The sequence below is a fragment of the Oreochromis niloticus genome, linkage group LG5 (assembly GCF_001858045.2).
Source record: "Oreochromis niloticus isolate F11D_XX linkage group LG5, O_niloticus_UMD_NMBU, whole genome shotgun sequence".
NCBI lineage: Eukaryota > Metazoa > Chordata > Actinopteri > Cichliformes > Cichlidae > Oreochromis > Oreochromis niloticus.
In genome coordinates, this window is record NC_031970.2 from 5,567,665 (window position 1) to 5,672,750 (window position 105,086).

The 105,086-nt window shown below is 40.6% G+C and overlaps 3 protein-coding genes and 1 long non-coding RNA gene across 5 annotated transcripts; 2 read left to right on the plus strand and 2 right to left on the minus strand.

Annotated features, from left to right (window-relative positions):
* Nucleotides 1-12,993: 12,993 nt before the first annotated feature.
* LOC112846828 (uncharacterized) lies at nucleotides 12,994-16,784 on the plus strand. The gene is made up of 3 exons (XR_003220004.1): nucleotides 12,994-13,061; nucleotides 13,187-13,441; nucleotides 16,511-16,784. It is a non-coding gene; the product is annotated as an uncharacterized LOC112846828 (long non-coding RNA).
* A 5,158-nt stretch (nucleotides 16,785-21,942) lies between these two features.
* col2a1b (collagen, type II, alpha 1b) lies at nucleotides 21,943-66,377 on the plus strand. Of its 2 annotated transcripts, XM_003451839.5 has the most exons (54): nucleotides 21,943-22,257; nucleotides 25,215-25,424; nucleotides 26,910-26,926; nucleotides 27,400-27,432; nucleotides 28,316-28,348; nucleotides 28,592-28,645; nucleotides 29,606-29,707; nucleotides 30,384-30,461; nucleotides 32,426-32,470; nucleotides 33,728-33,781; nucleotides 35,277-35,330; nucleotides 36,013-36,066; nucleotides 36,303-36,356; nucleotides 36,441-36,494; nucleotides 36,694-36,738; nucleotides 37,057-37,110; nucleotides 37,381-37,425; nucleotides 37,626-37,679; nucleotides 40,004-40,102; nucleotides 40,401-40,445; nucleotides 40,743-40,841; nucleotides 41,048-41,101; nucleotides 41,352-41,459; nucleotides 41,720-41,773; nucleotides 43,118-43,216; nucleotides 43,861-43,914; nucleotides 44,690-44,788; nucleotides 45,062-45,115; nucleotides 45,491-45,544; nucleotides 45,952-46,005; nucleotides 47,588-47,641; nucleotides 48,013-48,057; nucleotides 48,148-48,246; nucleotides 51,593-51,700; nucleotides 51,841-51,894; nucleotides 52,224-52,277; nucleotides 52,434-52,487; nucleotides 52,853-52,906; nucleotides 54,779-54,886; nucleotides 55,265-55,318; nucleotides 55,453-55,506; nucleotides 56,364-56,525; nucleotides 58,694-58,801; nucleotides 60,511-60,618; nucleotides 60,897-60,950; nucleotides 61,434-61,541; nucleotides 62,078-62,131; nucleotides 62,276-62,383; nucleotides 62,534-62,587; nucleotides 62,697-62,804; nucleotides 63,824-64,112; nucleotides 64,383-64,570; nucleotides 65,061-65,303; nucleotides 65,531-66,377. In XM_003451839.5, the coding sequence occupies exons 1-54, from the start codon at nucleotides 22,164-22,166 to the stop codon at nucleotides 65,675-65,677; spliced, it is 4,476 nt and encodes a 1,491-aa protein (XP_003451887.1). In that variant the 5' UTR covers nucleotides 21,943-22,163; the 3' UTR covers nucleotides 65,678-66,377. The 2 variants fall into 2 exon arrangements, with proteins under 2 accessions (XP_003451887.1, XP_003451888.1); XM_003451840.5 differs by lacking the exon at nucleotides 25,215-25,424.
* A 1,132-nt stretch (nucleotides 66,378-67,509) lies between these two features.
* On the minus strand, nucleotides 67,510-72,923 carry LOC100691662 (leucine-rich repeat-containing protein 3). Its single transcript, XM_005456407.4, has 2 exons — nucleotides 72,707-72,923; nucleotides 67,510-70,788 (listed from the first exon to the last, which is right to left on the minus strand). Exon 2 carries the CDS (start codon nucleotides 70,719-70,721, stop codon nucleotides 69,870-69,872), a length of 852 nt encoding a protein of 283 aa, XP_005456464.1. The 5' UTR covers nucleotides 70,722-70,788; nucleotides 72,707-72,923; the 3' UTR covers nucleotides 67,510-69,869.
* Nucleotides 72,924-76,451: 3,528 nt separating this feature from the next.
* On the minus strand, nucleotides 76,452-103,362 carry myg1 (myg1 exonuclease). Its single transcript, XM_003451862.5, has 7 exons — nucleotides 103,013-103,362; nucleotides 101,380-101,492; nucleotides 95,793-95,952; nucleotides 92,077-92,226; nucleotides 86,849-86,971; nucleotides 85,413-85,594; nucleotides 76,452-76,789 (listed from the first exon to the last, which is right to left on the minus strand). The coding sequence occupies exons 1-7, from the start codon at nucleotides 103,295-103,297 to the stop codon at nucleotides 76,600-76,602; spliced, it is 1,203 nt and encodes a 400-aa protein (XP_003451910.1). The 5' UTR covers nucleotides 103,298-103,362; the 3' UTR covers nucleotides 76,452-76,599.
* Nucleotides 103,363-105,086: the final 1,724 nt, after the last annotated feature.

The following is a 105,086-nucleotide window of genomic DNA, read 5'->3' on the forward strand; positions in this document are numbered from 1 at the left end:
TATGCACAGCAAAGCCTCTACATACTGTAAAAACTTAAGTACTAACACGTAAGGTAGACATAACAGCACTAGCTATCTTGCCTAATCATATCTGTAACTTTTATTTTTAGTCCAAAAGTCAACCATCCTCCCAGACATCCAGATGCTGAATTGTCCTGTTGGTAGTCTGTGCAACAGTCAGTTTAAAAATAATCAGCCCATTAAGTGTCATTTATGTTATTTATTAGGCTATAATGTTTTAAAGAAATGTAGCTCATTGACACTCCTTTCTGCACTCTGTGCGCTTTTCTGTCATCTCATCTCTCTGTTGCATGCGAGTTACTGGAGAAGGCCTGGTGTGCCTTACCACAGGTGAACAGAGCAGCTATTCACCTGATTTCCAAAGGTATTCACTGGACCTCTGCCACATGCCAGTGAAGCATGCTCAGTCCAAAAACGCTGAAAAATACTATACCTGCACAATGTGGTGCTAAAACATATGGATAGCTTGCTACAAATGCAATGTTAGGAAGGGAGTGGTGGTCACAGAACAGACATATACTGTATAAGAGTATGAATGGCTCAGTGGTCCCACAGGAGAAGAATGGAGATGTGGACGCAGAAATGTACCGTACCATAACCTCACTTCATCAAACAGAAAACTAGGAGCTAATAAGCAGCAGATCTCTCCTCCATTACCTACAGTAACTCTCTAATACAGCCTTCTGTGTGAGAGTAAGTCCATTATTCTGGAATAAGCTCATTAAAAACAGATGATAATGCCAGCACTGCCATTTTAGACACTCCACAGTTGTTTGGCAAGAATGTTCAAGTCCTGATTCATGTTGTTTAATGGTGCACTATAATCAGCTTAAAGTGCTGCTGCTCCTTTGCTGGGCTGGCATGCATTTCTCCCACAAGGGGGCCTTTTAATCTGAATGTCTGCCATTTTCAACTAATTTGTGCCCTACACTAATTTTTGGTGGCGGTTATAAATGCATGTTGCCTGTTCATACATACAGATACAGTCACATACACACAAAGCATTCACCATGATGCACATAGTCTCTCTTCATGTGGCTATGAGTTGCACTCGCACAGAGTCACACAGCCCAATCATTCCAGTCTAACTAAAATTAAACACTGTGTTTTACTATTTCCACCCCTCACACATGCCTCTCTGTGTAAAAGATTCATATTCACGGACACACATTGTGAGTAACTCCAGCCACAAGGCAAATATTCCATGATATGTTTGGTTTTCTTTTTATCTATTTTAGAGTTATCACCACCACATGGGCAGAATATTCCAGAACACTGTTTCTTTGTCCACCTATGCAGGTAGCCCTCTTAGTTGGCCCAGTGACCCGTTTCCTGGTTTTCTAAGTAGCCCTGATCTTATATTTCTCTCCTCAGCTGGAGCTGGACTGGATTACAGAAATCTTCAGAGCTCATTTACAAAGTGGCTTTTAGTTCTTTTTGGTGGCACCACGTTAGCAAAATTGAACAAAATCACTATATAGAAAGAGGCTGGGGAAATTTCTGTGCAATGGAAAGAACTTGACCAGCAGCTTATGGACAAAAGCCATCAAAGGTTATGTTCAGGCACAGATTCATGCTTACATACATTCAAAATGACGCCAGGGGCGTTTTACAGACATCCATATTTCACTAGTTGGTAAGTGAGATTTGCCTCATAGTGCCAAAGAACAACAAAAAAGGAACTCTGCCTGCAGACATAAACATGAATGTTTGCAACACAGACTTGAAATTTCACACTGTCCTCACAGAAATCTATATGCTGAAATGAAGTGACTGACTGACTGAACAATCAGGGTTTGCAGGAAACCATGTTTTGGTTTTTATCCATCTCTTAAAAGGCCAATAAGAATTTCTTCATTAGGTTTGCTGGAGGAAGAATGAGTAATACAATTAGTACATCTCTACCAAGAATCATATCAAGGATGATGTGTCTGTAATATGATGAATGCAAGCCTCTTTAATTCGCTCCTCCTCCACCTCTAGCACACAAGAGCAAGTTTGGGATTTTCCAGATGTCTATCTTTTGAAATGGAGAGAAAGAGCTGAGTTTTGCTTTCCTCCAATTACTGTATATCTGATAAAGAAATGAAAGCTTTATTGCGTTTACATGTGTATTACATGCAAACTAAAGATCTGTGCAGCAGAACCGTAGCAAATGTAGTCTGGTGAGCACATGGTGAAACTACAGCTCACTGGATTCTCTCATGTCAACTGTTGTCAATTGTCAGCGTGACTATAAATTCAGTTACACAGTAAAGATAAGGCCGGGCACCCTAAATAAAAACATGGAAATAATGAAAACACTACTGAAGCAATATTTAATTATATTGAACTGTTAGACTGGTCGATGAGATCATCTTCTTTTGCATCTTGGCAAAATTATGTGATTTTGAGACAGATCCCAATAAAACAGAAAGAAAAGATGATAACATTTTAACTGTGAGTGACGACCTGACCGATCAGACAGTTTTTAAATGTATGGAAGCTGTTTGAGCAAAGCTTATATGACCACTTACTCGGATATGCCCAGTATGATTCAGAATATAAAATTTAAAAAAATCCTCTCAAATGTTTCCTGTTAATTAATATTGTCTTTGACTGATTTCAGATTTTGTCTTACATTTCCAGGTGTCAGTTATTATCTCCTATGTGAGCAATTTAAAAACACATTTAAACCAGCCTGTGTGGATCAGGAGTCCTACTCTCCTGTAAGACCCTTGGAGCCTTCTCAGTGTAGGGGAGCCTGTAAACAAACTGGCCATCACCTCTCCTGCCTTTTTTCCTTCTCTATATTTTTCTTTCTCTCCACCATGACTTACCTGGCCTCACTTCATCTTAATAAACACGCTCAGTTTGTTCATTTCTGAGACTTGCACCCTGCCTTTTCTTCCTTACCTTCACACACAGCTGAAATGATCCTTCCTAAATTACACTGCAGACGTTCTGTTTCAGCAGAAGCACCTTTATTTCTCCATTTCTTCAACTTTTTTAAAAACTTTTTTATGAGATCGGTCATCCACTGGTGGCTCTCATAGCAGATATATATTAAATCAGCAGCATTTTTTTCTTTTTCACAAAATGTTGAAAAGAGTCAACAGTCGGATTGGACATTAGATGATCTTTAACCTGTCGGCTTCCCAAATAGACTTCCTAAAGTCTGTTTGCTGTCCAAATGCAGACATGGGAGACTAGCTCAGGTCGAGTCAGTGGGAGTCACATACAGTATCCTGCATTTAGGAATGAACAGGCCACTGTGCAGATGCCAGTGAATATTAGGAATTACAGGTCTTTCGAAAAGACACTATAGCAGTATTAATGAGAAAAGAGGGTCATCTATCTCATTTTTTTCTTTCTTCAGTTCAGATCAAATTATTCCTTAGAGGAGATTTTGAGGCATGCAAAAAGCATTCACGCTCCTGAAACTATCTAAGAATAAACTCTAGAAATCTAAAAATAATAGTGTAAAAGGAAACAAAGTCTAAAACCACTACAGTTAATGGCAGCAGTCAGTCCTGAGCCAGCTGCAGTTTAACACTTGAGAAGCACATTACTGCAATATTGCCAAGTATTCTTCTTTATTGTCATCTCGTAGTCTTTATTCCCTATCAGCTACCAGCATCTAGCCCTTCCCTAACTCCCTCCCTCCCACAAAACCCCCTCTTCCCTTCTTTCTCCACAGTCCTGCCATCTCTCAGCATTCCTCAAGTTCACCACACAGAGCCCCATTGTGTTAGTGTGTTAGGGAGGGAGCACGCAGTCCAACCTCTCACCATGTGCTGCCACTGAAACCACCTTAGGGGACCACAAAGCGCTGCACAGCCTCTACACACACACACACACACCCACAAACACACACCTTTCCTCCTTTCTGTCTCCCTGTTTTCTCCCTCATATCACTCTCCTCCATCACCCATGTTTTCATTCCACCCTCTGTTCCCCTTTCTTCCGATCACACTTCCACTGCTTTTGGAAATTGCCCACCATCAACATTTCACCCTGTTTTAATTGAAAAAAGTGTGTTCATAGATAAACAGTCCTGCTCAAAAAGGCTATTGAGGAGACCGAGGTTTCAAAGCAAGAGCGGCAGCAGACCTGGAGAAGGAGTAATGGCAAGAGGAATGAGGGAAGGTATAATTTGAGGGGGTGTGCAGTGCTGTATAACATACCTGAGGTGCCAGAGTAAGACCTCCACCCCATCCGCTCAGTCTGGGTTGGTGGGTAAAAAATAGACAAGAGGGGGAATGAACTGCTTAAAGCCTGAGGAGAACTCCAGCAGTCTGGCCTGTTGCTAATTAGCAAAGTTTAGGTTTATGTAGTACTACTATACTACTATGCTGGATGTTACAAGTATAGGTCTTAGAATCAAGTATACTTACAAAATTAAAATACTCATAGTAGTAGAATTAGTTAATATCCAGAATACTTTTATGCAGAGTATGTGATATTACTGGACAGTTATTGTTAATAATAAGAAAGAAAGAAAGATATTAGAGATGTTTTATTGTATGTTGCAATTGGTTCAGATGAAATATTTCTAAAGTCTTACATTTCCATAAAACTGTGTGAGTGAAGAAGAAGAAGAAGAGGAAGAAGAAGAAAGGCGTTAATAAATCTAAAAGGGGAATTCCAGTGAAATGTGGAGTTTCAAATGATGCACAATCAGTTTTGTCATTTGGTTTATAGATATAAGTCATACTCACATTCACTTATTACTGATACTTCAGTACAAGCGAAACTCTGTGCAAATGTTTTGTAGTGCACAAATTGACCCATTTCACCAGCCTCAAGGTTAATGAGTTCAACTGGACCCATTTGAGAGATCACCACGTGTGACTCAGAAACATAATTCTGTAAGACTCTGAAAGTCCAGGAGGGCCAGCAGTCTGAATAACAATGTTGTTTTCTTGTTAAGAAAAGCTTTATGCCTCATATACCCTGAGCGATTTGTTTCTATTTGTTGAAATACAGTCAGGGCTGTATTTCACACCTTAGTTTGCTTCACAGTAAATACACTACTATCTAATGCTCTATCTAATGAATGGTTAAAGAATATCATACAGGTAAAAAAAAAAACTGGCACACACAAGCTGACACACATTGTCTAACTGGACTCATGCACAGTCTGAGAGTTCAGCATTCCTGAGAGGCTTAGATCTCTGCTGAAAAGAATGAGCAGCCACACAGAGGGATCTCCTCATGAGATGGAGAGCCATGTGGCCTGCTTTCACACAGATTACAGAGTCAGTCACTTATCGTGACCTGGGGACAGGCAGGAAAAGGGCAGATAGAGAAATATACTCACGTCGTTTTACAAAACAGGTAGATTAGTGTGAGCTGTTACAGTATGTTTTTCACATCGGTTCTATACCGTGCTTGACTGACTGACTGAAGGTTAGATGTGTTAGATGAGCTCATCAAAGTCTCCCCATGAATCTTTACCCCAAAATGATTTTTAGCTGTAGTCCACCAAACGTCTGAGATTCAGACCATGCTTCAGTCTGAAATGTCCTTTGTTCCTTTAAACTTTGCCACTTTACTAGAAATATAATTTGGTAAAAAGACACCTTGGGTAAAATGAATAAACTGCACAAAAAACATTTTCTAAATCTCCAAACCAAGTATTTTAAAAGAGGTAAAAATAGAAGATGCGCATGCAAAAGACAGGAGCTCCAGATTAACAGGCTTCCACTTAACTGTCTCAGCTGCTACTTGGACTTAATAACATCAATAGCATCATCATCCTTTTTCTCCAAAGTGCTTGGAAAGTCAACTCTGCATTAATTTATCCTTTTAAATCAATGACATTCTAGAGAACATGTTACCTATGTTCTTTATTTCCTTTGAATTTGATATATGTCAAATGTTGCAGGCACCATTTATGACATATATTTTCTTTTTTGTTGTTGTTTTTGTAACTGTAACTATTGCAGCTTTATAGAAAAAACAAGAAACACTGTTGCCATAAGAAAAGAAGCAATTTCACTAAAAAGTGACACAAAGTAAAACTTATAAAGATTTTATAATCGGAAGGTATTTTTATTGTGTCCCAGGTTTTTCTTTGTATTGGGTCTTTTCCTTGCATGTTTTTATTCCTACTCTGTTGGTAAGATTAGGAACCTAACTCTACTGATTTCCACTAGTGGATTATTACTGTTCTAGCATCTATAAAAAAAAAAAGTGGTCCCGCCTTCACTGTTGTGATGGGTGTGGGGGCAGGGACGGGCTTAGGGCATCGGGGGGTTCCCCAGGAGCATCTTCCTTGGGGGCTCAACCCGGGTAGCAGTCATGGCCAATTAGGGGCTCTGTTGGCTCTTGGGTGACGGTTTCCTCGTGGCTGCGTGCAGCAGGGCTAGGGGAGGGTCTGTGCTGACGGACGTGGGTTACTGACCTGATAGCCTGGCTGCCCCTGGGTGGGTCCGGGACGGGCGTGAGGTTCTGGGGCGCTCCGTCTCTGGGCTGGGGCCCTGGCCGGGCCTCAGGGGCTGTGTCCTGGTTGGTGTGTTGCCGGGGTTGTGGGCGGGTGGGTGTATGGGGCCCGGCCCTGGCGCAGGGTGCCGCCGGTGCATCGAGCCACCTGGGGGCTCTTCAACTGGTGGGGGAGGTTGTCACATCTTGCAGGAGCTTTCCTCTCTTCAGGAACTCTCTCTGCAGGAGGGGGAGATACAGGAGAGGTGGAGGAAGATCTCAGCCTGGGCGTCTATTGTCTTGTGTAGTTTGGAAGATGAGTGGATGATGGGGTGGGTGCAGTTTTCTCTGTGGTGGGGTCGGGTGGACTGTCCCGGGCTCTGTGGGGCCGGGCAGCGCTGCCGCGCTGGGCCCCGGTCCGGATGGGCCTGGGCCCCCCTTTCCCTGGCGGGTTGCAGAGTATGGGGGTGCCTACTGGGGTCAGCGGGGGAGCTGGCCCCAGGGAGGGGTTACTTGCCCCTCCCTTCCTTCCCTCCCCATCTCCAGTTGCCTCCCTCTTCCCGCTCCACCACAATCACCCACACATGCAGGGCCTTGGGGTAGGGGTGTGTCACCAGGGTGCAGGGGAGGCATCCCCCCCCTCTGTCCCCTTCTGGCTGCCTCTGCCTCAATTTTATCCCACAACTTAGACATTCACATTACTCACACTCTCATTACACATACATATAGGATCTTGGGGGTGGGCACGCCACACAGAATCCAAATTACCATCAGGGTGTACACCTCACCCCTGACGTCATTGCCCACCTCTCAATTTTAAATACACGTAGACATTGAGGGCTAGCAGGAGGGGCTATGCGCTTACCTGCTTCTCTGGCAGGTAGCTCCATGCCCTCCTGGGTTTTAAATGCACCTTAGAACACACATGCATCAACACTACATATGAGCGGGTGGAGGGAGGTTTGGAGTCTTCTCACACCCCCGTTCTCTGCGGCCTGCTGGAGCGGGGGGGGCTGGGAGGAGGAGTTGGCCGTCCGACTGGGGTCTGGAATGTGGGGCCTCCCTGCTGCTGCGGAGTCGGGGCGGTCTGCTTCTCCCCACCGCAGGGAAAAGGGTAACACCACCTGGGTCTGGCCGCAGTTTCCCCCTCCAGGGGCAAGGGTACCCAGACCCGGTTCTTAGAGTACGCTTGGGGAGTGTGATTGTGTGTACAGCGTCTCTTTATGTCTGTCTCCACGTTGGTTGAGTGTTGAGTAATTGTATATGAGAGCATGAGGGTGGGAATAGATGTTTGTATCTGTGTGTGCCTGTATGTCTGTGTCTATATGTCAGGTTGGGTATCAGACGCCACCTCTCTGGGGACATCTCAGGCCCTCCAAGGTTTGGAGGCCTATCTCCCCCCACCACTTCCCCTGCCGGTGGCGGACGCCCTCAGACATCGGTGCGTTGGTGGTTCTGTGTGTCCGGGGGTGGGCGCCCAGGTACACACCGGCTCACTCCTTGGCGGCTGCTTATCGGGGCCTGGAGCCTGGGGCTCGCTCGGGCCACTTCGGAGGCGGGGTGCCCTCGGCCTCTCGGCCCGGGGCTCGGTCACTCAGGCACAGCTGGCTGCCGGCGGAGGTCACGGGCACGTCACTGCAACCCTCCCTGGCTTCTGCTCCGCGGCTGCTGAGTGACCCCTCATCTGGGACTCTCCTCAGCTCTTTCTGGGATAGTGGCGCGGCTGCCCCTCTGTTGGTCTTCCTTGGTCTCTTGTGTTCTGGGGGCCTCTGGATGTCTGGAGTTTTGATCTCCTCCATACCTGCGTCATGCCCTGGAGGACGGGGCAGTGGCCCCCCACACCCTCTAGCAGATCATTACATGAAGGAACCTTTTAAAAAAAACAAAAAAACAAGCGCGTCCATGCTCACAGGTGTACACACAGGTGATCACACACACAAACTACACCCTTTTTGGCTCCTACCTCAAAGCACACTGTGCGCTGTCGATCTTACGTGCTGCACAATAATGTTTAATATTTAGTATTTACTGTCATATTCCCATAGATCATTGTGATGATGTTTATTACTCTCGTTTTCTTCTGCTTGCTTTCTTCTTTCTTTCTCAACAGGTGATCCAGGTGATCGATATATGTATTTTTTGTCTGCTTATTCTGTTGGTTTTTGGTTTTTTGCCCTTTTTCCCCGTCCCTCTTCCCCGCTGTTTTTCTTTCCCTCTTTCTTTCTCCCCTTTCCTTCCACCAGTCAAGTCTGTCCCGTATTCAGCAAGTGAAAATAAAATAAACAATAAAAGGTGAATCAAATGGACCATTACGGCAAGGCTGGGATGGTCAATTTGGTAAAGTAAATCCGTTGGGCATCTTTCTTCGCCTTTAGACAATAATTCTGATGGCAAAAGAACCAAACGGGACAGGTTAAAAAAGAAAAAAATAATATAAAGAAAAAGTGTTGTGACAAGATCACAGCAGCTGTACATCGTAACGCTCAGTAGTTTCACTTCTTATTTGATCTCATTCTAAAAAATATACTTTTTTTGACCCTAAGTCAATAAATGTAGAAGCATTAAAAGAATCTAAAAAGTCAAAGTTAGAAATTCATTTTTTGCCTTAAGCCAGTATAACTTGGAGGGTCGTAAAGGCTTACATTTATCTGTATGGCTGAACATGATGTCAGCACCTCTCTGCAGAAACTGAGTGTCGTATCAGTGAAGTGCACGGCTGCACTCGGATAACAAAACTGTGTAACATGACTGCTGTTTAAGAGGGCACAGAGCCGAGGAAGGAGTCGAGAATCTCATTCGTGTGTGAGGAATGTACGCATTTGGGAAGAGTCTGTGAGTGTGTCTGTGTCTGTGTGGCACTGTCTGCCTGCATGACTAAGCATCTATTTGTCTTTGTGTATGTGTGTTTGTGGGTGGGGGTCAGGAGTGCACCATTGTGACAGTGTTGGCTTTTATTGATTCAGCTGGAGTGAAAGAGCTGCAAATGTCAGAACTGCAACAGACAGCGTCCAAAGGATTTCCACCACCAAATTTACGGCGGGACTCCATCCTGCGCAAACACCGTCTGTGGGCAAACTGGCCATTGGTGCGAGGGTCTCTTAAATTTCATCAGTATCGTGCTCAAGTGTGAGCTGGGTAATCCAGACGGAAATACATATGCTCAATATATGTCATGATTTAATGTGTTAGGCGTGTTTGTTTTTTTAGTGATAAACCTTTTTTTCCATTTCAAATTTACTTCCAAAGGAAATTTTACTTCCATTTTTCATTCTCTCTAGATTTCATAATATTGTGTCATTGTAACTGATAAATGGACTGATTCTTATATAGTGCTTTTCTACTCTCCCAGAGTACTCAAAGCACTTCATACAACATGCCTCATTCACCCATTCATACAAGCACTTCTAAACACAAGTGCAAACTAACCTACATTCACACTCCGATGGACGCATCGGAGGGCAACTTGGGGTTAGTATCTTGCCCAAGGATTTTTGGCATGCAGACTGGGGAAGCCAAGGATCGAACCACCAACCTTCCAATCAGTAGCTGATCTGCTCTACCACCTAACACACACATGAATCCTCCAGACCAGCAAACCTTTAAAGAAATGGCCACACTTGCTGATGGTCAGTTAATCAAGTGCACTTGATTAGCAGCACCTGACTGCTACTTCAGCCTTTACGGATAAGGTTGTGTTTTATTTTCAAAAGCAAGAAGGGTTTTCCTGCTTGGTGAAAAGAATAAAAGTTTCACATGAATCATAAAGCAAAGCACGCAAAGACACATGAAGAGTCACTTTAAGCATATAGAAGTGAAAAATTACCTAAAACATAGAAATTGAATAAAAACAGGGATTGCGCTATGTCTGTATGTTAACATTATTTGGTTGCTGATGGCTACTATACTATATTTTATTGATATAAAAGCATTTTGCTTCTTTTTCATTCTCTTATTGACACATTTTTTATTTGTTTGTTTGTTTTTTAGCTTTTTTTTTTCTTCAGACCTGCAGAGACACAGCAGCTGTGTTCACAGCAGCACACTGTGGAGCGCTATTAATGGACTTTTTTAAAGAGTGAAGACCAGATGAGCTGAGGTGGGAAGAGCCTCAAGAGTTTTTCAAGGGGAATGACAGTTCAGTTTGAGAGAGTATGTGTAGGTATGAAAATAACTACTATGGAAGGATAGAGGAAAACACTGAGGAATAAGCCAGAGACTGATGATTGATAAGAAACTTTTCAAACAGTCCATTGGATAAAGTTGTCCGGCAAAAGGACACAAGTACAACTTTTCTGTTTTTCATTAAGACTCGAGGTTACCTTCTTTGATCCCTCTAACACAGTCCAACTTGAGGCAATGGGAACTGGTTCATCTTTCCAGCACGAAGGCACACAGCTCAGTGACTTTTTGCTTTGCAGTGGAGAATTGTCCTCCTTTCCCTGTTTTTGGACAGTCTCTCTACCACATCCACCTTGATGTATTTGAGAGTTTATCTATGTCAGGTCCCACTTATTGAAATTTTCTCTCCTCTTTCCTCCACATTCGGATGATTCATGGTTTTTGGCCAAGAGCTCTGACCTTGCATTTGTATGTGGAACATTCCATTTCCAGCAGCAGGCACTATTTGTCCCGATATTATGAAACTCTATAGTGGCCAAAAAACACAGGCGAGAGAGGAACAAATGAATTTGGGGCTCTTCACTAGTCTTAAACATCAAAGTCTTGTTTACAGGTGTTGTGGGGAGACACCCCCTTTGGGTTAAATGGTTTGGTAAAGTCTTCTGTGGCTCTAGAGGAAATGTGTGAAGACTGAAAAATGCCTCATGAAGAAGTAGATCCAAGGACTAAAATATTCTCCCGATATGAAGAAAGGACCTCAGTAGACTCATTCTCACCTCTGCTTAGCAAGCTTGAAATTGATTGATACTCACATAATGCTCTGAAATATCGGAGTTCTTCAAACTCTATCTAACATATTAAATGTATTTTCATAAAATCTCTTAAATAGAGACATAGCTGTCAGGTTTAACAAGGTACTGAATGACTGACATTGACTGAATGCAAAGCCGATGAAATATTAAAAAGAAGAAAGAAAACGGCCCCTCTCTTTGAGTTAATGGCATGTTTTTATATGAATGCCTGTCATCTGAAGCTCCGGCACGCTGTAACCCAGCTATTACTCTATCAAGAAAGCGACTTTAATTGGTAGATTATAAGACCTACTGTAGGTTCTGCCACATTACCCTATTATCAATATACAAAAAGACATGGCTCATTCAGACTGGTGTCTGTCTGGGTTTTTATGTGTCCCTCTCTTCAAATTAAGTTCAAGTAAACTTGGACAAGAGATAAAAAGCAGCCATATACAGTGTATGTGACTGAGTGTATGAGACAGAGGGAGATAAATGAATAAAGAGGATGGGAGGAGGGAGGTGTCTGTGTGAATTGTATACTGTTCGTTCCCTACAACATGGCACCAATTAATCTGACTGATGGCCTTATAATTGTTACCAAATGTAGGTGTGGTAAGTTAGAGCCTGAGTTGCTGTGACTTCCTGTCATTTGATGGGTGGCTTAACTATTTGAGAGGAGGTGGTCGCACTTTGATATTTGTCCTTTTCATCAGCATAATTGATACATTCAGAAAGCTGCGCAGTGCTGAGCTCTGTGTAGAGTGTGTGAGGCTAAAATATGATGCAGAAGGACACTTAACAAAAAAAGAGATATGTCATGGAGACCCTTGATTCTTCATCTTTCATTCTAATGCAGTCTGTCAAAGGTGTGTCACAGGTGTGTGAGTATACGATGAGTTATAGGAGACCAGCTTGCTATGGCCCGTTTCTAAATCTGTACCAAGGAGGCTGGGTTTCTCAGGAGACTCAGATACTGTCTTTTCTTTTTCTTACACTACAATAAACTTTATTCAGCAGCACTACACAAAAGCAAATGTTACTCACTCATTCCTCATTTGCAACCTTATAAAACTGATGCAATTAGTTAATGAATCAAGTTGCCAGTTAGTTGCAGAAATGAGAGACTCATAAAATAGATTTTAAGCTGTTGGTCAAACAGCTGAAAGCATCTCATCCAGTTGATTTTTTCATAGTTTTTGTAAACAATAAAAAACATAAAGATGAATTAAAATAAATTTTAATAACACAGCTGAAAGTCTAAGGTTTTGGATGATCTTTTGCACTTTTCTCTTGTATTTTTGTCAAAGCCATTAAAGTGGCTGGTATTGTTTTCACCTTGTGAGTCTGTTTTGGTGCGTGTGTGCATCTGTGTGTTATCTTGGCAAAATTGAGGTCCTGATGATGCCTAATGTGGTGGGAACTGCCTCAGGGGCAGTTAAGCACTTCATGGGTGTTTCCTCTGTCTGTCTGCCTGTCTGTCTGCCTGTCTCTCCGTCTGTGGACAAATTCGGTTAACATGATGCCATCATGAAATTAGTGTGTTTGAGTATATAGTCTGAAACATAAGTACAGCCCACATGATGTCGGGGTGGAAAGCCCACTGCCCCCACCACTTTACTCGCCTGTCCTATATTTTTTTCTTTTTCATTTGCAATGCACCCCAAATTCCCCGTCTTTAGTTTTGTTCATGTGCCTGTGCGGTGTAAGCTGTCGTCACAAATGGTTTGTAGCTTCTTGTCTTTTATTTTTCTTTGTAAAATACTTGGTAACCTTCTTGATAAATTTACAATGGACACAAAAAAACTAAAATGATTCCAAGTTAAATCTCTCTTTTCATCCCCTTCAAGATTTCACCACCTGGTTTAATCCACAGCCTTCATAAAAGGTCCTATTCACAAGCATGACTGAGACGGATCTCCTGCAGGAAATGAGCTCCATACGTCCTGAGTGCTGAGACTCCACAATACAGTACCTCCCTCACAAACATGGCCCCCAGTGTTTTGACTGTGTCATAGCCATCAATTATGAGATGCATATCAACATCCTTTTGATGTGTTGAACAGTTTCTTGTCAGGGAAACATAATCTGAATGGAGGAGAAAGGTTGGATCTACTTTTTCTTTTAGTATTTTACTTCCATGCATATTTTAAAACAACGCATATTAAATCCATTTATTCAACTGGACACTTACAGTGGAAACAAAATTAATGAACATGCTTGATTGATGTGAGCACACAGTACCAAAACTAACATTACACTTTGCTTCTGCTTGACTCATTTCATACTTGGAAACCTTTCACTTGAAAATCCTGTGAAGACTCAATGATGGTGTGAAATGGTAGTGACCGAGTTTTTGAAAGTGTTTGTTCTCCCTGAAAAAAACAGCAAAGAGCAGAATAAGTTCATTGCCAGCATCTCTTCAATTCAGAGCAAGAGAATCACTCCCAGATGGATCCATATACATCACAGCGAGGCAGTTTGTCAGCTCGTTCTTCTTTGCTGTCTTTGTTATGATTGTTTGTTTGGCCAGTTAAAATGGGAATTACACATTTTAGTGCAGCTGTCCTTGATTAGCCTCTAAACCTACACAGATAAGCCATAACATTAAAAATACTGGCAATCCAATGTTCTGCTGGGAAAGCCTGGAAATCCTGGAACTGATGTGGATCCTTCTTTGACACAGACTCCACTTAAAAATTGTTGCTGACAAAGCACACCTCTCAGTGTGGGAGGTAGGTACTTCATGGCACCTGCCTCCCACACTGAGACGCCTAGCAGCAAAAGCTCCTCAAGGAATTCAACAAAAAGTCCAAAGTCCCCACATCCCAGTCTGACTAATCATCAGGATGCATCGTCAGAACAAGGCAGTCCATGGAGTCTGCCTTCTACAAGAACTTAGATGATAAATGTTCCAGTGCCTGACACCACAGGACACCCACAGCGGTCCCTTATTGATATCAAGATTGTCTAAACTGGTGCAAAAGAAGAGGTCGTAGAAAATTATGCAATTAAAAGAGCACTGGGGAAAACTCCAAAAATTAAATTTGACATTTCTGTTTATTACATTAAATAAATCGATGAGTCCACACAGCACATTTGCCAAAATACATATGCTCAATATATGTCATGATTTAATGTGTTAGGTGCATTTGGGGTTTTTTTGTGATAAACCTTTCTTTCCATTTCAGTCTAGATTGTCTGTCCTAAATTTCTACAAAGGCCTTTGTTAAGATGGGATGGTTCTTGGCTTGAGTCCGGACCTTCTCCTCTGAGGGGAGTTTGCATGTTCTCCCTGTGTCTGGCTCTATCGAGGTACTTCCTCCCACAGACCAAAGACATGCATGTTAGGCTAATAGGTCTTCCTAAATTGGCTGCAGGCATAAATGTGGGCATGAATGGGTGTCTGCCTCTCTGTGTTAGCCCTGTCATAGACTGGCAACCTAACTATCATGTGCCCAATCTGTCACCCTATGATACTTGGTGTAAGCTGCAGACACACTGTAAGCCTTGGATACATATGGGATGGACGGATGGGTGGGTGGATGGATGGACGGACGGACGGACGGACGGACAGACAGACGAATGGATGGATGGGTGAGTGGACAAACAAACAGATGGAAGGAAACGACAGATGGCCGGATGGACAGGCGGGCGGGTAGGTGGTTGGGTGGGTGGATGCATGGATGGACGGACAGACAGGCGGACGTGTGTGTGAGCGATGGATCAACAGACGAATGGACAGATGGTTGGGTGGAAGCATGAACAAACAGATGGAAGGAAAGACGGGTGGACGGACAGACGGGCAGGTGGATGGATGGATGGTCAGATGGATAGACAACCAAAAAGATGGAAGCAAAGATGGATGGGTGGGTGGTTGCACGGAGGGACGGATGGATGGATGGATGGATGGATGGATGGATGGATAGATGGATGGATAGATGGATGGATAGATGGATAGATGGACGACTAAACAGATGGAAGGAAAGATGGATGGACAGAGGGACGGGAGGGTTGGACAGACACTCGGGTGGATGGATGAACAAAAAGATGGAAGCAAAGATGGATGGACGGACAGGCGGGTGGGTGGTTGGACGGTGGGACGGATGGATGGATGAATGCCTTTTCAGTTATTTGCAACTGTAATTTTAAGTGATGTTTTAGTCAGCTGTTTAGTTCAGTTGCCTTCAGAATGAGAAACAACCAGAAAGAGAAACTGTGGTCAGCGAGAAGTTTACAGTTCAGCTAAATGCCAGCTCTTCAGACGGTTTCAGTTGTAAAGCTCAAGAGGCCACAGAGAGCAGATGTGAAGGTTTGCTGCTGGTGTGAGACTTCATGGACACTTAAACTGTCTAAACTGGTGTTTCAGGAAGTTATGCTAACATGATTCACTTCACCTTTTTGAGGTTTTTATTTCAAAAAGCCACTCAAACCTTTTAAATTTAAGAAAAATTGGTCAGCTTCAGGACACAGATACACATAAATTACTGTACCGTTATTATTTTCAGTAGCCAAGAGCAACACCTTAAATAAACCAGTGAAGATCATCCAAGATCAGTCAACAAATTCTCAAATGAATAAGACTTTTTTTTTAGCATGACAGTTTTCTTTGGCCCCTGGTAATGAATTCAGAGCTTTGCAGACAAAACAGACATTTTGGATTTGTTTGAGGTATTCAGGGCAGAAAGCCTCACAGCCCTGCAGAGCAAAAATCCAAAATCCCAAAGCTTGGGCTGTTATAGCGGTGGGAACACTGATCACACTGATAGACAAACCAGATACATTCAGAGAAAAGGGGAAGAAAACTGGGAAACAAAGAAAGAAGCGAACAAAGATACACTCAGGGGGGAAATGACATGTAAAATCTTAATGTTTGTCTTCTGCTTAAACTATTTTTGGTCAGTTACCTGAAATTTTTGTAATGTCTGTAAACGTTTGCAGTCCGCAACATATACAGACATACATACCTGAGTTTTTGTTTGTGTCAAAAAGCTAATCAGTAATAGTAACCAGGATTTCCTGCTCTTAAATACTTTAAAAGTCGCTTTCTTTTGAAAAATATGTGAAGCAGTTCAGTAATGTGTACGTCAGCATTCACACATGCTCGTGAAGTTTCCACTTCTTACCCCCACCGCTCTCCCTCATCATCATCATCTCTCCTCTCTCTCTCTCAGAGTGGAGGAGTCTCACAAACACACGCTCAGACCAGTGAAACCAAGCTCTTCCACAGATTTGGACTATTTCAGAGCGCTCTCCACCCCGGACTCCTTTAAGAGATTTCCACAGATGCTGCCACATTCTATTCCTTTCCTTTATTTTCCTCTCATTTTTAACTCTTACCAACTGTTAAAGTTCTCGATATCTGAAATATGTTTATTCATTTGTGATATATTTATTCTCACTTTATTTATATCCAAACCTTATACCCTGACTTTGATTACAATAAATCTGGACACCTCCTGATCTTTGTTTTTTTTTTTAACTTGGGCTGACACTTTGGTGTCAGCTGCTGCTAAATCAAACAGTGAGGTCTTTGTGTGGGACGGTCACTGACTTATGTCAACATAACTGTGTAGAGTTGTGGACTGATGTACTTCAAAGCAGACAGGAGGGTGTTTCTGAGTTTTAATCATCGGGTATTCAAAGGTGGCCATGCAGACGCACAGTAGACTGCATTAACACTACAGCATACACACAGTAATCAAACATGATGCCATTGCACTTCATTCCTTCATAATTAGAAATTATGATGGTGAGTATTTCAATGTGCAGTTTGATCAGTCCACCGTAACAGTGATAAAATATTGTTTTTATTCCTACAATGAACGAAAATTGATACCTTTGTTGTAGCTGGGAGACATGAAATCTTTTCTTCTCTTGACTTGGTGGAAAATGCATTTCGGCTACTTGCTAATGTCCCTATCAAAGTCAAGATTTTAACATCCTGTGGAAAACAGCAAAGCACTGTGTGCACATACTGAAACACTGCTGCCTCCAAATAGGCTTTAGTCATAACTCTCACAGCAATGTTGGAAATCAATAGACTACACTTTGTTTGGTTTATTTAGTTTATTTAGCCAAGCTGGAAGCACATAAGACTTGTAGTTCCCAGCCTCTTTTCAAGCCCCATTAATAAAGAACCAATAAACACCCAAGTTCACATGGCAAGCGTCCAGATTTTATTGCTTTAAATTAAGGGCTGTTAGCTGATTAAATCATGGGGTGGGGGGGCTTCAGATGTCATTTTGAGTCTAAAATTATTGAAATGAGAAGTCTATGTTATTTTCACTGTCAACACATCACATATAAAGATCCAAACCAACAATGTGCTGATCCCACCAGCACATCTGTGTAACCAGGCCCTGATATAATATAATATTTATCTGTGCCATAAACCTCAAACCACAAGCCTTCTTACTAAAACCAGTTTTGATCAAATTAATGGCTTTCACTGTTGGACTGCTGACTTGTTCATCATTATGATGAATGCAGATACTTTCTACTCCTGTTGGATTACTTTTTGCTAACAACCAGAGTTCACAGTAGTTTTAGGACTTTAAGGAGCCTTTAAAAAAAAAAAAATCTAAGAAAAGTAAATACAGAGAAAATAAATGGACAATGCATCTTTAGAAATACGTCTTAGATGATGATGTAAAGTTCATGGGTTAAATGTTCAGGGTTAGGATTAGTGTGTGATAATGTATCTGTGTCGCAAAACTGTGACATCGCAACAATCTGGTTGGTCGTTTGCAATGTTGAGCTTGGACCAACATTAATTATGATGATCCAACACCAACACGGGGATATCAGACCGTACGGTTGGTTGCTCTGTGACTTCACAGCAAAACGGTTCTGAGTTTGAATCCAGGCTGAGGCCTTAGTGTGGAGCTTCTGTATTCTCCCTGTCTCTCAATTAACCTAACACTTAATGGTGTTAGGTTAATTGATGACTTGCTGTGGTATAGTCTGCCTGTCATTGAGTTATTACACCCCTAAACTGGATAAGTGAAAGAAGATGGATGGATATTTTTTGCCAGCTACATACTTTGATTTTTTTTTTTATTTAATAAACAGAAAACTAGAATTGGGAACATCTATGGAATTTCTACAAGAACAAAACAATTCCTCAATAGGATTCCTCATTTGGCTCTGTAGCAGAAACTAGGCTACTAGAAATAATCTTATTATGCCTACAGGTCAATGTGACAGTGCCAACCAAGCTGGTGGTGATGTCATGGCTGTTGTTTCAGCAGTCTCACATGGCTTCTCCCTGCTGTGTGGCCCCTTCTCTCCCTTTCTTCCTCTCTTTCTCTCCATCATCAGCCTCCTTTCCACTCAGGCTTCCCAAGCTCTCCTCTCTTTCACTTTTTTGACCTTACCTCTCACTTTTGCTCATTTTCTATTTTCAGCACTGCCCCTTTCTGTCTACCCCATCCCCATTTCTGTACCTGCCTTTCTCTATACTCTGATTATCTTAACAGACTGACTTCATTGCCAAAACAGCAGACCTATACTCACCTAGTCCCATAAACTTGAGCAGCTTTAGAGGCACAGCAGACTGAACATCACAGTGAAACAAGAACTGTCACATTGTTGTTAAGCCATCCATCCATCTATTTATCGATCATCTTCCAAACAATTTGTATTTATTAAGGGAGTGATTATAATTGTTGTTATTAATTATGTGTTATCATATTAAAATTCCTTAACTTTAAAAGCATTTGGTTTTAAAAGCAAGCCACCACAAATGTAAAACAGTTATTTCCCCAACCACACATTAGGCAGGATTGTTCCTCATCTCTTTTATTTTCTCATTATCGATAAACTCCTAACATTCTCCGAGGGCAACACAGCTGTCAGTTCAGCAGAGAAAAGCTTTAAAAACCTGTCCAATCCTTAAACTATCCATGCACACTAACAGAAAGTGAGATGATAAGCATCCAAACTTCTCTGTGATTTCTGAGTGGGCTCATCTTCAAAGACGTGTGCGAAGTGCTGACTGAACACAAAGCACCTCCTCTTCAACACAAGCAAAATATCTCAAACACCCTGACTTGAAAGCATGCAGCAGTGTGTGCAGTCTTGTACTACAAAATATTTTCATTGTTTTATAACTGTACAACTTTTCTCTAGCCACCCAGTTACTACGAGCGATGACTAAATAACAAACTAGTCCTGAGTTTAGGTCTCCAGCCTATGAATAGATAATTGGTAGTTTAGTGATCCGCAGTCTTTGATGCCTGGGTTTAACAGGGTTGATGTCTCAGCCACAAGATCACAAAAGGAAAACAATTATAAATTACTAGGAACACAACTATAGATAGTCACAGACTGATTTTTTGTTCAGTACAAAGTGCAAAAACACAACCCTCAGCGCAAGGAAGTAAAATGAATAAACTGAAGGGAAAACACAAATTAAATATGACGTGGATTCACATTTGACCATATATGTGTTGTTTTTAACGATTTAGACGACTGCTTGGAAGTTTTGGTCATTAGTATGTTTGCATGTGTTTACAACACACATTTCCACAATCAAAGATCAGTGATATAGTCCACCTGAACCTAGTTTTAAATACACAACAACTAAATAAACTAAACTGTGGTGCAATTTTCTGACCCACTGGACAACCGCGCCTCTTTTGAGACAGCCGACTTGCAAGAATAGCCTGAATGCTGCACGCTCGGGACACATCAGCTGCTCCTGTGTCTCAAAGGTCAAAGCTGGCAGGTCACAACCTGCAGCGGGGTGAGGACCCAGCATAAATGATGCCACCAAACTATCCCTTGCCAATTATTTATAGCTAGAGCTGTATCTGGAGAGCACGAGATGCTCTTCATGCATCTCCACAAGCATTTACTTGTAACCTCAGCTACATGTAACGTGGCTGGAGTGGGAACAAGTGGGTCATTACTGCTCAAACTAAACTTCACAAGTCTGAGAGGATGAATGGATGAATCTGGTTTTAAAACCTTCCTTCTGTTAGAAGAAGCAGTCATTGTCTATTTTTAATAAGAACAAAAGGTGTCTAATTCTAAAATATCTTGTAATTTAATACAAAAGTTCCTCTTTTTAGTCAGAACAGAATCAGCTGATCCTGAGTTGTATGTGAAATGTTGGTTAGGCTTGGTCGTAGCACAACTGTGCATTATGTGAGTTCAAGTATTTATGTGTTACAATGCTCAGCTATGCACTGTAAAACACTGGTTTGCAGTTGGAGTCTTTTCAAGTCTGAGTTTGAAACTGGCAATTTAACAAAGCTGTTTTCTCGCAATGCTGGTGGTCACTGTGTTTTTGTTCAGAATGTAACACACCGGGGAAAAAACAGTATAAACAGCATGTCTTTTGATGTTTGCTTGCCCAGATTAAGGGATAGAAATGCTTTCTGTGTGACCAACAGGAAGTCAAATACCAATGAAAGATGGTAGATATTCTACTATAATGACACATCTCCCTTAATCAGCTGATATTAAATAGCCCATATTTTCACACTGGTTTAATGAACCAGTTATTTCATTCTCAAAATAAACCAGTGAGACAGAAATTACAGAGCAGATGAAACATTGCAGTTAGAAAACTGTCTGAGCAGAGTGCAGATAGTCTGAGAAACTTTGGATCTGAAAGATCACACAGCTGGATCAAGAAGATTGGCAAGGAAATAAGAGTCATTACAGCACCTAATTATCACACAGGCAGCATTTCCTGTAAGTATACCTGTGTGCCATCAAAGCAGTGAGGTCTCAAATTTAAGATTCTGGAGCTAAACAAAACTGATTAAAACATTTCAGCTCCAGTCTCCACGATGCTGGATGACTGTCAGCACTGACTTGTAGCTTAAAACTGCTGAAGTATGAAGTCATAAATAAAGCGCTTGCTAATTAAAAGGCTGTTAACAGGTGTACCAAGCATTGTTTACCAGCTTTACTAAGACCACGGGAAGAGTAAATAACTTAAATAAAGAGACAGACCATTAAACGGAAGTAGCTAATAAATTATAAAAATATGCATCAATATAGTTTTTTTACCTTTATTATTATTATTTGTTTTAGTCTTGCCTCATAAATATTTAAATATTAGTGTATGGTTGCGTGATTGTGATTTTTGGATGATTTTAATGTGCCCTTGGGGTGTTCTTAGTGGTCAAATCTATTCTAATTGTGGCTTTTATGCATCTTTTATACGTGATCACAAACTGCGAAGCACTTTTGCCAAACATTAGTAGTATACAGGTAGGTGTTTTTCACGCTTATTAGAATATACAGAATATAATATTTATCTAATCGTCCGTTTACTGCACACATGTCACTGAACCTACATGATGAAATAAATAGAAACGCTGTCAGTTTGACAGGTTGTGACATCCTTACTATGCTTTCTATGAACACGGAGGGTGAGAAAGCGGGGACGGCACCAAAATAAGAGAGAAAAAGTTTCAGGCTTTTTTGGGTTCAGTTCAGCACGTGGGGAAAGGAGTGGCCTGGGAGCGCAATAATGGGACCAAAGAGACAGATGGGAGGGAAACTGGGCTCGGATTACAGCCTGACAGGGGGTAAGGGGCCGGCCTGATATTTGGGAATATACGAAGATTCATTGAAGGTAACAGGGACATAAAACTACAGCGTCTGGCCTGAAGCGGTCGGTGCTGAGTTTGTGCTGCAGGTCCAGGTCCTGCCGCTGGATTCCCCCATCGGTTTTTTGGGAAGGGTGAAGGTCGAATGGTCTGGCTTTTGTAACTGGGGACACAAACACCAAATAACGAGAGAAGCCTCCGCTCCTTTCGCACCATTTTTTCTCCCTCAAGGGCCCTGCATGTCTAATATTTAGACATGTTCAGCTTTATGGATTCCAGGACTGTACTGCTACTTGTAGCGAGCCAAGTTTGTCTATTAGCCGTTGTGAGATGTCAGGTGGAAGACGACCGTAAGTGACAGTTTGATTTTTTTTTGATGAGAAAAAAACTCAACTTGTATAAAGAGTATACAGATATTAAAAGTTACTCGCATAATCATATTGTAAATGTTTCAGCACAGTACGTGACCCGTGGAAGTTTTGGAACTTTTACGCACAGAAAAGTCACTGATATCTTTGATGTTTTCTGTGCATGAAAGGTTATTTATGTGATGACAGAAAGATGATTTCTGTGGATCTTCGGTCTGCCGTCTGTTTATGTTTTAATTTCTATGAGATCTAGGATGAAAGTGCATGTCACAGTTGCGGGCGCGCGTGAGAATGGAATTGATGAAGATGTGGTGGAAGTTAACGGAAAAAAACTCTCAGAGTGTGCTTTTCTTTTTTATTTCTTATTTACTTTTGCATTCATTCGTCTTAGTTTAAGTTAAAACCGAAGATCATGTGATTCTGATTCCTACTTTGAACTCAGCTCAGTGCTTTAAAAGCTACCTTCCCCCTTCTTTCTCAAAGTCGAGCTGCATGACACCTGTGGGTGTTTTAAGGGCCTTCGCAGACTCTCCTTTTAGCTGCAGATTCACTTAATATAGTGGGGGAGGGGGAGGGGACGAGCAAAAAGTGAAAGGTGGTCAGGCTCAAGGGCCTTTGGTGAAAAGTATTCACATTCCTTTGCTTTCTGAGGGCATCCAGGCAAATCATGGCTTGTTGGGGCAGAAAGCTGAACTAATAACTGAAAGCCCCATCAAATATTTCAAAATAACTAGTTTACTGACACTATACTCACGCTGTTGAGAACAAATGGTCCTTCATACCTGCTGTTTTTTTAATAAAACTGGAGTAGGATTCTTAATCATTATTATTGATTTTAGTATCCACAAGAGAGATCTGAGAGTAAAGGTATGCCAGCAGATTTGGGGCCAGAAATAATGTTCCATATGATTTCAGGCTTTCCATCTGCTTAAAAGATTACCCATAAGCTGTGACAGTCAGCCCAGAAAGAGACAGAGCCAGGGTGCAAGAGGGGTAACTGGAAAAATATAAAGCAGGGACTTTATTATTCTGATGTGAAGAAAGTGCAGTGTTCTTAATAATATACAAGTTGAGTTCAAGAAAGCTGGAGAGACAAAATGCCTTTTTTCCCAGAATAGAATAGAGGGGAATAGTCATGCCAAAGCAATTGGAAGTCTCAGGTTACCCTCTCTGAGATGTCAGTTCCTGGATTCCTGGTTATAATGCGAGCCCTTTTTTTTTAGGGAGACAGGGTTTAGAGGTGTTATTGTGACCCTAGCACAGCAAGAGGACTAAAGCTCTAAACCTTGAGGCCACCAGCTGACCGTTCTTAAAGTTAATCAGACATAGGTAGAACTAACGCTGAGACCTAAACAGTTACTAAATAAATAAGAACGCACTTGACTCTAATGTCCTCAAGGTACACCTGGATTCACTTTACAATTTTCATTGTTTTACTCTCCTGGAAAACAGTATGGTTGCCAACATATGGGAGAGGAGACTCACAAATTATCCCCATAATGAAAAGCCAGCTGTCTGTCAGTTCTCCAGTAGATAGAGGACCCCTTGTCCTACAATACCCCATATCAGGAGAATCTTTCATATTACAGCCAGTGAAAGGACAGGTGCAGCCCTTTCATGGTGCATCCAGGCCTGTAGAAGTTCATGTCAAAACCGCAAGGTATGTGCATGAAAGCTGGCCATTTTCTTTTCTCCGGTGTGTTTGAACTGGCATCTGACGCAGCTATGGTTTCCAGATGGGGATTGAAATGTGCCCCGTGTTTATACAAGGCAATACTTTGTGAATTGCCCACTCTGTCTCTTTCCAAAAAGGCCTCATTCATGGCTGCTGAGGTCCGTTTGGATACTTAGACTTAAGCAGCTCTCAAAGGTAAATATAGCTACTGTATTTGCTCCTTGTCCTCTCACCTCTCAGCAGTGCGCACTTTGGGGCCTTTCTTTTCATCATCTGGCCGCAGGTTCTGTGACTCCATTTTGTATTTTCGAGCAGGTGTTTGGCTGCCAGGCTGGAAAACGAACACGTTTCTGATTACACGGATCTACTGTAAAATTGCGATGCCAGTGGCATCATTTACACCACATACAGCAGCTGTATTCAGAAGTGAACCGCCTCCAGCACGTTCTCTTGCGCCCTTCACCAGAATGTGGCCTGAGAAAATAATCCAAACGTTTTCATTAACTCAGTGCAAACTTTGACTCTTTTGCAGTACAGTAGGGTGTCTCCAGCTCTAATTGTCCTGTATTTAACTTGTTGAGGAATTCCTACACATGGCCTCCAGCTCCTGTAAAGCTACTGGGGCTTTCCTGCAGGTCTTGCATTGCTTGTCTGTAATTCTGCGATGCTAAACTGCCACCTTCTGGCTACTTGAGAGGTTGCATTTCTCGGTCAAGTGAAGAAAAGCTCACCTTGAAGCAGAGAAGTTGTGGTTTTTGTAGATGGTTCCTCAGGGCATTAATAAGTCAACAAGAGAAAAATTAGCAAAGATAATTATGATAATAAATCAGGGAACAATGCATTTTTTTTGTTTTTAACGCCTTTCTTTGAGGAATTAATGGTTCCCTTTTACATTATTATGAACTTAATCTGGTCTGGGTTTGGACTGCCAGGTTAACTGTCACTGACAATTATATGTTTTTATTTAAGAGTACTGTGCTGATATGGTGTGTTGAATAATCTACACACTCCCTACTTTAATTTAACTTTCTGCACTTGTGTAGAAAAACATTCACTGAAAGGCTGTTTATGGTGTTATTTTGCATGCATTATATCACAGTGTATATGTTTCACAGCTGAATATGACATTGTTTTACTGACGTGTCTGTCATGAAACACACAACAGTGACTGCTATTCGCATCTGATATATAATCTCTCGTTTTTTCCTTCCACTGCTACCTACCTACCTCTTCTGTGTGTCCCTTTCCATGGTCTCACACACAGAAGAGGACGCGTTTAGCTGTGTACAAGATGGACAGCGTTATAATGACAAGGATGTGTGGAAACCAGAGCCTTGTCGCATCTGTGTGTGTGACACTGGAACCGTCCTGTGTGATGAAATTGTCTGCGAGGAGCTAAAAGACTGCCCCAAACCTGAAATCCCATTTGGAGAGTGTTGCCCCATCTGTGCTGCTGACCAGCCTTCAACCTCTGGTTGTAATTTATTTATCTCACACCTCACATAAATAAATTACTGCTCAGGATCATATTGTTTATTTTGGGGAGAAAACGCCACATCGCCTAAATTTGGTATTAATCAAAGGTCAGGTAGCTGCTGTTTAACATGATGATCACTCTAATGTTCTAATCGGACGTGTTCTGTGTGACAGCCTTTGATTTAAATACAGTTTTCGAACCCCAAAGCAAACAAATGATGAGAAATAAACAACAACAGTGACACATCTGACAGGATTTCACTGAAACGCTAACTCGCCGTAATTTTTCCATAGCTGGCTCACCTTGGCCCCATCTTGTTTGAATACTCTCTCCTTCTCTCAGTATCATGAAAACATGTGGGAGTCATTAAGGAAATACCTCAGTCAAGCAGACACAGCTTCACATTTCTACTCTATATCCTCTCGGTGGATTTCTGCAGATCTGATGGCAAGAAAACACAGTGACTGCGTACTGAGAGTTCAGACTATTAGAAGGATCTATTCACCACATTTGAAAATGCCATTGCTGCAGATATACAAACTGTATGGGTCACATTTGGAAATATAAATAAGGTCGGACGAGGAGCTTGAGTGAAGTCAGAAGTGTCACTGTTTTCAATGCATGCTTCTGGATTAATATGCTTTATAATATACTTATTCTTATTTTGAGGCAAAACTGCTGAATTTTCAATTTAAGATTTTAACCACATAAAAACAGAGCTAATAAAAACTCAAATATATTCAGACTACCCACTTTCTGACTTTGTCAAACAGCATTATTCATCTGTCAGATCTGTACTGACTTTTATTTGAGCTGATAGTTCCTGATATACGTACATGTATATGTATATATTAACATATTAGTGTATGCATATCAAAATTCTAAAGATAAATCTCATCTTCAACAAGAGTTTTGCAGAAAAAACTGTTACAACTTGAAAAAAATGTAATTTTGATGCTTTTATTAATATTTAAGAATCCTCTGCACTCTTGTGTCAAAGTATTTAAAACAATACTTATTTACATTTTAAATTTTTAACCAAACCTGCTGCTTTAGCGTTACTGGTCATCATAGTTTAACTTTTTTGAGTTGCAAAAAAAGTAACAATGAGCTTAAAATGCTGTGAAATCAACAGAGTTCCTGCCTTTGCCAACGGCACAGAAAGTTTAACATTTCAGTAGAAAAGCTACTCCAGCTCCTTTGCTCTCTACTCTTACCCTCACACTGCAGCTGGTTTGCTTTTGCTTTGAGCTCTTAATGTGAGATGGCGAGGCAACCAACACTTGTTTACAGTCCTAATGGGCTCTTTGTGTGATGAAAATATGATTTGGTGGTGGTCTTTGGAGCAGTTTAATTCAAGAACATACATTTGGTTCCCGGCATTAGTAGCCTTTCTCCTTCCAGGACGTACTGCAAGGCCAACATAGACTGTTCACTAACTGTGATCTGTTTTCTCCCTCTCTCCTCCTCAACACATAACAGGAATACCTGGTGTTAAGGTGAGACACTGTAGTATATTTAAATGCTGCAGGTGTATTTGTCTGTGTATGCAATCTTTATGCTGTGTGTGTGTTTAATATCAACCTCCCCCAGCAATAATAGCCATATCTGTCCCAGACTTATATCAGGGCTGCATGAGGGCCCTGTAGTTTAAGGATTGAGATGAGGCTTTGATATGAATGAGCTTTGGCAGATGTTTAATAGCTATTTCCTGTTCACACTGTGTGCAATATTTACACGTGCACTGGCGCTGCGGGGGATACTCACTTTGAACATTTTGCTGTGACTAATTTCCCGATAAAACTGCAAATTCCATCAAAGGCTTTCATCAGATGGGCTCTTATGAGCTGTTTTTCAGAGTGTGGTTGAGAAAAAAACAGGAACTGAGAGATGTTTGAAAATAATCAAACTCTCAATTCCTAATAGAGCCGATCTTAATTGCTGTTGTGTTCTTGCCTTTTTCTTATCTCAGGGCCAGAAAGGCGAACCCGGAGACATTACGGATGTAAGTTGATGCCACACACTCATAACATGCAACATATCTGTGTTATCATTTGGAAAAGCTTGTTTGTTAACTATGTTAGAACCATAAATCCTGAAGTGAAGAGATTTCTTTCAAACTCACAAGACACGCTCAAAACTCCCCGGCAACCTGCAGTTGAGAAGTCTTCAGGTACTTTACTGTTAACTGAACTACTAGTAAAACCAGCAGTACTGCAATAAAGAAATACATCACACACACAAGCAGAAGGCCATAAATCCCCACTGTTTTATCCATTATTAGTATAACTGGTGTATTAATGTGTAAGTAAATTCATCTATTTTAAAATGTTTTAATTTGCTCTGTTTATAAAATCATAATGTCACATTAAGCTGAAACTATCAAATGTTTTCGTGCATGAACTCAAAACACAACCAACACCACCAGTTTACATAAGACTGAGAGTGTTAGAGAGAAGGGAAGAGGTTCTGCCAAGCCGCTCATCAAGAAGACAGCCAAGCACAATAATGGCTCCATACATTCCCCCATAAAGATCCTCACAGGCCGTCAGAGAGCAGGAGGGACAGAAAGTGAGCTCCCTGCTGCTGCTGCTGCTGCTGTGGTGCTGCACCTGGAAATGCTTTACCCCACTGAGGCGATACAAGCTCATGGCAGGAAATACAAAGGCATTGTTTATTGTATGTTTCTTCTAACGCTTTGCCCGAAGAGATTAGCAGTTAACAAGTCTCCTCTGATTGGAGACAGAACATTTTTCCCCAAACCTCTCTTGTGCAATTATATCTGGAAAATGTCAAGTTTTGTTTTAGGCCCAGAGATTAAAAATGATGTTTTATTCAAGACCAGCTGATTCTTATCAGTTTGTTTTTTCTGTCCTTGTCTTATCCAGGTTATAGGACCAAGAGGACCACCTGGCCCAACGGTATGAACCTATTTCCTCATTTTCTCATAATTATTCCCCTTTGAGCACTTTTACAGACACTGTGTACTATCTGAACGTGTTTAGAGTAGTTATATAGGTATTACATTTAATTGGCAGAGCAGTGACTGGAAATGGAAACTGATCTGATATAACAGTAGTACAGTTAAAAGGTTTCAGCTGTTATTCAACACACAAGTACTGAGATTACGCCTGAAGTTACTTCACCATCTCCTGTTCACCCAGGGCCCGCCAGGAGAGCAAGGACCCCGAGGATCAAGAGGAGAGAAAGGAGAGAAGGTCAGTGTAACATGTAAAAAATAGGAAAAAAAATCAATGACCCTTGATTTTCTACTTAAAAAAAGGAAACCAAAACCCTGCCCAGCTGAGAAGTACAGTATGTGTCATTGAATCAGAGCTTTAGGTCTCGGGGAGTGGGCTGGAGGATCTGTTATAGGTTGCAGGTTTGCAGAATGGTAGCCTTTCACTGAGCAACTCAGCCTAACTAGTCATGTGTCATTTCCATTAGGCTGTGTGGTCTGCTGAGGTTTGGGGTGTTTAACAGATGTGAGGCTGTCGGAGACTCATAATGTAAACCTCTGCTGCTCTCAGAGGGCCCATAGTCAGTCAGTGTGGGAAATCAGCACCACCACATTTGCAAGGCTTTGATCATCTCAATAATGTAACATCACTTGGATGTGCTAATGGCCGCAGGCGAGGAGTTTATGCCATGTAGTCGTCTTGTTTATGCAGATTTAAGCGCAGGACGGATCGAGTTTTGGCTAACCAGTCAGAAGACTGCATGCACAGAGGAATGCAGGTAGTCCAATTTGGCCAGGAAAATCATCACCTGACTAAATGTGTAATCATTTATCCAGAGTGCACACGAGCTCAAATGTTGGCCACAGGTTGGAATTAATAAATGCTAAATTAAAATATGTGTTATGTAACACTTTCATGTTCTTATACACGTTTTTTCTTTCTTACAGTTGCAACAAAATAGGAAGATTATTACTTAATAAGATGCTATTCCTATTTGTTACTTAAATTGTATGTTCTCAGTGCAGTAAACACAGCTGCAGATATAGAAACATATAATATTTGAATAGAGAGAAAGCAGTTAGTGAGTGAATTTATGAGCTGATCTGTTGCAAATGCTCCTCAATTTGATTTTTGTAGGATTTGACAAAACGATATGTGGGGCATTTTGTGAAACAGGAGATTTTCAATTCATCTGAATTTTATATTTATTCATTTAAGGGAAGTCCTGGCCCCCGTGGCAGAGATGGCGAGCCTGGCACCCCTGGAAACCCTGGCCCCCCTGGACCTCCAGGACCTAATGGACCCCCTGGCCTTGGTGGAGTGAGTATCACATGTCTAGTAAGGGTGATGGGCTAGCATTCACTCCAGACATAGGAGCTGACAGGTTGAATACTGATTCAAGGCCAAGAATGGGTTCACTTTGGCTGCTTGGAATAACTGGAGAGAGGGGTGAAATGGAGCAAAGAAAGAATCCAAGAGTACAAAAGATGTGGGAAACTGCTGGTGTTGGGAGGAGGCAGAAAGACAACATTGAGGGGATGCAGAGGGAAAGAATAGATCGAATGCCTCTCATTCTTTGTAGCAGAAAAGAAAGGAGGGTGACTGAGGGTGGTGGAGGTAGTATGATAGACGTAAGAAGGGGAAGGGAAGAAGTGCTTTTTGGGGGGTGGAGTTAAAAAGAAAGAGAGTCTTTGTGAGAACGGTTCACATGCCCTCTGTCTCTCCTCTGTCTGCATCAGAATTCACATACTAAGCTCTACTACTGACAAATAAAAGGTCAAAAGCTGATTCTCTCTCCGGCCAAAACGATGCAGCATCATGTAGTGATGCATGACACATGAACACGATTTGCAAGTGTTGAAATGAAGTCATCAGTCAAATACTTTACCCAGATTTATACTTTTATTTCCCTGAGATGTCACAAACATAATAAACCACAAACCATTTTTGTTTATTATAAAAATCCTGAAATTGTCCTTTTTTTTGCCTCCTCCAGAACTTTGCTGCTCAGATGGCTGGTGGTTTTGACGAGAAGGCCGGCGGCGCACAAATGGGTGTAATGCAAGGACCAATGGTGAGCAAGTGACGACGAGAGCTGCTGCCACTCCTGTGTTGTTTTTATCACCGCCTGATTTGATCTGCAATGGGGCTAAAGTTATGGAGTTTTCGAAAACAAAGCGCTTTGAGTCTATCCACATGAAGACCTGGGTTAGAGATCTGCATCAGCCCGCATCTGCTCTGCATCCCCATCCTGCTCTTTAACTGCTCTGGGGGGACATAAACAACTTCTTTCCATGAACTAGAGAAGCATCACCTGGTCATCAAACGTGAAAACTGTGAGATGGAAACATCATCATTCTCCATCAGGAGAGTAGATGCCAAAGCAGGATTTAAAGTCTGGGATGGGAAGAAACAATGAAGACTACTGATTCACACAGTGTTCCCTTTTTGTCTTCTCCTTCTTTGTTGTTGGTTTTTGGATGAAATCAAGAGATAAAAGCCGCCGTTTTTCCTGCTGCTGGAGGAAAGAAGCTGCAAAGTTCTGGGTCACAATGGAAAATAAACACCTCACATGGAGTACAGAGGGGCAATTTTATAAACCAAGGAAGCAGCCATTGATCTTCATTATATTTCAAGCTCATGAAAAACCGCTCTTGCTGGCATGGCAGCATGCCCGTGATGGAGTGAAGAGCATACTGGGAGCTATTTTGGTTAAAAGAGCCACAGAGAAGCTTGGCTGTTTCTCAGCCCAGCAGTGGTTTGAGACGCTCTGAGGGTAGGGGGACCGAAGGCGATCACATCCCCTCAGCTAGCGTCAGAGGGTGTTTGTGTGTGTGGCTTAACTCCTACTGACTGTCCTACCGTTGACTGTCTGAGAGCTCACCACAACACTGAGCCTTATTGAAGGAAGTCCACGTTTACTTTGGCTTATGCCAGCTTGCTGGTGGAGAGAGCAGTGGAAGAGCAAACTGGATGATTTTAAATCACAAGTAAAGCTTAAAGCCCCCTTATATACCTGTAAATACTCCAGCTCATATCCTGGCCCTACATAGCTATTTAAACAACGCTGCTACTGAAATGCACGCACACACACAAACATATGTGTGCCCCTCAAACACACTTTCAAACATTCTGCAGATATAAAGCCCCATTGATACGTTTCTCCCCAGTGTGGTGAGGGCTTCCCACACCCACTGAAAGGTGACTTTCATTTGATTCTGAGGACCACTGTGCCCGGCGGTGACATTTTCTTTGGCTGCAAGCCCTGATTTTTGTATGAGGCTTCATAAGAGCTACACTACTGAAAGGAATATGTTTCTATCCAAGCAAACAGCTGTCAAAAGTTATCGGAATCAAACTTTTTTTTTAAGAGGAAGAAGAAGAAGAACTCGGGGTCTTGAAAGCTCTCAGCTCACTCCCTTGAATTGAAAAAAAAGCACAAGGATTTGTCTCAAAACTGTTACAGAATTAGTTTGGCAACTCCAACCAGACGTTGTTGCAGAGCAGTCAGAGATAATTTAGTTCAATTTAGTTTAAGACTCTTCCGCTGAGCCGGTGCCTGAAATCTCACTTATCTAAAATGAAGATTTTCATTATAACCAACAGTGTCATGCAAGAAGCCATGCAGAGTTCAGCCTCCTCTCTTAAAAATACAACACTTCAGCTTATGACCTTTGAACTACAGAAACACACAGTGAGTGGAAAAATTAGCTGAGGAAAGCAAAAGGATGAAAGAAGTGAAGAGAAAATCTGAGCCCGGGAGGAATTTCAAATGATTAATGGTTTTGACAGGAGAGCTGCTGAGTATTATGTAGCTTTGAGGCAAAGCAGGTGATATGTTTTTATAGCTTCTCAGTGAAATCACGTGGATAAAATGACCACTTAACAAATTTTACCAGCAATGCAAACTGCAAAAAGTTAACTGTGCTGTTGTGTAATTTGCGTGTTTATGTATTTTCAAATGTGTGTAACAGTGACGGGTAGATTTATCTGCCATTATCTTCATGTTGCTTGTGTGTTGTCTTGTCTTCTTCTCAGGGCCCTATGGGACCTAGAGGACCACCTGGGCCAACTGGAGCACCTGTAAGTACCTCCTGTACTCCCAAAAACAGCACGCCATCAGGGCACACCTGTAGACAGGATCCTGTGGTTGGTCACAGACAGGATACACATGGCAAAATCTCATAATTGTAATGTGATGTGTAATGTGCATATGCTACATTGTCTACACCTTTAATGTATTTAATAACAATATTGACCTTAAAATGGCCACTGCTCGTGCAAACCTCAGTAATAAGTGCATACAACAGGCTGTAAGTAATAACTGTTTATACTGAGCCCTGCTTTAACCACGAGCGTCTGCTCCGGCTCTCCTCTGGAGGAAGATGGCAAGTAAAGGACACTTTCGTCTCCCAGCTGAAGGCTCCGGGGCTTTTTCCTGTGCCACAACCCAGACATACCATAGAACACCTGACAATTTACCTTACACCCCCCACCACACGCAAATGCCCAGCCTTGTTCTACCCCTGCCTGTAACCCAGCTCTACCTGCAGCCCTTACTCAAAGAATCCAGAAGCTGCTGAGCTGAAGGCAATGCCACCTGACTTGCCTCAACTTGATCATTTTATCACCCAAAGCCCCCATTTGCAGAAATGCAATTCCACCTTAAACAACCTTGGTCTGCTTTTAGATAGGACTTCCTTTTCTAAAGTCATGGTATAATTTTGAATCTTAGAAGCTTTTAATTTAGAAAAACAGACACACGGATGCCATAAGGGATCAAATGTGGATTATCTTCTATCGATATACGTCGTTACAACGGAGGATACTCTTATTTCAAATATTGAAGTCGGCATATGTGCAAGTATTCTATATGAGCGTAAAATTCAGCCTGACTTCAAACTTCTCTATATCCCAGCAAGTTTCTCCACCCTTGGCTCTGTGTGATGTCAATAAAAGAGGCTATAGGCTCCAGCTCCCTGTGATAGGCAGTTAAAAATGGCCACTTCAGTCTGAAATGTCATTGCTGTTCTTTTGTGTCCAAGGGGCAATTTATCAGAAGAAATCTGGCTTAAAGGGAGGGTGGGCTTGAAAGGAGAGGGACTTAAATGGCCTGTTTTAGACAGAAGGTGGCCTATCTCCTTGACCAAACCAAAGCTTGACAATGGCACAAAGCTTGCAGAGTCCAAGAAAGAAAAGCTAGAAACTGGCGCAATAGATTCCATTTAATCAGTACCTCTTTGAAGATGTAGTTAGATTAGCAGACATTTATTAATATCTTCTTTGTCAGTGTCTAAAAAATGTTTCACAGTTTGACTCTCTCTTCTTTTCACATCCCAGGGTCCACAAGGTTTCCAAGGTAATCCTGGAGAAGCTGGAGAGCCTGGACAATCAGTAAGTATCCCACCCTCCTGAGGTTTTGCATGTCCCCTCTAAACCCCTAAGCCTCTGTTCTTATTTCTTTTTTCTTTTTCTTTTTTTAATTTCTCATGGCTGCTTGACTTGAGCTGCTTTCTTGTGACTGCTTGTTTTTAAGGGGGGTTTTCAACCATAAAAATGCTTGAAATTCTTCAAATGATAACATAAAATCCCCCCCCAAAATTTTTTTTCAAATAATAATTTTGGTACAACATGTATGAAAATGGGCACAAGAACAACCCAAGAATAAAAAAAATAAAAACCCAGAGAGGTCCAATTGTCCGGAGTGTGTTTAAACACATTTTTTTTTTTATTTTAGGTAGTTTGGCTGTGGCTTACTGTACATACCTGTGTTGCATGTCACAGTCTGTTAGTTTTGTCAACTATGGCAATATTGAAATTATGAAATATATAGACCTTGAGATATTCACATTAATATCTGTCTCATATTTTGAATAAAAAAGGTCAAATCGAATTCTTCCATTATTCTTGCAATCATTCCTTTCATCACATATTTGTTTTTACAATTATCCTCATAAAGTCATCTTGGAGAGGAGATTGCATCTCTTCCAATCAATTTTTATTTTCTATTCCTACATTTGCTTCTCTAAGTTTTTTAATTTTTTCTCCTCATTCCCCCAAAGTTCCCTGACACCACACCACCAACCCCTTCCCTGTACCCAGTACTATTCACTCAGCAGGTAGACAATGCAAGGTCTCCCCACTGCTGTGTTAATCTGCTCATGTGGAGTCTAGATATGCAGACAGAACGTCTCTGAGATGCCTTTCGCTTTTAAAAATGTGCCAGTGCATCGTTAGGAGTGATTAAAATCAAACTTCCTTCCAGAAAACAGCTTGACAGTTGTAGAGGGGTGAAAATGTTGGCCAAGCGTAAAGTCCAGTGTTCGCTACCTTTAACTGGCTAAATCATGGAAAATCGCAGATCAAAGAGGAGGCCAGTGCATCGATAGAATAATAATCAGCACTTCTGTTCTGTGTCATTCACCAAAACTGTACTTTTTGTGCAGCTGCTTAGTCATGAGACAACAACCCAGGGAGGAGAGAAAGAAAGCCTGTAAAAACCTGCAAACCCTTCCTACTGAGACACAGAATACTTTGATAGTTTTATTTATAATTATTAATATTATTGCATAACTTGTACAATTAGAAAACAATTCCCATTTCAGATTAACACAGTATGGTGTCTTTTCTAAATTAAGGTGTTCATGATCTTTTTTTGCATAAGTAAAGAATATTGGCGGCTTGCATAAACTGTGAAAACAATAATCAGGGTCACTAATCGGGTCTTTAAGCCCATCTGTGACAATCAGAGCTGATTGTCAGAGGAAACAGACACCAGCTATGAATGCCAGTTCCTATGGATTCAAACGTAAACTGTGTAATGTTGCCCTCTGTTGATTAGGAATGGTAACAGTTTCTCACCTGTGCTCATTTTTTCTGTTTCTAACAGGGACCCATGGGACCCCGCGGCCCCCCTGGACCTCCTGGAAAACCTGGAGATGATGTAAGTGTGACCGTTGCAACTAAAATGAAATGCCCCTTCTTTGCAAGGTTATATGAAGTCAGTTTTGTAGTTTTCGGGGTGATGTAAAAGTGTCCTCTATCAGCGTGTTGTCAGAGCTGCTGCATTAGCAGGAACAAAAAGATGGAATTAAGTTTTCATTTTTAACCTTGTCGGGACACTCTCGTGATTGCAGCAGCAGGACTTTCCAGTCCGTGTCCTGATGCATCGTCCACATAAACAGATGAATATTGTCTGTGATACTGTTTTATATGAGCAAATCCTTGTTCTGTATAGAAGTTTGGACTCGATTAGTTTTTTGCGGTGTTACTAGTTGTTACTCCTTTAGCTGTAACAGCTCTGCAGCTGACTGAAGTGTTCAGCAAATCTTTCTCAAAGTGGATGCGGCTGTACGCTGTGAATTCAATCTGCAGAAGAATCTTCAAACAGCATTTGGACCACAAACATTAAAAAGTAATTCCTGCTTTTAGCCACATGATGGCAGCAAATGTGACATTACACGCTGTGTCCACTAGGGTGCTCTTTATTCTTTTTAACTACATACAAGTAGATGAAAAATACACAGACATTTTTATATGTAAGGAAAAATTGCACAAAATAAGAACTTTAAATGCAGTTTTACTTTGTTTTTTCTTCACTGTTTCTGTCTTTGTCTTTGTTTTAGGGTGAAGCTGGCAAACCTGGTAAATCAGGTGAGCGTGGACCTTCGGGACCTCAGGTGAGATACTCCAGTCAGCTGATGTTGATTCCAGTTAGATGATGAACTATTAATGCATTTAAATGCAAACTTATTTAAATCTGTAAATTAAGAAAAAAAAATAATATTTCTCGTTCTCTTTGTTTGCTAAACTGGACTCTTTGTATTTGTAGAGAAAGTAATTTCCTTTAAACTCTTAGCTTCATGTTGATTCCCTCTGTTTATGTTGGTCTACATCTGTTCCTTTCATGCCACAGGGAGCTCGTGGATTCCCGGGAACTCCTGGTCTGCCTGGCATCAAGGGGCACAGAGTGAGTCTGTTTGTTGTCCTAGAAATTCCAGCAAAACCAGGCGAGTATTTATATGTCACGTAACCTGGCGTCTCTGTCTTTTAGGGTTATCCAGGGCGTGACGGTGCAAAGGGAGAGACTGGAGCTGTTGGTGCTAAGGTGAGATGGAGTGATTTTTCTGACTCAGACCCACAGCTTGTGCTCGTATGCCTTCCTCTGCTGAAGATGACACTTGTTTAATCCCCCAAGTTTATTGTACAGTAATTGTTGCTGAGGTAATTGAATATATAATATGTAGCTCTATTATACTGTAGCGTAAGATTGCTGTACCATAATAACAGTTAAATCCTCTGTTCAGGGTGAATCTGGTTCTCCTGGAGAGAGCGGCGCTCCCGGACCAATGGTATGAGTTGTGGGCATTACACACACACACACACACACACACACACACACACACACACATGCACGTACTTGTTTTTATATCTTAGTGAGGACATTTAATTGACATAATGCTTTCCCTAGCCGTTTACCCTAACCATCAAAAATGAATGCCTAACCCTAACCCTCAGCCTAAAATTAACCATAACCTGTTGGTCCCCACAAGTATAGTAACATTCCAATTTTTGGTCCCCACAAAGATGTCTAAACAGGTACACACACACACACACATTCGGTAAATGATGGTAATGGTGAGAACTTCTGCTGTTCTTTTCCCTCACAGGGACCTCGTGGTTTGCCTGGTGAGAGAGGACGTCCTGGAGCCAGTGGAGCTGCTGTAGGTGCCATGTTTCTCTCTAAACTGTGGTGTTGGAAATAAACTTAATAGAATTTGTAACAGATGGTTTGGATTGTCACCCCTTCTCTTTGTTTAGCAGTAAAGAAGTAAATTTAGAGCATTTATCAGGTGCTTCTTTTAGGCAGTTATGGCAATAATTCCATTAACCTTTAAACACTGCGTTGCGTTATTTGTTGATTATATGAAATCATTTATCCAGCTGTGTTATTTCCTGACCTGTCCTCATAATGCACTGTTCACTTTATTCAGGGAGCTCGTGGAAATGATGGTCTGCCCGGTCCTGCTGGTCCACCTGTAAGTGTCCTCTTAGATGTCATGTAGTTTCCTTTTATTTTGTCCACATTTGCATTCAGATCTGGTAGGAAATAGTATACATGAAGTCAGAGCTGTGTTTCTCTACATGCACATCTCCACAGTATGATAATATCTGATCTTTCACACCTGGATGTGTCAGTGATTAATATCCAAGCTGACAGGCTATTTTCTCTCTGTAGGGCCCTGTTGGACCTTCCGGAGCTCCAGGCTTCCCTGGCTCGCCCGGTGCAAAAGTAAGTCACATGTTTATCTAAATGAAGCTCTCAGCACCTCTTCATATTCACCTTTGTGTTGGTTATTCTGTGTTGCACTGTTTGCCTTCTTTCTTTCCATCAGAACACTGCCAGAAAAACTAAAACTTGAGTCACTTCTTTAGGATTTTTCTGCACCAAAATAAAGTTAAAGTGAATATAGTTTTAGGAAGATTTTCTTTATATGAGGAAAAAAGTTATTATCTCAGAAAATGTCTGTACCCAGCTCAGGGAGGATTTTGTGGGGACAAGATGAAATGCTTCAGTGAAATTGGAGATGCCTGCGCTGCACTGAAAAGTGCTTTAAACCTCCATCTGTGTGGAAAATTGGGGAGGAGGGGGGGTTTAAAGTGTTATTTTCCCTCTCTCACTCCCCTTACTGTCTTTTTTCTTCTTTTGTGTCTCTGGTTTGCATCTGATTTATTTCTCCTCCATGGCAGACAGGCTCAGATCTGTGCTCAAGGGGCCTGTGCTGGTGGTTTGCTTTCTTCTTCAAGCCCCTTGATTGTTTAAGAAATCTTACAGGAATTGCAAATGGAGTGTCTCTTTAGAAAATCCAGGAGTTTTTCTTTGAAATAGCGAAGGCAAGCTAGGCTCAAAATGAGGAAAGGTGTGTGTTTGGAAATTTCATCATGTTATATTCAAAAACACACACAGTATAGTTTTATGTTTATCTGCAGAAAAGTCTGAATGGCTTTATGTACGTTTATGTTTCATGCCTTCGATGCTTCCTAAACTTCCTAAATGTGTTCATGAGATTTTTCCTCATTTCAGTCCCTTCAGTCCTTGCACAAAAAAAGCTAACAAGACAGAAGCAACATACAGATACGAGCCTTCACTGAATAAACTAATGAAACCATCGTTGTGAACTTAAAAAATGTGAGATGGACAGTTTTTCTTCAGCTCCTGCTGCAGCTCAATTCTATTATCTAACAGCGACTGAGTTACTGGCTCCAGTATGCTGAGATTTTCTTTCCCCCACTAAAAGTAAATTTAAAAACTACAAATTTGGCAGAGGTCTCCTTTTGTCTTCATCTTTAGAGCCAGTAAATTATTGACATTTACAAAAGGCTGTAACATCAATATTTTTTGCACATACCTTTGACCTATGTGAGGTTATAGTTACTACTGCATGTGGAAAGCCTGCAAAGCAGCAACAATGATAAAGACATTTCATGCATCAGCATGAAGTTGCACACTGCCACTGTGGTATAATCTCTGGCTTGTGTCCACAGGAGGTGGGAGCTCAGAATATTGAGTTGGGCTTTTTAATACTGAAGCACAAAACCTTGAAAAATCTTCTCCTCCTACTTCTAATCCTTACTCCTCGATAAGGCACAACAAACAGAAAAAATGGCTTCAGAGCTTCAAGCTGAATTTCTCACATACATAAAATTGTTCATAGAGGGATCATTAACCCAAGCTGTGATTCAATTCAGTTCAATTTTATTTAAACGCTGTAGCTCCAAATCACAACAACTGTCACCTCGAGGCCCTGTATGCTGCTGGATAAAGACTCCTACTAGCCAGATATTAAAAGCTTCCAAAAGCAATAAACAATATGAATATTAGAGATATATTAAACAAAGAAAAAAAAACAGACATACCAAGGGAAGTAAGATGGCAACAGGAGAAAAGTTAAGATAAATGAGAAGAAAGCCTTCTGCCAGAACGCTCTGAAGGCAAACTCCTCCCACGACCCACAGGCACTAATAAGTGTCGTTCACAAACTGTATATAAACGATGGCATTAGCCACCAAGACTTCACACAGGTTCTGTCTTTAGGGCTCAAGCTCAGCATTTTAACTGTCACCATCTAGGTGTATAACAATTACACTGTGCCTCTAACCAAGTTGATGCCCTGCTGTTTTATCTATTTTGCTTTAAATGGAACCATAATTTTCAAAATAAACACAGTGCTGTTTTCAGTAAGAGTTGGAATAAATATTTGAGCCCTTAAAGTCTTCAGGGAAATGATTACTGAGAGGATACAGCAGGAGAAGTGATCCTCTGGGCTGTTTTAAAATAAATGTCCACACAATCAGACTTGTTGTTTCTGTAACTACAGATGTCGCTCCCTGCTGGTGATGAGAAAGATCATAATACACATTAAAAGTCATATATTACGTTATTACATAAATCAATTAAATTAAACTAGTTTTTAAAAAAGTTTTTTAAAAAAGTTTTCATTCTTCTTTTCAATACTATCTACATTTGTTTATTAAAAGCCCATCTGGAAGTCTTTTTCAGTTACTCTGTGTACTCTGCTTACACATTACTCATCTTTCCTCTGTGTTGTGGATCAGGGAGAAGCCGGACCTACTGGTGCTCGTGGACCTGAGGGTGCTCAGGGACCTCGTGGAGAGTCTGGTACTCCTGGATCTCCTGGACCGTCTGGCGCTTCTGTAAGTGATGCTAGAACTCTTTATCTAAATCTGTCAGTTCATGACACTTTCTTTTTTTATGTGAAAAGTGCAGCTCAGTTTCTTTATTACATGTTTTTCTCAGAAACTTGTCAGACCTGTCTTTAGTGAGCAGAGAGAACTGTGCTGTGGAAAAGCAGCTGTTTGCTATAGTTTAACATTGTTTGGACAGACTGTTGGTAGACCCACCCGCACCGTCCTGAGCCCCTGAATCCTTCTATCAACATCACCTGACATTTTCAAATTAATAGGATTTGATTAAAGACTATTTTTTTTGCAGGGTAACCCCGGTACTGATGGCATTCCTGGAGCGAAAGGATCTGCTGTAAGTTTAGCATTTTTACCTTTTTTGTATTTCAAAGTGCCACCTGCTCACTTAACATTTTCATATTTAGACATGCAGGTAAGTTTTTTCTTGCAACTTCAGAGTTACTCTACCGTATCTAATAATATTTGCATCCTATACAGAACATTTACAGTGATCTCTTATTGAATCTGACCAATTAAGCAGAGAATGATGTTGAGCTTTCTATTCCAGCTTTAAAAGCTGAGATGAAATACTTCTGATTCAGTGATCAGTCAGCTGACTGACTTCACATCTCTCTCTGTCTCTTTTTTATAGGGTGCTCCTGGCATCGCTGGTGCTCCTGGTTTCCCTGGACCTCGTGGGCCTCCCGGGCCTCAGGGAGCCACTGGACCTCTTGGTCCAAAGGGAACATCTGTATGTACTGCATGAATCATTCATAAAACACAGGATGCCCCCTTTATTGGAGTTATATTACTTTTAATCTATTTATATATCTGAATGTATTCGCAGTTTAATTGACCACTTGATGTTTGTTGTCCATTTCATATCCCAAATAATTAAAGCAGGTCTTCAAAACATAATAACTCATGCATTGTTTCTCTCTCTGTTTCTCTGTTTAGGGAGACCCGGGTATTCCAGGGTTCAAGGGAGAGGCTGGACCCAAGGGAGAAATTGTGAGTTTTGTTTCCTTCGACTTGTGTCTGTATTCCCTGATCAGTTCATCAGCAAAACTAAATTCATTGATACAGTACTTTGTGGAAAAAGCGGACAAACACTTCAGACTATGTCGTCTGGCAGACCTAGTACACATTTCCACATAGTTTAGGAACGCAAACCTAACAAAACCTATTAATTTAATATGTAAAAATACAACATATTTTTCTCGTTTTGTACTAACCTTGTCTGTTATTCATCTGATTCCAGGGACCACCTGGTCTTCAGGGACCAAATGGCCCACAAGGAGAAGAAGGCAAGAGAGGACCCAGAGGTGAGCCTGGTTCTGCTGGACCACGGGGACCCCCTGGAGAGAGAGTAAGTGCCCAGCATGTTTTCTTTTTCCAGTTCTTTAAAACATGCTGCTCGGGAGCTCTTGGGAAAGTAATATTAAATATATCATAAAATATCACAGCGTCAGGGTTTTCCTACAAAAAAACTTACTGTTATTGCTTACTCTGTGATGGATGGGTGTGTATTCGTTGGGTAAAACTTTGCAACCCATTTAAGGCCCACTGTGAGAGTGGGATATTGCTATTTTAATAAAGCTTAAATCTAATTTTGTGTTTTCAATTTAGGGAGCTCCCGGTAATCGTGGTTTCCCTGGTCAAGATGGTCTGGCTGGTCCAAAGGTAAGCTTCATGACGCTTTCACTGAGAGTCCAGAGTTTTTGTTTGTGAAAAGGAAGTGAAGTGCTCCAAACAGCCAAAATGAGCTGTGTAGAGCATGTTTTAGGCATCTGGTGTAAAACTGTATATGTGAATAAATGTGTGTGAATACATTCAGTTATATGTGATACACTCTAACAGACATTTAATTTAAACATTTCCATAGGACAAAAAAAATGTTTGTGCCATGATGTTATTATTATATCATTATTATTATTATTATTATTATTATCATGTATTAGTGTAGGTTAGTGTAGAGGTTTAATAGTAACATTTACTTCACTGAGTGATAAAAGCATTTCCAGTCTGATGGTGATGATATAAGCTTGTTAATAATTGGTGAACTTACGCCTTAGAAGACCAATTAAGCAAAAATAGTTCAGCATACTTTGAAATAATAGTACTTCAAACGTAGACTAGAAGCCATCAGAAAACCTTGAAAACGTGTGTAACTGAGATACTCACATCTATATTTTACTTTCTTGGTTGATAGTTTTCACTGTGAAAGCTAAAACTACAGAAACTGTTGGAAAAGTTCTAAAGAATAGGATTATTTCTCAGTTTAGCTGTTTGTTTTTTCATAAATGTATAAATCCTTTAAAGTTCCAAAATATATTTTTGTCAGAAAAGTTGAAATTTTAAAAAGATAAATAATCTGCACATATTTGACTTCACTGTAAAAGGTAAAACACGATGTATATGAAAAAAGCAGCTGACCTGATTTCCACAAAGCATTTCACTGAGCGTAAATTGACTCTGGTCTCCATGATGACTTCTCTGAGAAATCATTTTTCCCGTCATTAACTCATAACATTTTTTAAATCAAGTTAAATTGCACAAATCAGCTGGCAGATTTTAAAACGATGCGGTTAATGAGGCATGTCTTTGGGGTTCACTCTGAATTCACAAATTAATGAAGGTCATAATAAAAATGTTATTTTCCTTGAAGAGTAAAAAAAGTGCCATTTGTCAGCACACTTATTCCCCTTTGGCTTCATCTGGCACTCTTTAGGAGGCAGCAGTGATGCACGCAGCCTCCCACAAGATGGCAGCATAGCTCACAAACCCATCACGCACACTGACCTACATGTCCCAAATCACCAAAGACAACATCTCGTTAAATACTATCTTTCCGCGGACAGTTTCATTTATATCACAAATAATCTGTCTGAATTTAATCTTCTCATCTCCTGCAGGTCAATGAAATTTGTTCATCCTACTAAAAGAGAAACTAATTTCCTCTGAACTTTGAGATATTTGCCGTTCTCTGTGTTTGACTTGTGATTTACACTCTTCCTCATAATACAGGGAGCCCCCGGTGAGCGTGGACCCTCAGGAGCCAGCGGTCCCAAAGGTGCCAGCGGTGACCCCGGCCGCCCTGGAGAGCCTGGTCTGCCCGGTGCCAGAGTAAGTCCTCCTCTACAGTGCATTATCACGCCTAGATGCTGGTGATCTGCAGAAATGTGCTTTAAATTTCCACAAATCTCAAAAGTGTTCAGAAGAACAAAGTTTCTATATTTGGGATGTTTTTTAGATTAGTTTCTCTTTCATGAAGGAGTTCCATTGTGTTCATTCAAATGGATCAAGCTGTGTTGTATGCATAGATAGATAGATAGATAGATAGATAGATAGATAGATAGATAGATAGATAGACAGATAGATAGATAGATAGATAGATAGATAGATAGATAGATAGATAGATAGATAGATAGATAGATAGATAGATAGATAGATAGATAAGTTGTATTTCCTCTTGCAAATATTTAATTTCAGCTGCAGCAGTAGATTGTTTGTGTGCAGTCACCAAAATGAAATTAGAAAGCAGAGTTAATGAAGCCTGTGAGCAATCTGCTCTCATTCATGTTTCCGTTCTTAGTCATTTCCATCAGCAGGTGCTGCTTCCTGCACAGGGGGCTAGTCAGAGGTGTAAAATCAGTCTCACATGGTGCCATATGTTCTGTAATCCCACCTTTCTTTAGCATATGTCTGCAAAGAGATGCCCGATGACTCATCCAGATTTAGCCAGTAATTCTCCTTCCTTTCTCTGACAGGGTCTGACTGGACGCCCCGGTGATGCTGGGCCTCAAGGCAAAGTTGGACCTTCTGTACGTTCATGTACACGTTTCTTGTTGTAACAGACATTAATTAGTCGCTGTTGTTTACTTGTAAATTATTAGAAATAACTACACGCTGTGCATCCGTTTGCTGTATTAAAAGCTGTGTGTTATTTTTAATATCACATGTGAAACAACCAGGGAGAGACTTGTAATTTTACCGAATGTGCTCTCATCACATAATGACTCATGAGTGGTTTCATCAAATTGAATTGCGGGAAATTTATCCGCCCATTATCCGCCAGCCTTATACTGTAGCTTACTTCCACATTCACGCTGAATTCAGGGGGCTGGCTTTTTTTCACTTTCACTTTAGGCTCCGTTTGCCACACAGTCTCCTGTTTTTAAGGATGATATTCAATCCTTATGTTTATACACTTTGTTAATAGTGACGGTGGAGCTGTAAACTCTGTAAGCTGCACTAAGACCAGAACCATTCACTGAAGCTTTACTATTTAATTTAAACACCGAAAAAAGAAATAGATTTGAAATAGTGCAACTCACATTTATTTGATAAAACATACATTTCTGCATAATGATTTCAGATTTTTAATATTATGATATTTGTCTAAATGTGCAACAAACAGCTAGATTTTTTGGTTGGCTTACTAAATGATTGGTATATAAATGGATGTAACATTACTGAGGGATTATACACAGTGTGTCATGAATTTTGCTGTATATTAATTAGATTTTGTAGTCACATTTTTCATTTTGTTAGAGAAACATATGGCAGTTATTTTCCGTTTGGCTTGACTTTACTCAGGGAGCACCTGGTGAGGATGGTCGTCCAGGACCTCCTGGTCCACAGGGAGCCCGAGGACAGCCTGGAGTCATGGGATTCCCTGGACCGAAGGGAGCAACTGTAAGTAAAAAAAAAAAAAAGTACCTTCTATATGGGAGTAATATTTTACAGTGTGTTGCCATGTGTTTTATTTGTCCTTCCTAAAACATAAATGCATGATTCAAAACTGCACAGCACAGTATACCTGTTCAGCAACATGTGGAGTGCTGCTGAGTAATTTTATATAATTTAATGTGCATCATCACCTGTATCCACCTCTCCTCTCAAAATAGGTGCAAAGGGATCAGCAGTAGCATTTTCACTAACCACTGGATTTTATTTCTGCTTTGTAAGGGTGAACCTGGCAAGTCTGGTGAGAAAGGACTGGCTGGAGCTCCTGGTCTGAGAGTACGTTCATCGTGTTTCCATTTTATGTTTTAAAACTAACGCTCCTCAGATTGACTGCTGTGTTTTTGTGAAGCATTAATTAATCACGTGCATAATAACAAAAACATGTTACGCTAAAGTAAAGTCTGTTTTTAGAGCCAAATATTTGTGATTATCAGAAACTATAAACTTTTGATCAGGTTCATTTTTAGAGTTTTTGTTGAAATACAGTTTCACAGAGTCCAGCTTCAACATGAGAAGCCTCAGTTATATATCTGTCAGATGTCTGCCAAGTTAAGAGCATCACCTTTGGCTTTAGTGCTGATATCTGTCACACCTCCTCCTCCACCTCCCCACCCCATCCTCCTCTGGCTCTCTCTTTCTTCCTCTCCCCAGGGTCTGCCCGGCAAAGATGGAGAAACTGGCTCAGCTGGACCCCCTGGCCCTGCTGTACGTATCTCTATCGCGCCCATGCCACTTTATATACCTTCAACACTGATATTATCTTATCCCTTTTCTACGTCTGCACTTAGACGCAGTCTCTGTTATCTCCATTTCCCAGACTGCTTCTATGAGAGCTCTGTCTGGAAAAAAAAAGTCCTTGACCAAATTGTCTGTACATCACACCATCACTGACTTACAGACTTTCAACTTCTTTTGAAGATTATGTTTCAGCAAACTAAACAAACCTTTTTGAACTAGAGAACATTTTGTATATGATAAATATTTTATTCTTATAATGTTTACCAAGAAGTGGAAGGTTTTGCAGAATTTTCCCACCATTTTAACTGTCAGCCAGACATGAAATTGCACAATTTTAATGAATTATATAAAGTGACTGTAATTATGACTTTTAGGGTCCTGCTGGAGAAAGAGGAGAGCAAGGACAGCCTGGTCCCTCTGGCTTCCAGGTGAGTCTGTATACTTAAAGCTTTGCTATAACAGCTTTGAGCATATATGAGCAGTTGTATCGCTACTTTTATATTGTGCAGTTATACATAGAAACTTCCGTTTATTGCTTTTCTTCTGCTGAGCAGTGCCAGAATTGGGAACCACCTATTTTTTCTATGAAATATATGTATCATTCCATAAAAGTATATTTTAATGGAATGACACATATTTAACATGCATGTTAGTTACATGAATTAAGTGTTGTGAGCATACAGGAAACGTGTGCCCGGTAAGATTTAAGTTATGTCTACTGTTTAGTTAGAAAACTGCAGCTAAAGGGGCTCAAAAGCTGAAACTGGGCACCTCTGTCACAGAGTCATATGTTGGGTATGAGTGTTGCAGAACGGCTCACACGTATGGTTTCACTTAGATGTGCCAGACTTGCTGGGCACATGTATCCTGTGCAGCAGTTTTACTTAATCTTGCAAAATCTAAAGACATTTATAATCCAAAGTTTTCAAAACTGTGACTTTACATTAGGTCCTGCTGCAGCAGTGCAACAAATTATAGTTATTGGTGACGATACAGGAAACGTTTGTTCTGCCAGCTCAAATGTTCCTTTTCAGTGTTTGCTACTGGGCCACCTGCACATTACAGCTACAGGAAACTGTTGTTTTGGAAATCAATACCACGAAGCTCCCGGCACACAGTTCATGTTCTGATGTTAATGCCAGAGGAGTCTTAGATCTCTGCTGTCAGTGAGTCAGCAGAGCTGGTGACTTTCACACACGATGCTCTGCTGACTCTTCCCAAACCCGCTCTGTGACTTTACATGTGGGAGAAATTTCACAAACTGACTTGTTGCGAGTGGCATCCTGTTCGAGTACCACACTGGAATACGATGAGCTCTGTAGAGCAACCCATTCGTTCTTGTAAAAGCAGTCTGCTGGCTAGGTGCTTGAATTTATACACCTGTGGCAACGGGACTGAAAACACCTGAATTCACAGATTAAGAGGCGTGGTCTCACACATTCCTCCATATGCTCCCTTATTCAGAAAGGATGGCCGCAGCAGGTGGCACTGCATATTTAACAGGTTGGCAGATATGTTTCTTTACCAGATGACCTTTGTGATGCAACCCCAGAGGAAGTTGTATCCCCTCACAGGACCAAGCTGCGGCTCTTTCACTTGTACATGTCATTACTGAGTTCCAGTCATAGCGTCACCTTTTAGCAGCAGAGATCTTTTCCTAGCATATTAACAATTTCCACAATTAGCTTATGAGTTTTCCCTGAACTGTGTTCCCATGGCAATGCAGTAAATTAAAATGTTTCAACATGAAAAAAAGAAGATGTTGTTATTCGACCACAAATCACCTGATCTTTGCCAAGTTTCCTGTGACAGAGACACATACTGACAAGAAGATGGAGTCATACGTGACAACCATAATTCAGTCCACAGGAAGTGATATGTAACTCCTGTCAGCACTGCAGGCCTGAAGACATATACATGCAACAATAACACCCTCTGAGTGCCGCACGAAGCGCAGAGGGGTGCAGACTTGAATCTTCAGTTTTAATGCTTCTTCTCTCCTGCACACAGGGTCTTCCTGGCCCTCCTGGTCCACCTGGTGAGGGAGGAAAGCCTGGAGATCAGGTTTGTGCACTTTCATGATAAAATAAGATGAATAAGACAAAGATAAAAAGTATACAAAGATAGAGTATAAATAGAGTATAAGATATGAATTTATGTACTTACTCCAAGGTCATGATTCAGATTAATTACACAGGTAATTAAACAATTTAAGCGCTGCTGCTTTTTTCCAACTTTATCAGCGACTGCAAAAGTCTTAAGACTTAAGATGTCGTCTAGCAGATTTCTAAACTCTTAAAAATATATAATTACATATCTGCTTTTTGGCTTTAATTGTTAGTTTGGTTAGTGCTATGAGTATAAAGCATAACTAAGTATCTCAACAGTGATACTTTTGGAGGTCTTTTAGCTTCTCTTTCTTTTCACCATTCAAGGGTGTTCCTGGAGAGGCTGGACCTGCTGGTGCCACTGGACCTAGAGTAAGTTCACGATCTTAACATAAGATTTCATTATACTGTGAGCTGCTGATTAACATACATGCCGCTGATTGTCACTGTGCTACTATTCAGGGAGAACGTGGTTTCCCTGGCGAGAGAGGAGCCGCTGGCTCTCAGGGTCTGCAGGGACCCAGAGGTCTGCCTGGAACTCCTGGAACTGACGGACCCAAGGTGAGTCCAGCAGCCAATAACAAGCATGTTTTTTTAACTGATTAAATGTTGTTCCCTGAGGTTCACCCAACCCACTGCGAAACATGGTGAGATTTTTCAATATTCTTATCACAGGCAGCAGAAACACAGCAGTCTGAGCGTATAATTGAATATTAATTAGCTCAAGTGTTTGCGAGTTAAGCTGTGTGTACTCAGCATTTTAGCGTATATGTGGTGTTTTCAGCCTAAAATTAGAGAAAGTGGGCAACATCATTCCTCACTCAGCTGCACTGAGCAGTCTAGTTAGTATATGACAGTATATAACAATAAAACCTCTGCTCACATTTTTTTTTGAAAATGAATCGCATCGCATTTTCTTTAAAAAAATGAATCAACTCAAGTGCCTATCAGGTCCCAGACTACAGGTCATAATCTAAACTGGTTCATTTATAGTTTTTATTTTATTCCAGTAAATATAAGATACTTTGTTGTCATTGTACAAGAATGTACAGCAAAATTACAATTAAGTATAAGGAGGATTAAAAAGAAAGCACAAACACTAATTCCTTTCCCTGATAGAACATTTGGAAGTATTGCATGACAGGAACCATGCTAGGTAAAAATGTACATGCTATCTAACCATCACCTAAAATCAATAAACCAAAGTTGAAATACACATTGTAAAAACTGAGACTCTTGCTTCTTTGGGCTGCTCCCTTGAGGGAGCTCTGTATTCAAACATTCACTCCAGTCCAGTATATTCACCCTGCTATCCACTGCACATAGATACCATCTCAGCCTCGTTTCTCTAACTTTGTCTCCAGACACTCATCCTGAGCTGTCCCTCTGATGCACTCATCTCTAATCTTGTCCATCCTGGTCACTCCTGATGAAAATTTAACATCTTCAGCTCAGCCTCCTGTCTTTTTGTCAGCACCACCATCTCCAAACCACACATCATACCAGTCTCACTACCATCTTTTAAACCTTCCCTTTCACTCTCTCTTTACTATCCTGCTGTCACAAATCACCCCTGACACTCGTCTCCATCCACTCCATCCTGCCTGCGCTCCCTGTGCAGGCTGTCAGCTGCTTTAGATAAATATAGTATGGTAAAGACTGAGATGCAATGCAGTTCATTTTGTTAAACTTAAATTATGTACAGTTCCTTCAGATTCATATTTTTTCTCACAGAGAAACAAAATCCATTCCAAAGATATATAGCACAATATCTAAACATTTTTTAATCCCTGTGTTTGGACATTCAGAGTTCAATGACAAAGTCATGTCTGCGGGCACTGTAACCACGAGGGACACGCTTACAGTGTCTGCAGGGGAAAATCAAAAAACTCAAAAATCTGATGGAGTGGGTTTGTTGCAAAATAATAGATGAGGGTTAAAAATAAGTAATCCATCCTCAATTAAATATTTAACAATGTTATTCTGCAGAAGTTATTAAACACCAACGTTTGCTCACGTGTGTGCTTCAGGATATCGACTGAACCTCACACTGACTGTAACTGAGGTGTCTACGGTGTGGCTGGACTGAAGCAGAGCATTTTTCTTTCTTTGGTTGAGACAGAACAGCTTTTTCCTTCATGATCTAATGTTTGCATTTGTCTTTTTAATAACACACGTGCCTGATAAATGTTGGTGTAAGGTTGCTCCTGTGCAGGTTGTACTGTTGAGCTATTGCTAAATCAACAGAGTTACATTTGAACACCATTCTCTAACCTTGATAAGCTTTTTTTTTGCTTCCAAAGCTAAACTTTCAGTCTTTCCTAGACTGAGTAAAAGCCTATTTTCCCCTAGAGGCTAAAAAATTCTAATTCCTGAGACAATTTAAGTTCAGCATCCTTAGGTTTTTTTTAATTGACTAAAATAGTAGATCTCTGATGTAATTCAAAAAGTGGAAAACAGAAGAAAACATATTTTTGATAAGCTGTGCTTTACTTTTAAACTTTCTTCCTTTGGGTTCTCGTAAATAATTGCTTTATAGATATGAGTCACAAGCAAACACGGTTTTGTCATAAGCCAGAAAAGTTGAGGATTAGTGGTTAGAGAGCCATCAGTAACTAGAATTGAGAGTCAGTCAGCAGTTCAGGTCTGGACGTTTGTTTTATTTCTGTCTCCGTTCCTCTCTTCTCAATTTTTCATTCTGTTTTCTGCATTCATATTATTTCATAAATGTATAATACTTTAAAACAAAATAAAATATTTCCTACATTCACTGCAGCTGATGGCTCAGTGTGTCTCCAGTCAGGCTATACACTCACTTGCCATCTGTCAGCAAATTCCAGCCACTGCAGTGATTTGTCACAATGGCACTGTGAGCAGAGGAAGAGCTCAGAGAGGCTGCAGTTCCCACTTTGGGATTGTTATCTGGTTTCAATCCCAGTTCATAGGTTTTCATCCCCAGACAGAAGTGGTTAGAGGATGAGGATTATAGACTGTGAGTGTGATGGTGGTGACGATGAAGGAGGGATGAACCAACAGTCTGTAGAAAAGCAAGTTTCTGAAAACGATGCACAACGGTTTGTTTTATGAGAGGGATCGTTTGTCGGCCTGTTTGAGTTAGAGTATTATTTTATAGTATTCACAGCCAGCGTTGTGCTTGTGTTAGCCCTGTGGTTATGGCTTAATGATGGGCAGAAGAAATGCTGTGTGTGTCTGATTTATAGGCTGCACGATAAAGCACCGCAGCACAGCTGAAGTTTTGACTCAGAGTCAGCCTATAGGAGTACTTTTTAAAAAAAATCAAAGTCTGCATTTCCTTGAATTTTTTCAGCTTTGATGTGTGAAATAGAGATTCGTGCCTTTATGATAAAACTCCCTTTGTCCTTTTAATAACAAAATTAAAGGTAAACCCACCATCACAGCAAAACACATGGAAATTAAGATGTCTTTATGTTTAAATTAAAAGTGACCGACTTATTAGCGAGTTAGGCTTTTTTTTAACATTCTTCTGTAGCCAGAAGAAAAAGAAGTTGGCAGGATTATTTTCTCTTTTATTCTCTCAGTCATCTGTTAACCTTGAAGACAACAGGGAGGGATAAAGACGAGCATCGGCCTCTTTTGTTGAATGAGCAGATGTTCTCTCACTCTGAGACGGCACCATGTTTGTGTTTCTGACTCATATTGTGGGTTATTAAACGAAGCCCGAGCAGAATGTGTCTGAAATGTGACAGAACATCCTCACAAGCCTTTATGCAAATCTTTTTTAAAGACCTTGACTGCATCAGGAGGTATAAAACATCTTTGTGCATGTGTAGCAGGTGCTTAGAGAAAGTAAACAGTTGAAATGTCTTCTGTCTTTGTGTCTTTGAACCCAAACCTGTCGTCTCATTTTATTTTTGATTAATAATAGGGAGCGATTGGACCTGCTGGCACTGCAGGAGCTCAGGGACCCCCTGGCCTGCAGGGTATGCCTGGAGAGAGAGGAGGTGCTGGTATTCCCGGACCCAAAGGAGACAGAGTAAGCCATGATGGGAAACAAGTGTTAACAAACTAAATGCATAAACACTCAATTTGTGGAATTTTCCCTACTTGAGTAGAAGTTTTATGCTTATTTTCTTGTCACATGACAGACTTTTATTCAGTTCTTTATCCCCACAGGGAGACGTCGGAGAGAAAGGACCTGAAGGTGCTCCAGGCAAAGATGGTGCCAGAGTGAGTGACTGTCATTCATTTGGGTTTTCGTGAATGATAGTAGCTTCTGCTGAATACAGATAGAACTACTTTCATTTATTTCCTGGAAATAAAATGTTAGAATCATACACTGTATACATATCTACCTACACATATGAATGTCTTATTTGCAGTATATTATACATTAAATGCAATCTAAAATCTAAAATGTTAATTCCTTTGTTCTTTAAAATAAAAGTGTTTTGTTATTCCTGCTACTCGTTTTAAAGCAAAGTGTGAATTCTCTGTTCTCACATTTCAAACCTCTCCAAGTCTTTATACTAACTATACTTTTTTGTTTCATGTTACAGGGTCTCACTGGTCCCATTGGTCCCCCTGGTCCTTCTGGTCCCAATGGTGAGAAGGTGAGGCGTTTTTACTTTTATTTTATTTAATCTAACTGCTGTAATGTCTTGTTCAGCACAAGTCTTCATTTTAGAAAAGTATAAATAGGTTTCTATAATTTAAAGTTAACCTGCTGTATGATGTGTTGCTGATGTTCTTCCTGTATTTTCTCGCAGGGTGAATCTGGTCCTGCTGGTCCTTCTGGAGCTCCTGGTGTCCGCGGTGCTCCTGTGAGTGTCACAGTTGATTGTTTTAGTAAAGAAAACATATCAGATTAGGAATTTGGTGCATCCACAGTGATTAGATCAAATCATCATATATTACCATATCATATCAAGGCTTTTAGGCAGCGTGCATGTTCTTATAGATCTCGTTCACCTGGTTTATGGTGTCACAGTTCAGCACCTCAGCCTGAACTATCATCATCTTTCTTTATACTTATATTTCTACTTAAGCTTTTCGGTTTTCCTTTAGAGCCAGGCATTTTGAAGTATTGGAGCAACTATTTTTAAAACATTGGTCTCAACAGATCAGCCATTTCTCTCAGTTGGCCTAACCCCTGAGTTTTTGATGCCTCTGTGTCTTCATCTTTCAGGGTGACAGGGGTGAGACTGGACCTCCTGGACCGGCTGGCTTTGCTGGACCCCCAGTAAGTAGAAAGCCATCACTATGAACTAATCTTACTGCAGACTCCTGAGTGATTTATGTTTCGACTTGCTAGCAAAGTAATAGAAGTATAATTTTACTTAACGCATTTTCCAGAGTGATTAAAGTGATTCAACTTGTTTATTTAACTGCAAGTAAAAAATAACTGCATCTACATGGCGGGGCTTTTCTACCGCTCATATCTAGAAACACTTGGACGTCTAACTGCCTTTACGTCAGTTTTAGGCCTCAGTGAATTATTATTTTCTTTATCTTGACACATGTCTTGTTTCTTCAGTGTATTATCTGTGGAGGGAAATTAGTGTCTTTTTGTCAAACATCCATTTAGTTATTGCCAAAGACTCACAATGGACATAAAATAGATGTCTTTTAATAAGCTGCATCCCTCCAAATGGATTTCATCAATATATTTGTGGCAGCACAATTTATCTCTAAACAGGTTGTTTTTTCTCTACCTTACACAATGATTAATTATTGATTTTCCGTCAGGATGAATAACATTACAAGGTATCTAAATACTATTTGTTTCAGAGCACACAGACTGTAACATGTTATCACTGTACATTAGGAGCTGCAATTAAAAGTTTTGAAGTTGGCGTGTAATTATATCTCATATCCTACCCCAGTATTTTTATTCTTGGACTCTCCTAGAGCAGCTGTTATTTTATCCTTTCTCAATGCAGCTCAAGTTCAGTTGATCTTCTGTCTAAAACAGCGGTCCCCAACCCCCGGGCCACGGACCGGCACTGGTCCATGAGTCGTTTGGTACCGAGCCGCGAGAGTTGAGGCTCGGGTGTGAAATTTATAGTTTTCAGGGTTTTTATCGGTTTTAAGCGTTATTTTTTGTATCGTTTTTATCGTTAACTCGGTTTCTCTGGGTCTTTTCCCGTGTTTTATGAATGAATCTTCTTTTTTTTTGGTACCGGTACTGGTTTTATTTTGTTGTATTTATCCGTAACACCTTAAAGGCCGGTCCGTGAAAATATTGTCAGACATAAACCAGTCCATGGCGCAAAAAAGGTTGGGGACCGCTGGTCTAACACCACAGCTCTCCTTCCTTTAAGCTAGCTGTCTTCTAATTGGCTGTCCCAGTAAGACAGAAGATTTGAAATGCAGGTGGGGCTTATGTGGTCCCACCCAGAGCTACATGCCTACATGACCCACATCTTCAAAAGAGAAAAAACTGCATGAAATTGAGTATTTAGAGCAGATTAAGGCCTGAGTTTTTGGGCATTACTATTCACTGACTGCATCATTTGAACCTTTGGTCATGTTTTATACTGAGAGCTGTAAAAAAGAAATATAATAGGTCCACTTTAAAGTGTATGTAACACAGACGCTGTGGGCACAATGAGGCTTAATGCTGCACCAGTAGCACTTGTAGAAGAGAGTCATAAACTCAATGGCCTGACTTGATTGGGATTTAAAAACAGAGATTTGTGCATAATTTGATGTACTTCTCCATCATAAATGGGGTGCTCGAGCAGTTTGGTATTGCAGCTGCACAAAAGACAACTGAAGTAGCAGAGGAAAAGATATGTCATCTTATATTTTTTAGTTGAACTCAAGCTAAACGGTAGATCTTTTAACCCCCAATTTAACAAATCATTTAATGTATGCTAATAGCTCCACACAGGTTACATGTTACAAAATCTGTTATAACCACAGACAATGTGATGCAGTGTTAGCAGGTAAACAGAACTCGATGTGTAAAATTGGTGGAATGAGCCTTTAAAAAATTAATTTTAGGTAATTGTGTAAGACCATTAAAAAAATCTTTGATTACTAAGATATAGGCCTTTCACTTTTTTTCCTTTGATGTATATCAACAGCTGTTTCTGTCTTTTGCTTTCAGGGTGCTGACGGTCAGCCTGGAACCAAGGGAGAGCAGGGAGAACCTGGACAGAAGGGAGATGCTGGTGCTCCTGGACCCCAAGGACCATCTGGAGCCCCTGGACCCGCTGTAAGTGTCACTACATGTATTATTTCACTATAAATATGTTTTCTAAACCCAAAATAATGAGGGCTTGCACAAAAACCCTGGATGTTTGTATCCCGGTTTTTCTTATTAATCAAAAGCTTTATATAACAGTACGACAGGCACTGAGTGACAGTTTTTCCTACAAGAAGAGAAACTGTTATGTATGCACAAATCAGCAAAACATTCATTTATACCTCTCTCTCTGTTAAACATGCATGGTGGAGTTTACATCAAATACAAGTGACAGCAACCGTTGGTGGTGATTGTGCTACATAAGGCAGAATAAGAAACTAGCTGACAGAAACAACCTACTATAAAACACAACAAATGTCAGTGTAACACAGAATATGTTCATTTCAGGGTCCCACAGGTGTTTCTGGACCTAAAGGTGCTCGTGGTGCTCAGGGACCTCCTGTAAGTGACTTTTATCTGTACTAAAGAGTCTCACTTTTAAATTATTTTACTCTTGTCTCATAGTAACATGTGCAGGAAGCATTATTTTTTTGATTTTATTTGTGACCCTGTCTAAATACGTCTGTCTCTGTTAGGGTGCCACTGGTTTCCCTGGAGCTGCCGGCCGAGTTGGACCCCCTGGCCCCAATGTAAGTTCAGCGTCCTGATAACTAAACCCTCCATCAAACTGACTCCATGTGCAGCTTTACACATGTAGTGGTGTTACCAAAACTAAAATTATGATAAAAGCAAATGAAAAATTAAAGGAAAACCAAACATAAAGTGTTTTCTGTAAGTTGACAATTATCATGTACTTCTGCTGAATATATTCCCTATTTAGCATTTTAAATATGGTGGTGAATTACCCCATAGTTCCAGAAACTCCTGTTGATGTTTACATGGCTTTGAATAAAGTCTGCAAAAGCTATATTTTCATGCTCATCAACCATCTATTGACCTGTGATGGGGCATCCATGGTTTACTGGGTTCCCAAACCGAGCCAGAAAACATAAATCTTGATTATATTTGCTGGTGTATAACTGTAGTTGATATAATTTATATATAAGATAAGATAAGATAAAAATAAAACTACATCTATCACAGGTGTGGGAAAAAAGAACAGTTGGTTTAATTTGTGTTTTATAAGCAAGAGAAACTGTTGTGAAACAGATACAGGGATGTGTTTTCTAATGCCGCCTGACTTCTTTGTGTCATAGGAAACCTTGTAATTTGCACCTATAAAGTGCTTACCTTTGCTGTTTCAACACCTCCACACTTCACCACAGTGTGTCTGTAGGTGTTTGCTTAGATTTTCTGCAGACATGCTGCAAAGAAACATATTGTGAGAAAACAGGCTAACCCTATAAGGGTACTAATATACAGTCTATGCATTATTTGAAGTCATGTAGAGCTGTACATATCATCACTGGAGAGTTAAAATACAAAAAAAACCCATATGTTTCAGTAATGATTTATATTTATGTGTCCTCCTCTCCACACTTCTCAGGGTAATCCTGGACCTCCTGGTCCTGCTGGTCCTCCCGGTAAAGATGGACCCAAAGGCGTGAGGGGAGATGGTGGACCTCCAGGCAGACAGGGTGATGCTGGGCTTCGTGGTCCCGCTGGAGCTTCCGGAGAGAAGGGAGATGCTGGAGAGGATGGTCCACCTGTGAGTTTCTCATTCTACAATCAGATTCCATCATAAAACACTCAAGACACTACCTGGCATCACCTGCAACTCCTTTTTACTTTGTAATACTTGAAACCTCTTCAGTGGACCATATTTAGGCGGTCGTTAGAGCTACTCTGGGGAGTAGAAAATGATCAGATGTGTTTGTTTTCTGCACGTCTGTCGGCGTTTGTGTGGCTCTGTCAGCCCAAAGAGCCAATTTTATCAGTAATGGAAACACTCTCCATTACTGCACAGAGCTGTCAGTGTCCATCACTGGCTGTAATAGCAGACCGAGACATCTGACAGCACAGGGCAGCACAGGCCAGTGACAGACTGATGACAGGAGCCCAGGCTTTTACTTTGCCTACCCCCAGAGCTGCATGCACGCGCCCGTTACAAACACGTGACAAGTCCTGTCAAAACAATGACATACCATACTATACATATCACAGACGATAGCTTAGTTAAACATCAAGATAGATGCTGTGCCGAGACTCCGTCCAACCTATAGATTACAGATTTTCAGCCTTGAACCATGAATCAGTACATCAAAGTCTCTGTCAGCTGAACTGGGCGCTCAGTTGTCACTTGGAGTGAGTTGTTTATAGTGGACATGTTTTCAGGGAGAGGACATGTGAAAGAGTAAGCTGTGGCGATGAGGAGAGGTGATGGAGAGACTGACACTGAAAAGTGCAACACTGCTGGGAATAAAATCCCATGTGTAGGAAATGACAGAAGAGATAAATCATAGGACACAAACACATCTTTGCTTTGCATTGTATTGAACCGTATTGAGTGTTTGTCAGCAAACAAAAGTGATGCCTCAAAAATTCATCACACATCACAAAACCTGCAAGAAATAGTGCCCTGCATAACCTCCTGGCTTTTTGTTGCATGTCTGTATGTGTTAAATGAACTGTGCACACTCACCTGCCACTTAATTAGGTACAACTTGCTGCTGCTGGGTTAGACCCCCCTTTTGTCTACAAAAAGCCCAAATCAAAGCTGCTCTATTGGATTAAAATCTGATGACTATGGATGCCATCAGAGAAAAGTGAATTTATTCTCATGTTCAAGAAACCAGTTTGAGCTTTGTGACATGTTTCATCCTCCTTCTGTACACTGTGGTCATAAAGGGACATGAAGACATGGTCAGCAACAATACACAGGCAGGCTGTGGCATTTAAACAATGCACAACTTACACCATTTATGCATTCATGTTATTTATCCTGAACCTAGTTCTGAATGTCACAGCAGACACTCATTAGACATCGTCTTTCCAGCTTTCCACTGACCAGTTAGGTGAGCCTGTGTGAATCCCAGCTTAGGTTTCCCGTTCTTAGCTGACGGGATCAGCACCCAGCGTGGTCTTCTGCTTCTCCATCAGCAGGCCTGAAATATACAAGGGATATTACCCCTACTACGCATTCAAGAGGAAAAGAGTTAAATCCCCTTACTTCCCCATGCTGACCCTCAGTTTGAACTTCAGCAGATCTTCTTTACCATGTCTGCATGCCTAAAGCCACTGATTTGCTGCCACATAATTGGATGATTAGATTTGCGCTAACAATCAGTGGAACAGGCGTGCCTTATAAAGTGGCTGAGTGTTTTATTAGCTGTCCTCCAAGAAAGGCTGCTCACTCTAACTTCATTAAAAGGAAAGAAATTAGAGCGCCATCAGTCCTCTCACCTAACTATCAATCATGTATTTTTCTTTCTGTTAAACAATACTTTGAAGACACAGTCACCTCTTTATGTGACATCCTGTTATCCCGGTGGCCAAAATTATTTATTCCTAAATGCAGATATATTAGAGTCTATGGGATACCAGAATGGAAGGTGCTTGAACCTATTTATATTATATTACATTGTTTAGTTTGTAATTTTATACCGATGTATTTACTCATTTTAGTATTTGTGCACTTTTTAGTTTGGGTGATGTTTTTTTTATCGATTAGGTTTAGGTTTTTCAGATTTGTTTTAACTAGAAGTTCAATTTATAAACTGTAAGATCTCTTGATTATTCTCAGCTGATTTTCTTGGTTGTTGATACCTTTGATCAAAATTGTTTGTTAAGAGTTGTTAAATTAATCCATACCTACCCAAAATAATAATAATAGTAAAAATCAATATCACCACCGCTCTGCCACTTTTCTCCTCTCAGGGCCCACCTGGTCCTTCAGGTCCTCAGGGATTGGCTGGTCAGCGCGGTATTGTTGGTCTCCCTGGACAGCGTGGCGAGAGAGGTTTCCCGGGTCTGCCTGGACCTTCTGTAAGTAATATACCCACTCACCCACTCAAAAAATTCAACTTGCAAATTGTCTGTCAGTTATTTAGTTTAATAAAACGACACATTATTTAGTCTGTTCATGTCAGAATAAATCCTAAAATATGATCCTCATAATTCCCAAGAGTCAAACGCTACAAATTTAAATTGTTTGTTATCTATTTTGTAGAAATGTTATGTAGACATTTAATTCACAGTAATAGAGCTGAAATAAAATTACAATATCAGCTCATGTATTGGTCATGAGACATAAGCAAAATAATTTGTGATATGAGTATTTGTGATATATAATGTAATATAAGTCATTTTCTATGCTTCATGATAAACAACGAAGGTTGTTTTCTTACCCATTGATTTTTATTTTTATTTTTTTTATTTTTTTTTTGCATTTTGACATTTTGACATTAATTGATTGATCAAGAAAACAACTTACAGAGAAATCAGTGTTGAAAATAGTTGGTGATGTAATTATGTAATAGTTTTGGGGGGTTTTTAAACTCTAATCCAGTAAAGTTGGAGCGCAGAGATTTGAAATGTTTTTCTTATTTGAATTTCTTCCACTTGTGTGTCTGTAGTTACTCACATTGAGACGTTTCCATATCATTGCTGGAAGCAACTTAATATCTGTCAATTTAAAAACAAAAATGTAAACAAATGTAACTACAAATCTCTTAAAAACCGAATGCAGTACTTTCCATTCTGTTTTTGTGCAGTGCATTCATGCCTGCAAAACATTTCAAAATCCTTCATTCCGCTTAACATTTCTCACAGCCTCCCAACTTTTTCAGAAACAGGGTGGTAAAATAAATATTCAGGAAGACGCCTTAAGAGCAGAGTGCCTACTGTTTTGTCACTTAGTACGAGTGAATGTGCAAAACCTTCAGATAGGCTCTACTGTCATTCTGCTGCCCTAATTGGGTCACAGTCAAATCGAATCTCACATGAGCTAGGGCTGCTCTCCATGTGAGTCTATCTGATGCACAAGATGACATGTGACAAGAAGCCTCCCCTTCTTGCGTCTCACACTATTAGATATGTGACATGAGCTTGTCCCCTACTTACAACATCTCAGTGGGCATGTCCTCACCATCAATTATTCATCCGTACGCATGAAAGGGATGCCAAGGAAACAGTAGTGATGCCAGGAAAGTCACCCAGGAATGTTTCAAGCAGAGAAAATGATTTTAGTAGCGGAAGTGAAGTCGAACTGTGGATTCAGTTACTCTTTTTTTTTTAAACTGAGGATAATATTTATGAATGATTTATAAATGTTGATATATACTGTAGGGATATGCACAAGCATACGATGTACAAATGCCCCAAAATGTACACTTTTATCCCAATTCTACATAATGAACCTAAAGTTTGACCGTCTTGACAGGATTTTAAGATGGCCTACGAGGAACTTTATAAGCTCAGTTAATCCTCCCTGCTCATTCACAAAGCTGCCATTGGTCAACAAGAAGGACACTGACTACTGACCAGAATCATATTCAAATTAAATTTGACATTATTTCTATATCCACAAGACCCCAGAATTGTTTCTTTTTTTCTCATTTTACAGCAAAAGCAAAAGCTGAGCTTTTAACATAAAATGACAGCATGCATCAAACATGTTATATTCTGCGTAGGGGAATAATCTGACTAAATAAGTAATAATAACAGTAATAACTAGTCTTCTCATTTCTCCTCAGGGTGAGCCTGGAAAACAAGGAGCTTCTGGTGGTCCTGGAGACCGTGGACCCCCTGGACCTGTTGGACCACCTGGACTGACTGGACCTGCTGGAGAGCCTGGCAGAGAGGTCAGGGAATAGCTAGCATGCAGCATGTGTGGATTTAGATTCATATCTGTAACATTAGGGCTCTCAGCTGTTTTCCTTCCTTGTTGAAGACCGACAGGTGAAGTCCGTCACTATGCACTGCCGTTTGTGTCATGTTTACATTTGCATTGCGTTTACACCGCATTAATATTGCACCTCATTGGAGCAGGGTTAATTATGCAGCTGATCTGTATTCAGTTAAGGGGACATCTGGTTTGGTGGAAACTATTAACATTTGATTTGGTTCCATTATCTGACAGGGCACCCCTGGATCTGATGGACCTCCCGGTAGAGATGGTTCTCCTGGAAATAAGGTGAGAAGCAAGTCTGGGTCTTATCATCCAATTTTTAATACCCTTATTGATATTTTGGAAACATTCAAATCAGTATAGCACGATAGTGGCATAAGACTGCACAACAGCAGCAGCGTGAAGCAAAGCAAATCTGCAGCTGGAAGCCTGATGAGATGCTTTTATACATTCAGCCTCCTGTAATATACAATCACATGCAATAGTTTTCTAAAAAACAATCATATTCACTCAGTTTTTTCTTCGTCTGCTGCGACAAATGATTCATCGTAGAGGTATCTGCGCAACGTTTTGGACTTCTGTATTTTGAGCAGCTTTATTCTGAGTGCACAGTTTTATAAAAATGTATTTATACAGTATATGTGCATTAAAGTTTTGTTTTTACCATCTGGTTCTAACATCTTATATCAAACCTTGTGCTTAGGTAGCAGTAATTGAGTTATGTTACATTACATGTAAATCCCTGACTGTTGTGCTCTCCCACTGCAGGGTGAGCGTGGTAACACTGGTCCTGCTGGTGCTCCTGGTGCTCCGGGCGCTCCTGGTGCTAATGGCCCAGTTGGTCCCACTGGCAAACAGGGAGACAGAGGAGAGCCTGTGAGTATTACCTCCAAGACAAGCTAAATTAAAATAGGATGTTCCTAAAAAGGCTGCAGCTGAAGAGCAAAGTTTGTTTGGCCTTATGAGATTTATAAAAGGTGGATTTTTCTCCGCTGGAAATTAGCATATTGTCTGATAGCGAGTGCTGAGGAGTATGTCTCAAGTGTTTTATCCCTGACTGACCTGTGGTCTAAGAGGAAAATTAAACTCTGTGCTTGCTTTTCTCATTTACATAACATTCAGTCAGTGTACTATGTTAACAATTGTAGACTGTTTTATCACAGTTTGCTTCCTAAACGCAGACATATTTGACTGGTATACAAGCATGTTGTTGAACAAGGAGGTACACAGCCGGTATACAATGACAAGTACAGAGAGAAGACAAATTGCTAAATCTTGAAAATGAAACTTACTGTAATTATTAATGAAATTTCTACTAGCAGATTATTAATAGTTAGAATAACCGTTATTTCAAAAATGTGAACACTGTGTTCGTATGGTCCATAATTCCTTTTGTTTCTTTTGTGTTTCAGGGTCCACAAGGACCTGCTGGATCTTCAGGACCTGCTGGTGCCCGAGGAATGCCTGTATGTTTCGTTCTGAAGAGAAACAAAGCTGCATGCCAAGTCTTGAATAATTTCTGACCTGAATAAACAAAAAAAATTGGTTTAGCCACAAGGCTTAAATTAAGTCTTGAAATTCACACACATATAACCACACTTTGTTCTCAGGGGCCCCAAGGACCCCGTGGTGACAAAGGGGAGGCAGGAGAGGCTGGTGAAAGAGGACAGAAGGGACACCGAGGCTTCACTGGTCTGCAGGGTCTCCCCGGACCTCCAGTAAGCATCACTCTCTGCCTGTAAACATACGTCTGCCTCCTGAATTTTGTTGTACACCAGCTCAGTCATTTCAACTAATTCATGCCTTTGCTGTAGTGCAGTTTTCTTGTCATCATTCCTCAGGTATTTACTGTATTTCTTCTACTTTAGGGTCAACCTGGAGACCAGGGTGCTACTGGACCTGCTGGACCTGCTGGACAACGTGTGAGTACAAATACTCAACTGTAATAAAAAGTGGCAGTCACTTTGAAAAACCAATAGCTTCTTTAAATGCTTCATCTTCAGACCTTAACGTCTCAAACTGTCTCTGCAGGGACCACCTGGACCCGTTGGCCCTGCTGGAAAAGACGGTACAAATGGTCTGCCTGGACCCATTGGACCCCCTGGACCCCGTGGTCGCAGTGGAGAGACCGGTCCTGCTGTGAGTGCTTTTTTGTGCTCATTAAATTCACGTTTCTCTTTTTAAAAAAATGTAAATTTGTTCCATCACATATCTATAATAGTTTTTTTATAACTTTTTGCTACATTCTGCAAAAAACAGATTTGTGTTAAATATATGAGAATGCCAAAGTTGTTTTCAAGAATTGAAAAAACAAGAATGTGACAAAATTGGAAACTGTGCAAGACTGTCACGACCTCATGACATCATGAGTGCGAGATCTGAGGTGTTTTGTTGTGGGATGTGAGTTGAACACTTGCACAAGTTTGTAGAACATTATTTGCTGATTTACATCACAAAGTCATGTCAGATGATCCTTCCTCTCTGTCCCTGTCGGAAAAGAAATACCACTATTATTAGGGGGGGGTTCAAATTTAAATCAAAACCATTACATAAATTAAGGACACATTTTTAATGATTGGAACACAGAGTAGCAGCAAAATATTATAAAAAGGCAGAAACATAAAGTCTAAATGGGGCAAAATTAAGTGGATATAAATGAAATAAGTTTTTTTAATGTTTGTTTTTTGTTATTATGCCAGGTTATTAAAGATATAAGTAGAAGCCATAAAGTCAGTCTGTAAGGACGGCACACTTATCGTGTAGGAGTTGCAGAAACTATCCGTGTCTGCATTTCATAATTTCATATTGAAGCAGGAATTGTAGGTGCACTGCAACAAGAAATGGACAAATTAAGTGGCAATTAATGGACTGGAAAACAGTGAGGGAAAATTCAGCAAAGGTCAAATTAAATGTGAGTATGAGTGGAAATGAACGACTCGCTTACTACGTGGATGCTGAAAGTGGGAGTGAAGTCTCAGACAAGTTAATAGAAATGAGATACAAGAACAGATTGTAGAGGATTTCCTGAACCCATCTGGAAGAGAGGCTTGACGAGTTTGACAGAAAAGGGCAAAATAATCCAGCAGTGCAATGATTGCAAGACTCAACAACAACAAAAAGAAGTATATAACCCTCCCGTCTTTATTCTTTTCTCTCAGGGTCCTCCTGGAAACCCCGGACCCCCTGGTCCTCCTGGTCCCCCGGGCCCTGGCATCGATATGTCTGCCTTCGCTGGTCTGGGTCAGACTGAGAAAGGCCCCGATCCTCTCAGGTACATGAGAGCCGACCAGGCTTCTGGAAATCTCCGACAGCATGATGCTGAGGTCGACGCCACTCTCAAATCTCTCAACAACCAGATTGAGAACATCCGCAGCCCTGAGGGATCCAAGAAAAACCCTGCTCGCACCTGCAGAGACCTGAAACTGTGCCACCCTGACTGGAAGAGCGGTGAGTGACACCGAGGGGAATTGGTTAAATTGGGGTGAGATTAGAAAGCAGACAGGAATTTTTTGCCATCTCAATTTAGTAAAGTCAAGGTTTGTATTAGCTATTAGTAGGGGAGTGTTTGGATTGAGCTGGTTTAGCCTGTTTTTTCAATATTAGAAAAACAAAATTGCTAAAACATTAGAAAATAAATTTCCAAGTATTATCAGATTTTTAATTTACCAAAGACCGGGAATGATGTGCTCCCATGTTCCTATCTTTTTCCATCTGCAGGAGAGTACTGGATTGATCCCAATCAAGGCTGCACTGTAGATGCTATTAAGGTCTTCTGCAACATGGAGACAGGGGAGTCCTGCGTCCACCCCAAGCCTTCCAGCATCCCTCGCAAGAACTGGTGGACCAGCAAGAGCACGGTCCCCAAACATGTCTGGTTCGGAGAGAGCATGAATGGAGGATTCCACGTAAGTTGCATCAACATTTTTAAATTCTCTATGCCTGTGAAACGGGAAGCGGATTCACTGCTATGCACATGTTAAACTATTTTAAAAAGTCAGTGATATGAAAACAGTGGAGGCAGGTTGGCAGTTCAGCATAAATATTGATCATTGATTGACACGTCTATGGATTCTGCTGCACGATGAGCAGTGCCTTTTCCATCGTTTTCTCTTAAGTCTATGTTACTTAAAGCGAAGTTAAAAAGCATCTTGGTCTCAAGAAGAAACCTTATAAATAACTTTAGCAGAAGAATCAAAAGCACATTTGGCTGAGCGAGGACATAAAATCAATGACTCCCTCTTAAAGCCCCTGTATGTAAGGTTTTAAAAATCTGAAACATCATCTCAACAACCAGTAAAAAAAACACACATGCGTATAAACTGAACCATAAAAACAATTGCAACAACAACAACTGTTATTCTAACTTTCCCTTCCTTGAATTCCTATGCAATGCAGTTTAACTATGGCGATGACAGCCTGGCGCCCAACACCGCCGCCATTCAGATGACGTTCCTGAGACTGCTGTCCACTGAGGCTTCTCAAAACATCACCTACCACTGTAAGAACAGCGTGGCCTACATGGACGGCGCGACAGGAAACCTGAAGAAGGCCATGCTGCTGCAGGGCTCCAATGATGTGGAGATCAGAGCCGAGGGCAACAGCCGTTTCACTTACGCCGTGTTGGAAGATGGCTGCACGGTAAGACCGGCAATACGGTTGACATCCATATACGTTACACCCACACTGTCAGTGAATCGTAAAACCATAATGAGGGATGTTAAAAGTGGCTGAGAGAACAATAAAGCTCACACAAATTCTCTTGCCACCATGTGTCCACTCACCAAACCAATTGCATTCTCTCAAGTTCTGGAGTAGTTAGAGGTTGTTTAACAGCTGTTTGCACCTGTCGTTTTCACTCTCTACAGAGACACACAGGAAGATGGGGCAAGACGGTGATTGAATACAGATCACAGAAGACCTCTCGTCTGCCCATCTTAGACATTGCACCCATGGATATCGGTGGAGCAGACCAGGAGTTTGGAGTCGATGTTGGGGCGGTCTGCTTCTTGTAAAGAACGAGGGATCAAATTATTGAGAAAAAAGAAGTGGAGATTTGAAAAAGAAAATAACATGAAAGAGGAGCACACCTCAGATAAAGGAGGCGAGGAAGAGAAAAAAAGAAAAATCAAGACACTTTTTTTTTAAATGGGACTTTTTTTCTTAGTAGAAAGTGCTTTTCCAAGTTGAACTCCATAGGATATCTGCACTGAATGGCACCAGCACCTGTCATTTGTGATTCATCCAGCATTGCCTCCAGCTCGCCCCTGCCCACCCCAAACCACGGACTCCCCGTTTTCCCCAAAAATGCTACCTCCCCACCTCCACCCCTTCCCTGCCAACTAATCTATTGCATATTCGCGAACAAGAAGGAGGAAGTATGAGGAGAGTACAGGAGCATACGTAGGAATGGGAGAGAGAACAATGTGTTGGTGTTATTTATTTATTGTCTAGGTTGGGGTCCCTGGTGTGACAGGACTGAGTTTGTTGCTAAGTATTGAAAAGTGGCTTACACACAAATAATTTCCACCAACTTTCTCTCGTACTTCCTCCTCTTTTCTAACCATCCCATCGCTCCTGTACATTATCCACTAAAGAATAAAACAACAACAATCAAGCTGCAAAGAAAGTGCAGGTGTTCCTATTTCTACTGCCACAGTGTGTCAAAAGTTACTGTGTATTATAAATAAAATCAATGGTGCTATTGTTGTAAAACAGTTTGTATTTTTTATCAGCCAGATACTCACATTTAGTGACCTGTATATATGTATATATATGTATATGTGTGTATACATATATATACAGTTTCTCAGAGAGAGCATGTCGCCCAGGATTTTGGATTTCAGGGTGATAAAAGTCCCGGCTTCGCCCCCCTCTTTGCTTCGAGCCTTCGTACATAAACAAATATGGCCCCCTCGTGAAGTTTTACAATCAAGTCATGTTCATTTCTTTAAAAATTGTTTTCTTTTTCTTTTCCTAACATTTGTTTTGGTATGTTAAAGCTACCTCACGCTAAAAAAAAAAGATCTTGACAAGTTGAAACTGAGGCCTTTTCCACCCCAAATCTTTACGTCTGTCTGACCAACATGTTGAAGATTTGAAAATTTGGTTATTAAAGCCCAGTCTGCTGCCCCCCACCTGCTGTGACCTTCATCCCTCTCTGCTTCCTGCCTTCAGTCTCCTCTCACAGCACGCGCCCTCTGCTTCGGCGTACGCACTCACAATGTAAAGCGTGTTTGACTTTGTTGTTCCGGTCCTACAGCCAGCCAGAGGGTCCATTTGTGTGAGGTTGTGTATATTTTTTATTATTCATAATAATATTATTAATAATAATAATATTATTATTAATAATAATAGCATTATTATATTATTATGATCATGACTTGTTTTTGTTACGTTTTAATTAATGTAAATTGGAAATAAAAGACAAAACCAAGTCACAGGCTGAAGTTGCGTTTTATTTATGTTCCGTTTTGTTCTCCCCGGTGATGAAATATCTCGTCCTTAAAAAAAACAGTTAAAACATAAATTAAAAAGACACAACGTAACATATCTGCCCTGCTTCCATTTTTTCTTTCTTTGCCAATATCTGGATGTATTTCCAGGGAAGAGCAGTGATGGATATGGTTTAATTTTGCCTTGACTGATGATGAAAAAAAACTTACCTGTGATGGTTTTCCAATCGTTTCCTTCACTTTTCATGCACGGTAAAGTAGAAATGGGAAACACTGCCAACTACGATCAGCTCATACTGTGATTTCTCTTTCTGTACTTCATTTCTATTCTTCTAATTGCATTTTTTTTATCTTCAGTAGAAATAAATCAAGAAGCATTTCTATAAACAAAGTAGAGCAATGTTTGTTTTATTTGTATATATATTTTTTTTCTGTTTTTCCCCCAACATCGCTTTTCATAGCTCATTTATTATTTAATGTAATACTTTCCAATATGACTTTACCCTTGTTTGGATATTTTTGGGTGAACAAACAGACAAGAAAATAAATCACTGGGATGGAAATACATCATCATCAATAATAATAATAATAAAAACCTACAGAAAAAAACTTGCTTTTTGATTTTTGGGGTTGTTACAATCATCACTGGAGAGACCAGGAGCATTATATTGATTATAAAGATATGAAACTGAGCTCAGGCACATCAACACTAGATGTAAGATTTATGACAAACAGCTAACGTTCAAGAAATATTCAGAGTATGTAAGATTACACATACAGTTTATTCACAGGCAGTTTTGCTTTTTAAGTCACATAACGAGCGTCCTCCGTTTTATTCTCGTCTTCTTCTTGCCTGCGGTTTACCAACAGGACCGGTTTCACACACAGATCGTAACGATATCAATAACTGACTCTAGTTCTGACAGCGTGGGAACAACGCAGACTTGAACCAGCCTCTCTCTTTGTGAGTCCAAAGTACACAAACCACACTTATTAATATAACACATTAAATGTTGACCTATTCCAGCATGTGCCTCGGCTCTTCCCACTTTACCAGCCCAGCTTTTAGATAAGATTAGTAATATTTTATTGTATATAATGACCACATAGACATTTGTACACTTTAATCAATCACATACTGATGATACATGAAAAAAGAAGCCATGCTAGCAGCTCTATGACACTGTATGGCCCCTCAGCACAGTGCTCTGAGCTAAATCCTACCAACATCCTCACAATGACAGTGCTAACATACTGGTATTAGTTTATCATAACCATAACCATAACTTAGTTTTAGAATGGACCAACAGGTATTTGGTCCAAAGAGATTTTTTTAAGTCATAATTATTAAAAATTGGCTCGCATACCTATAAAAACATGTTATACTAGCTGTTCCCATTAAACCATTCAAAAGAAATCATTGCTGACTGGGTTGCACTGTTGCCCTTGTTTCCAAAATCTTTTTTTGTGTGTGTGTTTGAATACAATGAGAGTGAAAGCTAAAATTATGCCGTAAATAACAAGCTTACTTTTCCCCATTAATGATCCCACACTCCAGTATGGAGACACGTTTTAAAGATGTTGACTAGCAAACTGAAAATAGGGCCTTTTACAGTCTCTAATGCAACAGTGAAGGATGACAAATCCAGATTTATTAAATCACATTGCACACCCTCTCCTCACAGAATGCTAACATATTACCACAGTAAATCTGAATTCAATTAATTCATGTGATACTGGGTGAAATGCGGATGTTTATCCAGGCAGGGTTTGTTCGGCATGCGTGCAAAAAGCTAGGCTGAGGAGTCAGTGCACCTGCGGTACACCTACAGGAATAGCATTAATCTGTCGTGTTCTAATCAAAGCAATTTATTATCAAAGTGTTTTACTTATTTTCACACTGCCTTTTAAAAGAAAATCGAGTGGGATATGGTTGTGGAAAAGAAAAAGAAATGCAGCCCCAAAAAATCAGGACTTGAGGTTTTCTACCAGCTCCTCTCTGGATAAATATGTGTATTAATAATCGTTTTCTAAATTGATTTGGACTCTCGGTGTACCAGGCGATACTGGGTATGTATACTAAACGGACACAGAATAGTTCACCTCCAGCTCTAATGGATTCCTTAGAGAAAATTTAGATCAGAGGTTTTCCACTGATACATAAACACTGGCTCAGTGCTGATATATTGAAAAAGGCTTAAATAATATCTGTGCAAAATCAATAATATCAACGTAAAAACGGCCACAGCAATGCACAAAAATACACGTGCACACGTACGCACACAAATTAGACAAGCAATTATAGGACGACACACATTAGCGTTTGCACACTGTCCTCGACCTGATAAACACACTCCAGCTGATTAGTGCCTTTCAGTAGTTCATTAAGGGTCAGTTGGTCAACGACTCCTAATTAAAGCTTAATTTAAGATAAAAGAACACAGTATGAAGCATGGTGGGAGGATAAAAGAGGGTGTGCAAGAAAATGTCTTACATGTCACACTTTTATTTTGCATTTTTAGGGATTTTTCAATTTTCTCTCAGTAGAGATGGTGGGATGACTAAACAAGTATTTGTTTTATCCACAAATAGCAAAAAATATGATGGGAAAGGAAACATGAAGACATTTGTGGGGTGTTCAGGAGCTGCGTTTCCTCTGTGTGCATCTTCCACTGCTGGTTTTCCACACAGAATTTCAAAGTCAAGGTTGGTAAAAATGGCATTTTCATTTAAATTTCAGCTGAGCAGGAGTTTAGAAACCAGTACTGAGAGTATCTGTCTCAGTAGGGGTCTTGCGTGGGCTGGGTAAACTCTTCAGGTACTCCAAATGTCTGCGAGCCTCAGCTTGGTTCTGCCTCACATAGTACACTACATACACAATGACCATGAAGAACCACACAAACATGGTCACCAGCATGGCTACATCAGTGGTCTTCCTCTGCAGACTGCAGAAATTCACCCCAGAGTCCAGCAGTTTAACCAGTGGTTGGCCTGCGTGCTCGCCCAGCGACCCCGGGTCCTCCCACCTGCTCCCCTCGCCCACCCCCCGCACAGAGCTCTCACATATTATCCCATTCACTGTCTCAGGCTCCAGGTTCAGAGTCTCCATCAGCTCCTGGAGTGTGCAGTCACAGTGCCAGGGATTGTGGTAAAGACGTGTCTTTGCACGAGTGGAACCAAACTCCTCCTTGCTGGCGTGCCTCAGCTGGTTATGTGAGAGGTCCAGCAGGCGTAGCTCGGGCCCGAGATGTTGCAGGGCCCCCGAGGCAAGCGAGTCGATGCGGTTGTGGGACAGGTAAAGGTCCCGCAAGCGGACCAGGTTATTGAAGGCACTCTCTGGGATGTTCCGTATGTAATTGCGCTCCAGGTGGAGGGAGACAGTTTCTGGTGGGATCCCCTCTGGGATCTCCCGCAGCCCGGCATCCGAGCACAACACCGTGGCCGTGTCCCAGGCACAGTGGCAGCTGTCCGGGCACTGTGGGAACACTTGGCCCCACAGAGCCAAGAACAGGAGTGACACACGCAGCCATGAGTGAAGATCCAGTCCTTTACGTCTTCCTCCACTGAGGCTGTTACATCTCGCCTCACACCAGCCCGTGCACATGGCCTCACCATAGCCTCCTGACACACACCAGTTCCCAGTTAGCCGCACACTGTTGCGCCGGGAGAATCTGACAGATTGAGAGAAAAGAGGTCAGTTTGAAAATGAAGACTCTCTCTCTCTTTACTTAATCTGCAAACACATGCAATCACAACAAATGCTCACAAGGGGAGATTATGATGTTTTGGGAGGAGGGGCAGAAAAAAGGTCAGTGGCTAAAGAGACAGACAGTGAATGAGCTTAAACGCGGCTTATTCAACGAAAGCCCTCCTGTATGGAGAGGCATGTAATACAAATGGACCCAAACATGTAAGAGGACAGTTTCTATGCTAGAAAATCACCCCTTGTCATGCATATCGAAGAGAAATGTTTGTTAATAACTCTGAAATGAAACTGGACTTTCAGCGGAGCCATCAGCAAGTTTTATTGCAGCGATTCCCTTAACAATCACAGTCCAAGCCGTAATGATGGTTTAACTGATCTAATAGGGTTAAAATCCTCTCTTGTACTTCTGCATTAAAGGGACGTAAATCATTATAAAAGATCATCTTAAACCCTCCCATTCCTCTCCTGTTGTGCTCCTCCAGAATAACAAGTTTAAGATGAGAAGGAAAGCATTACATTACACCCATCAATACATGTTCATCTCATTTATCCCTGTATTTATTTCCCCATGATGCCATATCCCCTTAATCATATTCCAAGGGTGAGGTAGAGGGGATGTGTATTGTAGGATGGAGGTTAGAAAGGGGTTGGATCGATAAGCCCAAGCATTGCCTGCTGCACTATTAACGGCACGAACATTAATCCTGCCCGAGTCCCACAGTGTCAATAAGTGACAGGGCTGGAAAAAAATAACCCAGCAGCAGTCTGGGTGTTAGCATCTGCTCGCTTCTCCCACAGTTTAGAGGCAAAAGTTTAAAAAAAGCAACATGAGTAAAACCAACTGGGACTCTGCATATGTTTGGGGTTTTTTCCCCCAATCTGCTTTCCTTACTTTAAAACAAATAAATAAATCCAGACGGGTCTGTAGGTGGTGTGAGTGCAGCCTGTTCTCGTTTTGTTGACACAAGCATGGACATATGATGTTCTTGTTCCCAGATAGAAATCACAAAACACTCCTTGAATTTGATTAAAAGACTATCCTCTTAAAATGTCAAGCACCCTCTGCTTTCTCCCCGTTTTCATAATAGAATAAAAACTGTCATGTGTCTCCATTGTCCTGACAGCAGGGCTGAGGGTTCCAACCCCAGACTCAAGCGGCCTAGATTTGGATGATATGCCTGAAGGTGACTGGGTGACAGCCCTCTGATGTCCATCAAGCTGCCCTCTGTGCCTTATAAACTGTGCAGAGGATTTGGCTCAGCACACACAACGGTCCGTTATTAACATACTGAATGCAGATGCATGCAAATCCCCAATTAGCAAAAATAATCATCTGCTGCATTAATAAGAATGGGATTGAGAAAGACCGGGGTGGGGAGACTCCCAAAGCAAATACAGCTGTGGTTACAGCTGGTGACTGCAGTTTCCAATTATTATTTTTTTCTAATATCCCTTCCTAATTTTAAAAGGCATTTAATCCGAAATATAAGAGACGTTCTCTGAATTCCCTGCACTCAACATAGTTTTTGATAAAAATGAACCTGCACCGACATGATAACGATGTTGGTGAAATTTCATGCAGACTTTAGATGACATTAATCTGCGTGAAACAGGTCAACTAGTCTACCCGAAGCAAAGGGCGTCCACAAAACAGCGCTTTCCGTTTGGTGACACTAAATGTGATTTTTCTGTATCATTTTGAAACTTTTGTGCGATAAAATTAAGTTACTTAGATTTTATGTGCAGTTTTTTTTTCTCCGCTTGCCTTATTAAGCTAAAGTTAATGCATTTCTTTAAAAAAAAAAAAAAAAAAAAAAAAGACAAATTCGCGAAGGATCTGAATGTTGGGGCTCGTTTCTCCAAGTAAAAATAAATAAACTCACCTGTAAAACCGTTTCTGGTGAAGTTTGGATCCACGCGGCGGGTGAGGATGTGTTTTATTTAGACTCCGTTTGTAGTTTTTCTTCCCACAGACTGGATGAACATCATCATCATCCTCTTCCTCAGAGTTGACAAATTTCCCAAAAAGGCAGAAAAAGAAAGACAGAATCACCTGAGAGCGCGTGGCGGTCTGTCCCCTGCGGAAGGCTCCGTCACTGACTGTCTCACTAGTGGAGGGTAGTTATAGCGATAAAGATGTGGGGCAAACTCCCTCCCTCCCTCTCTCTGTATCCGCTTGTGCGCGCGTGCGTGCTTGTATATGTGTGTGCGTGTGCGCGCGTGGGACGAAAACAAACACTGGAGGTGTGCCCTCCACTTCTTCTTTCCCTTACTAGAGCTGGAATCAATCTCAGCTTTCTGAGAAGACGCTGGTTAACTTAATTAACCTATAGATATAATTAGATTCTTCCAACCATTTTTCCAGCAGAATCAGATGAAACCCAGCCATGCGCACAGTTACAGATAGATTACTAATTTATTTATTTATTCATTTTAAGTAAGCAAAAAAAAAAGAGAAAAAAAAAAAGAGCCTAATCATTGTTTGATATAGCATGCGAAATAATAAATAGGCTATATCGCCCGCTATTTACAAAAGCTGTCAGGCTGGAGTCGTACCTGCAGCTGTTCACGGTTAGATAAACAGGAGTCCTGACTGATAGAGCTGAAAGGAAAACAGCATTAAGGGGAAAATGCGATTCCTCTAATCACTCCTGTTTTGTCCACGCTTAGTAGTGGAGGTCAAGTAGAAAGAGACTTCATTTGTCACAGTGTGCAGACACAGAGAGTGGATCAAGCTGAAAATGAAGACTGACTTGGACACGCAGGGAAACATAAGCATGGACCTACAAAGGAGCAGCAGAACACATGGCAGCCTTGACATTTTGAATTTCCATATAGATGACATGGAAACACCATCAGACCGGGAGACAAAACAGCAGAAAACAGAGAGTATGTATGTATGCGGAGAGCAGACGCACTCTCGGGATGAGTGACCTGCTCCGTCTCTGATTTTCTACTGTAAGCAGCAAGAATATCTGCCCATGTACAGCAGAGCCCTCAGGGGGGAAAGGATGGGTCTGACAGCCATGATGGCACCTCGTATCCCTCCTCTGCCTCTACAGCCCGTCCCGCTCCTGCTAAATCTATGACATTTCCACTCCTGACAAATACAGAACGCTGCAAGTATAATGCCTTTTTTTGCCCCCACATTCCAGCTGAATACTTGTGAATGTTTTGCCCTTGATGGGTGATTGTTTCCATGTTTGCCAGACAGGCTGAGTTTTGTGGGTTTTCCAGATAGAAAACAAGGGACAAAGGGGTGCATAATGAGAAAGCACATGGTGGCAGATAGAAAAATCTCCTGCTCAAAAAAGAAAGAAAAAAAAGTATTGCACATTGTCTATTTTTGCTCCCTGAACTGGGAGTGAATAGCATAATGTTGGGTGCGAAGTTCAATTTGCAGGAAGAAAAATAAAAGCTGTACCACATGGGGAGAAGGCTATGGAGGGTCTATTTGCACAATATCGGATGAAGCTCTTTTAAAGGATGCGCATGCCTCTGAGCAGCGCAATGATGACAATACTGACAATATGAACTCCAAGGAAAACCATCACTGCAGTCAAGTGAAACAGTTTGGCATCATCTGTTTGCTTGGGTGTTGTCCTCAGAGGGGAAAACTGAGCGAACCACACAAATTTGTAAACACAAAGAGGCAGTGGAAAAGATCTGCCAGCCAGAAACAAAAATCTAGTTCTTTCTGTGCACACAGTCCGTGTTTTTGTCTTTTATCTGTGTTGTGAAAAGAAAGGGCAAAAAAATAAAACCCACATGTGGCTATACCTCTCCATTAGGTATAGAGAGGGAGAGGAGGGGGAGCGAGAGAAAAGAAAAAGCAGTGGAGCATTTCTTGTAACTAGCCTGTCATTCTCTCGGGATTAAATCCACTAACAACAGGTCAGGCTGGGGGCAGGTGTTCTGCTGAGGCTCTCAGTAGCCATTTTTCCACAGCGTGGCCAAGTGGGACTCGGTAGTGCTGGAGTCGTCTTAAAAATGCTTACGACCGAGGACTAACACAAAGATCTGGTCTGCTGCTGTGTTGTTAAAAACTACCACACAGATGAAAAATCATCCCTGCTGACAAAACAAAGTATTAAAAAATGTTGCTTTGTAGGTGCTTTGGGTGACAGCAAAAGACTTGCAGCCCGTTTGTTCTGTAGCAGCGAAACCAGCGCATAGGCTAAAATGCAAGGCAGAGCTTTTGAGGACACTAAACATTTAGAATATAGTCACAGAACACCCTGTGATTTCCTGTGCACAGCAATCAGGCAAGTGCACTTGACCATGAATAAGCCCGAAACTGTGCATGCAAGGGTAAAGTGGAGACTGTGAAGCTCAAATCAATGCATATTAGGCTACACATCAGTTCTTTCCTCCTTTCAATCTGATGCTTCTCTCAGAGTCTCCAATTCTGCCACTGTGATGAATGCACCTTTGCTGTGTCCTGCTCCTTTGAGTGAAGCAAGCTGTGAAAAGGGGTTATCTTCTACATCTCCCAAAACAATACAGCATCAGTTGGCAGGGATTACAATACCATGTGACTATAAAAGGCTGTGACAAATGTGTATGGATTGGATTGAGACCTTGGCTCAGGACCAGCACAATAGAGAGCAGAGTAATAACACTAAAACGTGTATCTGTGTGCTTCTGAGACAAAGGTAGCGTGCAAAAGAAGTTGCAAGAGGAAGCGCACATTTCCAAAGCCATTACATATTGTTAGTGCACTCTCAGCCAAATGGTAAACAATAATTCAGCAGCTGAAAGTTGAGAGCAGATATAGATTAGATGATACACCATGAGGTTTATTATTATGAGCACATGCTGTCTGTGCGAGCTTGTTTTCTTGACATTAGATGGGGGAGGTCTAATGTTTGTCAAAAAAAATCAAAGCAAGAGCGTGTTAGGAGAAAATGAACTGGATTTAAGAATTAATAGTCTGAATGCAACGAAAGGCAAATGAGGAGAAAGAAATGAAGCCGAGCAACATTTACAGCTGTAACGTGTCCATTTTATTTTTCACCGCAGTGGCATTTGCACAATGACACCAGCGCTGATGGAAATAAAATGCACAGCAATAAAATCAGAGCGGTGCGTTATGTAGACGAAGAGCAGCAGAAGGTCAGACTCGTGGAGAATGCAATAAGGAGTAACAGGTAGCAAAAGGGGGAGGAAATCTGGTGTAATGATGAGAAAATTTAAGCCACATCCACAGACTTTATTACAGGGAAATTGACTGGATGACTCGTCCCAGTCCTGGTAACCCTGTCACGAGGCTTCCTGCCACGCGGAGCACCTCTTTGTGGCGTTTGGAAATTTAATTTATCCAAATTAATCAGGCCTTATTACTGACGCTTTGATCTCGGAGCCAAAGGAAGTGGCCTCTGTATCTCTTTGTAGTGCTACAGTTAATGTCAGCACGCTGGAAATGAAAGGTGCAACCATAGTCCAGGTGTCTCTATAAATCAGCGACTGAAAGGTAAGGCCGTGGTATTCTCAGGCTTTGAAGATGCTGGTTTTGCTCGGTCAGATGGCAGCATATTATGGGGCGCGAGCGACAGCCAAGACACTGGGAAAACAGCAGGTTTATTGTCGGATTCAAGCCAATGCTCAATTATTTACCAAAGACCAAAAATATGTCAAATCAGTCTTTTATTTCAAAAGAACTTCAGAACAGACATTTATAAGAAAAAGCAGAGAGAAGAAGGATATTACGAGTCAGCACGATGACTCAGAGCCCAGAGTCTGCGTTGGTATATCACTAAACAACATGTTAATGAAGTCAGCTGTTTCCGTTTGCCGGGGACTGGGCGGCGGCCTGCAGGGTCCTGCGGGCCATCTCCAGGGCTCCTTCCTGGGTCTTGTTCCCGCCAATAAAGCCTCCGGCGTGGACAAAGATGCAGCCCTTTATCCCGCTGAGCTCTGACAGCGCTTCATCCCGAACACCACGCCACTCTTCTGGCAGCGACAGCCTGGGACAGGAGCACAGAAGGGCAGGTTTACAGATGGACACTCTGTGGTCTGCTGATCACTTCATGTTGCGCATTAGTTTTGCAAAAACAAAATGTACTGCACATTATGAAAAACAGCAAACTCTGGAGTTTAGGGGAAAAAATCAAAACAGAGTGCTTGATTACCAAAGTCGTTTTACAGACAAAAACAAAATATATTTGCACTTCTCAAACTTTTCAAATTCTCTGTGGCTCATATGGTACTAAAGTGAAAATCTGCTATGGACAACTAGTTTCACAAAACAAGAAATATGAACGTGAACTTGAGCTTTAACAAAGTCCTATATATAAACTGACTGAAAGCATGAAGACAAAAATATTCAGTAATACTAGAATATTAATCAGCAAAAGCTCAGAAAAATGCATTTATAAATATATATATATATATATATATATATTTATATATATGTATATATATATATATATATATATGTATATATATATATATATATATATATATGTATATATATATATATATAATATATATAAATATATATATATATATATATATATAAATATATATATATATATATATATATAAATATATATATATATATATATAAATATATATATATATATATATATATATATATATATATATATAATATATATATATATATATATATATATATATATATATATATAAATATATATATATATATATATATATAAATATAAATATATATATATATAAATATAAATATATATATATATATATATAAATATATATATATATATATATATATATATATATATATATATATATATATATATATATATATATATATATATTAGTTGATTGTCACTCATTTCTTTCATAATTTCTGAATGTTTTTGCACAAACACTTGGATTACTCTCATCCTTTCAGCTTTCATGCCTGCAGGGACCCGGGGTAGTGGTGCTATGTGCAGCCACTCTTGCACATAGCACCACTATAATGAGCACCCGCAAATAGACCAATAAAATAAAAAAAAAAACAACAATCAGCTTTATTCTCCTCCAGCAATGTGGAAAATCACACCTCAGTGCAGCGACTGGAGAGCCCTATGGTAGCGGAGTGGAGTCAAAAGGCAATCTCGCAAAGTGGGGGAAAGATTGGCTCTGCGATGGTTTACGAGCCGACCTCGAAAACGTGTCTGGATGGAGCACGCAGAGAAAATTCATAAAAATGTAGAACAGCTCATTTACCACCTACCGCAGGTAGCATACATCTTTCTACAGCCTCGCCAATCACACCTTACCTGTTATCTAGCGCGTGCGTTTATATCACTCTTTCCTTGACGGGGTTATTATCTCCATTATCTCAGACCCCTGCTCTCCTCAGAGGACTGTTATATTTAGCAATGTTTCATTTCGATTTAGGCCTAATTAAGCACTTCATTGTTCACCTTTCACCTGCCGCCTGCTTCTGGAATAGACTTTAAATGCTTTTTAAAATGCCGAAATTCCCTAAAAGCTTCGGATTTAATCAAAAATATCAAACAAACCTTTGGCTCGTCTTTCTCTTTATGGCAAACTTGATGAATTATGGAACAGCACGGTCGAACTTGTCAGAAATAAAGTGACACGGTTGTCAAACAGTGCATCAGTTTGAAGCGAGCAAAGTGTTTTCTCTTGTTCTCTTTACTTTGAGCATTAACTGCCATTTTTCTATAACATCCATAATGATGAGAATGATTTGCATGTCGACTCCATTATGTCAAACCTTTTATCCCTAATAAGACTGCCACAGGACTACCTGGAGAGGCAAGCATGGCAAACCTATAATCCCCATTAAAGAATCAACCAATCGATAGCTGCACAGTGCGGCTGGAAAATGAGCTCCGAGGAAAGGTCAACAGGGCTGGTAATGAGGGAAGGAGTAGGAGGGGGCGGCTGTTGTTGTTACAATAGGCCAGGAAGCTTTCGCTTGCAAGATGACCGGTCTAAAAATAAATCCACAATTAACAAATTAGCGTCTCATGAGAGAAGACCCCCTAAGACCTCAACTGAGACAGATCGTGGCAATTAGTGTTTCATTACAAAAATGTTACTTTAGAGTCGGAGACACATCCTCGAGACTTCATTACTGCATGTTTTCAGCGATATGAACAAAAGTGTGAACCTTCTGGTTCCTGAGAACAGAACAAAAGGCACTTCTGTAGAAGCTGAAGTGCTAAATTTTTCTGCACCTTTACTTACCAATAACATGCACCAAATTCTGACCACAGATCTTACACATTACACACATTTTTCCCTTCCACACTGTAAATAAGCCAAACGATATCACAAGAGCAGGAAAAAAATGTGCAAAATTTCTCTGCTTGAAGACAAATTAAATGGAATTATTCCCATTTTTTCTCCACAGGCATCTTCTCATGTGATCCACTGTCATTTTATACCTGACATCACTGCTTTAACTCAGAATTATATACATGATTACAAATGACTAGCTCATTTTAATTATTTTTCAAGCAAAAATGTCATACAGTCTGGGTTTTGTTTTTTTGTTTGTCTTGCCCTTTTGCTCATATGTTCATCTTTCAGACAATCCAAGGAGATCACCAGGAGACGGCTGATTGTGGAGGACATCCGTCATTATTTTCTGGCGCTTTATCGACTAAACTATCGACCAAAATAACAATCAGATGAAGTAGAAAGGATAAAGACATCAAGTAACAACCATCAGGTTCACCTCCAATACCACAGTACAGCGGGTAAATGTGGCAGCCGCCAGTGTGTATTTCCTGAAATAGAGGTATACGTTTCTGGCTCAGCTCATTCTGCTGTCAACCTACAGTATCATCCTATACAGCACATTTCCAAGCAAGGGCTGCTTTCACTCCCCTCTTCCTTCTCCCAGCTCACATTTACTTTGCAATACGATGCTGATAAAAATAGACCCTTTCCCCCCAGGTGCAGTAGCAGGGACACAGGCGATAACAACACCCCTTCTGCAGAGTCGGCACAAGCCCGCTGGGAGAAAGCAGGCCACCCATAGAAAGAGCCATCTGGAGCTACGTTTTTATCCCTCACACAAGCTATTGTTCCCATGTAGCGCCACACCAACCAGCATATTTGCATTAAATTAAATCTTTGAAGTGCTCCGCGACTACAAACAGGTGTCTTTTCTTTTCAGTCTTTGAAAGCGCGGCCGCCTGATGAGATTCTGGAGCAAAGTGGAAAAAAGTCTAACTGAGGGACCAGGCGAGGGAGGGGCGGAAGGTGTGAAAGGTGAGACAGCGAGATAGGGCAGAGGGCGGAGGAGGGAGAGATAGAAGAGGACGTGGAGGCGGAGGAGGAGGTGGAGGAGGGAGAAAAGGGATTAATGGGAAAAGAGCAAGACAAATAGGGGGGGGGAGTGACGAAATGGAGGAGTGTGATTATAGGACTGAGACAGAAATACTCTGCACAAAAAGAGCAAGAAGCACAAAAAACCCACTAATGGGATAGTCAAGAGAAAAGAGGAGGAAAGGGGTGAGAGTGGGCACTGGTCAGACCAGGAGTGAATCAAAAAGCTATTCCAGCGTCTTCCTGTCTCTGTAGGAATGATGTGTTCAGAAGGTCCCCTACTATTCTCAAGCAGTCAACAACGAGCCCCGTCAAACCAAAAATAAACGCACAAGGCCACATACTGCTGGAGGTAACAAGACATGTGGAAACAGAGGTCAGGTGGGCTTCACAGTGAGAGATACCTGAGACCACACAAGAAAAAAAAAAAACCCCACACATGACAACAAAGAGAAAGACATGTAACAGATGTCACAAAACCAGGAGAGCTACTGCGTGGAGGACCAGAAAGATCATGTGACTGGTACGATTTCTGCTTTTTCCCTTAAATTCACAACTTGTTTTTGATACTATTTATAAGCACAATTTATTTAGCAACAACCATTTAGTGTATTTATGTTGTTCCTCTTTAATGTAGCTCTCACTGTCAGAGGCACATTTCTAATTTTATCTCATAACATCAGTCTCAGCATCAATTTACTATTCACTCTCAAATGCAGTATCAGAGATACATATTAAGTTACTGCTAGAGAAGCAGCGATCAATCGTCCAGGGACCAGAATCAGTCGATTTCACTGTGTTTAGTCAAGACTGGTGACAGCTGGTCATCCGATTATGAACTGTGGCGTTTCATGCATGTGCACAAGCACACGTAAAGCCAATCTCTAACATTAGTGTGGAAACACTTTACTATGAGTAACGACTGAAAAACTGGCCAAACTAAACCACAGGGAGACCAGCATGAAAGTGTTTGTACCAACAAAACCAGTCAGACACTTAAATCATCTCCACCCAGCAAAACACGGACATTTTAAAGAAGCTAACAAAACAAAAGTGGCTAAAGCTCCAAACCAACCAGCCGCCTCAGTGTGAGCCTCGGTATAAGCAAAGGATCAAAGTGGGTAAAAGCAGGGTTAATATCCTGTTATCTAGACACGTTATAAACATACTAGAAAATGTATTCACTCACTTGCCTTCACAGACATGAATTTCAACAACATATTATTCTTAATTCTCAGGGTTTAATATGATGTTCCCATCTGGCTTGCTGAGGTCAGGACTCTGTGCAGGCCAGTCGAGCTCTTCCACACCAAACTCGTTCAGCCATGTCTTTATGGACCTTGTGTGCAGTCATGTTGGAACAGGAAGAGGTCATTCCCACACTGTTCCCACAAAGCTGGGAGCATGAAATTGTCCAAAATGTCTTGCTATGCTGAAGCATGGAGAGTTTCTTTTACTGGAATTAAGGGGGCGACTTCAACTCCTGAAAAACAACCCCACACCATAATCCCACTCCACCACAACTGTACACTTGGCACAATGCAGTCAGATAAGCAATCCTGGCAACCGCCAATCCTGATTCATCGCTCCAGAGGAAAATGTGTTTAGTGATCTACAGTTTGTGCTTTTTTAAGGGAGCGAAATCCTGTAATTTCCTACAGTTAATAACTTCTTTAATTAATAAATTAATATTCTGCATAGAAGAAAAGTTTATTTTTGTTTGTCACTTAAAGTATTTAGAAAGAAAACTGGAATCAGACAAAAACTCTATCAGCAGCTCACACTTAGAAGGAAAGAAAGAGTCTTAATCTAGACAACAACCCCCAATTCTTCTTCCGTTCTCCACAAGCAACCACCTCAAAACTCACACATAGCTTTTAGTCGTTGTCACAAAGGTCAGTGCTCAATTTATAACACAATTTAAACATTTCGTAGCTGATATAACTCGATCTGACGTCTAAGAGGATTTACCAATTTTAGAGGATTAAAAAGCAGATTGTGTTCACTTTGCACAAATTTCCTAACTCATTAGACGATGTGTTCGATTAGTGAAACTTCTGTAACCACAAAATGCTTTCAGTAATGGAAGTGGTCTAGCTTTCCTGCTGAGTTTGTTTTCTGGATAAAATTGTATCTGACGTAGATGAAACCGCTGCCCAAAATCATCAGACGCGTTAAATGAAAAAAAGAAAAAAAAATATTGAGCACGGCGCTAATTCAGACAGACAGTGAAGTCAAGCTCAGCTATGATGCTGGCGGACCAGCTGAACATAACGCCAACTCATATCAGCTGATACACTTCTATACGTCCAACTGGCAAATTTCTCACACACCTCACACGGTGCGCAAATCAAGCTGCCTGCTCTGTTCTGTGACTGATTCTTGGAGCTTAAGATGAATAATTCTCATAACAGGTAAAGAGAAATCTCACCTGTCCTTCCTTTCCCCTCGACCACTTGTGCCATAAACACTTGTAGTTTCTTATTTATTCATAATTTTTTCCTTGTATTTACTTTTATTCGCATTAAGTTTATAAAGCTTTATTTAATTTAAACAGGGCTTTTTACTTGTTCTTCCATTGACAAAATGTTTAAGAGTCAATTACAATAAAGTTTTTGTTAAAAAAAAAACCTATTTTAATTTCTTAGGCATTATGTGTATTGTTAACAATAATAACTGAGTGATATGTGTGTTGCTCGTTCATGGTCAGTCAATCTGAGGAAATTGATTCTGTTTTAGTGGGACAAACTTTTTTCGCACCTTGTCACAGGGACAGCAGGAAGTCAAGGAGGCCATTTACATGAAAATGAATGACCGTGTCGAATCGAGAGGGGGGGCAAAGGGTTGCTATGACATCACTACAACGTAAGTTGCAATGGTGTGACTGCAGCCATTCACCGGCTCTCTGTAAATGGTACTTGTAGCCATTGGTCAGTGATCATGACAAATATCGTGTTAATGATCGTGAAACTGACCTCATGGTGGTGGAAGTTCTGTTCTGCACTGTTTTTTAGGGTTGTGGAAACCTGCAGTCAGCTGAGGTCAAAGAAGTCACCTGGATGAGTGACGAAACGCTACGTCCCGATGAACAGGGATGAGTTATGTGTACATATAATTTCTGAGATGGCTGGCTCTCTTCCTCACCCCCAACCAGTCGTGGCTGACGGCTGCCCCTCCCTGAACCTGGTCCTGCTGGAGGGTTCTTCCTGTTAAAAGGGTGTTTTTTCTTCCTACTGTCACCAAGTACCTGCTCATAACGGATTATATTATTGTTTTCTGTCTAATATGGTACCTAACAATATAAAGCCCATTGAGGTGACTGTTGTTGTGGTTTATATTCATAAAACTGAATTTAAAATTTAATTTTAATTTAATGGAATACAGCAGTGTTACAGGTGATCCTTCTTCAGTCACACACATGCACAGATACACAAACCCGCTGCAGAGAGCACATCAAGAATAAATAAACTTTTAATTATTTAACTACAGTTGATATAATCTTGTAAAATACTCTGCCAACATGTTTTGCATATTGCTCTGTTACCAGACAAATACAAGCCGTAACAAGATGCGAGTTTAACAAACAGACTGGGAAACAAGATCAAAGACAAACCCACATGCTAGGATCTATCCCCTAGGCAAAACTGCTCATCTTCACAGCTTTGTAAAGCGTAAATCGCTTCCAGTGCTCTTCCACCTAAGTCACTGCTTCTTAAGTGCACATGCTGACCACTTAGGGCTACCACTTTAAAAGCACAGATCAATATCCAGCAGCTCGTGTCAAGTAAACGAAACAGGGAGGGAACATCAATGCTGGAAAGATTTTCTGCACCAGGAGAGTTTTTGTCCCTAATGTCTCTGTTAGTACCTGGAAACAGGTTTTAGTGATTATGAACATATTTAACACGACTCTGGGAAACACGGACACTGCAACTATACGGCACCAAGCAGCTATAAAGACGAATATCTGGATAACGTCCAGGATCAGCCTAGTGTTTGCCATACTTTGATGATTATGTGTGCTACATTCTGGCATTTAGGGCACAACACACCCACTACAGAACTCCAGTGGGCACACTAGTGACATTATTAGAACAGCATTGTAGGTCGGTGTGCGAGAAGCTCTTTGGGTAAACACTTTCCCCTCCAGAGATAAGAAGCACAGACAATAGGTGCTAATCAACTTTAAAATTTCACACAGGGGGTGTGGTATTGTTATCACTGTCATTAGTGAGTGACCTGACAGGAACTCTAACATGGTTTAATAAGCCTAGCACTCTCATTTAAGTGCTAGGTTTGAGGAGTTGGGTCATCTTTATTGCTAAAGTATGTTGAAATGCTGCTTATCACAACAGCAAAAATACCACCAGCTGCCAGTGTGACCACTCAGCCTCGTAGTAGATGCACCTATGATGCATCATCATGCACCTATGATACCAACTTGAAAATCCCACGTCACTTCGTTCTGGACTTATCGTGTTCTTAAAGTTTGGTGACCACATCGCCCATCCAATAAAACTGGTGCAAAAGGACAGAAAAGGGAAGGCATGTACATATATGTCAGGCACAACTGACAGTGACTGAGCACATCTCTAAGCTGTTGAGTGGCCTAAATGGTATTCATATTACAAAAGCATAGAAGCAGAAAATCAAAGGGGCTTTGTTGCTCAACAGAGCATCTCACTTTGATTCATGCTCAAAAAAAAATCTTGAAATCAAAGCCTCTCTCCTACCAGTCAAACTGGCATGTGCTTTATATCTTTCAGTCTGCTGTATTGAAGCACTGGGTATAATTAAGAGCAGGAAAACACACAAGAAGCACCTGAGTGGGAGGGCTGTGCAGGTGTGCTTAGTTGTGTTTATAGTTTTTTAAGTTCCTGGGAGAGCGCTTCGGGAACAAAATCTTCGGCTTAAATAAAGTATCTTCTTCATTCTATAAACAAGTATTTGTATCCTTGTAGGAGTCACTCTCTCACCGGATAACACGTCAGCCCTCTGTGAGCGGCTGTCACACGGTCCAATAAGCATGAAAGTTAAATCATAGACCATGGTTTGTCTCTGTCACCGGAGCTCAACTCAATGCAACACGTGGAAAACTCTGAAGCTGTCATTGTGTTAAAAAAAAAACATCCAGTGTGGAAAAATGTATTGTGCGTGACTCAGTTTCACAAAACCCCTGCGAGTTATGCATGCTCGACTTCTGCTAAAGGAACTCATCGACTGAATGCTACTCACTATAAAGCTGAAAAAACGATCCTCAAATGGCCTTCAATAACGTTTTACTGAAAGATAACCTTAAAATTTTAAATTTACCTGTTCTGGAAAGTGTTGAGCCCAGCAGGGACACACTGGACCCTCCACTGCCCATTCTGGTCTGGGTAAAGGACAAACTTAATGGGCGTCTCCACGTGGAGCTCCTTCTCTAAGGCAAACAAATGCTCCTTCCAAGGACATCCACCCTGGGAAAAAAGCAGTACCTCTCCACTGGGATCTATCTGGAAACAAGAATAGAACTGATGTAACACATGTGACTAATGTGCAAAAATCAAGGACAGACACAGAAGCCTGTGTATGTGGAAAGCTTCACTGTAAAAGAAAATCAGGAGCATTTTAAACTCATTTTTGCCGTAACTTATGCTTCTTTTATAAGAGATAAATTTCTCCTTCAACTGAACAATAATAGTCCTGATACTCTCATCATTTTTAATAATATTTACAGTTTTCAAAACAAGACAGAAAATTCTCAGAATCAGAATTTAATAAAAAGCAATTAAAGAAATTAAATTAGATGTAATGAGCACAAAACAGAAACTTCTTTATTCACATATTTTTATTAAAAATACTCAAATATGAAATTCTGCAGTGAGTTTCTCATCTTGGGCTAACAGATCAGGTGTCCTACATCTGCTTTTGTCTTTTTTGTCTGGTCTGTGTTTAGATCTTTTTTGCTGTTAAGCTTCAAAGCCATAATTATTTAGTTTATTTAAACCATAGTTGGTGTCTCAGGGAAAACAAGAGTCACCACATTGGTTTTAATGGCCAGTGGCTTAAACAAAAACAAAAAAAACATCATCACTCACAGCCAATTCAGCCAAGTATGAAATGCTGGGATAAAAATTAGAACCTCAAAGTTCGAGGCCATGGTTCTCAGTCGGAAAAGGGCGGAGTGCCCATTCCAGGTCAGGGATGGGCTGCTGCCCCAAGTTGAGGAGTCTTATTCATGAGTGAGGAGAGAGAGGAGCGGGGGATCGACAGATGGATTGGTGTGGTGTCAGCAGTTAATGCGAAGCTGATCTACATTGCCACCCTCACCTATGGTTACGAGCTCTGGGTGGTGACTGAAAAAAGACTAGATTGTGAATATAAGCAGTGGAAATGAGCTTTCTCCATATGGTGGTGGGCTCAGCCTTAGAGATGGGGTGATTTTTGTCATTAGAGTGGCAAGTAGAGCTGCTACTCCTCCACATTAAAGGATGCCTCCTGAATCTCTCCCAGGTGAGGTGTTCCAGGAAAGTCCGGAGGAGGGCCCAGGGCAGACCAGGGAGAGATTACATCTCTTGGATGGTTTGTTAACACCTCAGTGTCCCCCTGGAAGAGCAGGAGGAGGTGGAAGGGGAGAGGGACATCTGGGCATCTCTGCAAAGACTACTGCCCCCGTGAACCAGATAACCATGAGAGAAGTTAGAGGCCCACTGCTGCTGGTGCAAATAAAGAAAACAGAATCAAACAGAATGGGCAGCGTTTCGCACCTGATGCCTCTTCTTAACAGCTTCCTCCACGACTTCACGAGCTGGCAGCCAGGAGGACTTGTAGAAATCCAGACGGTCCAGGAACTCCTCCCCAACCATCTTCAGTGCCTTCTTGAAACCCTCCTAAGGATAAAATAGAGATTAAAATATGTGAGAATAAAGACATGTTGGTTTTTTGACAGCTGGCTAGACTTAAAACACTGATGTCACTTTAACAGAGAAAGAACTCGGCTGAACTCAACATTCTTTTGATCATTTAGCTTCTTTCATCACTACTACAGCATCAGTTTGACATCAACTACTTTACGTGAGACTGTGTACCAGACAAAATGTGGGTGATAAAGTCTTGTCTTACTACCTCCCTGCTGATCCCTGCAGCCCAAACCACAGCCTGATTTCACTCTCGCATAGTTTCACGAGCAGAAGCCCAAGAGGAGCATGTGAAAGAAAGCCCAGCACAGATATCTCACACACAAACTCATGCACACGCGTGCACACACACACACACACACACACACACACACACACACACACACACACACACAAGAGCGCGGTATGTCATGCACAATCTGTATGCATCTGTTTGAGGGGGCTGCATTGGACCTGAGTATTAACAGTCATGGCTGGAGGAGATGAAAATCCATCAGGTTTTTCAATTACCATCAGCAGCCAGTGCAGAGAGTTCAACAGGTCACTCTACCATTAAGTTGTCTACCAAACATTTTCCAGTTCAAATCTTTCTCAGTTTCCCATTTCACAGATATGGCTTCGCCTGCAGTGTTTGGAGGACATGAATTATAATCATGTGAAGTGGAATGTGAAAAAAAGAAGAAGAAACAAGCAGGTTACTTAAGAAAAAAATGTTAGCACAGTCAACATATATGCATATCTAGGCTGTGGCTGAGTGTGCAGGAAACAGGTGCTGATTCCCATGCTGCACTGATGAGAGACAGAAAATCCACACCAAGCCATTCCTGAGCCTCTGTTGGTCCTGCACAGCTCTCACACTGACCTCTGAGCACTGATTGCACTACACTGCACCTGTTTACCACGGCCCTCTTAGCCTATTTTGTAGTTTTGCTTCACCACAGGTTGCTCACTGTGTGTGATGATTAAATTTATTCTTTTTTTTTATACTGGTGCACTACTGTGGAACAGCTGTCTGTTAAAATCGCAATTAATCCATGTTGCAAAGTATGCATGTTTCATTTTATTGTTGTATGTTTGCATTTGGATAATTATTTACATTTTTTAAGTTCTCTTTTGTTAGTTTGTACTAATTATCTTTGCTTAAATTTTCTAATATTGTGGATCTGAGATGATGCTGCAAATCAGTAGGCTGAGATAACTAATCATCAATTACAAAATGAACTACCATTTTTTGATTAATAGTAAAACATTAGCAATTTTTCATGGAAAAAAAAAATACTCCATGCTCAGGTTTGTCCAATATGAAAATCGTCTGTATCGTGTTTTTGTTTGGGTTTTTTGACCTCTTGCATTTTATTGATTAAAAGGTTAATACTCTACAGATCAACTGAGGTCATAAACAGGTGTGTGCCAGTACATGCCAATGCTGCAGCATCATCATTGGCCTGTTCATATTGTGGGCTGTGATGCTTTTTGCAATGGGGTCATTTTACCCCCATTGCTAGGTGGTTGCTAGGCGACATGATGACATTATAATATATCACATATAATTAAGCTTTTGTGTCAATAAATGATAGGATGCTTTCATAAGGTCTTGTCAGTGTAAAAAGGCAAAAAAACAGGTCATTTCAGCACGTTGCTAGGTGATTGCTAGGCAACCTGATGCCATCATAATATATGATGTATAACTGAAGTTTTTGTGGATATAAATCAGATGTTATTGTAGGATGTTCTAAGTGCACAGAGGTTAAAAACAGGTAATTTTAGCAAACTTCTAGGTAGCTGATGGGCACTGTGATGGCATCGTAAAGCATCATGCATAATTCAGCTATTGCGGATATAAATGAGACTGTGAAATTAAAATGATAGGAAGGCATTATAAGGTGTTTTAGGTGCATAAAAACTACTTTCTGATGCTTCTTTACAGTGGGCAGCGTGTTTGATTTAGCATGTATTTTTTATAACTTCTTTTAACCAGAATCGCTCTCTGAAGCAGTGCTAAAGGGATTTGTGTCAACTCGAACAAGTGAATGTGATTGAACCAGTGATCTTTTCCACATTAGGCAAAACTGTAAAACCACAATGGACCCACAATAATGCTTTATAGGTGGATAAATGCTAAAACTGGTTCATTTTATGAAAACAATATGGGAAAGGGATTTAGGGTCTACACTGGATGAAGATACGTGGGATTCTATAATGTCGAATAATGGATTATACATTAGGGAAACCAGAATACAAAATTCTTTATAGATATTATTATAACCCTTCAAAGCTGTATAAAAAAGGTGGTGGTAGAGATGACCCATGTTCGAAATGCCACCAAGCTAAAGGTACTTTGATACATGCCCTCTGGGAATGCCAGCTGGTTTTTCCAGTTTGGAACACTGTATTGAATTATATGCAGGCATGGATACCTTGTAACTTGCCCAGATCACCTAAATTATGTCTACTTGGAGACAAAGGAGACATGCCACAGTTAAACAAACATCAGTTTAGAGTGTTAAGCGCTGCATTGGTAACATGTGCCCATGTCATTTTGGAATATTGGAAGGACTCCCATACTCCAACGCTTAAAATGTGGAAAGAAAGAAGGATTGGGAACGTTGCTTGAGAAAAGATGTTGGGAAGGTTACATCATGCGACTGAAGCTTCGGTGGAACAATGGGACCATTTTTGCACCTGCGTGTCTACCTGACTTGGACGTTCCAGCTTATTGCAACAGATGTTAAAACCTCCATTTTTCAGTTTTTTTATTTTATTTTATTTTTTTGTATTTTTGTGTTTGTTATAAAATGCAAAATCTAATAATTATTTGAATTTTTTTTTAAAAAGGCTAATTTTATCACGTTGCTGGGTAGCTGTTAGGCAACATGATGACATCGTAATGCCTGATGTAGCTAAGAACCTTCAGGGACCTAAGATGTACCTGCGTGCTAATTTTGTTCGCTCATCTCCTGATGGTCTGAGAGGAGATCGTGGACAAAGAAACAGACAGAGAGACATTTTGTGTATTATAGGGCTGCACGATTAATCGTTAGAAAATCGCGATCTCGATTCATACTTACGTGCGATCTCATTTCCAAATGACAACGATTTAAAAAAAAGAAAAAAAAGAAAGAAAGACAACGACGATTGTACCGCATTTTGATCCGAGACATAACCTGCATGAAAACAAGCGCTCACTCTTCCTGCTCAACAAATGACAAGGGCGGAGCCTTATACCACGTGATACAGAAGCTGTGCCGTGTGATGCTCAAATTGGCAGGAAAGAAACAACGGAGAACACGTCAGGGATGACGAGAAAGTGACAGGAGAAAATCCGTCCTGATCAACCACCCAAACATCAATAACGGGAACCTTATACAGCGCTTCCCTATACACGTCGAACTCCCGCAGGCACAAAGAAATTACGGAGGCTATAACTTATCACCTGACCAAAGATATGGCTCCCATCAACACTGTGCAAAACGAGGGATTTAGGAAAATGATCAACACCCTAGACCAGGGGTCGGCAACCTGCGGCTCCGGAGCCGCATGCGGATCTTTAGTCCTTCTACGGCTCCGCGTGGTTTGGGGAAATAAATAATTTTTTGTAAGTAATTAGCTAAAGTCTATTTTATTTATGTTAGTTCTTTTTTTAACTCGTAGTTCTAAATTGGAAGATTATTGTGATATTGAAATATAAATATAAAATTATATTCTATTAGTTTTTGATCGATCAAAATAAGCGTCACACTTGCGGAAGCCAATATACCCGCCAAAATGGCGTGGGAGACTTTCAACCCCAGGTAGGCCAATTATGGATCTTCGGATCCACATTATGTCAGCAGCTGTTCTCCAAAAACAAACACGTTCACGCCTCACAGACGACAGCTTACAGTCGTGCGTAAAGATGAAAGTGACTTCGTACAGCCCTGATCGTACAGCAGACGCTGTGCGCAGAGGTTCAGGAGCGGAAGTCCCATTGTAAACATATCACGGCAGACCCGACTATGTTTCCATGAACACGCTTTTCAGCATCTTTTTATTGACCACTTTTCACACACGGTTGCTTTACGCATACAGCCGGTGTTAAAGCTCGCAGCCCAACACACACCAACACAACAGCATAGGTGGCACAGACATTAAGGCGGCGAGGCGTGATTGCCGGTACCGCTAAGGTGCGTCCGCCTCCCCTGCAGCGGCGCTGCAGTCTACGCCGCGCCACACATATTAATCAGGTAAAATACACACTTAGGCGGAATTTTGCAAAGTTCAAAATGTGTTAATTACATAAATAAAATGTAATTTTCTCTGTAGCACTTCATGCATTTAAGCAACACACCTTAGTTGTTCACACAAAACATAAGGGTAAAAAAAACCCAATATATACAGTGTTATGTTCATTTTAGATGTCAAAAAGTATTTGCGGCTCCCAGAGTTTTCTTTCGTGTGGAAATCGCGTCCAAATGGCTCTTTGGGTGTTAAAGGTTGCTGACCCCTGCCCTAGACAAACGCTACACAGTGCCGTCCCGCAGCTATTTTTCTATTGTTGCACTACCTGCTCTATACACGCAGTGTCGAGCAACGGTGGAGACGGAATTTCAAGCAGTACAACATTTTGCGGCAACGACAAAATGTGAGGCATTTATTGTTTTTTTTGTTTATTTATTGTTTTTATGTTCAGTTTCAACTGTTACGAAGTTGATGTGCAGTTAATAAGTGCAATAAATATTTATACTGGAAAAGAAAATCGTGAGAGAATCGTGATCTCAATTCTAAGCAAAAAAATCGTGATTCTCATTTTTTTGCAAAATCGTGCAGCCCCTAGTGTATTATAAAAGATAACTGTTCTGAGGACATTAAAGTGAAGAGAAAGATGCTGACTTGTCTGCATGCCACCGTTATACAGTCTTACATTAGCTCATTTTACTGAATTAGGCTGAGAAACTGTGAGCTTTGCTGTGGAAATCCAAGCAATGATAAACAAATAATAATAACTATAATTAATCCCATATAAGAGATGCGAAGTCACACACATGCCAAAGCCACCTTCTGTCTTGGTATACAGTACAGTTGCACTCACATGTACTCACCTCAGTATCCTGATCTGTGCTGTTCCAGCGTGGATTCAGGTGTGAGACACGTGCGCTCAGCGTGGTGGAGATGCTGTACCGGGACTCCCCGTCATACTGTGAGATGCCGTTGTCAACAGCATCCACCTCCTCCACAAAGTTCTCATACAGCTGTAAGCACATGGTAGAGGCACGTGGCGGCAGAGGTTGTCAATCTGTTATGGCATCAGAATCAGCTGTTTCATGTTTACACTTATTCCAAGCATAAAATCAGAGTAGTAAAAAAATAAATAAATAAGACAGGGCTTTTTCAAGAAAAATGCATGGAAAGGAATTACAATGTCATGGTTAAAAACCCACGGGATATGTGTAGTTACAGAAAATATGAAACCTAAATGAAAGTAGAAAAAAGCTGCTACTTCACAAATCCCTGAAAATACTGTAGGAGCAGATAAACTGGAACAGCCATATTTAATGATAAAAATTCAACTTCACTGGAAGGTCATTCATGCAAGAGTTGACATTTTACAAGTGACTTATCAGTGGAGCTAAGCTCTGAGGCAAAACTCCATGTTTAGTTTGTCGGAACTGGCTAAGGACATGACATGCAACATCCTAAAATACATAGAGCCCGAGCCATGAGTAAAAGGATTACTCGGGGCTTTAAACAAACTGACACATCAAAAGAAAAATGATATTATGAGTTAATAGTGCTAATATTTATGGTGACCCAAGATTTGGCTGGCTTAATGTGCCTGACCATTAAGACACAATGGATGCCAAGGACTCCTGCTGGCCAAGCTGTCTAAAACGCAAGAAACTGAACTCTGTTTAAATCTGGCTAAAAGACTTTGTCGTGTCCTGTCGTGTCCTTTTATATCTGTTCACACTCTACTGCCAACTGTGGGATGAAGGCAAATCCCAAAAAGTGTCCTAGTTTGTGCTTTTAAGTCTACAGTTGTGGTCAGAAGTTTCATGGGTATAAATGGTAATTTGGAGAATTTGATCATTTCTGTGAACTGTTCTTTTTCCACTGTGGAATGATTGTACTACAAATACACACAGGGTCAAATATATGAACACACTTCCACTAATATCTGGTTAAATGTCCAGTCTTGGCAGAATCAGTAGATTTCATATAAACTGTCTGGTTTCCTGGCACGGACCCAGCGTAGTCTGCCAACTGTCAATAGGCTCGAGGTCAGATTAGCCTGCTTTAGCCTTTCCAAAACCACAGCACTTAACTGTATCCAAGTTTTAACTTTTTGGCTGTTGAGTTGAGGTGGTGCTGAAGAATTTCAATTTATTCCTTATTCATGTTTCTATCCACATTGTGTAATGTACCAAAACCTCCGGCAACAAACGACCCAGAGCATGATGCTACCACCACCATGCTTGACAGATGGCACAGTGTTCTCAGGTTTTTCAACCCTCACCTTTACACCTCCATGCATTCCTTTTGTCATTGTTGCCAGATAGATCAATCTTTGTCTTGTCTGACCATAAAACTTTGCTCGAGAAGGCATCTGGCTCGCCCATGTAGGAAGCTACAAATTTCAGTCGAGTTTGAAGGTCTGTGTTGGAGCAGGGTTTCTTTCCTGGTTAGCATCTTGTAAAATGCACTTCACAGTGACACTGGTGTTCCAAATTTTTCCAGATCATGCCAGACTTGAGCCTTGGTGATTCCTGGGTTATTTCTGAACATCCTAACTAGGGATGGGTATCGTTTAGGTTTTATCCGATACCGGTGCCAAACCGGTACTTTTGAAATGGTGCCGGTGCTTAAACGGTGCTCAAACCGGTGCTTAAAGAATGGAGAACACAAACTTTGTCCAAAAACCTCTCATGTTCAGCTGGTTTTTTTGTAAAAAGATAACAATGTTAGCCTTTTCTGCAGCTATAGGGCATATATGGTCTCACTCTTGGCTGGAAGCAGTGCTTAAACAATGGAAAAAACACAAACTTTGTCCAAAAACCTCTCATGTTTAACTGTTTTCCACTTTTTCTTTGGTCATTTTAGCCTTTTTGGCCAGGGTGAAGGGAGTATCTGCCATCAAACAAGAAGACAGCCGCATGTAACTACGACGGTGTTTGCTAGTTCACCTTACATGCATTAATGTAATAACGTGGTTAGCGTACTCAACGTAAATTACACACGAACAACATGAAGCTACTCACGCAGAGGAGAACGGCTGCTGCTGCCATCATCATCCGTCATCATTTCTGCTACGCTGACAGGGCTAGGGGCCAGGACTCTACTCTTTTGGGGGGATGTTGCTAACTCCGGGTCCGCTAACAGGGACCACACCCGCAGTAGATGTGCACGGTGTGAGGTCTCGCAGCAAGCTATCAAACACGGCAAATTTCTCAGCTTTAAAAAAAAACGCTATGCGTCGCCAGGTGTTTCATCAGATTTGAGGTGTTACCTCCTTTGACAGTATCACAGTATCAGCTTAAAGCACTTGTTGCAGGCTGCTGAGTTTGCATCTTTTGCTGTGAAGTACAGCCAGACTTTTGACCGCTTCGCCTTGGACATTTTTAATCTGTAGCTCTGCTCTGAAAGAACGTACGTACCTGGCCCCGCCTACTATCCTCGGAAACGTAAAATGATTGGCTAGAATTGGCTCAGGAAAAAAAAAGCATCGAAATAAAGCACCGAAATGTGCGCTGCTTTTCAGTCTGGTTACTACCGTTTATGTCAGAACCGGTGCCATCATGGCACCGGACACCGGTACCCATCCCTAATCCTAACCAATTTCCATTCATTTAAGGCTGATGGATTGGATCTTTTTCCAGACCTTGGCAAAGTGGTGACATATCCAAATAACTTGGATGTGGTTGAACTGATGATCTTGTTTAGAAATGGTTCCAAAGAGGCTTTCCCAAAATCTATAATTCTATTTCTTAGAGCCTCATTGAGTTCCTCGAACTTTCGCCTTATTCCGAGTATTGGTGAAACCAATGAGTGCTGTCAAACAAATCATCTTTTTACTGACATAGAGAAGTTGTAGTCAATCACTAATTTAAAAGCCTTTGGCACTGTCTTTTAACTTGACACTGTAGAACCTTCAGCACCACCTATTAAAATATTTAAGTCAGTTTATGCATATATCTGAGCTTGTGTGGATTAGAGGAAGTCCAAAAATAAACTAAAAACACTGGCATATGTACGTGTAGAAATGGATGATCTGGCCAAATAGTCAAATGATAACATTTTGTAACATTTTGATAACATTTTCTAAATCACAATTCTCTTAAGATTTAGCTTAGAGCAGATGATCTCTTTGATTCGAGGCTAAAGGGTTCATTCACAAGCATATCCATCCCGTTTTCCCTTCTGTCTTTAGTTTTCAAAATAACCGACAGAAGATGAAGAACGCATCCAACCCTGTTGTTTTTGTAGAATAGGACAGTTTGGAAGGATTTAAGGATGCAATCTGCACAATTCTTCTGAAAAGCAAAATGCACGCCTAATTAGGATGCTGTGTCCCTTATTTTTTATTATAATTTTGTAATTGACAAGCTTGCCCACTTAATAGATTTTTGTAATCTCCCACTTCCAGCTTTATCGTGAAATTAACAATGTTCAGGTTCCACTCACCAGCTGAGAAAATGTTTCTTTTGGTGCAAGTGGGCCAGTGGAAAACACCTTTTCAATGGAGTGTTTATTTTGCGAATAAACACACAATCAGTAGAAATCCACTGCCTGCTATAAATCTGTCATCTTTTCCTCTCACCTTGTCATAGAGCACTTCCAGCTGCCTGTCGTCCTCCTTCAGCTGCGTGAGCTGCGACAGCACTCGACGACCGAAGTGCAGGTACACGAGGCCGGCAGAGCTGAGCTTGGTCACCCATGGCTTCTCTGGACAGAGGCTGTTGAAGGTGTCTGAAAAAGTCCTGAACAACAGGAAGAAAATGTGTTTATTAGTGTTTGCCCTTTAACACTTTACCATATATACTGTGTAGCAAGAGAAGAACGGATTATTTATTTTAAAAAAATTGTGATATTCATATTTCATTCTAAAGGCCAATCGCTGGACTTTCAATCTATTTTTTTTCTGCTCATAACAAATAATTAATATTTTTTTCTCCTCTTCAGCAAAATGCTGCATCTAGCCATGTGCTTGAAATTATCAATAATAACGCACCCATAAGCACTGGTTTGTAAGTGTGAGCTCACATAACCACTGGAGGTCTCTCAGACACGTGCTGAGATGGGTGGGCTCCAGCACAGAGTCACTGCTGGTCATTTAATTCAGGCTTAATTAGGATGCTTGGGCAGCAGCACAGCGGAAAACCGACCGTCAAATGAATGAGTGACATACTAGGGAAGTAGGGGGTAATCACAGCCATTAAAGGGCTAATTGGCCGTGCAGAGGCATTTCTATGCTGATGATCATAAAATGGAAGTGAATGAGAGAGAGAGAAAATGACAATCTGAAATGAAGAACGGCTAAAAGAAAAAACACTTATGAAGAAAAAGTCATCAAACTGTTTGTGTGAAGTCAAAATCAAGCGACATCTCGCTGCGTTAAAATGGGACAGTTCAGCTGAGCACTGGTGATATTTAGGCATAAATTAAGTTTTATTTAAACATAATTAACATATAGTGTGCTTCACATACTGCACCAGCTGCACCACTTAATGTTGCTGATCTCTCTCTCTGTCATTAGAGGAAATTTACTTATTCAGAATTATGCAGATGAATTTGTCACTGATACCTCCAGGAGCTGGACTACAAACCGACTCCAAAGTAGGCTCAATGCCTTATTACAACCATGTTTTACCCCAAATGTGATTGGTGTCTACAAAACACTCACTACAGGACATTAACTCAAAATACTTTTAGATTAACTTAACTCAGACCTTATTAGTGAATTTCTCTCTTTTTCTTTAGGGTAATGACTTTGATTACTGTAGAAACTTGGAGATGTTTTGATAAAGATTCAAAATGTCTCTAAGTTTTGCCTCCTGTGGTGGATATTTTTAACAAAAACGGTCATTCAGATCATCTCAAACTGGAAGGGGCATCTAAATGATGTATTTTTGTATTTGGGCAGTGTCAGAGACTGATGCAGACTCGAAAGACAAAGGCTTTCAGTTCACAATGTGCATCTAATTCTCTCGCTTCCAACAAAATTGCTTAATCAGGACTTAATACACACAACCTAATGAGATTAAAAATTTCCTCAGACAAACAGGATATATGGAGACTTGGATTAAAAGTGCCTCATTACATTTTCCAGCCTGAATGCTTTCTCCCGCTAACCCAAAAGAAACAGAAATATCTTTCATATTCAGATATGTAATATGTTGAATATGTAATCAGACAATTGTTATCTGCAGCTACAGAGTGAAATCAAAGGACTTTGATTTACTCATGTTAGAGTTGTCTTTTTTACTAACTGCTCAGCTCATTTTTGTGACACACACACACCTTATCTGTGCAACACGCTGGAGAGAGCAGCACCTCACCCTGCTTTCACAAAAAAAGACTTTAAACCAGCCTCTCCAGGAAGAAAACACATTAAAGAGATTTGTTTTCATTTTACTTTGATGCGATTATTTTCCATATATTCCTGATAATAATAACAGAAGCAGAACGTCAGTGCGTAGCAGCTCATCCAGCTTCTCCTCCATCTAAATTCACAGGTTACTGTAATGTGTGAAGTACACAAGGAAAGTGGAGAGTTTTCTTGTCACTGATTGGCTGTATTGTACAAAATAATGAGAATTAATGCCATTACTGTAGGAGCAGCAATTCTTATGAACATGGAAAAATGTCCATAAAATGCCAGATATTACCTTGACTTTACAGCTTGTACAAGGATGAATTCTGACCAATGCTACAGCAGGAGCAGTGACGCTCTTGAATTGTGGAAAGTCAGATGAGAGAAAGACTTACAGAGCTGTTTGGTGTTGGTGTGGTTTGATTTGTCCACTTCTTTTCAAATCTGCTGGATGCTCCCTTTTTTAAGTTATCCATGTCATTGAACACCAAGATGTACTTATTTTTGGGATTGTTTCTGTGCATAACTAGAATTCACAAACACATGAAAATACAGCAAGAAATGTAGTGACTCAGCTCAAACACTGTTTAAAAAGAATACTATTACTTGGTAATTTCCCACTTTCCTGTGCGGTATAATACCTGATGGAAAATGAGGACTGGGAAGAGCGATAATGTCTAAGAGCAAATTTTGCCCATTCGTGGGCTTTAAAAGATATTTTTATTATTAAAAAGCGTGACAAAAAGGGCCAGGCCTACTGGAGCCATTCAAGTTTAATTCACTGCACATAACACAGCGACCCTGCTTTGTACTTATTTAGTTCAGTGGTAATTTGGTGATCCAACATTTAAAGGACTATTGACTCCTCGTAGTGCATCTTGTTCACCATCTTATTTTATGTTGGTAACCTCAAACAAACAAGAAGAATCTTTACAGTAAAAGAAAATCGTTTAGTCATATTTTTCATCACAGCAAATAAATAAAACAATGTTTACGTTCTTTTTTGAAAGGCAGATAATAAACAAGGAAATGCATTTTCATTTATAGCCAACTGTAAACAAATAATAGAACAGACTCAATAGTTTTATAAGTCTCAGAGAGCTTCAGACACTAAATGATCTATGGGGCATTGCTGATTACACTTTTCCAATCGAATGAGTTCAGCAAGAGTTGTTAAGTCAACTCAGTGTATTGCAGTAACAGTGATTTAATTTAAAAATTATTGTACTTTTGAGAGCCAAGCACCAATGACTCCATACATTTGTACCATTATTGTCCATAAATTCATTCATTTTCTTCCACTTATTGAATTCAGGGTCACAGTTGGACTGCAGCTTATTCCAACTCACATAGAGCAACGGCAATGTTTTTATACATTAGTACGTACAGAGTACAGCCTGAACAGGCTGCCAATCTATTGTAGAATTACAATAAAGGGCTTTTCTATTCTATTCTAGAAAGCCTCAGCTTGCTGGTGGATTTGAAACTAAGACCTTGCTGTGAGGTGACAGTGCTAACCACCATGCCACCACCATTACTGATATTCATATTTAGACCCAAATGCAGACATTATTACAGTAGATCAATCCCAAATATTAAATAACTGATCAACATTTGGTTACATTATAATGCAGTGGTCTCCAACCCCCGGGGTTTTCAGGGTTTCCCTGGGTCTTTTCCAGTGTTGTAGTTGTGTGTCTTATTTTGTAAAATATATTTACGTGTTACCATAGCAACCAGAGAGCGTTAAAGGGCAGAGAGGAGGATGTTACTTTCAATTTTGTTGGCACATTTCCAAAGAATGGTGCTAATAAAGTTATACAATTACATTGTGAATTTGCATTTATGACTATATTTACAAACTACCAAATACCAGTTTTTGTCTTGGTCGTTTCATTTTATTTTGTTGTATTTATCCGCGACACATTAAAGGCCGGTCCGTGAAAATATTGTTTGGCATTAAACCGGTCATTGGCGCAAAAAAGGTTGGGGACCGCTGTTATAATGCACTGAAAATATGTAATAAATACATGGGAGCAGGAAAGCTGCAGTATCCAAAAATCATTTTTTCTACATTGTTAAAGACCCAAATTTAGTGAGAGCAGCAGTCAAATCTGCAAAAACAGGTTTTCCTTTTGCTGTTTATGACATGCTGCAAAATGCTGAGCATGTTTGTCATCGCTGAAAAATATGTTTACTCACTTACAATTATTGGTTAAGTTAAAGCAGTGAGTGAGTCGAGCATAAGCAACCAATCTTAATAATTTAATTGGGTGTGCTTTATTACTTTTCTCTACTGAAGAAACTTTTTTTTTTAAGTATTTTTTAGCCTTCAAATTTATCAAATGTATTTTTAAACATTTTCTGATTAGTAGTCATTTGATAATTGTAAATATATTTGTATATAATTTAGGACATCAATTATATTCTCAAATAACCACAGGTCCTTTAATGACTTGCACTCTTGTAATTGGATGCTATTTTATTTGACAGAATGTGTCTGTGATTCATTGGTACTGCTGTCAGCTCAATCTGTATGCTGTCACTGTTTTTAAAGAAGTGAAATTGAAATGAGGACTACAGTTGTTCTCGCCAGCTCCTTCTCTAACTTCCTGTCGCACCCAGCCCACTTACATTCATCTGTGCCATCACAACCATCTTGCCCCCCATCCGGGCATGTGAGTGACAGCCACAGCCTCCTGTGGCCCCGACAGCACTGCTGCAGCCTCTGTGCCTCGTGAACCGACAGCAGGGGGGCGTTCAATTCAAGGAGCGCTAATTATCACTAACCGCCTGCGAGGAAGAGAGCCCTGGCATATCTTTATCGCAGTGGTCATAAAAGCTATGGCTGATTATCATCAGGACATTAAGCTGACAAGACACCTGGAATAGGCTGATTACTCAACGTGATGAGACGTCGAGTGAATGCAATCATCAGGAAGAAATTCTACACAAAAAACAGAGCCTGTTACTTTATGATTCATGCAATCAGGGTGCTTCAAAGATGTCAGAGCAGAAGCCACCCAGAAATGTAGTTCCTCATCATTAGAGCTCAGATAATGAAAAGAAATCCCAAAGGCTGTACGTTGACGATGTTAAAGCGGGAAAAATCCAGGCGTAATAATTCCAATAAATTATTTTGGCTTGCTGGAGATGGTGCACCTCAGTGCTTGGAAGTGACTGGAGACTTTAAAGATTACGCTTCCTTCCATTGGTACATACGTATATTAGAGTCTGGCCGATATAGGATTGTTAAGTCTGATACCAATATTTGGCAATTTCAAAATCCAATAATCTGATATGTCAGCCGTTTTTACTTTTAGAAAAATAAAACCTAAACAGAGTGGCCGACAGGGAAATAGAGTTTTCCCTCTGTTGGAAAAACTATGTAACATCAACACTCATAACATGGCTGAGTGGTGTTTCTCCTGTATCTTCTTTACCTTTTAAAACTTTCTTTTATTGATCCTTAAAACTACCGATACAGACAGAAAACATGAATAGCTCATTTTGGCCGATATCGTCACACCACTAATCTGATTGGGCCATAATGTTTCTAACAACATTTGTTTATGTAATAAAATGCAACACCGAGTTTTTTTCAGCACTTGGGACTAAACAAGAGTTTAATCTTAAACTTGAAATGCAATTTTTCAGCTGGCATAAAATTAATCTGTGATATGATCCTGACCCTTACTGTTGATGAACAGTGAAGATTAATCTCTCCCCCAGTCTTAGTTCAGAGTACATAATATTTTAGAAATCTACAGCTATAAATTTCTCTCTTTTCAGCAGCTTACTGCCAGAACTGCACCTCTGATGGTGGTCATAGCGGTGCCTCTTTGGGTCAAACTCTCCCCCAACGTCCACAACAATGTCACACTCCGCCAGCTGTGCAGGGTCCCTGGTGCGAACGATTTCTCCATCCTGTGCAACAAACAGAAAGAAATATATGTCAAAATAAATTAATAATAATAATTATTTTATTATTTGTTTACTTGTATAACACTTTACTTTCCAGAAACACAGGATAAAAAAAACAAACTAGCATGAAATTAAAAAGAAATTACAAATAAATAAATATTAAGGCATATAAGACTCGAAATGTAATGAAAAACGTCAAATTAGCAAATCTAAAAGAACAGGATGATAAAAGAATATCGAAAGAAAAACATACACAATCTCATTTTATATCAAATTTATTTTTTAAAAACAAGGATTTAAAAGAAGACACTAATGAAGACAGAGAGCAGAAGATACTGTCATTCAACAACTAAAGAGACCAAAGAGCAAACCCTCGATCACCTTTAGTCTTCAAATGTGAGGTGGGAACAGTTAACACGTTTCTGCCTGAGCATCTGAGGCTGCTTGGTGTTTGGTACGGGAACAGTAGTTTTAGTATATATTCTGGGCCCAGGTCATTAAGGGCTTTAAAAGTAATGACTATAATCTGAAAATCAGTTCTAGAAGTAATGGCCTGCCAATGTAGAGTCATTAAGAGTGGCGTAATATGTTCAGTGTTCCTGGTTCTTCTAAGAAGTCAGGCTGCTGCATTTTTCACCATCTGAAGTTGATTTAATGCTTTCTGATTGATACCTGTTAAAAGACCATTACAACAATCTCATCAGAGGGAAAAGAAAAAAAACACATGAAAAATTAGACCATAGAAGCCCAGCACTGTGTTTGGAGGTCCAACCTTTAAGCTTTGACTGTATAAAGTATATGTCAATTCAGATATGTCATCAAAATGTTTCTGTTAAACTACGCATAAATCACAGACGTGCAGAGGTAATCAAATATGGTATTTATGTTACTAATATAAATTATAAAAATTACAAATATAAACAATACAGTGCCACAAAACAACGGTACAGCTACGACAGGTTATAACCTGGGTTTGGTCACAGATTTTATTAGGGCAGTGCAGCAAATCTCTGATCAGTATTGTATCTGATCAATATTATTTTATCACCCATATTAAGTATTGTACCATTTAGAGACAAAAGGTGCCATTAGGTTGAGATTAACTATTATTTAAAAAATTCACTCAAATGCTCTGCAAAGCTGGCTATACACACACACAAAAACTGTATTTTCAGTTTCAGACCATAACACTGAAATGTGTGACATATTCACCATACAACGGCTTATGCTGTAATCGTTTTTGCTATCCGTTTACACACAGCGCCCCCTTTTGGTGTGTTTTTTTTTTTTTTTTTTTTTTTGCATAACACTGGACCCGTCAACAGAAGATTACAAGATTAATTGTTTTTTCCTAAAATGCAGATGTGGCTTTATCCTTACGGTGAGGACTTCCTGGGAGGATTTAAATTCTACCTAGCTAGTAACGATGAGCACAGTGATTACATTAAAAAATTAAACGCACAGCATGGAGTTAGCAATAACCCCAAACATGTTTCCATCAATCTGCAGCGTGCTGCACCCACCGAGTACTCGGGTAGCTGCCGGAGGAAGAAACAAGCCAGAACCTCGTCGCAGTGGAAGGTCCCGTTGTGGGTTCCGATCTTTGTAACGGTCATGTTTTCGGTGCAGAGTCTCTTCGGCTCACTTGACATGTAGCGCGTTTCTCCTTTAGCAAAGTGCACGGGCGAACTAAAGCAGCTAAACCGCGAGAATACCTTTCGTGACACACTTGCTGCTTCACTCGTTACCAGAAAATATCTATTTTTTGTTAATTTAAGCGCCAACGAAAAAACACGCACGACCAACATTCAAAGAGTAATCCACGAGACGCGCCAGTGGCGGACACATTTGACAGCCGGACCGGATGTGGTGCTCCTGTTTAGAGAACTAAAAATGCCGGGTAACATTTTTGTTGTTGTCACCATTGTTACCGTTGTGTTGTTTGCCTTTATGGGCTTAAATTACTCACGCAGACAGTGATAAACAACACAGGTGACAACAACACAGGTAATCAGAGCGATTATATTATCGGAGAAGCTCGTTTACAGGAGAATGATAACTCAACTTGTGTACAGCAGAGGACGCTGCAGGGTTAAAAAAAAAAAAAAAAAAGCAGGACTTGGACACTGTATAATGCACAAATGGTTAATTATGTACTACTGTACATGATTTATTTTATTAAAAAATATATTCTACAATTACATAATAATAAAAAATAATTATGTTAAATTTACAAGGATTCACTGTTTCGTATTCTCATACAAAATAGATTTTTGTCAATGAGAGAGGCAAGAAAAGATACAAGGAGGTGAAGTGAAGGTGGAATAGTTTAAATGCCTGAGGTCAACTATCAAAAGCAGGGGACAGTACACAAGAAAGGTGAAGCAGAGAGTGCAGGCAGGGTGGAGAGGGTGTAGAGTCAGGGGTGATTTGTGAGAGAAGGATGGTAGCAAGATTTAAAGGAAAAGTTTACAAGATTGTAATGAGATGTGCTGTGATGTATGGATAGAGAAGGTGGCAGTGACAAAATGACAAGAGGCAGAGATGAAGACTTTCAGGCCTATAGTGTGAGGTAGTGCAATAAATAAATAAAAATAATCTCATATCTATTTTTAATGTTTAGCACTATTTGATATATACAGCAGTGATGAAAATAAAAAAAAATGAAGTTAAAGAAAAATGTAAAAGAAATGAGACAGAGATTGTGCAAAAGAGTAGGGAAATGGCATTAGAAAATAATAACATGCACACTTTAAATCTAAGAAACAGAAGCAAGAAGGTAAAATACAGAAATGTGATGGGGCTGAGGTTGAGCATCTTGGACACAAAGTTACTGAGGCAAGACTGAGACTGTTTGGACATGTACAGAAGAGGGATAGTTTACACTATTCAGTGGATCCTGAAGATGGATATGTAGGCAGGAGGAAAACAGGTTGAACGCAGAGAAGGTTCATAGATGTAGCGAAGGAAGACATGCTGAGATGAGATGAGCAGCCGATAGAACAAGAAGATCAAATAAAAAGCAACACAGACACTGTGACAGGCTGTGCATTTTTTGTCTGTGAAGACGTTGTATCTCTCATTCAAGAGGAATCTTCAGTTCTACAACTGATGGAGACTCCAGGTTTAACACCTAGCTGGGTTATCCCATAGGATCTCCTCCAGGTTGACGCCTCCACTATGTATTAAATACTTGGGACTCTCCATCAGTTATTTTAAAACTGAAAAAACCTCTTGGATGAGGTGAAAGTCCATTTGTCTTATTTTCAGCCATTCACAGCTTTGTGCATTTTTAGTGCAACCTGAGATCTTGGTGGTTACAAACCTTTTTGTTTTTTTTCCTTTCACAGTTATTTAGGCCACTGTTCCTGCTGGGATGACACAAGAAAAGGTTTTCTACCCTTTGCCCCGCACACTTCGCCACACTTTCATTAGAGTAGATAAAGTCATCTTTGGAGATTGATGGCTTAGTGTTTGTCCTGAGAAAAGCTCATGGGTGTGTGTCTTTCTAAATTACATCCAATCACTGTCCAGTTTCCATCTCAAGGATAATGTCAACAAAAAAGATGCACACAACAGAAGAGTCTCATCACAGTA

Excerpts from the sequence above, each read along its gene's own strand:
- LOC100691662 (XM_005456407.4), bottom strand. The coding sequence starts at position 70,721 with ATGTGCACGGGCTGGTGTGAGGCGAGATGTAACAGCCTCAGTGGAGGA.
- col2a1b (XM_003451839.5), top strand. The coding sequence starts at position 22,164 with ATGTTCAGCTTTATGGATTCCAGGACTGTACTGCTACTTGTAGCGAGC. Across the intron at positions 52,488-52,852 it reads CTGGTGTCCGCGGTGCTCCT|GGTGACAGGGGTGAGACTGG; the intron begins GTGAGTGTCACA and ends TTCATCTTTCAG. Across the intron at positions 52,907-54,778 it reads CTGGCTTTGCTGGACCCCCA|GGTGCTGACGGTCAGCCTGG; the intron begins GTAAGTAGAAAG and ends TTTTGCTTTCAG.
- myg1 (XM_003451862.5), bottom strand. The coding sequence starts at position 103,297 with ATGTTGGTCGTGCGTGTTTTTTCGTTGGCGCTTAAATTAACAAAAAAT. Across the intron at positions 92,227-95,792 it reads TGGAAGTGCTCTATGACAAG|CTGTATGAGAACTTTGTGGA; the intron begins GTGAGAGGAAAA and ends ATGTGCTTACAG. Across the intron at positions 86,972-92,076 it reads GCACAGATCAGGATACTGAG|GAGGGTTTCAAGAAGGCACT; the intron begins GTGAGTACATGT and ends TTTTATCCTTAG.